The sequence below is a fragment of the Myiozetetes cayanensis genome, unplaced genomic scaffold (assembly GCF_022539395.1).
Source record: "Myiozetetes cayanensis isolate MyiCay16 unplaced genomic scaffold, myiCay2020 scf6-25, whole genome shotgun sequence".
Taxonomy (NCBI): Eukaryota; Metazoa; Chordata; class Aves; order Passeriformes; family Tyrannidae; genus Myiozetetes; species Myiozetetes cayanensis.
The window spans coordinates 46,297,771-46,438,513 of record NW_026087853.1 but is presented as its reverse complement, the minus strand read 5'-3'; the positions used below and the strand labels follow the sequence as shown (position 1 = coordinate 46,438,513).

Below are 140,743 nucleotides of genomic sequence, written 5' to 3'. Positions count from 1 at the left end.
ATACTGATCAACAAGGGACTGGGAAAGACTTGGGATCTTCTTAATCCCACTGCCATGGCAATCAGGAGCATTTAAGCAAAATAATGTTGGGTAAGGGACTTGATTTTTCTTTTTTTTTAAAATCTTACCATAATTTCACATGAACACTGTTTTAGAGGTAGTTGGTAACTTTGAGGAAAGTGTCTCTGCCCATGACAGCGGTTAGAACCAGGTGCTCTTTTAGGTACCTTCCAACTCAAACCCTTCTGTGATTCCATGACTGCTCTCTTAAACAGCTTGAGTATCTGCCTGTATCTCTGTTTCTTCCCTTTTATGCCCTTCTGCAAAGAAACCTGCCTTGAACATGAGCTAGAAATTTATCACGCATGGAGAAATCACAGAATAGCAAAGCATGGTAAACCTACACAGGGACTTTTGATACTCGCTCAGCCTAGAGCAAATAAATTCCACTCAGCTTGGGTCCTTAATGCCAGTACAGAAGCTGGAGACTCCAATGTCTCCTGAGGACCATTTACAGAGGGGCTGATGGTTACACCTAGTACATGGAATACAGCCTCGTTTATCCAGAACTATCACATACCTGACTGTTTGCTTGCTCAAGGCTGACCAACCAGTTAGGAAGACATCTGGCAGCACTAGATCAGTTCTTTTTACCTTCACCATGGTGAAAAAGACAGAGTTATCTATATTGGAGGCAACCACAAAGGAAAGCGGAGAAAAAAATAGCAAACTCTGTAACATTATATTGTAGGAACAAAGTCTCAGTCCCAATACAGATCATCTCCATGCTGATCTGTGAGTTTGAGAAACAGCCCCTTTAAAAAAATATATCAAAAAAAGGAGAGGGGGAGTGGGAGGCTGTGTGCAGCAGAGGAGAGATCCTTGGGCCCAGACAAATTCAGCCATCCTACTTTAAAACTGCAGGCCAGCTCCTGGCTTAACCTGTAGTTTCACGTCACTGCAAAACTCTGGAAGTGTCGCCTTTGCAGATATGCCAAACATATGAACTGTTCTCAGTGAAGTCAGTATTTTTCCACATCTACTATCGTAACTCTGCTGGCATGCTGGGAGTAGCAAATCCTCCCTTATCTCCCTCCTCTCTGAGAGCATCTCTCTGTTTAAACACTGGCTAACTTAGATCATACACGATCCCCCCCCTTGGATTCCCCCTTGGAAAGTGGACAAAGAGGAGGGTGGGAGAGTCGCTGGGGTTGTAAGCAACAAACCACAGAAGATGGACTGTCGTGCAGGAGGGAAGTAGCAGGGGGAAAGAGGTGACTAATGAACAGAAGGGGGTGCGTAAAATCCTACTTGGATTGCCTCTCTGGAGAACAGCTGTTTCCTTGTAAACATCTTGCTAGCTGTCCAAACAAGAAGTTCAGACACAGAACAATAAAGGAGAGCACCCGGGTAGAAGCACTGAAGGCATGGGCTCATTCACTACCCTGCCAATTGCTCCAAGTGGCAGAATTCAAAAGCCAGAGAAACATTAGCTATACATTTAACCCTGCGTATGCTGTGTTGTAGCAAATGGTCTGCAGAAATATCCTTCTCGAACTGTGATGAAACCCTCCCTAGCCTGCCTTTTTTCCCCATTGTTTCTGACACAACAGCAGAGCACATTACTTGACAAAGGAAAAGAGAAAATATCTTCAATGGATCGAGGAGAAAGAGCCACAGAGCCAAGAAATGAAAAAACTGAACGTGGCAGCCCTGAAGGCCTTGAAAAGTTCTACCATTGCCCTGGCATCAGCAACTTGGGAGTAGAGGGAGTTAGAGCAGAAAAAGCAAAAAGAGTCTTTTTATTAGTCCTCAGCACAAAACACCCTACACTGGCAGAAGCTTTTCTATGCCAATACAACTGTGTCCACATAGGACACCTGCCAGCACTGCAAGGTAGCTGCGGATAGGGGAAGGAATACCAGCACAACCAATCCCGTAAACATTCCTAGGGCAGGCAGCCACAGAAGGTAACTACTGCACTGCACAAGAGCAAGTAGAGACATGCACCACCTTTGTCCGTTCCTTGATGCTTCTGGGGATCTAACACATACATGCCCAATCATAAGCCTATCCTATAAACCCTGGCCCCAAAATGCCACACAACTGTTACAGGATTGCAAGAAGATCACAGACACCTCTCTAGGAAAGAAGGGATCGCTGCAAGGAAGGCAATACACAGGATAGTAGGACACAACAACTAACAATAAGGGAACCCTATGTCCTGAGCCTATAGTCCAGTTATCTACACTTTCATGTTTACGTCTGACAAACCTGTCTTGACTTTTATACGTTCTATTCAGTGCAAACTGCACGTATCCTAGGAAATGAAATGCCTCCTATTTCTACCCAGAACAACCTGTAGAAGCACGAAAAAGGTAAACACAATGATACTCTCACAGTCAGAAATGACAACAAGGAATTCCACACTTTAGAAATAGCCCACAAGTTCACAGGAAAGTCCTGATGTAGTCAGATTTATTTTACCTTTTTATTTCTTCACGGCCAATTTGTTGTAGTCATGCATACACAGCCAGGAAAAAAGACCCGCTAACAAGGACTGCTCAAGAATAAACATTCAGTCACTACAAGGAGGGAAGAGTGCACATTGTGCTAATCAAATTCCCTCTGAGCCTAAAGGAAGGCAGCTGGTTTGTTGCATCAAAGTCCAAACCAATCAGGGACTCCACCTCGTCTGGGGTCACCTTCCTGCTTCTGCTTCTCTTTCTCCACATATTTACTCCTGAAGTCATCAAAAGAGCGAGTTTCTGTATCTTGTTCTTTCTCGGGAAATAGGTTGGGAAACTGAAAGGTTTGTCCTTGGCCCTAAAGAAAAAACAAATGGTCAGAGAGACATTTCAGCCTTTCTGCAATAGCTATGATGCATACACTTATAATGAAAGACCACCCTGAAGTTTCAGCTAGTGCAAAACGGTATCTTATAACCTCCCAGGATGTCTTTCAACCCATCTCCCCAAGATACTCGTATATCCCTTCCCCCCAGAGCTATCTTCCAGCCTCTCCTCTTTTGTGCACTACTTAAGACACTGACATCTTTTTTTTTTACAGATGAATGATCAGGAGATGGACACCTTTTCAACGACTTTGAACCAGCTCAGAGATGTTGTGTGAGTCATACAGTAAAAGCAAGATGAGCAAAATAACTGATTTTGTTATAGTAACACCACTGGGAAAATACACGGTGGAGCAGGCATTCGTTAACACTCAGAATATGAATAGTGGTTGTATTTGTTTAGATCTTAGCTAAGGATAAGACAGAACATTCCTAGCAGCTGTTATTGTAGGGTTTTGATGTGGGAATACAGAATAACAGATATCAGAGGTTTCTTATCAACAGACATAAAGACTAGTGTAAAACAATTACAGTGGGAACAATATGCCTAATATATCACTAATGAGATTAAAGTGATTACATCTGCATCAGTCATTCTGCCTAAGAGACAAGTCATTTAGTGAAACATCATCATCAGATCTATGTCTCCCACTTGGAAGATAAACATTTGCTTGGTCTCTGGCTTTTATCTAACAGCAGGAAACCATTATTCTGTGGAAATGTACTATCCCATTAACATTACCTACTTGCTTTTTAATGGTAAGCACAACTTCATTAAATTCAACAATATTGGCCCTTCCATTCTGTATGGGACCTTGCATAATAAAACTTGTAACTGATCACTCATAACTCTAAAATTACTCTCCAAAATAATTACAAAGTTATCATACATTAATTTCTTTGGCAGCATGTTGCACACAGAATTCTCAAGAAAACCCATTGCTTCAGATGAAAACAGGTGGGTTTGTTTTTTTTTAGATCAGCCATTCTTTATATTTGTGCAGTAAATATAACCAAACAAGAGGCCCAGTTATGAAATGGTTCCACAAAGGAGATGAAAGGAGCCCTCCACAACACAGCTACCTACCCTGCATTTTGAGATCAGAAATACAACATAATTAAATCCAACAGAAACGTCCCTGACCCATCTGAATGTATGCTATGTTTCATTTAATCATATATATTCAACACGGTAAATAACAGGTGTGAAAAAAATCTAAACCTCAAGCATACGCTTTGGAGAGAAAAAACATGACTTACCCCAGATGAGATTATCCAGACTGGAATCTACAAAATACCAACTCATACCCAGCAATGCTCCGGTTGTTTTTGTAGTGCATACTTCTTGGGGGTTTCCTAAGAGCCTGACCATACTACAAAAACAACAAAGAAGCTGCTGTGTACATAGCTTGATTCCAGCCTGGACAAGCTCAACTGGAACATATCAAGGTTTTCCTTTCCACTGGTGTACACTTTGGGGTTTCAACTCTTTTGTACCTTTAAATTACCAACAGGTATGTTTTTAATAGCTGTCCTATGACAACTAAAGCATAGTTCCATTTGACGGCACAGAAACTGGCCTTGAGCAATCCCTTCAGTGTCCTTGAGCAATCCCAAAGCTGCAGCCTACTGAAACTCTTCCTTTAGCTGGACCAGCAACAAGCACCCTTGAGGCCAAGCACTGCCCAAGAATTTAGCACACTGAAGCATTTGCTGTTTTATATTACAAAAATTACTGTGTTTTAACACAGTGTCACTCAGCCCTGTGGTACCTATAGAACAGACAGGGCCGATACTGAAGACTCGTCTGCCCTGGAGAGGAAGCCATTTTAGTCAAACAAGTCAGAAAACAATTCAGGCTAACATGGTAGGCATACCACCTACACTGAAAATCTGAGAACTATTTATATTGGTAACAGTGTAGTAAGGGACTGTTCTTGTTATGCAGCACTTTCATTCTGGTATGCTTCCAGGACCAATGCATTTCCCTCACTGGAGAATGAAGGAAAGCTGTCCCTAAAGCATACTAACAACATCCACGGTAATTCACTAAGCATTGCAAAACAGTTATTATTTTGAAAAGAGGGAAGAAAACAAAAAAGATACACACAGAGGCTGTAGCAAAAACAAGACAAACCTTTAAGCTGTTTATCAAAGTGCTCAGAGTTCCCATTTCAAGGCTGGTGAAAGTCAAATATTGAGCTGAAAATGTCAATCTGTATCTGGAGTCTTTTAATAAATCAAAATCAGCAGAGACACGTTGGCTCTTTCCAGCTCTTGTTTTGTGAAGAAATTCTGATTTTGGCTGGCAGCCAAACACGATTCGAAACAGCCAAGACATTACACCCTGAGAACTGAAGGTTGATAAATCTTAAGTAACAATACTCTGCAGTAATACTGCACTGTAAGGCTCTAGAGTGATGAAAGCTGTATGAAAAATAGCTGTTGTGCATGCTCAGTAGCTAGTTTTCAGAAGATGCCTGCATCTTGGGTATTTCAAAATTTCAAAAATACCAAAAGGCATCGACTTACATAAAGGATTGTGAGTCTGTCCAGGCATATTTATACTCAGTGCATCTTCCACAAGATGCCAGAGGCTACTGAGGTTCAAGCTCATATGCCACCTCCTCAAAAATAAATGCCTACCGAAGGAACAGAAGGGTTGGCGCTTCTTTACACAGTGCTGCTTTTTCTTACACTTCTTCTTTGTAAAAGTTTTCCCTTCTATAATAACAACAACCATTTGACAACCATATGATAAACGCATCCTCAGAATGAAATCCTCACTGGAATAAAGCAAACAATGTTTACTGAGTTCATCAGGGTTTATCTGGTTTGCAAACTGCTGGAACACAAAATGCTGGCACATTCAACCAGAAAGCAAAATTCTGGCTTACTCGAAAACCTTGCATTTGTTTACAGTCTTACCTTTTGCAAGCTCTTTATCCGCAGTCATCCTTTTAATTGCTTAATTATTGAAACTCACATAAGCTGAAGTAATCTCTCAAAAGGTTAGGACTTCAAAACTTTAGAACTTCTGCCAGCATAATTACCTTAGTTAGAAGTACAGAGAAAGGGGGAGAAAATAAGAACACCTTTCTACCCAATCCAGCTGTGCTAAGAGAAAATCCTGTATAAAAGGACAGGCACCCGAAAAAAAAGAATTTTTGTTCGGATAATTTAGTCTGTCTTGGAATTGGGTGCTGCACTGCCAGCAAAAGAACTTTTTCACCAATGTGAGGTGATGCAGTGATATTCTGTCAGGATAAGCTCTGCCACCACAAGCTCTTATATGTAAGTGAGGCCTTACAATGCTAAAAAAAAGAACAAAAACCCAAACAAAGCAAGTCAAAGAGGCAGTATTGAAACACCTAGAAAAAAATAAAGGCAATATGATGATTTTATGCACTGCTATTCTCAATTTAGGGTCTTTACAGAGATCTCTCTTTTTCCTACAAATTCTAAGGTTATGTACAAGTGAGATGTGTGGTCCAGTGTTCAGATAACAGAAACGGGAGGCATTAAACTTCTTGTCCTGCAAAACTCTAATCCTCAATTCAGCATTGCCCAAACATACAAGGCCTCATGACAATTCGTTTGTTAAATGCTAGTAACATCCTTCACAATAAATAGTGACCTAAGCACTTTAGATTTCCCTTTAGATTTCAAGCCTTTGTCATTAGAAAGGGTGAAAACACACCTTCTTCTCAGAGTCTGTTTAAGGAGTTATCACATGGAGTGATACAAATTGCCTCCATTCATTTTTTTAATGAGAGGTTAAGTGATCATAATTGGGCCTATGAAGTCAAGTGTTAGTCTTTCCACTGCTGAGCCTCATGTCACGAAATTGCTGGAAGGATTATCCGGCACAAACTCATTTATACTTCTCTGACCTTTGCGTCCCTTGAGAAGTTTAGAAATGGCAGGTCAGCACAGATATTACTGTGCAGAAATGATGCAGCAAACACTGATCACGTAAACAACTGTGCGATCTTCTGATTATTTAGATAATTGAAGCACTTACTACTGTCCTTCAGAATTAGCAGAAAAGTGATGTTTATAGTATCATTAAATAAAAAAAAAGTTGGACTCCCAACAGCACGGGATTCAGTCCAGCAGTAGCAGCAAATGCAGCTAAGTTTAATAACACAGTGCATTTGAACAATTCTCCTACTATTGCAGTGGTAACGTCTGATGTTAAAATGTATAGCAAAACAGCCCAGAAAGCAACTTCAGAAATCCACTCAGGAATGACACTGCACATGGAGCATCCAAGTTTCCTCTGAATTCAAAAGAAAACTGCTCAAATAGGTTAATTACTGCGAATGTACAGGACACTCTAAACAGGGTCTGAGGAGAAAGCATTTGCAAAAATGTTCCCGACAGTGCCATCATTCAAAAAGCTAAATAGGTGTTAGTCCTAATGTTGACAAGGTCAGACTCCTTTTTACAGCCATCTCTGTTCGATTTCTCAAAACAGGTTTAATTAAAAATAGGTCTGGATTCCAGAGGCTTGTCTACAGTTGTGCTCCCATGGGTGCTAACACCTGTTAAGCTAAAGCAGTCACAATAGTGGAGGACAAGGAGGAGGAGGAGGAGGGGATGTTGTTGTTGTTTTTAAATTTTGCTGATGTTAATGCAACTGTAAAGTTTCCCACTGGCTTTCTTTCCTTCTTTTTTTCTTCTCATTATCACAATTATAGCTGTATTGGAGTAAGGAGAAAGGTTGCTGTATTACATTTTTTTACCTACTCTGCAAAGATATATAGCTTTGGTTTTAATTTAAAAAATAAAACAATGTAGAAAAGTAGCATTTGATATCTGAGGCCATAAGTCTCTAACTTAAACCTTTCTCACCACATTCCAAAAGGGGAAAACACACAGGCAGGCTCTGGAATGGCAAGATATTGTTGATCCAGAGCCTTCTATGATTTGAGGTATTTTTTAGTGTGAAAATATTATGCTTGGACAGATCACATATTTGTCCAGTTACCGCCTGAGAATAAAGTAAACAGCTCTGAATCTCCAAGAAATAGTATTTGGAAAAGAAAGGACAACAATTCTTACATCTGGAACAGCTGGGGTACTAGTCTGACACCTAAGGGTGTGTTGACTGTGACTTCATATACCTTCCACCTCTGAGACACTTGAAGTAAATTAATGGATATGTATCATGTGCTGCAATACGTAAGGTGATGCTTTATGAAGCAGGCAAACATAACTGGTCATGAGAATATACTCAGTTTCATTCAGGTAAACTGCACCACAGCTGCCACCAAGTCACAGTGGAAAGAGCAATACTTCCACCTAGTGGGCAACAGAAAGATCAGTGCAAGACCTACCAAAAACTCACCCATATTTTTCCAGTCATAAGCAGTTTTAACTTGAAACTGGATTAATGAGAGAAAACACAGCTGGCAAAAATGGTGGGAAAGCCCAGCTATTCTGACTCACGGCAGATGCAAGCTAATTCTCATGAAAATAAGGATTTTACAGCGGTTACCAAAGACTTTCCTAAATTAGGCAGATATTAACAATGGACTGCATGGGGCCTGTTACGGCCTGAATCACACCATGAATGAGAATGAAGGCAAACCCTTCAGATTCAGAAATGACACTGGGTTTCTGGCTTCACCCACTGTTTAAAGCTAGTGTGAACACAGGACTGGGAGCTCATTGTCTGAGACATGAGAGCTAGTGATGAAAAGTTACAAAACAAAAGGAAGAAGAGAAAGGAGAAGGAATAGAGAAAAAGGGGGACAGACAAACAAAATGTTAAAGGAACTAACAGACAACAACAACAATAGAAAAGAGAGCAAAGAGACCAGGAATGAGGTGAGGAATAAGCACACAGACCAAGCTTCCCTGACAAGAGTTTAGTAAATGACGAGGATTCCCTCCCTTGAGATGAAATACAACACCAAAAAGTGGTCCCCTGATCCTGTTCACAGGATGGATGGAAAACATGGCCTTAAGAACTTATTATGGTAACTAATTCATAGGGCAGTGCAGTAAGGGACTCTTGGCTGCCCCCATGTACTAAGAGCAGTCCTCAGCCAAAGCGCGACAGGGCTACACACATTGCCCAGAAGACAAAATGGGAGGCCGGAGGAATGACCAGAGATCTTGCTGTGCACCTGCCTTCAGCACCAAACTAGTTTGGGTAAATCTCCACTCCTCTGCCAAGCTACCCTTAAGGTAATGGCAACTATCCTAGGTCAAGAGGTTTGATGTGAAAGAAATGCACAGAGGTGTTGCCTTAAACAGGTGTCTTGCTCCACAGAGGAGCAGCATTCTCCTTCCCACTCCTTCCCCCCGAGTATCTATGGGCTGCAGACTACCTCCTTCTCAACTCAGCAGACAAGAGAAAAAAAGACTGCATTAAATACAATTAAATAAAATTTGAGAACTGACTACAGTTCGCTAGAGACCCGTGTCTACTTCAGTTTTGAGAAATGAGTTTGTAAAAGCAAAGAAGTCACTAGCAGAAGGCTGTGATAATGGAAAGTGCCTGTAATTGCCTGCTAAGGAACAGCACTCAGAAAAAGCAACTTGTGAGATAAAACGGCACTCCAGGCATTCAATTCCTCAGCTGTGTTCTTAATGAATCATACAATCCTGATCTCTAGCAGACAAAAACCTAGCAGTTGGGAGAATTTGCCCATCAAAGCAAAAACTGTTCCTTGAAAAAAGAATGTGCTCTTTAGCTATTGTACTGCAAAGTCCTCACAAAGATGAGGTTGCCTCTAACTTCAGCACAGTGAATCAACCTTAGTCCTTATCTAAATACAACTCTGTTTCTTTCTAGCAACATTGTACTTCACACTATTGTTTTAAAGGTAAGGGCTGTGTAGAAAAACAAGAGTCTCCTCACTTTTCTTTCCACTCCCCTTCCCAGAAAGGGCTTAGAGCAAAACTTCTAAACACACTTAAACTTTAAAAAATTACACACACACACAAAAAATCAGAATTCCCATTGTCTGTGCCTCTTGACTTCGACCCCAGTTCCATATGAAGTCTTTGGCAGTCTTTTAAGATCATACAGCACTGCCACAACACTGAATCCTTGTCCCAGGATGGAGTAACACCGAGGTTGTGTTGCCAACAGCAATTTTTTACAACCATAAATAGCATTCCTTTAATGTAATTTTGGTATGTGAAGGGGTTTTCGGTCACCGGTTGCACTTCTTTTTTGCGTAACAACAGGTAAGCCCAAGAGAAGTCAAAACTATAATATGTTCCTGTTGTGAAAGAAACTTAGAAGCACATGAAGCTTCTTTTCCACTGGGCAACCAACATATGTTTCAGAACCTGGTTCAGCCACAAAGCATGCTTGTTAGACATGACTAAAGGCTCTCCAAGGAATATGCCTTAGTCTTCTCTGAAACCTTTAATAAGAAGTTCCCTACCTTCACAATATATTCTTTCACTTACTGGACATTTCAGCAATCAACCACAGAAGTCATGAACCTTCCAGCACACAGAGTACAGGGTCAGCATGAAACCCACTGGCAAAGCAGCACCATATGACATCAGACCACAGTCTAACACACAGACCTCAAACCAACACGGGACTTGAAAACTAACCACTTGTTTGAATTTTGATCTTCAGACTGAGTCATTTAAGTCTCTTTATATTCTGGAATGTATTAAAGAAACTGTCATTCTTAGAGAATTGGTAGAAATATTCAGCCAACCAGGACAATTCACTGGACATTACTTTTAGCTTGGCTGGTTAACAGTCCTTCTGTCTTTCCTCACAAGCATCCATGTTAACTCACCAGCTGTACATAGGCGACCTTGTAATCTGGTTTCTTCTCTCTCTGATTCTTGTGATTCCTCTTGTTGTTTGCACCTGTAGAAATGAAGAGAATCCCACCTTTTACTTCCCAGGACTTCTGAGTTCTCCACAGCAAGGCCAGGCTGAAAGGGGGACTTTGTTAGTTCTGATTTATTGTTAAGAGGAATATGCTTCCTTCAGTACCAGCACAGCATCGCAGTTAGTGAAGTGTACTGAAACTGAGGGGCACTACTCTCCTTATTTACAAGCAGGGAACTGAAGTATCACCAGCCTGCTGACTGCTGACAGCCACTGTGCCTTCACCTCACACACGAAGTCTGCAAGGAAGTAAGGAGCTAAGTCTCCTGAGTAGGGGGCTAGGAGCGATAAACTGTCCTGCCATCATCAACAGCTTCAGGAAGACAGGGAGAAAATTACCACTAGACAGTTTTAAACTTGACTGTTTTTCCTACCCGGCTAATGTGCTGGATCTACTGTTTATACACCAGGACACGAATTATATTCCATATCCAAACAAAAGCACCCCAATCTTCTCCAAGTATGCTGGTCACAACTGAGTGGGAAGTGCAATTTACTCCCTGCATGTTAGGCAGACATTAAAGCTCTCAAATTATTAGATTTCTAACCCTCATTTATCCCTGACTACATACATGCTACCATGACCTAAAATTTGCAAAGAGGGACACAATGGTTATAAGGACAAGCATGACTATTTTTCAGTGCTGTTTGAAACCACACGTGTTAAGTATTTAAGACTTTATTTAATTCTGGTTTGCAGATAAGCATATCACAGATGGTATTTCCAGGTTTCTTTCTTCTTTTACATATTCTGAGTTTTACAATCTTAATTTTAAAGTGGTTTTTTTAATTTTATATTTTTTACTACTACAGCTCTTTTTTCCTATTCTTTTTAAAATGATCCCTAATCTTACCACTGCAAACACACAACCTATTAGACCATTATCTACTGGTCTAACAGACTGTTTTTCTTTGCTCTACGAACTTTGCCTTTTGTTAGACCATAACACCTCCTCTGTATGCATGCAAGGTAATCTCAATTCACATTAGTGTTTTAAAAAGGCTATGGCTGAAATTAAGTTTAATTACTAATCGTATCAAAACACAAGAAGCAGTTCCTTCTGAAGGGAGACACCCACTGGTCTTCAAAGAGAAATAGTACCAACTACAGAAACACAAGCTAGATAACTGTCAGGACGATAAGGCTTTTTAAATTCAGATTTTTCTTAAACTTACATCACAATTTAATCAACACATTCAAATATGAAGTGGTGCATATTCATCTGAAGGGATGAATAAACAACTAAGCTGACTGACATCACCAGCAAAGCCCCTGGAACCAAAGTTTGCTGAAATCTAACAGACCTTTTGATAGCTAAAGCCCATTCTGGCTGCACAAGGATGGTGTATTCAACCCTCTGGATTACTCAACTGCACTTACCATACTGTATCCTGGTCCTCACAGCAGCTACCGGCACATTGTATATTCTTTCAAGGTAATTCCTGATATCCACTTTTGTCATTCTAGGCAATGCAAAACCATTTTGGGGAAAGAAAGAAGAAAAAGTGTAAGTATTTTAAAAAAATAAACCAGAGACTGGTTGATACTCTGGAATAAATATGCTTTCTTCTTCTTTTAACCAGGGTATCTTTATTGCACGAAAGTATAAACTCAACATAGATCACACACTGCTACAGCAATTCATTACCCATAAACTGTAACAACTGGTAAATATTTTACTCTCTGTAGCCTCAACAGTCAAAGTGCCAGATATATTCTGTGTTCAGCAGGCTTTTTCACTGCCCAAGCTGAGAGCCCTTCCTTTATCTTCTGAGCAGCAGTTTCCGGAATTATCAGAACCTGCCACAGGCTTGCGGGCTCTACTGAGTGCAACAAGACCGGTCAGGTTGGAGGAGTCCTGGCAAACACCTGGGCATCACCTTGCTTCCTCTGGACCAAATTCATATGCACTTCCTTCCGCTAAGCCCGTCCCCGGGAAGGCTGAGCCTCGCTAACCCTCGGTGAGGGGAAGCCACGCAAGCCCCGGCCCAAACGCGTGCCCTTGCTGCCTTCCACAAGGTGTCCCGCGGGCCGAAGCCGCTTCCCTCCCGCCCTCCCGCCCCTCCGCCGCCGGGACCAGCGCCCGCACTCACTCCATGGAGACGCGGAACTGGACGGTGTCCTCGGGCTGCGGGACGCCGGGCCGCACGGCCAGCATGAAGAAGTTGGGGCGGAAGATCCGCAGCTGCGGGCCGCCCCTCTGGAACAGCGGGTACCTGCGGGGACACGGCGCCGCGCTGACTGACCGCCTGACTGACCGGCCCCACGCCCCGCCCGGCTCCGCGTCCCCCGCGTCCCCCGCGTCTCCCGCATTCCCCGCATCCCCCCGCATTCCCCCGCCGCCCGTCCCGTCCCGTCCCGTCCCGTCCCGCTCACACGGCCTTCCTGGCGCGCGTCGCCATGGCCGAGCCCGGCTGGAAGCGGCGGCGCCAGAGCGGCCCCCGGCGGCGGCGCCCCCTGCTGGAGCGGAGGAGCGCGGCGGGCCCGTGTGAGGGCTGTGGGGGCGGCCCCGACCCTCCGCCCCGGGGAGCGGGACACGGCCCCGGGGAGCGGGACACGGCCCCGGGGAGCGGGACACGGCCCCGGGGAGCGGGACACGGCCCTGGGGAGGGGAGGGTCCTCTAGAGGAGCCGCAAGGCCGGGGCAGGCGGCGAGAAGTGTCTGCAAGAGGCCACAGCTGGAGTACTGTGTCCAGTTCTGCGCTCCTCAGTGCAAGAAAGACAAGGAGCTACTGGAGAGGGTTTAGGGGAGGGCAACAATGGTGATGACGGGCCTGGAGCGTCTCTCTTAGGAGGAGAAACTGCGGGAGATGGGCCTGTTTACTCAAGAGAAGACAGATATTTATACATATTAATGTATAAATATCTCAGTTGGGTGCCAAGGGGATAGGGCCAGACTCTTTTCGGTGGTGCCCCATGACAGGACCAGCAGCAATGGCCATGAACTAAAACAGAAGAAGTTTCACCTGAACATAAGAAAGAACTTTTTACATCGAGGGTGTCAGAGCACTGGAACAGGCTGCCCAGGGAAATAATGGAGTCTCCTTCTCTGGAGACACTCAAAACCCACCTGGATGCATTCCTGCATCAGCTGCTCTGGGGAACCCTGCTTTGGCAGGGGGTTGGACTGGATGATGTGCAAAGGTCCCTTCCAACCCTAACAATTCTCTGATTCTGTGAAAATGTTGTCTCTGTGGGACTTAGCAGTGCTGCCTGCATTTCAGAGGATCTTGTGGACAGGCCATTTCCTCCTGTCCTCTGCACTGGTGAGACCCCAGGGGCGGTGCGGTCCAGCCTTGGGACCCTCCACACAACAGACACGGAGCTGTGGCAGCAGGTCCAGAGGAGACCATGGAGATGCTGGGAGGGCTGGGACACCTGCCATGAGAGGCCACAGACAGAGAGAGCTGGGGTTATGCTGCCCAGATAAGAAAAGGCTCCAGGAAGCCCCGATTATGGCCTTTCAAAATGTAAGAGGTGCTTACAATACCAAGGTCTCTCATGATAGGACAAGGGGCAACTGTTTTAAATGGAAAGAGGACAGGTTTAGATTAGATATTAGTAAGCAATTCTTTACTGTGAGGGTGGTGAGATACTGGAACAGGTTGCCGAGAGAAGTCATGGATGCCCTGTCCCCTGGAAATGTTCAAGGCCAGGCTAGATGGGGCTCTGAGCAACCTGGTCTAGTGAAAGGTGTCCCTGGGGTGGGGGAAAGGTGTCAGGGGATTTGGAACTAGATGATCTCTAAGGGCTCTTCTCACTTAAACCACTCTTACAAATCCATGACACCGCAGCATGTGCCAACAGAGAGCCAGAATATGCACATAGGTACCAGAAACAGACAGAAGAACCATGGGGGAGAACAGCCATCCTTGATGGACTTGCCTCCAAAAGGGCATTTCAAGGGTTGGCAAAGGCAAGAGGCCCTACAGAATTGCTCACATCTCAAATTTGGTAAGAGTCACTTTTGATGTCTACATTGAATTAACCAAGTAATTCACACTTCAGTATTGGGCTTTAATATTGTATGCAGGTTAATGGGCTAAATAAATATTCTAATATTCAAATGTGTCATTCTCTGTTTTGCACTGTGATTCATCTGCATCTGTGGAAAGGTATGTGGTGAAAACTACCACTTCTAGATATTTTTTCCTTTATTCCAAATTCTCTGATTCACTTCATCACTCAAACTTTTAAGTCAACTGTAACAATATTTGGCACCCAGATTATGAGCTCCCCCAGAAGAGTCAGCTTTTGATATCTGCCTGTATAATCGCTGTAAAACAGGCCCGTAGTCCTGTGTCTTTGTTGAAGATACTGAGTGTCATTCTCAGTTGTAGAATGAGATCAAATGATATTAAATAAGGATTTGGACCAACTCCAAAATCCTTGCAAAATGGGATGGCGGTAGATAAAATATGAAACACCACTCCAGGGGGCTGTCATTGGAGTAGGTACTGGTTGTGCTTTATTTACAAAATCCAGAGATTTGTACACAGCAATCTACAGGAGAGCATAGGGCTGGTATCAGGAGGTTAAGGGACATGTTCAGCAGGAATTGAAAATGCCAGCAAGGAGTCATCACAGTTCCACAGGGAACGTGCTTCCCCTTGAGGAAGCCACCAGACCCCTCCAGGATGAAAGAGAAGAAAAGCAGCAGCAATAGCCAATCCGGGCTGATGCAATTTTTGTTATCATTGAGGCGTGAGAACACAAGTGATCAATGAAGGAAGAAAGAGGAGACCAGCAGGGTTTCAGCACACCACTAAAGGCCATCCTGCCTGGTTCTCTACTTCCAGCGCCCGCCAACCTTGCCCTTGGCTCCTGCCTTCTTGCTGCTACAATACAAAAGGAAAGAAAAACATGTCAGTATAATGGAAGTGGTGGGGCTCTGTGGCCACTCTGCATTTCTGACTCATAGATTAGGTTTGAGCTGCTTTCACTTCTAACATGTTGGGCACACCTGTCATAGACCACATCCTAAGCAAAATATTGTAAATACTGTGGAAAGAGATTCCCCCTGGGGCTCTGAGTGAAAGACCAGGATGTGCATGCCTGAAAGGGGTGGACCCTTTCAGATTTCCTGCATTATCAGGGCAGAAATCCAGGTGGTCTCCAAACTAAATGACAGGCCTGTCCAACCACAGACTTGATGTTTTCTGAATGCAAATCTGCTATGATTTGAATTTTAGGATTTAGAACTCTTTTTGGAAAAATTTCCTCAGTATCAAAGAGCTCTGATCAAATTCCCCAGATGCTTTAATCATCTAGTAGTAGAGGCAAAAAGCTAAGCACTAATTTAAATACAACTAAGAACTGCTTTGCTTTAGCAAAGGTGGAGTGGCTTCTTACTTATATCATGAGAGCAAGAGCCTCCAAAGAAATCCAACCAACCTTTTAGGCCTCCTCTCATATCAGTATCCCTATCTTGCTCATAGTGCGTGGGAGCAGTCCAGCTAAACTCCCCAGTCAAACCACCTGAGGCAAATCCTCTTTAAGAGTATCTTCTTGCACACAGAAGAGCAATCCTACATGCAAGCCACTTACCTTCTGACTGAGAAGCAGACACACCTGGAGTCAGCCTGGGGCGAGGTGTGAAGTTAGTTGAGTTAGATTCTGCGCTAGTTCCCATCAGCAGCACTGTGCCTTATGGGGCTTGGCACACCCCCAAACTTTTTCATCTCACACACACACTGATGAGGCTGCTTCTTGAACCAAAGCACATGCAAACTGGGGGAAGCTCTTTGATCAGAAGAGCATGAGGTTGAGGGCCAAGCACAAGGTGGTGGGGCCTTGCTATCAACAGGGAGGCCTTCTTCAGAACCAACAGTTCCTCTGTGAGAAGAAAAGCAGGGGTATCTCACATCTGGGGACATTTTTCTTGTGCTGCCCCATGGATTGGTTCAAGAGCACGAGCCAGATTTATGGAAGGATGTAGCACAGTGACAGAGACATACACATGTGTATACTTTACCTTTTGACCAAGTTAGGCTTGGTCTAGTTGAAAAAATTTAGCTTTAATGTGAGAGAGAGCATGCTTTCTCTGCTTATCTTAAAATGATCTCGATGTCCCTTTTGCCAGCCTTTCTGAAGGCTCAAAACCCAGTATAGTAACTGCATAGCTCCTCAAACAAAGGCAGAGTCCTTTTATCTCCACAAGTGATGTTATGCCTAACCTTTAGACTGTGCTTAAGGAGCCTTAATAATGTCTGAAGCAAAAAACTCACTTAGTCTTTATATAACACATTAGCAGGCAATGCTTTGGAATGATGGTGTCTAGTGTGGATAGAAATTTAAGCACACCGAAATCTCGTAAGCTGTGGACTTCTCAGTGCAACCTTTTCAAATGATGTCCTGAGAGAGCATCATGTCTTTTGGGGGAGCAGGCATGCAGTAGTCTGTTGTGGGTGGTGTGATAGTGCCTCTCAAGAGCAGCAATGTCGAGCCAAACTAGGGTACTCTTCTGCAGCTGCACATTCTGCTGAGGTTTATCAACCTACAGCTCTGTACAGAAAATACCACGTGAAGGTCAAGTGTTACATTTGGCATCTACAGATAACCAAGCCCCCAGAGTTACATTTATCTGTTAATGCAGGGCGCCTTTGGGAAGTGGGAAGGTAGTGTCTGGTCACTCCTATCATCTAAAGATGTCACCAAAGACCACTGCTTCATTCCTGGCATGACTTTGCTAAGATGCAGAAGCACAGAGAAGATCAAATCCCACCACCGGAGAGCTCTCCTCTTTTGTTTCCCTGCAGTTACTTCTCTGTGGCTGTCAGTTTTCCATGTCCTAGCCCCCAGGCTTTGTCTACACATGGTATCTCATAAGTTCATTAAAAATACCTAGAATAGTTAAAGATATAAGACTCAAAAAAAAGCAGTGAAGGAAAGTAGGAGAGGGATGATGAGTGAAAAGAACTCACTACAGTAATCCCATCATGTTAGTCTTGTTACACACCATTCCTTGTAATCTTAGCAACCACTTGTTTACGCTTTGTAAACAAGGGTTGTATTCCCTCAAGTATTCAAAGCACCTCAGACAGGTGTTTGAAAAATACAACAATAAGCAGATGAAAATTTTGAAGTCAGAGTGTGAAAAAACATGAGGTTTTTTTGTTGTTAGGTGTTGTTACATTCACTTCAGTTTCCCCTTCATTTTCTCAATGTGAGGCAGGATGGGAGTTGCCCTTCCATCTCTAGCCTCATTCCATTGCAACAAGAAAATGTCGGTTGTTGAGGCTGAAGTGACTAATTTGAACACTGAGAAGATATCCCCAATCCAGAAGCTAGGAAGGGGATATAAGTACTTACTGCTTCTGGGCCTGATCAATCCGGTTCCTGAGGGTGACAATCTGCAAACAACATATATGACCAGGGTTTTTAGAGATAAAAAAAACTTGTTCCCTCAAGGAGAGAGGAGTTTTACCTGCTGAAGTGCTGGAAACAGGTGCCTATAGTAGGAATCAATACCTCCTTTGAAATTTTTAAAGCTCACTCATAATTGAAGGAGAGAAATGTTGCTTCTTGGCAATAAATCTGCAAGCCAGCTTCACACATCAAGGGAAAGAGGAGCTAGAATTTTATAATCCTTATTAGAAGAGTTTTACATATTCAAATTAATCTCCTATGAACTCACATGTCAAACTGCAGGCAAGTGAACCAGAATGAGTTCTGCCCAGCTGGAAATGGATGGCTCCATCACCTGCATGTGTCAACCTCACCTCCCCACTTTTCCCTTAATCCTATGCATTTGGAAGTGTGTAAGCCCAAAGAGCTTCCATGGTCTTTGGATGGGGACCTCAAGAATGGAAGATGGGTGTCACATTCTACTGGAGTATCTTTCTTTGCTGGGCTGGCAGAGCAGCAGGCTCAGAGCTTGCAGCAGTCACCACCTTCCCAGCCACTCATCTAATAAGAGAAGATAACTTTTAAAGGGGCTGAAGAAGAAAATATTCACAGGGAGCCTCAGGAACAAGAGAGGAGAGTGTTGAAGTGAGGGATCTGAAGACCTTCCCAAGTTATGTTGATGAATGCAAGCCTTTAGAGTGTCTGTCCTACCAGACGAAGCATCTCTTTGTTTAGCCATGAGTAAACTGCATATTTCAACCTGATGCATGGGAAACCAAACACCTACCTTGCACAGGATGAGCACCTTATGGACTGATTTAGCATCTCAGTCCTGGTCTGTAGGCCTAGACTTGCTACTGAAATCCTGGGACTCTTCCAGCTCAGGTACTGGAAAAATCCACAAGAAGACTAGGGTGTGATAGAGAGCTCTCTTTTGCCCCTTCGCCCTCTCATTTGGAACTGAGTCAGGGTTCTAACTGTTTTCCTGGATTGGAAAAATGCCTTTGCCAAAATGTACACTTTGCATCTGCTTTTGGTGCAATTTTAAGTTCTGCACCGACTCTGCAAGTCCAAGAACTGGTGACCCAAAATTTGAATATTTAAAGTCGCACTTGACATTCCCAGCATGCAGAAGAAGAAAAAGAAAAGTCATACATTCAGGTTGTCCCAACAATTGGTATTTCCTGGCTCATGTCTTTCCATAGTAAACAGAAAAAAAATAAGAGACTGAAACATTATCAAGAACAAGACAACACAAGGAAGGAAAGATCAACAGATCACCTGCTTTTGTACTTACTCGTGGACATTTTAATATCTGCCTCAGCAGTTTAAATTGATTTTTGCAACCAAGCATTTTTCCCAAGTGTGGAGGAGAACCAGTTGTCTTCAGTTTGACCCAAAAGACTCAAGACTTACCTTCACTGATAACCTTGTGACTGTGACTATAATACTCTTCAATGAAGCACCAAAGAGCAACAGACACTAAAGAATGGCTCCATTTCTGTGTGTCCCAGTTCCTTCCTTTGTCTCTCCCTTGCATCCTTGCTTGTGTCTCCTTCATTCTCTTGGCTATTTTCACTTACCTTTCACCTCAACTTTTTCCTGCTATCATCTCCCCTTTCAGTTTTCTTCTCCCATCTTAGCTGTGCACTTTCCTTCTGGTTTCCTCATTCTTTGAATTTTTTGTTACTGGATTTTCATCAGCAGGCACCCATCTCTTTGTTTATGCAGAGGTTTTATTACCATATCATGTACCTGTCCCTGGCACTGCCTTATTTCCTGTTTTTCAACACCCACTTGACCTGTTATCCTTAAGCTAGCCCTCTCTAATACTTTGGGACTGGATAACCATGTGCCACAAGGGGGAGAGGCTTTCTAAACCCTATACTATTCTTTTTTGTGAAGTCCAAGCTATTACACATGTATCCCTAAGCTTTTTTGCGTGTATCCCAGGTGCATTAGGGTGACAACCCCATGCACACAATATCAGAGGTCTGCATAGGGAATTATTTAGAGGTGCTCTGACTGGGTTCCATGCTCACTTCTTCAGCCACATCCCTGTTGGACTCTCGACTCCTTTCCTAAATTACCACTTTATATCTTTTCAAAAAATGGAAAGGGAGAGAAAAAGGAAGTGAATGGAGAGACACAAGATCCAGTTTTCTCTTTTCTCTCTGCACTTGGAGCCAAGTGCCAGTTCCCGTCTGGCACCTGGCCTCTGACCATGCGGCAGGCTCATGCATTTGGTAGCCTTTGCTGCTGCTGTTACACAGGCAAGTTCATTGTACTTACAACTTGGAAAGCTCCTGCAGCCTGCAACGCATTGTTAAAATCTAAGAGAGATTGAGATAGTTACATTGGTGTTGCTCACTCCCTGTCAGCATGTGTCTGTGTCATTGGAAATTAAAAGGAGAGCAAGACAGAGAGAGATCCAGTAGGATTTCTCAGCCACTGAAACCTGACATGGGTGAGTTCAGCCCTATCCAATGACTTTGTGAAGGAAACATGTCCACTTTCTGTTACCATATGATACTTCAGTCAGATGCTCCTGTCTGGAGACAGTTTTCAGTGACTCCAGAGAGCTCGGTCCACAGGTATTCTGTCTAGGATGGAATAAAACTTACAACCTTCAACTTTGAAATCAAGGATATTGCTTTGCAATGGAGACGAATGAATTGAGAGTTACTGAATTTTCAGGCCACAGTTACTTATAGATAAACAAGAATGAACAAAATGTGTTTCAGCAGAGGGCAGGGAGTCTGTTTTCCATTGGGATTGCCTTTGCATGGGGCACTGAAAACCTTGGAGTGATCTATCCAATTTCAGCCTAAAATGTGAAATCCAGTTCAAGTATGATAATAAGGGAATGTAATTCCAAGCATCTTGCTGATTAAGTATTGCAAAAAGGCATTGGAGACCCAAATGATTTCACAACATGGCTTTTGCCAGAGGAGTCACAGAGATTTTTACATTTTGGACCCAGTACCATTAGCAAAATGGTCTCTCAACTCACCTCGTATTTTTTCCTCTTTATCTGCTCTGCAAAGTCATACTTTTCAGTCTCCAGCTGATATAACCAGTCCCACAGTTCCTTAGCCTTGTCCCTGTGTGTTTATGGGAAAAGGAAGATGGGAGAGACATGACATCAGATATTTTCTATGATTTTCACATTGCTAGTAATGAGGGGTTTTACATTTTATTTAATGCAGTTCACACATCTTCCTGTAAACCCTTTCTGTTCTCTGAAAGCTACTCACCATTTTCAAGGCCACATTTTCCCACCTTCTCACCTTCAAAGCTTTTAGACTTGCAGTCTTGCATGTGTCACACATTAGCATAATTCCCCTAATTTTTCCCCTAACTCTTACTGAAAGATGAGACTCCAGTGGAATCAGAGGAGAAGGAAGAAGAACTCTGAAAGTCACCCAGATAAGCAGAGCGACTGCCATTATGCAATCTTATCTGTGTCAGGGCTGAGGTGAGCCAACCTCATCTTTTAATCACGTGTGAACTCCAACGTGTGCCGTCCAGACTATCATCTGATGACTGCTCTGCACAGACTACTCAGCTTCCAAACCTCCAGCCTTTGTAGAGATCCACATTCATACCTCAGCAGCTCTGACTCACCCCTGGGAGTGCTACAGATACCAGTCTGTAGGCTTGTTCAACTAATCTCAAAGCTATTCCTATAAATGACCAATCTTAACTAGCAGGAGAGGCTAACCGAGCTATGCCAGGAGCATGGGTGGATGGCTACCAATCCATTTCAACACTTCCTTACATCCCCATTTCCCCTCCATTCTCCAGGTCAAAAAAGGGCACAACTTAACCATGTCCTGTGATGAATTTCAAGACAGACTCCCTCCTCTACCTGATTTTGTCATTAGACAAGACTCCAGTAAGACCAAAGTTGCGTGGATTACATTCAGTAAGTTAGGATAAGCTTGTTACCTCAGCTTGTCTTCATTAAGGTGGTCAATGTTCAAGGGCTTGCGCCTCTCTGCCAGGACCTTCTTCTTCGTCTCTCTAGCTGTTTGCTTCTTTCCTCTCTTCTGATCAGCCTGTTTTCAGAATATTAATTAACATCAGACTGTAGAAATTAAGCCTGAATGAAACTGTTTCAGTGACAGCACATGTAAGACAAGCTGCTGGGGATCCAAAAGAAGAAAAGTTGGGCTGTTTTCTCAACTTCTAATAAAGACTGTTCCCAGTCAACCGCATGATTTAATGTTTTCATGTTTCTTCCATTGATACGTGATTTTTACCTTAGCCAGATAACTGCTGTAATTTGCACCCATGGAGGACAGAGCCTTCTTCTTCTTCAGATCATCCTCAGCTTTTCTCTTGGCATCTTCTTCCTCTCTCCGTGCCTTTTCCTCCTGTGGAGTGCAATACACAGAGCAGATTACCTTAGGGTATACTCCCAGCTTCCCCAGCAACCAGCGTCGCTGCAGGGAATGTGATCAGAGAAGTATATTGATGAGAATTAGCAACTCCTGTTTTCTGCCCTTGTTTTAAGAGGGTGGTTCTTTCATCTTTGGACTGAGACAGGCAGAACCTGCAGTTTTTTCTGTCTCTAGCTCCTCCAATTTGATGTTGGGACAAGCAGAGAGAAGCAAAGACACTTACCGCAAGCCTTGCCTGACGCTCCTTCTCCTTCTCAGCGCGGATTCTCTGTTGCTCTGCTCTTTCAGCTCTGCGCTTCTCCTGCAAGAAGTAGTGGCAGAGACACTGGATCATCACGGCGGCTTTGTCTGCCTCCACCATTACACACCACTGCCAAGAGCTTAGTTTCATAAGGAGTGAGCCACCTTCTCCCTTGCTAGAACATGCAAAGGGGTCTCAAGTACAATTCCCAGATACAAAAAAGAGGATGAGGGAGGGGACCGATGTGGGGAAAGGCCATTTAACGGTGACTTGAGCAGTCACTTCTGTGCATGGCAGAGCAGCTTTCTGTCAAAATCTGTCAGTGGGCTAATGGATTTAACTTCTCATTTACGGATGATCTCTCAGTCTAGTACAGGGGAATGGCAGTTCAAGGACTCACAATTCTCTCCTTGAGGGCGACCAGCTCTTCCTCTTCCTTTCTCCTGGCTTCAAAGTGGCTGTCAATCAAGGCCTGCAGTTCAATCAGATCTTTGTTCTGCCTTTTCTTTTGGATGTCCTAGAAGAGTGGGAAAACGCATTAAGCCTGTATTGCTCCAGGAATATATCCTGGACATTTCCAGCACCCTGCATACACAGAGAAGCAAAAGCAGAAAGTGTCTGTAGATATCCATGGAAATCTATGGGGTTAGCTTAAAGGGTTGTTGGTGCAATCAGTGACTCATTCAAGGTGACAGTCAGAAGTCCAGAAGGGTAAAGAATCCAAATCTCCCATTCCCCTATACCGTATTTTATCCTTGCTTTGCTTACATACTTATTTTTGCATATATTTAGCTTCCTCCTCTTTGTTTTGGAATATGAATCTTACCTAGAAAATATTCCTGTTTTTGGGGCAAAGCAAATATTTGTGTGGAGGTTTTCAACACCAGAACTTCTTCAATTTTCTATTAACTTTCTAGGAAGATATTTGGATCTCTGTTTTTATTGTAATTAATTTTTGTTTCTCACCAATAGGTGAAGGCCTGCAACTTTCAAACCATTTACAAGAATGGGACAGGGAATCTGAGATCTAAAGCACTTACTTTTTCCTTCTTATATTTGTTTCAGCTATTCAAGAAGAAAAAAAAAATACATGATTTTAGCTGAGTCACATTATCAGTGAATGCATCCAGACAGTTTCAGGGAGCATAGAGCAGCCTTTTACTGAAAATAGATGGCAAAGCAACCATACTTTGGTCCTTGACTTTATCCTCAGCAGTATCCAATATAGAAGGAGTTATATGGGTTTGCACATGTATATGAATCAGGTACAGACAAACACAGCCAGTTTCAGAAATACTTACATCAAAATCTACTTTCTCACCCTCTGGTATTTTAGGAGCAGTTAGTCTGCAGAGAGTCAAACACAAAAAAAAAGAAAATAAAAGAAAAAGGAAGGATTTTCACCTTAAAGAACAGGCAGCTTTTTAAATAGCATGTCCTGACCTCACCAGACCTGCCCTCAGAAAAAATGCTGATAAGGAGGAGTGGTGGTGGAGGTACCGAGGGGTGAAACAGCAAGTCAGTGGAAAACTACTCGAGAATAGTATTAAGGGCGTGCAGGTCAGGTGCTACCCCTAAAAACCCTTTACACTTCCAAAGCCTATGGTCATTCCCTACCACACAGAAAGATGTTGGTGTGTGAGTCCATCTGCACAGTGCTGCACACTCCGTTCTGGGCAGCCAGCACAGTGGCAAGGGAGGGTGCTGGGGCCCAGAGCCAGAAGGTCCTTTGGAAGCCTTAATTAAGCTTAACTCAGCCCAGCCCAGCATTTGCCACCCTTCCTACTGTCAGCAGTCCTGAAGGGACAGGTAATTTCTTACAGAGGATTTACTGTTGAGCTGCCTGTATTTTGGGGTACTGTGGGAAAAGTGTATCTCGGGCAGTTCACGAGTTGTCTGACTCTACGAGGAACTGGTCTTAAGACCCAGGCCAGTAACTGCTGCTAGGGCATCCTCTAAAAGAAGCAGACATCCTGGAAAGGCATGCAGGAACAGATGGATGTTGCATGAGGGAGAGTTGGACAAAGGCTTCCGTGGCCATTTGCCTAATAGACAATCTAAGAGCTTCTGCTAGACCAGAAAAATGATCCCAGGGTTCTGAAAATCCCCGCCCCTTATACTTACTTTATTCTGGGCTTCTCCTCTGTATTTGGAAGGATGGAGCAAAACAGGAAGGGAAAAAGAGGGAGAAAGTTAAAACAACAGAGATCACGCCAGCTGCTACAGTAAAAGGAGGGAAGGGAAATATGATCTTAGGGGAAACATCCCAGAGAAACTGGTTAAATCTCATGCACTTCCAAAAGAAATACACACATTCACACACCCCTTTTTCTAGGAGTGAATCTGTTTTTACCCTTGAAACAGAATTTGGCAGAAAAGAATCAAGACACTATATAAAAGTCCCAAACATAGCATCTGGAAAGCAATGGTTTTTGTGTAAATGCAAAATTATTTTCCTCAAACCATCCTGACCAAAGCTCTAAGGAGGATAGCTGGGCTGGAGGATAGAAGAAAATGTTGCCTTTTCCCATCAGCTTTCTTTTGCTAAAGGCAACGTGAATTCACAGATATCTCAATGATAACTAGGCTTTACCAGTTCAGTACAAATCCATCACATGGAGGCCAGGAGGAAAAATCTTTATGATACACATTTTCTCCAGGTTCATTGGCTTCCAAGGCAGATTAAGGCACATGTCCCTGAGATAGATACGTTGGTGCCATGGGGAAGATGCTTATTCTTCTGCACTCTGTGGTGCTCCTCAAACCCAGCTTGGAAAGGCCATCCTCTCTTAGCAAGCATCCTCTCCTGCTGAGGTACATGCAAAATTCCCATGGGCATCAATGGGAATGATCTTTTCATCTCCAGGAGAGGCATAATGCCCTGATAGGCAAGGTAACCCATCTCAGAGACTGTCAGCTTGGGCCCTCTCGCTGTCAGAATTGTTCTCTTGCAACAAGTGACCTTTCCCTGGCTCTCAGAAATGTGCTGTCTTATGAGTTACTTGCTTAATATTTGTGCTTGTGATCAACTCCTGTCCCTGCTCTGCTTTTTAAACTTTAGTTGTTAACTCCAGCGTAATGCCAGCAAGTTCAGCACTGTTCTTCTCACAAACAGAAGTAAATTAAACCTATGTGTTTTTTCTGGCTCATTCTCTCTGAGACCCAGGTTGACTTTCATAACCACACACTATATTTGAACTTTCAGGGATGCTGATGGATTCTGCAGTACAAGACTTTCCCTCTGTTGGCTCAGTGGGAGGAACTGAGGTAAAAAAGCTCACAGCCTATTGAATCTGGTTTAAAAAAACCCAACCAGATTTGTAAAGTAAAAACAGCCTCCTCAGGAGTGGGTACATGAACCCTGTTATCAATATCATAATCCAGAAAGATATTATGTTTTTTTTCAAACGCTTATTTGCATTTTGGAGCTGATGGAGGAAATTTGGAATAGCAAATGGAACAGAGTAGGATAAAATAAAATGAAACATTGGGGTGTCCTGCACAGGGCCAGAAGGTGGAATCAGTGATCCTAATGGATCCCTTCTAACTCAGGATGTTCTATGACTCTATGATTGTAAGAGGAAAAAACAGTAAAAATCTTACAATGAAAAATATTTAGTGGAGGAAATCAGTTGCAAGATTCTTGGATAATAAAAATTTGAGAGATTGGCTGGAAATGGATTATTGAGATAACTAAAGGAAAATACATGAGAGGTGCATAAAAGAGATCAGAAACCAACCTTTCCTTTCTCTCACCCTTTCCCATATAAATCTCATTAATGACATTTTGGGGAGGGTAGACTTTTCTCATTTACTGCAAGAACTCCGCCTACCAAAACATATCTCAGCTGAGGCCTCTAGATGCCAGAGCAAAGCTAATAAAATAAACAGCATGTAATTAGAAAAGTATTTTAGACCGCTCTGCTATAAAGGAAGTGACAAATTGCTCCTGAAGAAAAATACCATTAGCATGCTTCTGTATTTTTCCAGTTATATTTTTAATTGTTTCGCTTTTCAAAAAGCCAGTGAGCTTCTTAACACACTAGTTAAATTGCCTTTTACCTGGAGAGAGGAAAAGTAATAATGATTAACCAGTCTATCAGGGATGTTATTTACATAGGATTCCCTTCCTTCTTGGCATACCCAGAGAATTTTCATCAACATTCCTGTTTAGCTTAAAGCTGCCAGTCAGTAACACTTCAAAGAGAGGGGGGAGGAAAGTAGACAGGAAATGACTGATTTTGTTTGTTGACCTTGGTTACCAGGATCAACACCTGTCTGTCAAAAACTGTGACATTGGTTTAGCTCCCACCGAATCAGCACTTTAAGCTTCATTAAACCAACAAACAATTGTAAAAATAAAATGAAAAATTAAGGTTAGTTGTTCTTGAAATAAAAATTCTAGTTAGAATACCTTAAGGTACCTCCAGAAAACCAGAAAAGGGGATGTTTTATTGAAAAAAAAAACAGTAATAAATCTGTCCTTGGCAGTGCATGACCCAGCATTGATCCATAGGGTATGCACCAAAAGCAGCCCAGGAATGGGATTTGTTTTGAAATGCCCCTTCTTTCAAGAGTCAAGGAACTGGGCCAAAATTTGTTGACAAGCAGGAATTGTCATAACAAATTCCTGTTCCTATGGTGGATTTTGACATTCTGGTCATTCTGACTATGAACCATGGGGCTGAGACAAAATCCCCACGTACAACCCTGCCAAAAGAAGGCAAGAGACACTGGAAATCCAAGTTCACTGCCCTGGTGATTAGAGAGTCTCTGAGTTTCTGGTTTCCAAAAGGCTAGCACAGGGAGAGGACACACCACCATAAACACCACCCCGCTTTCTTCTTCCCAATCTGTGAGATATCCATGTGTGCTCCCCTTCTCTGAGAATCCATCTGAACTGCCATTACTTCACTCAGAAATCCCTAAACACTCTCCCTTAATTCCACTTCTCAGAAGCAACATATCTAACTCACACTGTGTCCTTGGGAAAGAAAGAAAATCAATATGCTATTAAAAATAAAAGGAAAGAATGAGAAAATGAAGGAGAAAGAGGGACTTGGGAAGGTCCTCAGGGTATTTCCCTAAATTAGAAAAAAAGCCTGAAAAGCAAGCAAGAAAATTAAAACAAATGAACCAAAAAAAAAAAAAATCTACAAAAAAACAAAACAAGGAATCACAGAAAATGCAGGGTGTTTTCAAGTGATGTTGGGCTTTGTCTTTTGAAGCAGCTGGCTGGGAGTTCTAGGGGCTGAGACAATCAGAACAGAACTCACTTCAAAGGCTTCTAAAACTCCATGACAGCCTTCCTATACATTTAGACTGGCCAAAGGGGGGGCTGATTTATCTTGCCCATACACCTGAGAAAAATATTTAGATTTGATCCTTTCACATGTGTGCCCCAGCGCCCACTCAGCCAAGTATTACAACCAGACTATCTTAAGTGCAAGCCCTGCCTCACCCGTCTGAATAAATTTATCCACATTTGATGTTTAGCCCAATTTTAAGGGTGTGGCTTGGGCAGAAGTTTAAATTTCTGTAGATTCAGACCTGGAGCCCATGACCTGTTCAGGCTGAGTGAGGATGGCATGTCTGTGCAGGGCTCAGCTCCATTTTCAAGTATGCCATGTTTTAAAAGATGCTTTCCTGATTTTGGGGGGATAGAGAAGTTTTTTCTGATGGGAGCTATAACACAAGAGGTTCCAGCTAAAAGACAAGACCAGAGCAAGCTTCTGGAGTTTGATTTTCAACATCTACTATCCTGAAGAGGATGTAAAGGCTTTCCAATACACTAGTTACCCCCCAAGGGTGATTGGATATGCACAGTGAGCAATTCTTTGCGGCAGAGATGTTTTGGCCCAGTTCCTGAGTTTAAAATCAAGTGAGGAACAAAAAGAGACACAGAAAAGAGAGTGAGATGTTAGGAAGATGATTTTGTTGTCCTAAGACAACACTAAGCTACCATCATTGTATTCGCCTTCTTCATCAGCTGTAGGTTGAAGGATAAAAGAAAAAGAGAAGAAGCACAGTAGTCAATTCACAACCAGCACTGTTCTGAGAGCAACTGTCCCCACTCCCTTCCTGCTATGCTGGGAACCTTAGACCCTCTGGAGATTGAATGAGAAGGAAAAAAAACACCTTTTTGGTGATCTGATTTGTCAAACATATGGCCCTTTTCTCCATGTTCATCCAAATCCATCCAGAAGGATCATTTCCCTCCCCTACTCTCTTTGCTCTTAAACAAAGTCAGTGTTTTTAACACTGTTTCCCCAGCACTGAAAGAGAAAAAGGTTGAGTCTGTAGGTGCATCACATACCTTCCTCAGGAGCTTCCTCTGCTGTTGTCATGGTGCAAGCAGTGATGGAAAGACAGGAAATAGAAAAAAAACAAAAACAGAACAGATATTTAAAGTTCTTGGAATCCCGAGAAAGAGACCAGGGAATGCATGAAGGGGGAAAAAGAAAGGAATTAGTGAATTAAGGGAGGGAGAAAAGGTATCTGGAGAGACTGTCGGGAGTTAAAGATGCTGTAATGTTAAAGTAGTAGTAAGCATGGAGGTTAAAGGAGAAGAGGGCTGCAAATAATCATTGTGGTTAATATTTGTTTCTCTTGTTTTGTTCTCTTCTACCAGCCCAGGACTCCTGTTCTCTCTCTCTCAGACACACACATACAAACTTTCGTGTTGCAACTAGGTGGGGTAAACCAGAAGTCGTGTCACATACCTGGCTCATGAACTTCAGGTGTGAAGTGTCATGGAACAAGTTGCGATGGAAAGCAAGAGAATGAGAACGAGAAACCTGTTATTTCACACACCAAAAGAGCTTTTGAGCCAAAGGGGACGGGGGGCAGAGAGGAAAAGGGGAGCCAAGAACGAGGTCAAGAAGTAAACCTGAGATAAAATAATAACATTTGAAATAACATATAAACAGAAGACACAGGACAGAAAAGGTGCAAGAGGCAGATTTGTGATAATAGTGCAGTACTTAAAAAACACTTCAAAGCATCATATGACATAAAGCACAACCTGAAAGCAGAGTGTACCAAGGTTTACCTTGATTTGAAATATGCACATGAACATAGTCATCACTTTCAAAACACCATTGGATTCACCTTTTACTACAGCAGTATTTCAGCCATTTGAAATAAACACAGTGTGTTTCAGAATCCTGCTGAAATACCTGCCATAATTCATCATCAACGTTCAGCTAACTTCCAAAGAAGCTCAGTTCCCTTCTAGATCTATGGCTCGGGCCATTTTCTTCCTTGAGGACAACTTTGATGTCTGTATAAATGTACTGCTGTTATTCACATCCATTTGCAATGTAGAATTACAAATGGATTACTTCATAGGAAGAAAAGGTTCCTTAAAAGTCTGTGCAGGCCTACATGTAATTCTTCTGGGTTTTGACAAAACAAGAATAGATCAGCAATGTGAATTTACAGGGCAGATTTTGCTTTTCTAGCCATACACACAAACCACTGAGTATTTTTCAAAGCAGGCATAAAAATAACACAAAACCTCAGAGCGTTTATATTCCCTGTGTACAGTCAATGGGCCAAATTCTGCCCCTAGGTTTGAAATAAATCCTTCCCTATGGGAAGAAACATTCATTCTCATATCACAGTGCAGAATCTAACCCATGCCACAAGGACAATTTTTGCTGAGCTACTCTTTCACAAGAGTACATGTGTTCCCCTAGTTTTTAGTAAAATTTTCATGCAACGGGTAAGTTTCCTCGTCCTTACTGCTGATAACACTTTACTGAGAAAAAATATTACACTAAAATAGAACCACCCCAAAGGCATGCAAGTTACAATCGATCATTAACTAATAGGTTGTTATCCCCTGTCACCTTGTGTGACACACCACCATCATTCACACACACCGTCCCAGCAGACAGACACTGGGGAGTTTAGAAGTTAAATCACATACCTGGAGGGGGGGCTTCATTTAGTAGGAAGTGTCAGGGGAAAAACACAGGAAAGGAAGATAAAAGAATTAGAAATAAGTTATTCAGGAGGGGATCACCTCAAACTTTGGTAAGACTAGGCTCAAGAAATATCATTTGCAGACCAGGTTATAGGGATAGACTGTTAATAAGAGTGGAAAAGGGGAGTAATTACAGTGGGATATGAAGTAGATAGGGAGGAGATGCCATAGAAACAAAAGATAAAGGGAATTTGAATGTTGATGAATTGCAACAGTTTTAATCATGCAAATATATAAACCATGGGCAAGTGTAGTAACACTGGTGATCCTGAAAGTTGAAATAAAACATACCCAAGAAGAGAGTTTTACAAGCATGTAGTGTTACCTAGATTTCAGCTATGTACATGCTCTTTTAACTATTAGTGCTAGCATGAGGATGTGAGGGTTACTGCAAGGAGGTGCTGCTTTGAATGTATCTCTGTGCCTGCATCTGAAGCTCCACCATCTAAGAATCCCTGCTGGCAGATTCAGGGCTTAGCTCTGCAGCACTGGAAATAGTTGTGTCTACACAGAGCTGGTCTCTGCTGCAAGGGACTAGAAGCTGCTCGAACCTGCGTGCCAGGATCCTGCTGTCATCCACTCCCTGCGAGTGGAAGCAGCTCAGGTTTCTGCAGCTCAGGTACCTGCTCTCTGTCCTGGCTGTGGTGTAGTCACAGCCCTAAGAGTTTGTGGGGGAACTGAAAAGTTTCTTCTAAGCTTCTTAGAAGGTGACTTTTCAGTTACAAACAATATTTATGCTTCCTTATACGAAAAATAAATTTTAAGGAGTCTTAAGAATGGATTGATTCTTCATGATTCTGGTCTTCTTCAACATCTTCTAATTCCTATGTACAGGAATGCTTCAGATTAATACATAGGAATTTAGACGTCACACACATGCGCTTGGTTACATGAAAAGAGTCAACAAGGAAAAATAAAAGAATTAGAGCAAGAACCCTACAAGAGCAACAACACTGAACTTGTGCAGGCCAAAGCTGTGACTGAGAGGATGTGGTAGGCAAAGACAGCATAAATAACAGAGAAACTAAATAATCATGCAGTTATATGAAAATCTGGGACTGTCTCCTTCTGACATAAAAGTTTTCTGTTAAGCTTGTTATATTTACATTGTCTTTATAAACTTTTGGTTTTGTTGTGCTTTATGTTATAGAGGGAAAGGAAAACTTAGGGAGGGTGTACATACGGCTTTATGGTTTATCAGATTATGTTAATATCTTGTGGTTTTCACAAATTTCAAGCTCATACATCAGTCAAAGCTAGAGATCAACACATAAGCAATGAGTAGCAGTTCGATAACTATCAGGGAAAATAGGTACAGAGGCAGGCAAAGCAGCAGGGATGGAAGCAATGACCCTTAACTTGTGCAAATCAAAGTCAGCAAAATCTTAGGTGCATATTAACAGACAAGAATGAATATGGTTAAAAGGAGAAGAGAAAGATGTGAAACAAGAAGTGACGAGAAGAGGATGGATATGAGAAGCAGTGCACAGATGAATGTTGAAGTATTAAGTCATGTAAAAATCAATCAGATAGCTTTCACCAAGCCTGGCAAAAGCATTGATCTGGTCTGAACTAAGAGGCTGGTCTCCCTCTGTGGACAGCCGAGTGAAATAGCTGGGGTGAGTGGCTGCTGAGATGTGGCTGCTTTAATAAAGCTACTCCAAATGGCACAGAATAATTTTCGTGGACAGTTTAGAGGATGCTGCAAGTTCAGTCTCTGTTTTTCCAGGTAATAAACACTAAAACATTCCCTTAAGCACTGTGAGATGACTTTGAGTCCAGTCAGTGGCTATTATTGCAACTTATACGTTGAGATGTTTGTCTTCAAAAAATGTTACCACATTTTTCATGCAGCAGTTAGCTTTATCCTCATTATTATGCATCACAGAGTGGGGGAAATTATGACTGGTGGAAGGTGTAAGGAAGCTGCAAGTTTCAGTTTATCATTAATATTTGATTTTTATGTTTACTTCCACCATCTTTGAATTCCTGAGTATAATATTAGAGTTACTGGTATCATTTTCTAACAGAAAGCATAGCTCAATTAAATTTAAATCTTTCAGAACTCTCATAGATTTAGATAAGATTTTGGTTAAAAAAAAATTGAAACTGTTTCACAACTATAAAAGGTTGCAGAGATATTAAAATCTCCAGAAGAAAACTTTTTCACTTTTTGCCTAGTGGCAATCTCTCATTCCAGATTTGTTCTTGCATTACACTATATATGCCCCACATTATCCATAAAGGCAATGTTTCAGAAGCTTCTAAAATAGAATTTTCATTTCCAAATTTGGAAATCTTCCATAGAGGAAAGAGGAAAAAAAAAGTTGGAACATAATGTTTTAACTAAATAAAAAACATCATTTTCAATAGCTGTGAAACAAGGCGTTCCTCCTTTTTTTCTTTTCTTTCTCTTTTTTTTTTCTCCTTTTTGGTTGTTTGTTTGAAAAGTTTCCATTTTGTCCCAATTCAGCACATGACCCAATTGTGAAATTGCCAAGCAGAATTGAATTTCCAGCACACAATAACCCTTCAGATTGACGCAGAGGAATTCAGAAGTCACATACCTGGTTCATGGACTTCTTTAAAAGGGAAGTAGCAGGGAAGGAGATGCAAAAAAAGATAAGATAATTAGAGCAAGAAACAGAGGATTATTAAAAAACCTTAGACTTTTCTTAGCCAGGGTGGAGGGGTTAAAGGCATAAAAACCATTAATAAGATTAAGTGAGAAATAGAGGGCACATATGGATGTCAATTAGAAAATTGTGGAGGAAGGAAAAGGTTGTTGGGATATTAAAGATGCATATGACTAACACATATATATTCATAACATTATAAATCAAGTGCCATTGGTAGCCTTTGGTAGACAAAAAAAAAATTATTGTATTTAAAGCAAGTCCATTACCCATAGATCTCAATGTGCAAAAAGGGTATAAACAACCTGCTCTTATTCATGTGCATAGAAATCCCAGTCACTGCAAAAATCAATGGGCTCCCAGGAGCTGGCATTGATTTCTTTAGTGCCCAGGATTTCACCACTGGTGTGTAGAACTGCACACTGATGTGGGAAGGTAAGTACGAGCATGTTACTGCTCTCCAACCTGCAGGATAAAGCATCTGATGAAAGACTAGCTGGGCAAGCAGAGAGGGGCAGGCAGAAGGGCAGTTGAAAGGTAAAATGGGTTTGGGCTGCCAGGTTGATGCTTTAATGAGCATGACCTTGTATTTTGCTAATCACACAGATTGTCTTACCAGAACTGGACTTTAAAATTCAGCTTATAAAATCAAGTAAAAATGCAACCCTGCCACCCCCCTTTTTGCATAATGCTTATTAACCCAGAAACATACCAGTAGTTATGGAAAAAGCAAACAGTACATCTTTTCTCAGATACACTGCAACCAAAATGGTGCCACTCAGTCCCATCCTTAGCCCAGCAGAAAGCTAGGTATGACACGGTGTCACTTGTTGCTTATGACCTCAGGTGCAAGTCCCATCACCATACATTGCTGCAAAGGGAGTTCTGTCTCTGCACAGTGGTGAGGGGACAGGAGGAAGGGGTGCACCCAACTGAGGGATATAGCATTGCCACAGGACACAGCTGTCCCACCTCTAACCCCAGTGTATGGCACAAAGGAATTGGGTTTGGAAACACCCTCCTCATACCAACTGGTGTCCATACCAGTAGCCTGGTTAGAGACATGAAGCGGTGGGGAATACATAAGCAATGCCCAGCCTGTGCTTCAGACATTGTTTCCAAACAGCAGTTAGTACTTATTGCTCATCACGCTGCTTATCCTACGAGAGCGAAGCAGCAGAGGGTATTTTTGCATTGTCTCATCTTCAACCACCTCCAGAATTCCTGCACGAGTTACCGCTCCAGACAGAAACAGAGGAATTCACAAGTCATGGCACATACCTTCCTCATGAGCTTTAGTGTGTGGGAAGAGTCACAGAGCAAAATGCAAAGGAACACGAGAGCATTAGAAACATCAGAACAACTTTTCACTTGTGCAAAATGGAGGGGGAGGGCAAGATTGAGAATATGTTGCAAGGAAATAAAATGAATACGGATATGAAAAGCAGTACTGGAAGTGAGGGTACAAATGATCTGAGATATTAAAAACATAAAGCTGATTTAAGCGGCCATATCAGATGACATTTGTCTTATATGCTCATTCCAGCAGTCCTGCATAAAGCCCAGAGCAGCATGCTGTTTCACAACTCTCACACCTGGATTTACAACCTAAGGCCAGCAGGTTTTGGGGGGCTGTAAGTACTACCTTGAGACACTGGTCTAGAAACTCCATTATATGAACAAGAAAACCATCTTTAATCATTTGCAAAGCTAAAGCATCAAATTTATCACCATTTGCTTTATATCACAGGGTTTAAGATGAAAAAAATATGTGGAAAGGCTACTATAAGAATGTCAGTCAATCATGAGCACATCTGCACAACCCACCCTGAATGGTCCAAAATAAGTTTCCCAGGGAGACCCAACCAAACTCAGAGTGAAGGCTTTTCAGCATTCATCCTTTTAAGAGGTTTACATTTCCCAGCAGTTTTCAAGCTTTTTTTTTTCATGCAACAATGACCACATAGCGTCACCAGTCAATGTCAAGACAGAACATGAACGAAGACAGTACAAAAAACAAAATGGTAGCAAGTTAGTCTATATTAATATGCCTATTTTCAACTCCCGTTTTCTTTTACCATCTTGTGGCTTAGTGGCTAAACCAGAGCTTACTCTGAAAGACAGCAATTCAGGAGTCATGTCACATACCTTCCTCGTGAGCTTCTTTACATGGGAAGAGACACAGGACAGGATGGAAAGGAACATTAGGAGAAATACAGCGTTACATGTACTGATACTACACAGGCTGAAAACTCTGCTCAGAGGGAAAGGTGTTATCCCAGTAAAGGATGTGTTAATGGCCAGGAGGGGAAGGAATTTATGGCAGGTGTCATTGGGAAACAACTTCACCTTCATGAGAAGGGAAGAGGCAAAGACATGTCAGAGAGGGAAAACCTCACAGTAAGCTCAAATAATACATGCTGAAATTTCTCTCTAGTCCAGTTTTGGAGGAACAACTTCTACCATTGCCCGGACTGGCTTTATGGTGAGCTCTGCACAGGGCAGGAGGGGCAGAGAGGCCAGGTTACCCCTGAGCCAGTATCTGTTGGCCCCTTGCACTGAGGCTATTCCTGTGTGTGAGCCTCTGGGCCAACCTATCACAGAGGTGAGGTGGAAATCAAAGACAACAGGAAGCAATAAGGCAAAGTAACTGGGTCCTGCTCCTCTTGCACCACCCTTGAATCCCCACCACCACCACTACCAAGGAGATGGCGGGGAGCAGTTTGGAAGGCAATGGCACGTACCTGCCGGAGCAGCTTCATCAGATGGGACATGGCAGGAAGCAAAAGCAATGAGATGGAAAACAAGAACAGTTAGACTAAAGAATGTGTGAATGATAGAGGGCCTAAAAAAACCCATAGATTGTATGAAATAGAGAAACAGAGGATGAGATGAAATGGAGACAGGTGACCAAAGCACACACAGATTCAAGAAATGTAAAGCCTTCTGGACCTGGATGCTGTAAAAACTCTGCAAACTGCTCAGAGTGGGTCTCTCGTGGCACTATAAACAGGTTTACCCCTGTTTCAAATATGCCCAAAGCACGAAGCTTTGCAAATGCAGAACTGACACACCCTTTGGCCTCTTGTACCTGGAGCACCACATGCCAGACCTCTTGAGTGCAAAGGGTGGGTTTCTGTTCCAGCCCCTCTTCTGTCCTGTCTGTCCCAGCTTGCTAACGCTGTGTGCAACGTGAGGAGCCAGCTGGGGTTACTTGCCAGCATCTACATACATATAATAATGCAGTATTGTTCATATTATATATAATATTATATATTATAATGTATAAACTTATAATATATACAATATACTATATATAATATGACATATTATAGAATATGTACTATGTACACACGTATTTTCCACAGATGGATTCTGACTTCAAAATCCATCTGATCATGATCTACCAAGCTACATAGGAGAAACCAGTTGACATTTGATAGAAACTTTTCTAGACAGACCCCAGTTATTCCATGGCACACATTACCAACACCCAGGGCTAAAAATCAGCTTTGGAGACTGTTGTGGCTTGGTTGAAAGGATGGTATCCACATTTCCCCTGCTGCTCCCTCCCCAAAAACCAGAGCAGAGGTGTCTGCATGGATACTCAAGGATTTGGGATACCCTCAGTGAAACTTGTGCAAGGGACAAGAAAAGCCCTCTGCCTGCAGGTAGTTTGTCACAGGATCTTTCTCTTGCCTCTTGCTTTCTTCTACCACCTTGCAGAATCGAGGTGCACATCAGCACCAAACCCTGCTGCAGGAACAAGTGGGGCTGAGGCGCTGCTTCACATACCTTCTTCCTGAGCCTCTTCTGTGGGTGGGAAACGTCACGCAGCAAAGGAAATGGGAGGAGAAAATTAAAACAAGGAATATGTTATTGGAACATACTTGAGGCTTGCCAAGCTCCCAGGCCATTATGGGCAAGAATACACAATGATGGAATTACAGGGTGAGAGGGAATTAAAAATAACATTTTTATGGGCACTTTATGGGGTTATAAATGTTACTGAAATATGGGAATAGGACCACAAGTGAAAACCACATAAAAAGGCATCCAATATTTTATTCTTTATTAGAGCTGGCTAAAATTTCCTAAAAGTGGCTTTTGATGATTTTTTTCATCAAAAATTAAACTGCTGTATTTCTTTTGCTTTACATATTTTTCTCAGTTGGTGAAAAAAATTTGCCAACTACCAGTTTTTGAAATTTAAAACAAATTCATTCTTGAATTTTAACATATGAATATAAACTTTGCAAGGTGTCCCCCTCCCTTTAAAAAATTTAAGCTCTTGAAGAGAAAGGAGACGACTTGACACTGTTTTGCCAAAAATGAGTCAAGCATTACAATAAAAAAGGTAGAACAGATACATATATATATATTTCCACATACATATATATGTATATATATATATGTATAATGGTTTGGTTTTTAAAGAAAAAAAATAGGCCACGTTTCCTACCAGCTCAATAAATGACATCAATGTCCATCATTGCATTGATGTCTGTGGCTCAAGACCAAGTCCCGGCCACTGGGTGTGAACCGTTTGCTCTGGATTTCTGCACACACCTTCTTCCTCCACACTGAGAGAGAAAGAAAGCAAAAGCCATGTCACATACCTTGTTCCTGAGCTTCAGGTGGCAAGTGTCATGGAACAAGAAGCAACAGCAAGCAGCAAAATGAAAACAGAAAAGTGTTAGAAACTGGTATTGGGGTGAGCTAAGGCCTGGAGAAAAAAAAAGGCGGTTAGAAAGTGATGGACAAAATTATATGGAAATGAAATGGATGACTTTGGAAGACCAAAAAAAAAGGTGGTTAGAAAGTGATGGAGGAAAGTTATATGGAAATGAAATGGATGACTTTGCAAGAGAAAACAAAAGTCAAGCAAAAGTAAGGAGCATAGAGAAGATACACCTCAGAGGAGACAGTCATGCAGATTAAAAAAAAAAAAAGTTGGAAGTCACCTGCCTATTAATTTCATATCAGTCATTAAATTCTTGAAACCAAAAAGTAGACAGTTAGGCAAGAAAGTAGAAAAGCAAGAAATGCTTTTCCTTTAAAGAAGGCTTGTCTGTAGGAACAACACCCTTTGCTTGCTCTTTTGACATTTGACAAGACGAAGGATGGAGCATGAATAACACCTTCACCTTCCTGACTCTGCCACTCTATGCAGGACTAGAGAGACATGATGATGATTGAAGCTCTACAATCCATATTTTCTTTTTTTTTTCTTTTTTTTTTTGAGCCCTCAGTCCCTTCAGAAGCAATGCCAGGAATGTCAGTACCTTATGGCAGGAACTACTCCTAACATGGCCACTGTTCCCACCACCACTGACGCGAATTTGTCCATTGCAGCAACTTGGGGGAATCAAGGACAAAAACAACCAACCAACCAACCATAATAAACAAACAAAACCACTAAAACCACACACACAAAAATCCACAAACAAACAAAAAACCAACCAACCAACACAAAACCCAACTGTGTATGAATCCCCAAAAGAGACACTTATACACAGAGGCAAGTCTCTCTCTCTCTCTGAGTTGGTCTCCCACCCTCCACGTGCAAATATTCCACCTCCAGTATATGGTTTTGCTCTTGACCCCTTAGAAGATGTCTGAGACACTAAGGGTAGATCCTGGGAGAAAGTCCAAGAGTTTGGCCCTTCTCTCTGTTCCAGATACCTCAGGAAAATTAAGGATGACAACTGGCAGCTATGCATGCCTGAACTGAAGCCAGTGTGTCAAAAGTGCCCAGCAAAGATAGCGATACATCTCCAAAATCTTCTCCCTGCTGCCTACAAAAGGTGAAACAACTTCGGGTGAGAAGGGGGTTTCATGCTCCATCTTTCCAGATCAGCACTCTGTCTCTCACAGCTTGTCAAATCCCATTTTAACAGCTAAAGGTGTGTTAAAAAACTTCATCTTTGCCAGTTGGTTCTTTGCCTTGCCTCTTCTGTCCTCAGCAGTGCCCTGTCAGGTTCTCCTCAGGAGCTGGACAACTTGCTCTTCCTTTCAATTTCAAAATTTAAACTCAATCTGTGGACATTGCCAAAATGAGAATGGCAGTATTTCACCGATGATACGTTGTGTGGGCTCTGCACCAGTCCCTGCTTTAAAAAGTTCTGAGTTTATGAGCAGGTTAGTCTCCAGCTTTTACACCATCCCCAACAGCTCATTCAAATACTCCACAACGTGAAGGCTCTGCACGTCATGGCCTCAACTTGAATTTTTTTTTTGTTTCCAACTGGTTTACCGATCAAGTGTTTCAGATCACCTTTAGCAGCAAGCACCAAAGAGAAGGGTGAAGTATAGACAAGGAAAAGCAGGATCAAGATTCAAAGAAAGATAAATTACATTCCACATTTTTTTGTTACCTTCTTCTTCGTACTCCTCTGCATTGAGATGGGAGAGGGGGGAAAAAAAAGCAGACAAATGAACCACCAGCCTTGGCGCATCAGTACGACATTACCCACGGCAGAGCCCTGTGCGCTCACAGGGATGCCGGGCAAGATGGTCTCTGAGAGGCCACTTGCAAATCAGCAAGAAAAGTAACAGATTAAATTACTTTGAAAATAAAAAGAAGGATTTATAAAAAGGGGAAGAAGGTGATAAAGTATTGATTTTTTTTTTCTTGGGCAATGGGAACTCAGGATTATATATGCATTAGAAGGAAAAAGGTAGAAGAGAGGGCCCCTGAGTATAAGAAAAGCTTCTGTATATATTGCATGTGCATATTATGGGGATTTATATTTTAAAACAGAAAATATTGCCTATACACAAGCTTCAAAATAAATTGCCAGCAGATGGCAGTGCCCCTACAAAAACTAGAGGCGTCCCCTGCAACCAGGGCATCAATGTGGGGCTGAAACCCCATAGGCTACCCCCAGCAAGAACACGGCCAAGCTACCACAGGTAGTGTGAAAACACCAGAATCTGGTGACAGTCAGACAGACAGAAGCACAAAACAAGAAACCTCGGATTTGTCTAACTGTACCAGCTGACACAGCCAGAGAATGCTGCAGGCTTGCATGAAAGCAATTAGAGACAGATATAAGACTTACCCTCTCCTTGTTCCCTGTGAGAGAGGAAAAAAGGATATTGAAACTAGATAAATATTTCTCCCACTACAAATTGTCACCAAGCTTTAAACCATATACTGAAGTAACACAGGTGACATTGTTTAAAGTCTATTGTTTCTTCTTTCCCCCCTTCTTTCTGCTCTTCCAGGAGATATTTGGGTTTAAGAGTGGTAAAGTGACTCGGTTTGAGTTTTATTTTAAATAGTGTTTCTTATTCTGAAGGTGCATATGAATCCATATCCAGGAATAATCCTCCACCCCAGGGCTCTAATGTGATACCCACACACGAGTGCTGCACAGGGGATGATAAAGGTGGACCTCAGTCCAAATGTGCCAGGCAAGCCAACCTGCAACCAAGGGCCCATGCCAACCCAGATGTGCTACAGGCTCCCTGAACCCTCGGGCTGTCTAATAAAAATCTGGCATAAAACAGATGCTGCTCAAAGTTTATCCCACAGCTGTAGCTACACCAGTCTCATGGTCTGTTCCCGTTCCTTGCCCACACCTCCCAGCTTCTCCTGCTCTACCATCCCCTTGCATGAAACCCAAGCCTCAGAGCAGCCCTGGGACCAGATCCCAAAGGAAAGACATGTTAGTCAGAGATTGTCTGAAAAAGGTGCCAAATTTTATCTTTAGAAAAAAAAATTTAAGAGCTGGGCAAAATGACACAGGTTGAGCTGAACTTATCTCCTAGTGGAGGAGAGGGCTAATGACCACTGCAGGTCTGCCCATGACTCCTCTGATCCCATGACTGCTCTAAATCTCCCCTGTGTACCTACTGATGCATTAATGTCAAACGACCCCATTGGGTTTGGTCATATTACTCTAGATTTGTTAAATCAAGGCAGAAAGGGGCTCCTCCACTGCGCTGTGTATTTTATTCCCCCTCCACCAGGTGCAGTGCCACAGCCACTGAGGGCAGGCTGAGCTGGGTGGAGGTGTTTGGGGGATGTCCTGTGTTGGACAGGGAGGGAGTCAGGTGAACTTCAATGGGTCTTTCACACTCAAAGTCAAGATGCCCCCTCCTCAGTGCCTCGGGGGGCTTCAGGCTGTGCACAGAGCAGCACCCAGCCTCTCCTCCCTGCTGGAATGACCTTGCTCCACTGCATGGAGCAAGCTGAGCCGACGAGGATACACATAACTTTCCCTCTACTTACACTTCCTCGGTATCAGACATGTTGGCAGTGAGTTTCTAGACAAAAAAAAAGGAAGAGAAGAAGGAAAAAAAAGTGTTATTAGTGAGAGCACCTCCTAAAACTTTCCAAGGCAGAAGCAGATGGGTTGACATTTGAGGACAGAAAAAGACAGGCACCTGCTTTCCCACACAGCAACCAATCCCCCACCAACACTGACATTTTGGGAGAAGCAGAAACCTTTGCCAGCCAGGTCAGAGGACAAGGAGAGGGGAGGAGAAAAACATCATCTGGAAAGACACGTCCCGTCAACTCAGCTGTGTCCCACAGGGACTAGGGGAGACCTGGACCTGGCTTTAAATTACAAAATCTCCAGAGGGAGAGAGGCACAGGCCAGTGTCCTCTTGCACCCATGTAACGTTTCTATCACTCCAGAAAGATCAGAGAAATTTTTCCTTATTTTATGCTACCAGAAGTGGGAAGGTGCCAGCTCCAAAACATTAGTCAGAGCTAAAAGAATAACTGACACTACCAATATACCTATAAATGAATCCTCATTTGTCAGCACCCAGGAGTGTGTCTGGTTTATACGAGTGAACAATATTCTGTTGATTAGTTTAAGATGAAAACCAGCCACATCCCTGGTAGGCAGTTCACATGGCTATAACCATTTCTATGTCATACAACACTCTGGCTTTTCTAAAAGCATCAACTACCCTGAGGCCAGAGGAGGAGGTGGGAAAGGGCCCCCCAAAACTTCCTCCAGATCCACAGTCAGTCTTAAATTAGAAAGCCAGGCTTCTTTTTGCTGGCCCAAACCCTGACTTTCATGACTTCATTTTTCAGCTGATATATGAGAGATGTCTTGAAGGAGCAGGTGGGCTGACTTAGGTTCAAAAGGAACAACTGCAGCTCAGCAGCTTTCTATTTCAGAGGAAGGCAGTAATCCCCCAGGCTCCAACCCTGCCCTATAAGGGATTCTCTCCATTCCCCAGCAATGACCCTGGGCACCATACGTTAACACCAACAGGATTTAAAACCCCCATGAGAGATAAACAGACAGCATTTTCTTCTTCTAGTTCCTCATTTATTCTCTTTCTGAAAGTCAGAGTTGCATTGGAAGTAGTGCCAATAGTGGCTGTGTTATGACCTGAGAAGCAGGATGGGAGGGTAATCTACTGCTAGGACATATGAAATTGGGTTCAGTGATTTCTTGGTCACAGACTGCTTTTAACTTGGCAGCTGTGCTTGTCCACTCCTCAAGTGCAACAGCCATCCCAAGGAGTACTTTGGGGACCCTAGTACCACCAGGCAGAAGGAATCTCTGGGGAATTTTGTGTATGGGAGGAATTTCAGCTCTGCAAAAGGCTTTTCTTTTGCACCAGTTCATGCTGCTTCTTCTTTTAAATACTTGAATGATAAAACACTGCTGGTCTCTCTCCCCTGGTCTTTTCTATCTAGATCAACAAATCCTCAGGATAAAGAGTTCCACTTGCTTCCTGCACAGTGGCTAGCATGTTAAGCAGTCTCATCTCAGCCTCCAAAAATTATTCAAGCTATTAGAAATAATGCTTGACAGTATGTTGGTTTATGCAACAGGACAGCAGAACTTCTTCAGGCAAAACCCTATGGAAGGAACCTGCCTAATGCCCAGATGTTGGCTTCTTCCAAAATATATGATCTGTAAAGACTCAGGGCAATGGCCAATCCTCCCATGGATTCTGCCTTTAATTTATAAATGCATATTTCCTTCTTTCCAGTACGGAGGAGGACAAAAAAAGAGGAGTTTTAAAGGGCTTTGGCCTAAACTCCTCTGTCATTCCAGTGAGAAGAGTAATACTGCTCAATGGTGGAGAAGAAATCAGCTCGAGAACCCTGGGTATGCACACAGAGAGCGAGCGTCTGTTCAGTGTGCGGTAGGCACGTAGCGCAGCCCATGATGTTCTTTCCAAGGCAATTGAAGTCAACGGGAGTCTTTGCAATCAGGCTTTCCATTAGCAGTTATTGGAATGAGCTCATCTAGTCTCCAATTTAGCTCTAAGGACATCTTGCTGAGGGTTGTCACATTGGCTGTTCCCCTACACCCTTCCATATTTGTTAATCCAAGCGCTGCAAATGCGAATGGGATTTTGCATGGCATCTGTCCGTGCGCTATAAAAACAGAATGAGAATGCCAGCATCCCTGACACCATAAGACCCCAACCCTGAGGGGGTTTCTTGGCTCTGGATAAAATGAATTAATAACAAGTGCATTGGCAGACTGTGTGCAAAGATGAGCCAGACACAGGAACCCCACAGGCTAGGGCACAGGGGGGACAAAAAAATCCAAGGGAAGATTGCAGACTGCAGCCTCACAAGGGCCAAATGTTCAACCAAGTTTGGTCGCTCTGTCAGGAGTCGGCATTTAAGGCTGTAGCTGACTGCCACTGCCCTGGCTGGATAGCCAAAAAGGTCTCGCTCAAGAAGAAGAAGGTGTCTGTCTGCTTCATGGCATTCAAAAGCCATCTGGTCCCTTAAAGCCAGGGGCAGAACACAGACCATCATAGCTACAGCCACCCGAGACAAGAAAGGCTCTCTGATGCCCAGCACTATCCACTAGCTCTGTCATCAGAGCAGCCAACAAAATTGAACTACATTTACATCCAAAAGGCAATAAAGCAAGCAATCTGTTAAGAGCAGTATTTTTTGTAGTTAGGCTTAAGTTCGCTGAAGGCAATGGAAAGTCTCCAGCTGGCTCAGGTTTACCCTTCGGTGGAAATTACTTTACACACAGCAAACGCAGCCCAAGATTAAGGCTGTTAGCACCTTAAGGCAATAATTGGGCTTTGTTTGTACAGTGGCAGAAAAATGGATTCTGGTCTGAGACTGAGGTTTAGAGATGTAATAAAATCAATTAGTTAATACTGCCCACCCTTTGGAAGGAAATCAAAACGTGGGAAAGTTTCACCAGACACAAAACTTACTAACTGCTCCCACCCCTTAAAGGTGAAAGCAAAGGTTATTTTGTGCATTTTATTCAAGCCAAGCAGGTCATGGCTGGAAGGACAAACACACCAATCCTCATGAGTCCCAGGTGGGCAGGAATGCCACGTCCCTTTTGGCCCCAAATGCTCCTGGACTTGGCTGAAAGAGCAGAATCAGCACATCCCAAGAAGCCTCTTAGCAGCTGAGAATGCACCCGGGAGGGGGAATGGGCTGCCTTGCACCTCCAGGCCATCCCTGGAAATAACCCACCCATCAATCATCCCCTCCCAGGCCAGGCCATACAAGGTAGGCAAGGTAGCAAGTGCTGTTTTGAAAGGGGAGAGGACAAAAGAGGCCATGCATGGGCAATGGGACCTGGCAGGGACAGCTATCAGGCAAGGACTAAGAGTATGATCCACCAAGAACCACATGGCCACACTTTTCTACCAGGAACCACTGCAAACCAACTGCATGGATTTTTTAATATACATACATATCTATATCAAAAGATGTAGGTGTCATATATATTTAGTAAATATATAAATAAATTCATATACTTCTCTCTGTAGAAGGTATATACATTTACCTTTTTTAATATCTATTTCTTCCATCCCTCTGCCTCCTCCCTTTGTTTCTGAACAGCAGAAAGGGGCTGGAAGGTGAAGCATCTGCCACAGCACTGATGCTGAAACAGCGCTGCTGCAGGGTCCACTGACACACAGCAAAATCCCAACTCCCTGCCCCAAGGTGTACCCTTTATTCTTGTCTTCAGGGTGGTATGATCTGTCTGATCTCCCTGCATAGAGTTTTCTAGGAAAAACAAGGCTAAGACAGAGGACAAAGAGCCAGCGACATTGCTTAGCTTATATCCCCCCTTTCCCTGGTCTTAGAATCATCAGCATTGGAACAGACCTACAGGATCATCCAGTCCAACCATCAAAGCAGCACTACCACTCTAACACTTAAGCACTCAACCATATCACCCAGTGCCAGATTAAACACCTCTTGAACATCTTCAGGGGTGGGCACTCCATCACCTTCCTGGGTCTTGCACACATGAGGGCGCCTGCCCTGGCAATCACCTACAGCCTCACTGGAGCTCCCCCACACGAGCGGCACAAATTGCTGGCACCAGAGTCACCTGTGTTGGTGTCCCTCCTGTCTTTGTAGGATACCCACCACCCAACAGCAAGAAGCTGACCTGAGAAACATAAATGGGGACATGTTCAGAGTGGTGATGGTATGCTCCCTGTATGCACAGCTTCAAACTCCTTCACATTTCATTGACATGACCACCCCGTGTGGGTGACTCACACTCACAATTTTCTTCTTTTCTGTGGGAGGGTATAGTTTTCCATGACCATATTTATGTTTCTCAGCTCTCCCTCTACCCCCACACCCCACAACCCTGCTCACCTGCCAGCAGCTCCCCAACAGCCCTGCCTCTTCTACCTCCTGCCTCAGCCACCCCTTTCTCTGGGTGACAGGGGAGGGAAGGTCAGCACTTTCCTCCTGCTGCTGGAGGAAGTTTTCCCCAAGTGTCCCAAGAGATAACTCCTAATTTCCAGCCCCACGTCTTAGTTTTGGAAGGGTCTGTTCTCCCACTACTAATCCTTGGGAGTTCAGAGTTCAGTTCTTACGTGCATGACATGAGATTTGTGTGATGCCCAGCCAAAGCCAGGAAGGAAAAGTGCCTTTTCCTTAGGATCCTGTGCCAGATCCTACATCCTGAGGAGCCCAATTCTCCCCTGATTTTTTTCCATTTAAACCATTAATTAAACCATCCAGTAGCCCCTCTGTAGTGTTACCCCCCAGCAGCACCCCTTGCCAGGGATCCCACTTACCTGGAGGAGCGGAGAGAAGCACCAAGCTCCCTGTGGAAGGGCACGGGCAGGCTGGGATCTGCGAGCGTCCCAAGGTGATGCAGCTCTCAACTTATAGTGACATTTGATCGTCTGGAAGAGCCGATTGGCCCCAGACTCCCCTACGCTGGGCAGGGAAGGGAAGGGAGCAGGGATGGGGCGGGGAGGGGGATGAGATGGAGGGGGAAGCAAGGGAAGGGGAAAAAAAAGGTCATACCATGTATAGGAGCAGCTGGAGGAATTGCACAGATGATGCTAAGATGGAAGGGACATGTTTGGAGAAAAAAACTCCCGGGCTTATGTTTCTATATTTACAACCCACCAGGCAGGCAGAGCTCAGAGAGGGGTATCTGAGGCAAAGGCACCTCAGAAACAAATTGTGGGGCCCCACAGCTCCGTGTTGCATGGTCACTGCTTAAAACCTGGTCATGGCAGCCTGGCTCTTGCAATCTCAACACTCAGCAGCAACCTCTGCTCTCCCAGCTGGGCAGGGGCTCTTCCCTGCTGCCCCTCCACATGCAAACAGTTTCAGCTGCACTGCAGGGTGAGCCTGAGGAAGGTTTATGGACCTTCCATGTCCAGTGCTCTTTGAAACCAGCAGTCACAGCCGTGTGAGAAGTCAGAGGCACACAGCACATGTGTTGTGTGCATGTTTGTGTGCAAGTGCTGTGCTGTGCTCACCGGCCTCTCACTAAGACTACCAGGGCTCTGCCACACATCAGGGCTTGAGGAGACCTGGAACAAAAAGCGGGAGAGCAGGAGAGCAGCAAAAGAGCTTGGTTGACTCACACCACGCTCAGAGCCTTTCTTAGGATGATATGAAAGCATTATTTAAGTAATGACTTCCTAGAGAGGGCAAACTCCAGATGGCTCGACCCCACCTAGTATCCTCTGGGTGCCTGGAGTGGTTTTGCTGCCTGAACTCACTCCACAGTTGCACAGCTATTCCAGCAGAGGATTGCAGTGCCTTGCACAACTCTCTGGTTCACGGTTTCCATTTCACTAAATCTCACAGGCTTCAGCTTCCCATCCCCTTCCTCCCACCCCTCTCCCCTTGGCAGGGCTCCCCAGCAATGTAGTGTGTGCCCTCCAGTGTGCCTGGCAGCTCCAGCACCCTCTTTCTCCCAGCCTGTAGGAGCAGAGGAAAAACTTTGGGAGCTGCAGGGCAGGCGATATTTTTGGCCCAGGTCACAGATTGATTCCTGCCCACTCTTTCCCTGCTGCTTTCAAGAAAGGGTTCCCTACCGAGGATGTAGAGACAAGTTTTTAAAGCTGTGGACTGGGAGCACAACACCGCAGCTTCCCATTCACCAGGTAACATGCACGAGCTAAAATCCCCTCTCCAGCTTGCCTTCTCCAACTGTCCGAGAGCTTATTCCGCCTCCCTTCTGCAACTCGGCTCCAGCCAATGCTTTTGTTACTTGTCAGGTGGGAGGGGGACATTGTATCCATCCTCAGCACGCTCGCTTCACGTGGGAGTTTGCCGGGTGGGGGAGGCGGGGAGGGCACCCCGCGCTGCCGAGGAGAGCAGAGTGTGCGTGGGAACACCTGGCCGGACCTGCTATCATCACCTGCGCTCCCCCTCCCCAGCTCTGCTGAAAGCACTAACACAGCAAACCAGCTTTCACGCTGCATTTTCAGCACCAATCAGCCAAGAAGTGGTATCTTCCACTGGCTAATTCTCCTCAGGTGATCCACCAGCTGGGCACACCTCCAAGAAATATCGTATTTGCCCAAACTAGCAGCAGTGGGGATGTTCGGGGGGAGGGAGTGTCCCAGCTGTTTCTCCTTTTATGTTTGCGGTGCACCCAGTTTGGCAGCGGCACTCACCAGCCTCCTTTGCCTGCCTGCCAGTTACAGACTGTCCCTGCTGCTGGTGGGGCATCGCAACTCGGCGCCAGGGACTGGATCAATCAGTTAAAAAAACGTGTGTGTGCAAGTGAATGTGAAGCCTGGCCTTACACCAGGGTGGCTCTCGGCAGGTGTGGGCCTGAACGCTCCCGTGGGTCCATCTGGCCCACCTGCTGCCAGACATTTGGCAGGGGCAGCGCCAGCATCTTGCAGGGTTGCACAGCCTCCACCAGAGCAGTGCTGCTTGTGCACACTGGCAGTGGAGCGCTCCACATCACTCAAATTTCGCTCTAAGCATCTTGACAAACGTGACATTGATACAAGTAATGGGAGGGACAGGTAACCAGACTCTTCTCTCTGCCACAGCTCTCTTTTCAAATGATGAGATAAGATGCAAACTTTTCATCCTGCAGTACTCTCTCAGTTCTTGTGCTCAGCTCAGTTACTCACCTGGACATGCCAGGCAACTGCTCCAGACAACATCCATCATACATCATGTCCATGCTCTGTCTGTCCCCTCCACCACCCCCTGTGAGCATGGTCCTTCTGCTTAGTACTGTCCCAAAGGACATCTGTGCATCCTATGGGCTGCCTCTGTCAAGAGCGCTCACGTCCATGTCACGCATCTTGTTTCTAGTCCCAGCATGATCTGGTTCCCTCTTCCCATGGGACTGAGGATACCTTCTCCAACCCTCTGGAAAGAGAGCTTGTCTGAGGCACACATCTTCCATTTGCTCTGCTGTCACCTTGTTCACAACCAAGGCTCATTACCCACAGCCCAATTTATGTTTGTCAGTTTTTTCCCTTTGTGGGTCTCTCTATTCCCTTCAGCACATAATTATAATCCTCTCCAACATTTATTTCATGCCTTAGTTGCACACCTTGTGCTTTTCACACATTCCTTATGTCAACTCCTTATTTCACATCTTGATACCATCATACAGCAATTTCATTCACAACCTGTGACATTTTTATCATCAGCTTTGTCTCTCTTTACTGTAGATTCTCCTGCTCTAGGATATACATTTTGTGCTGCCTTGACATCATGTCTTCCCCCTGCATCAGCAGCAAGGTTGCTGGAACTGTTGCAGTGCAGCCACACCCTAGAGAGTGAGCAAACCACCACCAGCTACCTCCCAGTCCCTACTGATCACATGGACCAGATGAGGGAGGGATGTTCCCAGCTGTGGCTGCACAGCTACTGAAAGCTATTCGATTTTGTTAGGTGGGTGTCAGGCAGCTGTCACTGGAGAAGCCCCTCTCACCAGGTGCCAGGTGAGGAGACAGCACCAAGGCCAAAGAGCAAACATGCAGGTCACGGACATGAACCAGGGTCTCAAACCACAAAAAGTCCATCTGCCTGCTGACCTCAAGCCAGAGCCTGGCATACTTTTACAGTGACAGCATCCCCACCTGGGAGAGGATACAGCAAACCAGTGTTCCTCCTTGAACAGGAACTAGAGGCTGGGGCAGAGATCTAGGCAAGTATCTGCTAGGTAACCTCGTCCAATGTCACATTTCTTCTCGGTAGGTGGGAACGCCCAGACTGGTTATTTGAGGTGGGCCGCAGGAATTTATTGCATTGCAGGGCCACTTGTAGGGAAGCTGTAATCAGCCCTTGCAATCTTTTCAGGCTATTGGTTGATCTATTGAAGCAACCAGTGATCTCAGGGGAGATGCCTTTAAATACAATGCACACACATTAGCAGGATAATTTTACAAACTGCGTAAATATGGGCACTTTGGCCAAATGCTTGTGTGTGGTTTTTTTGTTTGGTCTGGGTTTTTTCCTCAGAATACCCTTTCCCTGTGCTCATTGCACACCAGTCAGTGGGCAGCACTTCCATGGATCATTGCCTCCTATGGCTGGATAATGCTCAGCCAGTGAGCTGAAAAAACACTGGAAAAGTTCATCTGAGAACCTCTACAGTCCTGGAAGTCTGAAATCCTACCCACATTCATTAAAAACTACAGAGTTTGTAAATAAAATCAGCTACATCCTTCCATTAAACAGGTACTCTTTCACAATCCAGGAGGGACCCAATTTCTGAAATAAATGCCTAACCCTATGCACCAACTACTCTCCAATGCTGAACAAATGGAACTAGTTCCAAAGCAAACCTTGCTTTGGCCCATGAGTCAGGCAAGAGAACCTCCAGAGATGCATCCTCAGCCAGTCTTGCCCCTGACTGCACTTACACCTTCACGGTAGAGCCACAGAGGAACTTTCACTGACACCTTCTGTCATTGAAAAATTGTTAGAGTTATCCAAGGTGAATTTATTTATAAGGAAACTGTGTTTTACTTGAGTTGTTTCATCATTCACAGTTTGAATGTTTATTCCCCTTCCTCGCCAAAATTATTTGAATGCTTTCAAAACAACATTTTACTTTTTTGCATGATACAGATATTCTGGTTTTGGCATGTTTGTCCACTTAATCAGACATTAGCCTTGAAATAATTGGAGGTATCCAGAAAAATGCATTGACTAAGCTGACAGGGAAAGGATGGGGATGTGTTTTTCTGTTTTGTGACACCCAGTTATAAACATTTTACCATGATTCACAGCAGGTGGGAAATGGGAATCACAAAAGCCATTTGGGAAGGGAAAGTAAATTTTTTACCAGTTCCCCACACCCTTTCTTCTCTTTATCCTGCCCCAGAAAAAGGGATTCTGCAGTGGGGTTTAATCAGCAGTTCAAGGTTAGAGTAGATGCCCTATGTTCATTGAACACTCTTTCCAAGTTAATTGAAATAGCTGTCAATAAAAAGGGAGATCAGATAGTGGCTAGGTACCTTCAGAGAAAGGACAGAATACATATAATTAATTATTTTCTGTTCCTGGGTAAAATATAATGACCTGTTTTATGCAGCCAGTCAAGCAGAGATCAGAATAGGCTAAAATTTAATAGTCAGCTCCTCTAAGCATCAGCAGACCATTGTCATTTTACTGGGGATAACACGATCCTGAGGAATGTGAAACAACTCAAATGGGCTGAGCAAAGACCATCTTTCCTCCCTGGCTCCTCAGATACCACCTGCATGGCATTTGGGCTCAGGATCTCTGTCCTTGGTTGTCCCTTGTTTTCCCAGAAGCGACCTGGTGCAGTGTTTGCCATGCCCAGTGATGCACCTCTTGCAGCAGTTGCTCAGATACAGGGCAGAGCAAATAATTGCCAAATTGTGGGTTCATCTACCTGAATCTTGGCTGGGGAACCTCAGGGTGCCAACACCTTTTCCTGATGGTGGCTTCATAACGTCTCAAAGGTCCAGGGACATAACAAGGAGAATAAAGGGCAACAACCAAGCTTTCTCTTATTAGTGACCAAATTACCTATGTATGCCTCCATCCACCTTCCTGTTACTGCTGTTCTCCTACCTGCATCTGGTAGGAGGGAATCAACCAGTACTTCTGTGGAGGACTCTAGTGTGTCATCCCTTCTGTGAAACTCGGTTGGTAGGAAAATCTGTCCCTATCCTATCTCCTCTCAGCCTGTAAGAGCAGACACTCTACATCTTTTCATAAGAAACAGGAAGTGATCTGGACACTTCCTACTTCAGCATGTGCAAACATAAGCTCACCCTTTGCATCATTCATACAGTGCATCCTGCAAACACGTGTGTTACGCTGGTTTGATGGCAGTGGTGACAGCAGCAGAGCAGGTTACAAGGTATCCTTGGGCATTTTTAAAATCTGTTGAAATATTCTTATTCATAATGAGGTGGGGTGGGTGTCTACATTTCCTGGTGGATTGGCTCTGGTTGTTACTGTCTGTGTTTTTTTCCAGCAACATTTTCAGTCAAAGTTACCAGTGCTCCTAAAAGTCACACTCAAAGTCACTGGTGCTCCTAAAAGACAAGGGCAGTTTTGAGACGTTGAAGTCATCAGTTAAAGAGGAATTAATTGCATTAGGGTATTTGCGTGAAGGACCTGTCCCCAGTCCTCCCACAGGTCTGCACTGCACTAAGGAGCACCATGTCCTGCAGAGCCAGGCATGATTTCATCAGTCATCAGGGAGGCAGAGAGGGAAAAGCAGATGGAGAGCTCACCTTCGACACCAACCCAAAAACACCACCATATACCTCCCTGATGAGAGCTGGTCTCATCAGACGGGCTACAACCCTCATGGATGTAGAAAATGCTTTGCTACTTTGATCCACAACAGAGTAACTCCAAGTCAGATTACAGATATATTAGCACAGGGGGTCAGTGAGCAGCAAGGCTTAGCAGTGTGGTACTGCAGAAGCAGCAAGAATTTGCCTTCAGAGCTGGCTTTGTGGCATAGCTCACCAGCATCTCAAAAGCCATACGAAACAGGCCAAGCTTAACCTGAGTGTAAAGCTGCTTTGTAAACCTCCAGAAAACTGTTCTTATACGTCCCCATCTTCCTGTGAGTATATATGTAACCTCCCAGCTGCCTTTACATTCACACTTAAAGGCTCCTGAAAGGCTGTGAAAAAGCAAAGCCCAATCTGAACAGTCAGCTGGAAAAGGGATGAAATTTCCCGAGGCCAAGAGGCAGTAAATAACTGCATAGTGTTTGGGTAACTCGCAGGTTATCCAGGACAAAGGTAGGCACTGGTGCCATCCTTACCAGCTCACTTAAGCAGTCTTGGCCCAGATCTTTGAGTCAAACTGCACATAAATGCCCCCAGCTAAAATTCACCATACTAATCAACTCCAAACACCCTCTGCTACCACTGCAGCATTTTCTGCACTTGCACGTCCCTCACTGGGAACAAGCAGGGACAGAGCCAGCATTTGCCTTCTTCCGTTATTGGGAAGGTAACAATCAAAGCACAGCTCCAAATCTGCATTTAGCAACCCTGACTTTTGCAAAACAGTAAATCTGACAGCCAACTTGAAAAGCCTCCAACTGGTTTCATTGCCTGGAGCTACTCTGCTAGAATAGCTGTCCTGGCAACATCACCATCATCTGCCCTTCACCTGTCCAGTACTTGAGATGCCGAACTTCACAGGGCCAAAGTTAGGAGCATGCAGTGGTGTTACTCGATAGCCCTTCTTCATGCTAATTTTAGGTGATGGAAATTTTCATGCTTTTAAAAAGTCCCTTTATTTATTTTTGAGAAACTGCTTGTACTTAGTGGCTACTGTAAACACTCTTTTCCATCTGGTGTTTTGAACTTACCTACAGGGCTCTAAAAATCACAAGAAATCAGCACCTGACATGATCTTGAAGGAACAATCAGCTCTTAATTTTGTAAAGTGGACCGAGTAACACGATGCACCCAACATGCAAATGATTTCGGATGGAAACAAATTACACATCAGTAAGTAGTGAATTTCTTTTCCTTCAGTCAATATTGATTTCTGATTTCTGTGGTAGATTGTTTCTCCGTCAGTTGTTTGCTTTGGGAGATGTGCTCACTGCATCTGCTTTAGACACCTAAGGCACAATCCCTCTGGGATTCAGGAGACTGTCCTTGGACACCCTAGATCTAGACTACATGTGTCTCCAAAGATAAGGGATCAGGCTTGACCATTCAATACAGGGCCTGGGTCTCACCCTCAGACTATTTATGTGCAAATGGATGACACAGTCTGACAGTGGGGAGGAAGAGACTGAGCAACAGGATGGGAGCCAGGACCAATGCCTGCAGCTGCTGTTTTGGGGTGTCCCCAGAGAAGGTGAGCAAGGCAGGAGACCTGCTGAGATGCTCACAGCAACCACTCAGTCTCTCTGCAACCTTGAGGAAGACCTCCCTGCCCAACCAAGCACCTCTGATTGAGTAATTACACTTGCACAGGGCTGCTTTCATGCTTTAGAGTGCTTGCTCATATAAATCCCAATGATATCTTCCCCTTACTTTGCTTCAGTCTCCCCCTCCCTGCCCATTCTTCCCCTCATCCTCAGAAGCCCCAAATCCATGATACTTTTTTCTATTTATTTTAAGAATGAAGAGTGCATGTCTTTAGCATTGATAAATCACCATCACTTAACAAGAAGAGATGAAACACATTTCTGAAAATTTCTGATCATTCCACTGCAACCTAAACCCCAAGGGAACTCAATGCAAAAGCACAGGGAAATCACCTCAGGTCTGCCCCATTATCAGCACCCTTATAATGGGTCAACACTACTGAAGTAAATGGTAGCTCCGATTGCACTTCTTGTCAATGTGAGATTCACTCTTTACCTGCTTTAAAACACATACATATCTACATATGTCTGTATGTACATATGTAATGCAGAATCAGGGAAAGTGTGTTGAGCTGCCAAGAATTAGCAATGGACCAACCTCAGAATCTTGTTCAGCAGCATATCAGCTGCCACCTCATTATTTATAGATGCCCTGCTCTTTAAACTTGTTTATTTTCCTTCCTGAAGGTGGTGGTGGCAGGAGGCAAAGCTCTGACATTCAGGCTCAGGTGTCTCTGAGGCTGACCTTTCTTCCAAAGAGCAGAAACTGCAGACACATTTCAAGGAACAAAGTAATTTGGAAACTCTAGACTCTTGTGTCCATTGCCTCACTGTAGGCCCAATGCAGAGCTGCAAGGGTTGAGTAGAGATCTGTTAATTAGCGAGCACATATACGTTAGGATGGACATAAAAATGAGCCTATAATTATTTTATACTTGAAAAGACTCCTAGATGAAGTCTGGCCCCCAGTCTCCAGGCAGAACAAGTGCTACATAAAATGTAACATTGAAAAGAGACTTGAGTTATCCATCAGATAAGCTTTCCCCAAGTTTAAATAATGCTGGTTTATGGCCTGCAGGAAACAGGCACTGTAATGTTTTTCAATTCCATCTTGCAAACACTTGTGTAGAACCATCTGTTAAATCCTGTTGGGAAGAAAAATGCAGCCCTGAACCCTGCCACAAGCAGCACATTTCAGTATTACCATAGCCCCTCACATTTATTTCAGAGCAGATGCTGTAAGGATGTTCCCCTTCTGCATAATCTAGCCAAGATGGAGAAAGAAGGAACTGCAGTGAAGCAACACCTTGAGGGCTGCCTCAAGATCAGAGCAGTAATATGGGGGTTCCAGCTACTCTCTTCAGACACTGACAGCCTGCCAGGGGATGGTAATTTCAGGTAGCATAGCAGAACAGGGGACAGGGACACAGGCAGCCAGCAGATACAGGAACCAGGAAAGCATCACTCTTCTCCACCAGGCTCTGAGGGTACACCTAATCCTGCAAGAAAGACTCACTCAGTACCTTAGTTTGCCCTCATGCTCAGAACACAGCAGTCCCAGAAGCAGACTGAGCAAAGGTCTCCTAACGAAAGCCTCTGACACGCCAGTCCTGCAAAAAACACAGCGGTGTGAAAATTGAACACAGGAAAGATATAGAGTGGTCAGCTACGGAGTAAGACCAGACTGGTTACTGCTACAGAGGGGCACACCTCCTGCTGTCCTTTGCTCACGCGAGCAGGGTGAGTCCCCAGAAGCCCTTCCTAGGAGGGCAGAGGTCCCAGAGACAAGCAGAAGAGCTGGAAGCAGGGTGGCTTTGCAAAGGTCACAGTGTAACTTCACACCACACGCAGTGGTTTCTACCCAGCAAATTCACCTGTGGGAGCTTTTCATTTCAGCAACAGATGAGCAGAAGCACTTCACCACTGCGACGTTTTCTTGTGAAGGGAGCAACAAAAATCAACCATAAGTCCCCACAGTTTGCTGCTGACTGGGGAAATGAGTCTCCATCCCCTCTTAAATACAGAGATGCACATCCAGTATACCTGGGCTGCAGCATCCCTTTTTTTTTTCTTTTTCTTTTTGGCATGGTGGAGGGAGGTTTCACTATTCTGGTAACTCCACTGCCACTCCCACCACCATGTGCACACCATGTTACTTTGGGAGGAGAAACAGCACATCGTAAAAGTTAATTTAACTGTGGAAACATTTCCCCTGGCAGATGTAAGTACCTCATAAAGAGCTACACACATCAGTTCCAAGCCAGGTCTTTCCCTGGTTCCTGACCACCACTAGAGAGCTCTGGTCTCCCATAACCTGCTCAGATTCTCTGCTGTGACCAGAACCTGAATTACCGCAGTTGCTTATTGAAACCACATCTAGGTCCACGTGGGCTTTAAGTGGAGAAAACATCCTTCACAAATTAACCCTCCTTAGAGAAGGACTCTCATGGAAGCAGCATCTGGGGCCTTGTCTGCACTCTCCAAACTGGCAGGCCACAAGAAAAGTAACTGGAGAAGTTTCCAGCCATCTTTTCCTCCAGTCAACCACAGAACAGAGTTGAAAAATTGCTGCAACCAGTTTGCACACATGCAAAGTAGTGCTGTTTTCACCCCACACTACTACTGCTCCAGCCTCACTGGAAAATCCCAGCATGGCAGAGGAAGGGCTGAAGATGGGGCCAGATGGTGTCCATGCTCCTCAGTGCTCTAAAGAACATGGACTCCTTGAATTCCTACCTCCAGGACCTGAAGCAGAAGATGGAAAGGACAAGGGTACCAATAAGCAGAAAGATAAAAGCAAGAAGTGGTATCTGAGAGCTTTCCTCTTCCTAACACTTTAGGAAAGCATAGGGAAGGACAGTAGAAACTCTTCACAAGTAATAAAAGGGTTATTACTTGGAAGGTCATCTCCATAAAAACGTTTTTCATTAGATGGTTCCAGATAGAGTCATCAACTCATTAGCATGCTGGGTTCCAGTACAGACAGCCATACTGACCTTATCAAAGCTGGATAAGCAGGTGAGACAGGATTTTGATTACAGACTGTGATGTTGCTCAGGTCTACTACCTGGGGAGGTAAGCTCTGTGCTTCTAGCTGACCATGCTCTAAAGTCTCTACATGCTGCTCCCTCTCTCATCCAAACACCACCCCTTCCCATTTTACAGTCAATTACCCCCAATGAAAAATGTAGCAAAATGATGAGTTTCTAAATGGGACAGATACAGAGAAATCCCCTTTCCTGCATATGTCAAGCTTCTTTACTTCTTATCACTGAGCCTGATGTTTCTTCTCCTCCACCTTACACTCAAGTAGGGAGTTGAAAGGTCTGGGAAGACAGCTTTGCTGCAGAAACTCCTACACGAAAAAAAAAAATCTCAGAGTTGCCATCATTACAACATCATCTTCAAATTTTATTAAATGCTTACAAAAAGAGGAAAATCCAGGAGGCACAAAATTTAAGCAGAAAGCACACTGATGCAGGATGGAGACAATGTGTCCTCCCTCCAGGAGAGTAAAAACAACTTGCAAAATTATGTTGACATGGGAAGAGAGTAGGAATAAGATTTTAAAGAGGGGATGGGGGGACATGTGAACACCATGAAGTATGAAGGAGTGGGAGAGTTCAGAAACAGCCCTAGGAGCTGATTTGCAGACCTCAGGCCCAAGGCCAGAAGTGCCACTCTCTGGGGATTCAGTTTCCTCAAGTTCACAACAAGCTTTGGCCTCCCCAGACAATTCACTAGGATGCCCTTTCACCAAGGCAGCTTCCAGCATAAGAGCAGCAGCCATTTCCCAGATGTCCTGTTCAGCTCCAACTAGGTTATCAATGTGCCCACCACCTCTGACTTTCAGAAGTGTTTCAGTCACTGGCACTGGAGCCCACATGTTAGAGAACAAGCAAATCATTTTCCCAGAGAAGGGAGATAATACAAGGGGTCAGCACTCCTCACACCTGGGAAAGGAGACCTCCAACCCATCTTAGATAGGTAGCAGCTATTTGAAACAAAGCTGCTGTTGCCACTGTTGAGACAGGAAAGTGGCAGGGACATTTTGGCATGGGTATGGAACTGTGATTAAAGAATGATCTGGGAACTAAATAAAAAAACAGGACTGAGTTGAAAGTGATTTGATGTACACAGAGAAACCCACAGACAGAAGTCCCTCAAAACAGATGTTGTAGAGGGACAGAGGCTGCATTGTAAACAGGGGAAGACTTTACCCACAACTGGCATCAATAGGGTGACAAGTGGTCCTTGCACTCTCCTTACACTCTCCCTGCAGTCTTCTCACAATCTGCCCATTGCCCTCCTTTCAAACACCAGTTCTTTTACCAGGTTACTGTTGAGCTCTCTCTCTGCCACCACTCAGCCACCAAGGGCCACAAAAGCAGAAATTCATTATCACATAGCAAAAGCCTTGCCTGCTCAGCAGGGCAGCACATCGCTCTCTTCCAACACTTAAGAGAGGAAACAGAGCCACAGCCTCCCATCTCCATAGCAGAGACAGATTAAAAAAAAAAAAAAAAAGCCAAAGAATCACACAGAAGGTTAAAACAGGGATAGGTTTTGCCAGCTGATATAGTTCCTTTCATCCATCTGAAGGCAGTGTGCGGTATTGCTCACACCCCACGAGGAGTCAGGCTGTACCAAAGCGGACTGACATTAGCCAGAAGAGAAACATCCTTCAATTATCTTCTGTGGAGCAGAGGAAATAGTGGCATTGAGGGTTGCATCGAGCCAGGACCAAGCTCAGCTGCAAGACAAGAAAATAACAAGGTTATGGATACCATTTGACCTCTCATGAGCAATACCCTGGGTTGTACAGAGGCTGCATCTTGTCTAGCAATTACAAGTGGTTTTCTCCCACCCACTTTCACAATGCCCAGTCAGAGTCCACAATTCTGGGAATCTCCATGCTCATGGCAGAGCAGGTGCCAAGGGCTGCACACCCAGCAGAGGTCACAGCTGCACTCCTGCCCCAAAGCTGTTTCCCAACCCAAAAAGGAAGAGATTAGCAAGTTTCCTCCCAAGCCCAAGAAAGCCACTAAAGCAGAGTATGTTCCTACAGCCCCTGGCAGCCACAGCTCTGTTTGGGACCATCTGCAGAGGTGTTGGGTTCCTGCAGCTCTCCATCTGCTCCATGCACGACAGCTGGTGCAGCTAAGGGACTCCAGGACACAAATGAGTTTTCCATCACTTGATGAATTATTCTTGCATGCTGACACTCTCCCCACTAATCCTGATTTGGGGCTGATTGCAGATGGAGTGAAGTCAGGAGAAACAGTTGGGGTCTGAGTGTGGGTGACCACACATCCACCCATGGGCACTCAACCACCAGCAAGGAAACTTAACCCTTTGAAAGCCTCTTAACTTCTATCTTCATTTCCTTCCAGCTTATCACAAACCCACACAAGTTTCTCAGGCAGTACTTCCCCCACTGTCCATGAGTTTTCCGCTGGTAATAAAGCAAGCCTGAGTGTCCCTTTGCCACATAATGAAGCAAAAGCAATAGGGGGGGAAGACAAATCTTGATTGTTGCAGAATTTCTCCTGAGCACATAAAACTCTGAAGGAGACTCAAACAAAGCCAAGCATGACAGGGAAGGCAAATAAATTAACAGCTGATTTCCTTTCGCTGTCCCTTAGCATCTCTCTGCCTCACTAGTCAAGCACACAGACTCTAATACAGTCACATGCCATGGAAGTTACTACACACCACAAGGTCTCCAAGACCCACAGTACAGCAGGTTTAAAGTCAGATCAGATGCTGAGACAGTAACAGGAGTGATTTTAAGAGCACAGACTACTGTAAGAGAACAAATCTTGATGTTATAGGGCACAAAACTTTGGGAACAGAAGGAAAACCTTCCTCGTGCATGCATATTGTATCTCAACTTCCCACTCCAAGATTCCCCATGCTCTCCTCTGTAGCATCTGGCAGTTCACAGCAAATCCCAGGCAAGATCCTTCTCTGACTCACATGGGAAGCTGCATTTTTCTGGCAAGCAGCAGTCCTTGGGACAACCAAAGCACTCAAAGAGCTGATCAGTAGTTGGGAAGTTCACTGCCCTGCCTCTTTAGTATTCTCAATACAAGCCTGAAGCAGGTCAACCTTATAAATCTGGTTTAACAGTGCTGCTACACCATAGCTCATCTCGTAGTACAGGCTGTCCATGGGACCACATTAAACAGGAACAGATTAAATCATTCCACAGTAAATCCTACCATCAGATGCATGTACTTGCTCACCCTTCAGCAGATTTAGAAGAAAGCACAAAAAACTCAGCAAGCAATTAGCAACTCCTACACAAACAGACCCAGAGTAGCATTGCGCAAAAAAAAAAAAAAAAACCAAAAAAAACACACCAAAAAAGCCCAAAAACACATACCCCTCCAACAGACATTTTGGCTTTCTGACCCAGAAGAATGTAAAATATCCATGAACTGGGGAGGAGAGCAGATATATGAGGAAGAATGGGGTCTCAGCCTTTTTTGGGGACAATGCAGACTTGCTTCTAAGAGTAGCTCTTGGAACAAAGCAAATCCTAATCCCAGCCTTGTGCCTAAAGCACGAAGTTGATAAGACACTGGGAATGCCTGACAGTTGTCACCCCCAGCTGGCACAAATCCCCTCCAAGCCCCCTCACCAAAACTACAGAAGGTTTCTCATGCCTGCAGCCAAAATAAGTCATAGAATAGTTTGAATAGGACCTTTAGTTGAAGAGGACCTTTAAAGGTCACCTAATCCAATGCCCACACAATGAGCAGGGACATCTTCAACTAGATCAAGCTACTCAGACCCCCATCTAACCTGACCCTGAATGTTTCTACGGATGGGGCATCCACCACCTCTCTGGGAAACCTGTTCCAGTGTTTCACCACCCTCACCATAAAAAAAGCTTCTTCCTTATACCTAGTCTTAACCATCTCAGTCTAAAACTGTAACCCTTTGCCCTATTACTACATACCCTACTAAAAACTTTGTCCCTATATTTCTTATAAGTCCCCTTTGCATATTAAAAAGCCACAATAAGGTCTCCCCAGAGCCTTCTCTTCCCCAGACTGAAGAACCCCAGATCTCTCAGCCTGTCCTCATAGGAGTGTTCCATCCCTCTGATCATTTTTGTGGCCCTCCACTGGACTTGCTCCAACAGATCCATGTCCTTCCTGTACTGAGTACACCACTTGCTAGACACTGCCCAGAACCTTCCCACCACAGCCTCTGCTCTGGGGAACAGCTCATCCACCATGGTGAGGGCTTGGTCTCAAAGCTTTTGAGCACTACATGCCACCTCTTCAGTCCTTGTATTTGCTGCTGCCTTTTTTTTTTTTTTTTTAAGTCACCCTTCTCTGCTGATTCACAACCAGTTTTGGCAGATACACCACCTGCTTGCTCAGTACAGATCACCTTCCCAGCCCAGTGCTGACAGCAGCACTGCAAACCCAAAGCTAACACCAGGCACTGAAGCACAAATAGCTGTTCTGCACCTTTGAGAGTTTGATTCAGGATAGTTTTCCCGCACAGTACGTATCATGCTACACAGCCACACTAACCAGAGCAGGTTGGGAGCCACCAGGAACCCAGCACAGCACATGCAATAAATAGCTCCTCTGAGCAAGCCTGACATCACCCCAGCCTCCTCTTCCTTGTTTCAGGATGTTCAGTTGCATCCACCACCAGGGGCTGAGGAGCTCAGTGATTTATGCCTCATTTCATAGCAAAACTCAGCAACTCTGTGCTGAGCAAGAGCCAGGACAGAGCCAGATTTCTTTCTAGGGGCTTCAAAAAGTCACTGCAGGTCAGAGGCTGAGTGTTTGGTGCTCCCCAGCTTGCTCAGGAAGAGAAAGGGGAGAACTGAGAGTAGTTTTATCTTTCTATCCCCAATACAGACCCTTAGGTCCATTGTCAGGAAATCTGAGCAGTGCTCACCAGAGAGAAGAGGAGATGGTGGTGAGTTAGCGACAGAGAGCAGAAAAAGCAGTCATGCATCCCTGTAGGAGCAGCCCAGTGTTGGTCAAAGGGCTGCAATTGCCACTGGAGATAAGACTTGACTCAGACCACAAGCCACTTCTGTTTCACAGAATAGTAAATGATAAAGGCAGGATAGTAACAGTAAATACTAAGTGATAAAGGGGCAAAGCTTTCCAAGGGAAAGAGAAAACTTGGTTTTATCTAGAAAGGAGTGCAGGAGGAAAGATTTGCCCCATGTTACATGCAGCAAGGAAAGATCAGTCCAAGTTAGTGCTGTGACAAAGCACTTTCTCAGTGATAAACACAGCTTTTGAGAAGCGCTGCATTTCACAGGGGTGCCTTCATGCCAGATGAAATCAATCAGGGCAAGTGTTGACTTTGACTCAAATGACACATGTAGTTTATGACTGTTCTGTTGTATGTAACATTGTATCAGAGTATTAATAACCAAAATTTGGAAAGCCATGAAACATTCCTGGTTTGTGCCTCTGGAGATGTTTCAAAGCTTCAAGATTTCAGACCCACTTTGTTTCCCTCAACGTTTCCTTCCCAATCCCACTAGGACTTGCCAAGGCACGGACGTCTGGGGTCCCAAAGAGCTCTTACTGGATTTTGTGCTAAGGCCAGGAGAGGAAGAGCTCCAGATTTGGCAATACAGCTTCCCCCAGTACATTTCTTGCCCTGCCACACCCACCCTCAAGACTGGCTGAGGTTATGCCAGGAGAGTAAGGAAACCAAGACTGATGCTCTTCTCCCACAGTACTGACTCCATACTCATAGCTTTTAGAGAGAGGAGGGGAAGAACTTATGTATGAATGCTTCAGAAGCTAGCCCAGGGCTAAGCCCACACCAACTCTAAACTTTGGGGTTTTTTCACAGGAAATGACAATGCTGATAACAGTATCATCCTCCATCCAGCCTGCTCCCATCCACCACCACCTTTCTCCCCCTCCCACCCTACCAAAGCCTGGGAAGGACAACCTGCGGCTCCAGCGGCTGCTGAAAAAGGCAGCCAAAAAGAATGCTGTCTTTGCTTCAGAGCAAGCCAAGTCCTTCCGGTCCAGCCTCTCACCTGTGAACGAGGCCAGCCCTGACCAAGAGGAGTACGATGAAAGTACTACCCCAGCAGAGACCCCTGAAACCGCAGCACCCCCATCCACCAGCCTGCCAACTCACATCTCCATCAGGCCCATCAACCAGCGCGCCTCCTCCCCTTTCCGAAAGAGCAAGCCTTTCACACTGAAGGTCACTGAGCAGAGGCGCATTGCTGAACATGTCCTGCTCACAACCTCCTCGGCCATGCCCCTGCTACACAAACCAGAGGCTCCTGAGACTACACAGAAGCCTGAAGACATGGGCTCCCACCTTCCCTCTCCATGTGACCCACTAATATCTGTTTTCCCCGAGCCTCCTCCTTCCAGTAAAGAAAGGGCACCAGAGGTTACCTATGTCACCAAGGTGAACACTTATTTCCACAGTGTCAAGCCACCTAGGGCTAAGACTCCCACATCAAACCTGACACAAGGAACTGTAAGCAATGAAGACACAAGACCTTCTTCCCCAGCACCTCAAAAAAGCTGCTCTGAACCATCTCCAGAGCACATTCCCACCTCACCTGATGACAGCAAGGCCCCGCTTTCCCTGTTGGAACCTCCCCTCCTTCCTGCTGCAGACACAGAGCCTCCTGATCAAGCTCCCAAGCCTGATCCTATTGAAGAGTCCATCAAGGCTCCTTCACCCAAGCCCAGCACCTCTGATGCCCACACCAGTATGCCTACAACTCATGGAAGTGACACCAAAATATCTGGATCAGAGACAGCTCCTGAATTACCCAAGGAAGACAGAGACATCCTAAAGCCATCGACATCCAGCACTCCCTGGAGGCAGGCACACCCAGCAACAGCAACTCCAGCATCAGCTGATGGTACCGGGTCCACCTCCACAGACACGAAGGCAGAACACATCATTGAAACTCAACTGAGCCCCAGCTTACCCAACCCCAGCCTTCCCCTCAAAGCTGAGCCAGCACCAGCAGCAGCAGAAGCAGCGAGACCACCTGGAACCAGTGCCAGTGGCTGGCATCGCCTCAAGAAGCATTTGATGGTGCAGCCAGAAGCACCCAGCTTCCCAGAGCCCAAGCCAGAAAAGGTGGAACAGGAGGAAGGGAGTAAAGAGGACACTGCTCAAGCAGTCATCAGCCAAGACTGCACGCAGTTTAAATCAAGAGCCATGAAAATGTGGGATGCTATTTTATACCAGGTGACACTCAACAAGCAGACGAAGCAGCAAGCAGAAGAGAAGAAGCCACGGAAGGAAGAAGGCTTCTTTCTTCCCCGCCGCTTGCCCATCCTTCTGCACAAGCCACGTTTTGACGCCCGGAAACTGAAGGAACTGGCCACCAAACCCATGACAAAGTTCAGCACTGTGTTTGAGGTGAGCCGGTTTAGACCCAAATCAGCTGAGGAGCACACCAAGAACTTTAACAGAACAGCATCAGGATGGTCAGCCAACTGAAGCCAGGCAGCTCCATGCCTCTGGAGATTCCTGCAGGGCACCCAAGCAAGAGAACACCTAAGACCAGGTTTACTGCCCATCGAAGCCAAGTGTAAGGAAAAAAAAAAGGAAATTAAATAAAAGCCCTCAAAATCAGCAGCCTTGTGCTGCAGGTTTAAGGGTTACTCTCCATATGTTTATAAGCCTAAGTGTATAACATACCACATCCACAGGTCATAGGAACACAGATACACACTTGTTATAAGAAGAGGCAGCAAGCAGCACTGTATGCAGTAACAGAGGGAAGGGAGGGGAGGCACACAGTGAAGGTGACAAATTGCCAGTAGAAAAAGACCAGTTTAGAGAAGGATAACGGGAATCTAAGGGATTTTGTTGTGTTTTTCTAAGACCAAGATAGATCCTAGAAGCAGCAGCAGTTGAAGATGAAGTTGAAGGAATCTGGGTTGCTCCACTTCTCTGAGTCTTAGAAACCACATGGAAAGAGAGTAACATACATTTTGAGCTATCTTCTCTGCCTTCTCCACTGAAAGTGCACCCCTAATCCATTTGCTGAGAACAAAATGGAAACTCATCCTTTCACCAGCACAAATAAGGGACAGCGTAAGATATTCTGCTCTCACAAAGCAGTTCTCCTGCCTAACAAAGTGGGCATTATTATCTGACATCCTCCTAGGTCAGTCTACCAAATCACAATGCACAGAACACTATTTCAGTAATCAAGTTCTGTTACGTATTTTATCATGTTTTCTCAAACACAGATGATGGTTTCCATAACTAAACTTGCCTTCTTCAGCACACAGGTATCCAACTCTGTGTATTTAATAAGATGGGTTTTTTTAGGGGTTATGCTAACCACATGTAGCCTCATTTTCAAGAGGAAAATCAGGATATTTGCCTACCTGCTTGTCCCTGATGTCCTGATAAAAGAGGGTATCTAAAGGAAAGTCCCCAACTCTGCCCATCTAAGAGACAGCTGTGCTTTCGAGTATTAGTCATCCTTTGCAACTCCATTGCCAGCAGGTTTATGAGCCTGAAAGCTGGGAGATCAGCTATTTCTGTTTCACAAGGGACTTTTTCATAGGCTAGGGTGCTCCTACACAGCTAATATAGGATTGCCATGTTTACTCCAAATAGGAAACTCCATACACAGCTCTTTATACTCTTTTTGTGTGCAGAGGATATGGAACTGACCAAAAGTTCCTCAAGGCAAACTATGAAGAGACTTGGAAACAAAACAAAGAACCCCTTTTGCTTTTTTGAAGTCTTCCAAATTTGTGATGATGCTATAAGAGCAGCTCAGTTATCAAACCTTCACTTAAGTTTTCACTTTGCTAGTCTTATCCTCTCTATTCTGTAATCCTTTTCCTATTCAAAGGAAAAAAAAAGAATAACCCAATTATCTAAAGATAGGATTTCTCAACACCCCTAAGTTTTTCAAGAAAAAGCTGAAAAGAGGTAGGTTGGAAACACATCAGTAATCACAAGTGGATGCCAGGTAAGCCTCTGCAGGATAATTTAACATCGCTGGAAGAGAAGGCTATACAAAAAGATCCACACAGCAGTACAAACACAAAAATCAAAGAGTGCTGCATAAAACATGTGAAATGCCTAATGCAGATAAAGATGAGCAATAAATGGCACCTTACTGTAGCACAGTGAATGGATGCCTATGCTCAGGAATCAGCATGCACAAGATCCACAGAATTAGCATGAGGGAGAACAGCCAACATCAGTTACATTTGGGAGACGAAGTGAATCTGGGCAGAGAAGGTGGTTTAAGAAGCAATTGTGCTTTAATTCAGCTCTTGTCCTGCAGCAAGGACAACCACCCAGAACAAACCAGCAACTCTCACCTAAGGCTGTCATGTTCTGCATCTGCTGCGCTTTCAACCAGGCTGCATCCACAAACCCAGCCCCACTGCACAGGGATGAAGGATGGAGAAATGCCACTGGGGAGAACAGTTCTCCCAAACATAAGAAAGGAAGCAAAGGAAGGCAGGTTTGGCTGCATGGTTTAAGCCCTTTTACCCCTAGAGCAAAGGACAGAGACACACAGCAAGCATGGAAAGTTCTGCAGAGACAGACTCTGACATGAAAGTATCACAGAGGACAGATCTCTGTAAGCAGCAGATTTTCACCAATGGCTCTGCACTGGAAGTCAGTGCAGTATGTCCCAGCCTGAGATGCTGGGCTGAGAAATGGAAGAGGGATGCTAAAGGGCACAGGGTTTGGTACTTTTCAATGTCAAACAGCCTCAGGCAGTTGCTAAGAGCCCAAACTGCCACTTAGAGAAAACCTCTTGCTCCAAAGCCTGCACTGAGGTCCAGCAGCTCAGGAAGGGAGGAGAGGAGCAAAAACTGTACCTGTGCTTAAGCAACTAGAAAGCTGATAAGGTGGTGTTAAGAAAGTGACACGGGGATAATCCAGAAGGGTTTGGGAGCAAGAAGGCAACAACAAGGTGATCCAGTAATACAGAAAAGGATGAACATAGTTCAGGGGGTGGAGAGGAGCTGGGGAGCAGAGAGGTCACAGCATACCAAACAGCAAGCTAAAACCTAAGAACAGAAACAAGCCAAGTTCCTTCAGCTATTGCAGTCATTTTGCTGTTCACAGTAAAAACAAAACAACTTCCTTTTGAACAAACCCACAGTGCAACAATGTTGGTACCACAGCTGTTTGGAGTTCTGAGTGGATCCTAGAGCACATCCCATGACAGTTCCTGCCTTTCAAAAAAGGATGCTGGACAAAGACCAGAACCAAAGGCACTTTCATTTGAGCTGTTTAGAGAAGCTCAGGTAGGGCAAACAAACCTGCTGACAACCAAGCAAAACCTGTTTGCTGTAAAGAACTGAAGCTCAGTAGGCTCCCACCTGGTGCACTGAAACAGACTTCAGGAAAACGGAGATTCTGATCAAAGAGGAAACCTTAAGAGAGGTTCCTGAAAGACAGACAGAGAAGTAAGCTGAGGATACAAGTTCTGTGGGCTAAAAACACATCTCTGGGCAGCCTTGAGTTTGTACTGCTGCTCTTCTCAGAGTAGCGTTCAAAAGGGCTTCTCCTCCAAATGGGCACTACAAAACGAAACAAACAAAACAATATGCTGCACTCAGAAGCCATCTCCTTAAGGGTGGGGGTTGGGGGGAAGGAAGGAAGGAACATAGGTCCCAGAAGAATTCAGAAACAAAAGGTGTTTTGTAGCAGACAGAGCTATTTATAAGCTTGGCTATGAAATAAAGCTTCTTTTTTATAGTAGCAAAAAAGAGAATAAGCTTGTTTTCACCCTCAACAACTTCCTCTCCACTCATTGTGCCAGATGCTGCCCAGTTGGATCCAACTGGTTATCACCTCCCTCTACACCATTCCTCCTTATTGCTGCAATCCACTATCAGCCACTCAAGATAACACCAGGGTATCTGGGAGCATAAACACAATAGGAGCTTGAGATCCAAAAACCATTTCAAGAGAGCACAGAGACAGTAACCCAGTCCTGCCTTCCCCCTTGCTGCACATCAGAGAGCAGCTCTTTCTGCTCTGTTGGTCTATCCAGCACAACAGATGTTCACATCCTCCCTGCTACAACCTTATTATCAACTCGTTCCAAGAGGCTACTGGAGTCATGAAGAGTTTTCACCATGATTAATTCAGTAAATCTGGGAATTAGACCCCAGAAACACTTGAATTTCAGAAGTACATCAGCCCCCATGTTCAGATAGAATTACCTCCAACTATGTACTTCTCCTTGCAACATAAGAGAGCATAAGAAAAGAGAGCATATTGAGACTATTCCTTTGAACTAGCAAAGGCAAACACATCTTCACCCAAGGAGCAGCAGCTAAGGGACTTATCCTGAAGATTAAACTAACACAGGTATCCAGCTTCCTATCAGCATCAGAAAGTCAGAGGCAAAAAAAAAAAAAAAAAAAAACAAAAACCTGCTGTGTACCCACGCTTTTCCAGCTCAGACAGTCAGGCCCAGAAGCAAGGCTCCAGATGTTCCCATACAGGACCTTCCAACTCACCCAAAGTGCAGCTGGCAGAAATAACCCCAACATCCTGCCAGAACAGCCCAGGACTTCGTTACATAGTGCAAGGTCAGATCCCACCTACCTGGTTAATGAGTTCTCCAGGCACACTATTGCTCTGCAGTGTCATCTATCAACACCTTCTTGTACTGGCCATGGCCTGTTGCAACAAATTTATACTTTTTGCCAGAAGGAACGGACTGAACAGGAGAGAAAAAAAGAGCCAAAGTCAGCATTTTTCTCCATTAAACAGACAGTCAACATCAAATAACTGAAGCCAGATGAGTATTTGATACAGTTGTTTTTAATACCAGAAGTCTTGGAGACAGCCTACTCTGTACTCCCTTCTGGCCCCTTCCACACAAGTTCTTTGCACAGATCCATCATCACTTTCTATAAGCACAGGATAACACAGCAAGCACAGGATGTGCAACAGGAAAGAGAAGATGCAATGTCAGGCATTGTGAGGGAAGACTCACCTAAGAGCCCAAACCCCCAAGCCAGGGTTGTTTTTACCCATGGCAAGAGCTGGTTTTATTTACCAGATACTGGCAGCTCCAACCCCGGAACTGACAAGATACTTTGATCTTCCTCTCCCAGCCTGGTCAGTTTGAGCAGTTTCTCCTTGCTGCATTTTAAGAAATATTTCTACAAACATTCCCTCACAACCCCGGATCCACCTGCAAATGTTGATACTGCCTTAGGTTCAGTTCCACTTAGTTTTGCATGTTTTGTTTACTTGCAATACTAAAAAATGTAACAAGAGCAAAGTAACTCACATTTGCAGTTCCATTAGAGCCTAGAGGCTGAGATTCCCAGCTCATGGGCTGAGGACATGCTATTCAAGAGACCTTACAGCATTACTGGATATAAAACTAATTTTTGCCCCCATTTTCACTAGGGCTGAAGGAATAGCATTGCACTGTTAGGAAGAGCTCTTAGGCATGCAATTGCCTCGATAGGGACAGGTAGCCATTGTCCCTGTAGAACATCACCATCTTCTCAATACTTCCAATCCAGCCAAGTGCTCTCATACTCACAGACACTAACTCACCTTGATACTGCTCTCAGGTTTGGGGTTGCCCTTCTGTTCCCAAAGACTTCTTTTACTCACGATGTCTCCAGCCACGATATCCTGAGAAGATGATGTTCTCATTACCCTTCACTGCTAATGCTGTTGAACGTGCCCCTGTTCATGTTCATTTCAAACCCACACATCTGACCTTCTTTTTATTTATATCACATCATCTGACCTATAACAGCTGCAGCTAAAACCCATGATCTTGAAAACTTCTTCCTGTTCCCAGTATATATCCTATGTTTTCCTCTCCTTAAGTCTCTTCAACAAGAGTCTGAATCAGTTCCATGATGTTTGTTTTCTTAAGTTTGCTAACTATTTAGGACATGTTAGCAACAAGGCTTCTTTAAGTGCAAAAAATTTTGTTCACATATACACAGATTTGCAACCAATGTGTTACAGAATCAGCCTCAATCACAACAACCAGAAAGTGAAATCATCAAGAGCAATACCTAATATTCTGTGCATTTTCCAAGTTTACAAGATTTATCACTTTGGTGCTCAACAACTGGAGCTCAGTCCAAGCCCCTGCAGAAGACACAGGCACTCTCCCCACCAGCCAATTTTATTCCCATTTCAGGTTGGAGCCTCAACCAGCATCACAGAGGCTTTCCTAGCTGCACCACCAAGGAATAACTGGGGACCCTAACACAGACAAATTGAATCTCCGAGGTACAAGGCCTTGCAACCTGATAGAAGAGACTGAATCTCTTGGCCAAGAGTTGGTAGGCACCACGAACGAGCCACACCAACAGGCTAACACGGGGCAGTGCATATTGTGCCCAAGGGCCAGTCTCTTGTCTCCTTCACAAGCAAGGCAAATCCTCCAAGTGCCGTACCTTACAAGGAGAGGGCTTCGCAGCAGACTGCGACGTGACCTCCCCAGATTCCCAGAGGCTTTTTGTGCTGGCCACCATCATGCTCGTGGTAGGAAGGTCAAGAGAAGGCTGCCGAACAGGTTTTGAAGCCTTTGTGGATGTCTGGAAAATAAATGGAGACACATCACCATCAAAGAGTGTGCTTCTGCCGCCCCCCCCCTTTTTTTTTAACCCTTGTAATTGAAGGTCCTCAGGGAGGAGGGGTTATGAAAGGAGACTTGTAGAGTCTTACTAGTTCCTGTCAGAAACTTCCACACTTTTAGCAAGGAACATAAGGAAACAAGGATGGGACAGCTTGCTTAAAAAACCTGCTTTATGCTATGGAGGGAGATACAGAAAGGAACAAGCAGCACTCCCACCCAAGAAGAGACAATTTAGTTGTCATCTCCCAGATGGTAAAGCTAAGAGGCACAGTAGGAGACCAACACCAGGAAAGGGGGCTCCTTGGCGAGTGGGGACAGAGACAACACAGCAGCCCACCTCAATAGCCTGTGTGTACTGCTCCAGCCTGTCATCAATCTTGGACACAGGGAGGGGAGGCTGAGTCTTCTTTATGCTGTTACTGGAGAGCAGAGGAGAGAAAAGGATTAAGGTGTTCCCCCAGCACTTCAAGCAGAAGGGAGGACTTCAAGGGCCACAGGCAGCCTGTTGCTCCTGCCCTTCCCCACAGCAGGACCTGCTGGAATCCTCAATTTGCAGGAAGTGACCCGCTTTACCCTGAGGTCAACCCTAGAAATACCTTTTCTGTATTGAGCGGTTCAGCGACTCAGTTCTGTCCGTGATCTGAAGTCAGAGAAAAAAAAAAAAGACAAAGATATTACTTTTTTCTATGGACCCCAGATGAATGTGGTCACCCTAGCAGACCATTTTCTTTTCCCTGATCCCTCACCCACATTTTGGTTAGAAATGCCTCGCTCAGTCCCATGTTCCCATACTGCTGAGAGACAGCGAGCATTCCCTTTCCTCCTTCTTTCCACAGCAGGTGAGCAGAATCCCAACCAGTTTCAGGGGCAAACCAACAATGTGCAGCTTAACTGACAGCTGAAGCAACAACCAAGACCATTTTCTCTACTCTTTCTGATCAAGGAGCAGGTTCCTCCCGGACTCTTGGTTCCCTAGCCAGACACAACAGGGAAAGCGGCAAGTGTGGAAAGGCAAGGGGGAAAACCAGAGGCACTGCCAGCTGCATCTACAGAAGAAAAGCCAAGCATGGGAACAGCACAGGCATGAGTTAGATCAACTTAGACCAGAGAAGCACACGCACAGGGCAAGTCAGCACACGGAGCCACCTGCAATGCAGCTCTTCACGTCAAGCCATCAGGAAAGAGTTTTGCACCAGATGCTCCCGTGCAATAACTCTTTGGCCAAGACAGGAAGACAAGCAAGCACTTCACAACCACTGCAGGAAAGGAAAGCCCAAATGTTGCTAAACATCGCAACTTTTTCATGCCTCAGAAAACAAGAGAGAAAGATCACCTTGAAGTCAAAGGGGAGGCTTTCTTAACATCAGCTCCCACAGAGTCAAGGAGCAGCAACCAAGTAACAAGGAGCCTTCTCCCCCTGTAAAACTGCTGCCTGTGCCACAGGAAACATCACCTACCAAGTTAGCAGATAAAAAACAGCACTAAATGATCCTTTTAAGATGCTTTCAGGATATCAGTGCTAAATTCTAGCTAAACTGAAGACAAGACAGTGTCACATAGAGGACACATTCACCAGCTGTGCCAAAGAGCACAAGGCCCATTAGAGAACAACAACTAAACAGTGCAACCCTGGCTAATAGAGATGACGTGGGGAGAGCCACTCCGCAGGGTCCCAACACAGCAGCATGACAGAAGCCCATCAGCCAGCTCTTTCTGCCAGGCAGGCTGTCTGCCTGCTGCCAGCTCACTCCTCTCCTTGGTGTTCCAGGAAGCAATGCTTGCCTCTGAGCCATGACTTCAGAGACTGGACTGACCACCCGGCTCATTGATGGGCAGGCTGCTACCTCATGGGGCATAACAGTAACCTGAAAGGGCAATCTGGCAGATCTCTGCCCGTGTCTCTGCTTCTCAACCACAAGTACATATCAATAGCAAAAAGCCTTGAGACATGGTGTGCAGGTGCAAACCACCCACAGGTGCTTCTGAAAGGTTGTAAACGAGCATCAGCTTAAACAGAGGTTTTCTAGAGGGGACGAGAAAAAGCTAGAGATGACAGTGTATCTCAGCATGACAGTCTAGGTAGGAACAAACTTTCATTATGCTATTTGGAGACCACCTCCCCCTACCCTGCATGGCAATTCCTTGCAGCAAGAGTTGTGTATTTCTCTGGTCCAAACCACTTTCTGAAGGCCAGAAGAAACCACAATTGTTTCTTCAGCTCTTCTCAGCCAACCTCAAGACTCAGGGCTCACAAGCAGCCTGGGACAAAACAGGACTGGTACAAGGCTTCCCCCTTACCACTTATTCAGCCCTCAGGCCATACTGGCCCTCTGAGCCCTGGACACCCCAACCAATCACACTGCAACCCAACATCAGCCCACCCCAGACTTGTACCTGGCCTCCACCAGCCACAGCCAGCAGGGGAACACACCACTGACTGCAGATGCTTTTGTCTTTCCACTACAAGCAGAGTTTCTGCTGAGCTTCCAGTGCCAAAACACCTTCTTGATGGTCAATGTGTTTTAGTTCTTAGTGGTCACAAAGCCCTGCTAGCTAGGGTGTAAACTTCATCCTTCCTTTGGGAAGATTCCAAGTTCACATTTTTCCTAAACAGCTTTACATCCAGCTTGGCATAGGGGTGCGCTCTGACATCATGATCATAAAACACAGAGACTGTATTTCTAAAAACCTTTCCCTGGGCTAATCCTAGCAGCAGCAGTTAAGCTGAGGTTAAGAAGTTATGTGTGTTTCGGGCTTGTAATGACAGAAGTTTCATAAAAGTTGCTGAAAGTGTTTCCCACGTTTCCCCACCAGTCCCACTCCAGAAACACGCTTTGGCTACCCCCACCCCACTTTTCAAACCTTACATAGTCTGCATCCAAACCCACCCTGTCTCCCCTCTTTTTAGTTGATTACAAAAAAGGTCTCTCTGTTAAGAGCAAGAATCTGATGGTTGCAGATGACGAAACCTTCCTCTTGCAATCTATTTACTGATGAAAAAGAAAGTGCTCATACAATCATCCCTAGCCAGGAAATGCTGACTGACTAAGTAGCAAATAGCACAGACCTAAATTAAAAAAAAAAAAAAAAAAAAGAAAAAAAAATCAAATATAATACCAACAGAAGATTAACAGGCTACACAGACTCCTCACTATTTCCTCACTGCTACAATCAAAAAGCTTAGGGCTTACAAAGACAAAAGAACATTCAGTGCAGAATCACTTACTTATCTGTATTGTATTTAAAAGCGCACACACAGAACTGAGGATTTACAGTAAATGCAATGTAAGTCACAAGGTGCAAGTCGGGTGGCGCTAACAACAGAAGTTTCACAAGAGCATCAATGCAAACAGATGTGATTGGGAAGGACATGATGCTTCAGAGATCAGGAATTCCAGTTCATTTAAACAACTTAAGTCATACATTTTAGTCCAAGTAAGATAGAGAAATGCTAGTGTTTCAGTTACTGGGGGTTTTCGTGGGGTTTTTTTTTGGAAGGGAAGTTTCATTTTCTGATTAAGTTCTTGTGAATTTGGTTAAAGACTATACAAGTTGAAAGCACAGACATCTTTCTCAGTATTACAATATTCCCTGGAGTCCTCACTGAACTTCAGACTTTCACAGTGATTGCCAAACACAGAGACTGTTACAGCTTTCAACAGCTCAAACAGGCAAAGTAGGAGAGGAGGTGGACACCCATGGAAGATGAGGCAAACTGTGCAAGTGGTTAGTCCCAGCCTGTAGCAGGACAGATAACAGGATTCACACCCCACATTGCCATAAGGCCAGGATCATTTTCCTCATCATTAGTTAGGTGCTTTATCACAATAGTTGCCATGCCTCCAGAGGGGCCCCAGGCACACAAACCTTCGTGGAGCACACTGCAGTGTGGTCAGAGCACAACTCCTCCTCTTCCAGGCTGGTAAGGCTTGGGGCCTTCTGGCGTTTCTCCGGTGTTTCTTCTTCCTCATTTCTTCTTCTCTTCTTTTCCTGAGTGCAGAAAATGAACAAGCCAGGAAGTGAGCTGGTCAAACTGCTTATTATGCAACACCAGTGATTTTTCCTGTCTCCCAGGCTTCCTGCTTTTCACTAAACAAACATGAAAGTGCAGAAGCTTTGAGTTCATATTATCTAATTTGGAAACATTCAGGAAGGAGCTCATGTGTCATTTGGAAGGGAGGGTAGAAATCACAAATTTTTCAGGTTCAAGGTCCCCAAATGGTATGAAAAGGGGTCCTTGTGTCAGTTAAAGATTTCTTACTCGACTGCGATAAGAAAACATGACTTTCTCGTTTAAAGGCCACAAGGATAGAGAGAGAGAGAGAAGCTGCCCTTAGAATGAAGGGCTGGAAAGAGTCACACACAGTTCAAATGCAAAAAATCACACCACCCTCAGACAAAATTCTCAGTTAAAATCCATTTAGAACAAATGACATTTGAAGCTCAGCCACCCTCATGGACTCGCACACCACTCGAGTTCCAGTTTGTCTCTCTCTCCCCTTAACCAGAAATTATCAGAGCAATGAAAGAAAGCCTCAGCTGGGAGCAATGCAAGACTAGAGAACTATCAAGACAAAGTGCTACAAAGATGTGACAAAGGCTGGTGAGAGAAAAACAAGCAGTATAATTTAGATTTGAGTTCTCCCATAAAGCTATTCACTGCCCTCAAAACAACAGGAGAAGCAGCACTTTCCCCCTCAATATTACAGGGACATGGCAAAACCACCACAGACTCTGGGAGCAAACACACCACCCTCACAAAAGGGCAGAGGCTGCCTGCAGTGACCCCAAGAAGGCACGTAGGCAAGAGTAGCACAAGCCCCAGGTTATGCCATGGAAGCATGTCTAATCCTCTAATAGCTCAGCACCCAGCAGCATAAGCAGCCATGGTGAGCTAAGATCTGGGAGAGCAGCACGCGGCACCAGCTCTCCCACCAGTCCTCTGGAAAGAAGAAGGTCAGGTCCTCCTGATCCCACCTCTTGCTTGGTTTGCTCCCCTTCCTCCTGCTCTTGGGCCTGTTCTTCCTCCTGACACAACCTTTCTTCCTCTCCAATAACCACATTCTCCTCCCGGATCTCCTCTGGGCTTTCCCGATCCAGCTGAATCTGCTCCAGTTTGCTTTCTGCTTCCATCACACCACCGTCCTCTTCTTCATAAGATGGTCGCGGAGACCTAGAGGTGGGAGAGAGATCAAAGAAGAAAAACACATCATTATGGGCCTACAGACACCATCAGCTACCTCAGACCTCTAGAAATCCAGTTTTTTCAGTTCCCCAACCCTGCAGTTTGCTGGGTGTTCTACACCAGGGCTCACAGCCTGATGTAACAGGCACCCAGATGTAACAAGAGTCATGCCACACTCCCACACTTCAAATGTCCAAGACTCAGCTCAGCTAAGAGCTGTGGCAGAGCTGAAGGCATCTGCACATCATGATGGGCAGACCCACAGGAAAGCAGAGAGCTGCCCTCTGCCCAGACCACTGCCACCATGATGTGGTGTTGACTCAGTTCCGTGCTTGCCTACAGCTAAAATCCCAGGTGAACCAGCATGCCCTGCAGTCCTGCACACAGACACACCTCTGATATTGTCCCCGCAGTTCCCAGCATCAATTCAATGTGGGGCACCAAACACAGCCCTTCTCTGCCTAAACTCATCTTCCATGTTAACAGAGTCTTTTGCTGGAGGAGGATGCAACCAACAACACATGGACATGCTTCTCAAGATTCCTCTTTTCTCTAGCTGAAACTAAACTGCAGGGCAAGGCTGCACAGCCACTCACCTGGAGGGTTGCCATTTGCAAGGCACAGTGCTTTGCAAGCAATGCTATATCTACACTTGATCCCACGCCTCAGCTTTGCCCACTGGACTAAACTACACTCCTATTCACATCCATCATCTCATAGCCCAGCAAAACACAGGAGTTCAAAAGCAGATGGGAATACCCCTTGGTTTAAGGGTTCAGAAAAAAAATCAAGTGGGGTTTGTACAACAGAATTCCTCCAGGTCTCCAAGGCTGCAAGAGGGAGACCTAGGAGTATGTTTGTGCAAAAGCAGAGCAGCCTGTGCCTTTGGGCACAGGGGCAGTGGGAATACAGAAACCCAGAACTCCCCCTGGCTCACAGCTGTGCCATCTAGCTGTCCTCTGGCTGGGGAAAGTCTTCTCCTCCCACCCGTTTCTTGGAAAATCACCTGGCTTGTGAGAGCAAGGCTAGAGAGCTGACGAGCAGGCAGCTGCCAAAGGGCAAGGCTGACTCACCACTTCTGCCTCACCATCCAGTACCAAATCATGAAAACAAGTTCAAGTAAGATCTTTCCACCCACCTCCTAGCTGCTGGGAAGGCAGCTCACAGGTCAGCCACCATCCAACCCTCCACACTGACCACATGGGGAAAAAGATGATGCATATTCTGGCTCGCTTGGCTGTTGGTGGGAGGATAGTAAGTCACAAGTCAATAGGCTCTGAAGGCCCAGGAAACTAGCAGCTCTTCACCAGGATGGCAGCAATGCCTCCAGCTCAAGTGCAAGCTCATATGAAAAATTAGTGCCAGCAGATGCAATACAGTCTACAGGATGCCTTTTGGACCACAGCAGTTTTATATAGGGGGCAGTTAGGCTGGCACAGCTACACCTTCTTTCACGCAGCTGATAGCAATGGATCTCCCACCATAAAGCAGTGAACCAGAACCAAAAAGAAAATGTGCCTTAGCACCAAGGCCCTCAGGGGATACAGAAGCTATTTTAGCTCCATTCAACAGAGAGCAGCTGTCTTCATCCACTCACTCACAGCCACCATTTAAACAACCTTCCCATGAAAACTCAGAGTTTGTTGCACCTTCAGTTAAGCAGGAGAGAGGGGAGCTGGGAAACCCTGACCACAGCACTGGTTGTCCCAGCATGGGGCATCACAGACGCACAGCATACCCGTGCTCGCACCACACTCCAGGCTCGTCCTTTGGATGAGGCAGGTCAGCAAGGGCAAAGCTACTGAAAGAACTTTATAGGGCACAGCCACCGGTTAGAAAGCAAGCTCAGCCTTTGCAAAAAGCCTGCTCTCAGCAGACCCACAGGATCCAAGCCCCTTTAGCGACCTCCAAGCAGCTAGCCTTTAGCCAAGTGCCCATTCACCTTCCCTGCTTTTAAAGGACCACCTCCTGCTGATGGGCTTCACCTGCCATGAATACCATCCCCCCTGCTCAGCACCTTCCCATCCTGCTACAGAATAAACACAAACATCACATAAAAACCCAAGGAGAAATTTCTGGAGAGGATAATGGTAATTCCAGCTAATGCTCTTTAGAAGGCTGAGGGAATAGCAGTAGCCTTTTTTTCAGGCAAACTCTTTGCAAGGGGAGCTGGAAAAAGAGACAGCATGCTGAAAAGCAGATGATTCCTAATTGCTCCCACAGATGTTATAATCAATGCTGCTCCTTGGAGGCAAGGTGCTTGAGCAGTGCTTGTGGGGTCAGGGCTGCAAAGGTACAGCTTGCAGAGGAGTTTAGCCATGACATTTGGGAAAAAATGTAACAAAGCTGTGAGCTCTATTTATTTGTTCAGCAGTAAATATTAATCTTAAGCATTTTTTCTGTCATAGAATCATTGAATAGTTTGGGTTGGAAGGGACCTTTAAAGGTCATCTAGTCCAGCTCCTCTGCAGTAAGCAGGGACATCTTCAATTAGTCAGCTTGCTCAGAGCCCCATTCAACCCGGACTTGAATGTTTCCAGGTTGAGGCATCCACCACCTCTCTGGGCAAAGAATTCTTTGGGGTAAAGAAGAGGCTATGTCAAAAATTCCCTACAAAATCAGGCTGCCAAGAGAGCTGAGTCACAGAGTTAATGAGCAGGTAGATGGTATCCAAGGGAAGTGCTTTAAGGCAGGAGTTTGGTTCCATTCAGCAAGAAGGGAGTGATGGGAGATGGGAACTAAACAGCTGGCACATAGGCACCTCTCAGGGCTCTTTGCTTCTTGTTTTTCCGTGCTCAAAGAGGAGTCAAGCATGAGGTGGGCTGGGGCCATAACACCCACTATGCTGACATGAGCCAGGAAGCAGCAATAACTTAGAACAGCTTTTTAGGCTGGCCTGGATTATGTTAGAGGTCGTTTCAGCCCCTGCAGCAGCTCAGGTGGCTTAAATCCGCTGTTGTCACTCCTCCAAACCCAGGCGTCCTGGCAGGCTGCCATTGCTTGGAGTGCAAAGCTCAATCCAAACATCCCAAAAGCCTGAGGCCATCCCTGGGCCATTCCCCCCAGCTAGCCCAAATGGCAGGCAGAGAGCATCTGTTCCAGCGGTGCGGGGCCTGTTCTGTCCTGCTGATTCTCAAGCCTCTGGCCTCATCCTTACACATGCTAGACTTGACCCGGGTTTGGTCTCCTCTCCTTCTTTTGCTGGGCTCAGTGGTACCCCTCCCCCTGGTTCATCTGTGTCCTACCCACCTCTGTTTGCGCTGCTCAAGCTTCTGGGACCAGTCACTGAACCCCTCATCTTCCTCCAGCTCCGAAGTCCCAGATGGCTTAAAGTCATAGCTGAAACACAGCAAGAAGAAAAGTTAGGATGAGAGGAATGCAAAAGGACCTTAACCTGGGGTGAAAGAGCCACAGCCTGACACTGTCCTTCTCTCCTTCCAGTTATTTCATCTTTTTTTCCTCTAGCTGCTCCTAAATCCCATTTGAAGCCTTATCCTCTGTTACAGGAAAATGCCTTTGCCACGTGCTTAGGAGCACCCTTGTACAACAGGGGTCTCTTGAGGTATTGTTGCATGATGGAGAGGAAGAAGCAGCAGTTCCGTATCTCCAGCAGGAGCACCCCACTGCCTGCTTGTCTTTGGGGCCACATGCAGGCAAAGACAAGCAGCACATCAAAAAGTCCATGGTTTTCATCTGCACTGAAGGCTGGCCCTAGCTGGCTTGCATCAGAGGTGTTTCAAACTCGGCTATGCTTGTCCTATGCTTGTAGGTGGCCCCACAGAAAAGACATCAACAGGAGCTGGCCTGAACAGCTTGCTGGAACAGGAAAGCATGAAGATCCCAAGATCAGGGCACTGGATCCTCATGTTCCCATACAGCTTCAAGCCAGTCACATGCACTTGCATGACTCCAGCTCCCCGCCTGTGCATACCCTGCTGCTGTGTGGAGCCACAGCCCTCCCGGGGCGCACAGCTGCCGGCACCAGATGTGGGCTGGCCCTTGCACAGGGACTGTTGGGTTCTTCCTACTTCTTTCCTTGTGTTTCCAAGAAGACTCGCCTCCCAGTGAGGGGTCCTGGGTGGGAAAGCATCACGTTGCAAGCATCAGCCTGAGGAGGTGGCTTTTGGGGCTCAGGGTGATCACATTGCCTGGGAATGGGAATTAGGATGTGCAACTCAGAGATTAGTTTAGAACCCAGAGGTCCTTAGTAAATGTGGGTGAGTCTTTTTTATTGCCTTTCTGAGCTCTTAGGAGATGCCAGGAGATGCACAGCCTCCTCCATGACCCCAGTGGCTTGAAATATGAAGTAATTCTCTGAGATCTGGGAGTCTTATATTAACTGACTGCCGGAGCCAAAAAGTAAAAGGGTTTACAAAAACTATGTGCTCTCACCAGGCTCACCAGGGAGAGAAGCAGGGAGTGCACAATGAAAAGCGCTGCTCAGGCCACAAGACTGAGCATAGCCCAGCTCCTGCAGTGCCTCAGCATCCCCTTGGACTGCCGAGCAATGATGCCACATAAGTCTAGGACACAGCAGCCTGGGCTGGGTTATTTTCTGCTGTGTGTGTAGTGGCAGCTTGTGGGTGCCCCAGGATAACACCCAGAAAATTTGATGGGGAATCAGGAGAGCACTACAAATCTGCTGAATCACTGGTCAGAGCTTCAGGTAAGGTGGAATGTTGATGGTGTCCAAGGCAGAATCTTTCCAATATTTGTGGCCCTGGTCACAAATGTGTGTTTGGGCTATCAGAAAAACTCCCAGGGAGCAAGGGAGACTGCCTAATGCTGTTAGAAAACTAGTTGCTTCCCTGGGCCCCTCTGCAAAAACAAACCCAGGAGAAGCATCAAGCCAGCACAACCCATCTGTCCATCCCTCTGGCTCCCAAGGACATGCCTGTCTTTCCTGCAAACCCGCTGTTTTGCAAGCTACTTCTGGTTTTCTTTACTGGGGAGAAGGAAGAACAAAAGGTTCACTCCGTCCCTTAGGTGCAAGGAGATGCCAAGGGCATGTTTGAAGTAACAGGAGTTACAGGGTAAGTCCCAGCATGGGAAGAGCCAAGGGAAGGAGGGGCCAGCATTTACACAAGAGAGAACGAAGCTTTTCAGAAGATTAATAGCCAGGCCTGAGCCCGGCCACATGAGCAAGCCCAGGTGGCTGTCAGCAGCCATAAACAGGATCAGGGAATGGCCAGAGAAGAAGAAAGATCCTTTTGGTTGAGCCTGGCCCAGCAAACATAAGCATCATGGAGCAGGGACCAAAACCCTTCGTTTTACGAGTTCTTCTTGTCATTGCCTGCTTAAGCACTCAATTAAATTAGAGTAACACCAACAGTCCTGTGGGATCTGCAGCGTATCTGTGCCCATGCCAATGGGACCGGAGCCTGCAAGCTGGGTTACTGGGGCTGCTGCACACTGCTCTGGGCCTGAGGCTGCTCACAGCATCTCCCAGCAAAGCGGAGACCAGAGATCCTGTCTGCTGTTTTAAAGACCTTTACAAATTATTTTCCAGCTCCCATTTGAAGGAGGGTTTGGAAAAGCCGGTGATTATTATTACTTTCCAGATCTTCTGTTTGCTTTTAGAGCAGACTGCAGTGGTTTTGTCTGCAGAATATCACCGTGTGTATTTCCACAAAAGATTGTGAAGGTGCTCTGCAATGCTTTCAGATAAAAAGAAGAAAAAAATAAAGAGAAGTCCTGCATCATTTTGAATGGATCTAAGAAAAATAAAAAATATCTTAATGGAAAAAGAATAGATTTTTATAAATAACTTTTGCTATTTTTCCAGTAAAATGAAACTGTTGCTTGTCTTTGACTATAACCCCATATAACTTTTCCATTGTGTTCAATATATTTAGAAATAAGTCAAATACATAAATAGTGGGAAGACTGAGGTCTTTGAGACGAGTTTGGCAACTCAGAGAGTAGACTTGTTTTTATGCTAGTCCCAGTGCTGCCATGGCATCTGCGCTTCTGAACCATGGACATGGGGAGGCTGCAGTAGGATGCTGTGGAGAGATGCTGGGCATGTCATCCTGCCCCTTCTCCAGGTGTTTCCTCTTTGACAGTATACAGCTCAGCATCTCCATAAATGCCTCCTGAGCTACTTCCATTTAAGACCTGCCCCGTTAAGCTGTGAACTGCACCAGGTCAGGGGCTGCTTCATGCTCCCAGTGCCGAGGCAGCATCCTCCAAGGGAGGAGTGGGGAGCCCAGCCAGGACAGGTGACTGCTTGCTTGGTCACCAGCACTGCGATCTGCTCGGGGTTGTGCACCACATCCTCAGGCATATGTCCATTTTTGCATGTATCAGGAACCCCCATTACTTTCGGTGTAGGATGATTCACCAGCTGAAATTTAACCAGGCACTGAAATCACTGGCAATGAGGACTCCCTGCCAGAGCTCAGCCTTGCCCAAGCTGTCCCAGTGTAAACACTCAGGGTCGTAAAACACCCAGCATCCAGCTGAAAAAAACCAAGAGCAAAGCATGGCTTCTGTGTTTTTCTGCCCAAACAAGAAAACACATTATTTGCTAGTGTGGGCTAGATCCCCAACCTAAACCTATTAGAGAACTTCTCCATCTTCCCAGCCCACCCCAAGCAAGAGAGACACACGCGCCGTGGATGCAGGAGGGTTTTGCTGCAAGGAGAAAGTTTGTTGCTGAAGGATTTATCTGCGAGTATTTCTTACTGGTTTTCCTGCGCTGGACCCGCGCTCTCCGAGCAGGAGACAGTGCCATTCAAGCCCTCTTCTGCCTGGGATCTCAGCTGTTTCTCCCGCTCCCGCCGCCGCCGCTCTCTTGCCGCCTCCTCCTCATCTTCCACGCTCCACTGTGCTGTCAGCCTGCCAAGACAGAGGGAAAACCCATCCTCAATGCCATCAGGCAGAGCCTGTGAAACCAGGTAATAATCCTCTGAGGTATCTGGGCCCCCCCGGCAAACAGGAGGCTTCTGCAGAGGAGTGCTCCCATCGTGAGCAGTGCTCCTCAAAGTGGCATCCTCACCTCCATCAGCAGAGCTGCACACTGGGACTGATGGATGTGCAAGGATAAGGTGGGACACACGGACTGGGAGAGGGGTGCAGAAAAGCCTGCAAGTCTCTCTAAGGAACACGTGGTGCATATCCCCTTCCTTCCAGACCAGCCACCTTCCTGCGGGCTGGAAGCCCACTGCGAAGCACCATTCCCTGAAAAAATAGCTTTGCAGCCCAGGAAGGGTTTGTAAAGGGTCTTGCAGTGCTGCAAGATATCTAACAGCCTCATCTCAAGCTTTGGCCCAGGACAGGAAAGTCTGCACACTGGGGGTGAGTTTCCTCAAGCAGTTGAGCTGCTCCTGCCTGACCAGGACCAAGGGAACAGGGGTGAAGGGCAGCAGCTATGTCCTGCTCTGCCCTGCCTGGCTTCCTTCTAGCCCTGCAGAGAAGCAAAACCTGCCTTAGCTTCTCCCAGACATATCAGCTGCTGAATAATAATGCCTCTGTCAGCAGAATGGCCTCTTACATCCCCAAGGAAGCGATGCCACATTCCTCCTCTGGTGATAATGCCAGTCCAGTCGCTCGCCACATGAGATCAGCTCCTGCTCCACCACTGGCAGCACCAGCTGAGATGCAGGCAGAAAGGGACATGCTGCCATGGGATGGTCACCACTCACCCAAAGGGCTTGTGATGGCAGCTGGAGCTGGCCAGGTCTGACTCGTGGTACGTGGAGCTGATGCTGGGGCAGATGCTTCCTCACCCCACTCACCCTGGCTCAGCTGCGTCCAAAACAGACCATGAAGGCTGTTTCCCCTGGTGTTTGCAAACATTATTACAGAGATGCTCTTGAGGCAAGGCATACACACGAGAGTCAGGAAGGCAATTTCCCACCAGCAGCGGGATCCAGCCCAACCTGAATTTCCCCTCCTCAGGCACACCCTGAGGACTGCAGTCCCCATAGGAGGAATCTGCTCAACAGGAGATACAGTGTGACATAGTTCAGATTGGGGCAAAGAACTTGTGGAAAGGAAAAGAGAAAAAAACCCAGAAATGCCTTAGCTGAGACTTGTTTCAACCCAGTTTGAGAGAATAAGGAGCAGGTTTCAGCTGACCCCAGAAGTGCCACTCTGCCAGCCTGCCTGGCTTTACCCACAGTCTGGACTATGAACCATGTGAAAGGGCCTCACTTCACCAAGGGTCTCACTAAAATGTTGTTTTCATTTGAGGTTCAGGACAGGTATCTCCTCCTCCCAGCAATGGGAGAACAAAAAGCCCATAAGGATTAATCGACACATTTTGTTCAGGAAAAATTTGGCCTTTCTAATTACATTATGAACCTTGTTAGCCTTTCCAGAGAGATTCCCTCGGAGCCTATTTTACTCTGCAGTGGCAGCAGGACTGTTGAGCTTAGCCCCAGTAGCATCCCTTTCCACAGTGTTCCCCACACCACCCAGTCAGGAAGCTGAGGATGACCCTAAATCACTGCCCTCTTGAACTCCCACCTGCCCCAAGGCAGCAGAGCCAGGATGTTGAGCCCAATGGAAAAAAGTTGCCCATCCCTGCTGCACCCAGGGGGGAATAGGGAACAAAGCAAATCCCAGGACTAGCCCAAGAGAATGCTCCACTGCTGTGTATTTACTGTCTGCCTTATTTTGGGTGGGGTCATTTTGCAAGCAGCAAATTCAGCTCTTTCCCCTTTTACCCCCTCCTCGTCCCTTGCCACCTTGCTCTCCATGGGGAACAAAGTGGACCCAAACCAGAGCCTGGGCTCCCCTCCTCCCTTCCCTACTCATCCCACACTCCTATTTATTATTTTTCCTCAGGTTCCCATAGAAACCCTTGTCTGTGGGCCTGGCAGGAAGCCACCGTGTTGTTGTTTTTTTTTTTTTTAATATATAAATGAAGTCATTCATTAAACTCTGCCATGATCTCCCTCCCTTGTGCGACAGCTCCAGATAGTCTCCAATTCAGAAAGGCTGTTAACCCCCTCTCTCCCGTCTCGACCCAGTTACAAGAAGCAAGGTCCATGTTTATGCCAGGATAAGTTAGATTTCAATTAAAATCCTTCACCCCCTCCTCCAGCTCCTTGGGAAGCTGCTGCAGAGGTGGTGCTGCACCAACCCTCCCAGCTTGCCTAGGGTGCCCAGGGGAGCTTGGAGGGGGGTACCCTCTGAAGCATATGAGCTTTCCACACTGTGAGAGCAACGCTGGTTGGCAGCCCTCTCCCTCTCCCAGTTGGATGTGACTAACTCTCTCCCCATGACCTCACCGGCTCGCTATTCTGTCCCTGCATCCTTCAAACAGGCTGAGGACAGAGCTGGGGGCGACTGTTTTGGGGAGGAGAATTTTTCTGCAAAACCAGGGAAATAACTTTCCCAGCTCCCTTTGCTACGGAGCAACCCAGCTTCCAGGTTGCCTGACGCTGTGCTGGGACGTGGCTCAGACACACTGAGCATCCTGGTGGGGCTGCAATGCTGGGAGCACCATGCCTCTGCTCAGCAGTAAGGGCTGCAGATAAAGCCCCCACCAAGCCCCCGCTCACTCTGCCTTCAGGAATACCGGCACTCTCCAGCAAACACCTAAAATCAGTTTATTTGCAGACTCCGAGCTCTCTCTCATGCTCAAACAGGCTGGTAGCGGAGTGAAGTTTAATAAGTGATGCTTTGGGGTTCAGTAATCACACTAACAAGCAGAGGAAAAAGGATGATTACTTTGTGACTGACCTAGCAGCACAAATATTTGTCTTTAGTGGAAAACAAACAAAACCAAAACAAAACAAAAAACACGAGCAAATGAGAAACTAAGCCTTGCATTTGTTTTTGTGTTTGGGTCAGCTACAGGGGTTTGTCGGACCCCAGACAAGATGTGCCATTCCAATTTGGACAAGCACAAGTGTGAGCAGGGGGTCAGCTGTTAAATTGCCTTTCGAAGCAAAAAGGTGGAAAGATTTAATTTCCAAACAGTTCCATTTTCTAAGAAGGGGCCACGGTCTTCCGTTTGCTCTAATTGCACATCACAATCGCATTCAGTAACTCAACATGCTCAGCCCACAGTGATATTTCACAACCACCTTTCCCACTTCTAGAAATAATTACCCAGTGCTTCAGGATGAGGCTGATCCCACGTATCTCTGCCTTCACCTCCAGCCAGCACTTTCCCAGGTTGGTCTCAGACAGGGGAGGTTGAGGGAAGAAGCAGACTCATAGCTGCCGGTGGGACTGAGAGCTCTCAAATTCATTTCACCCATCACAGGATAGGGAAATGGAAAGCTAGGCAACTTAAAAGCTTGAAGACTTGCAAGATGAGCTGGAGTGTGCTACACTCCGGCATCCTATATAGAGGGATTTTCATGCAACGTGAAAGGAAATTCACCTCCTCACGCAAACTTTAGGGGAACTGGAGAAGGGATGAGGAAGGGTAGAGAGACCTCTTTGTGGCCCCAGCAGACAGGAGCTGCAGCACAACTTGCTCTGGCAAGACCTCATCACAGGGCTGGGTCATTTCTCTTACACGGTCCCTTCTACTCTGCCAACAGCTTTTGGAAGGTTGTGGTTGAGCCAAACACACTCTGCAGAAGGGACTTAACTCTTCCTGAGGAGGTGAGGAGATCCAGCAGGTCTAGAGATGAGCTGAAAGCACCCTGGTTCAGTTTTGGCCACAGAGTATCCGCTTGCCAGGCGTTTGGGTTGCTTAGGCTTCTGCTCTGACTGGGACCAGCTGCCCATTTCTGATCCAGCTCTTGACTTCACATCTCCCTGGACCCCCAGCCAAAGGAGGGGCTTCATTTCTGTTTGCACTACAAAACACCTCTTTTTGCAAAACAGCATTACAGGCACCCAAGCCCTGGCTTCACTATTACACATGGCCACAAACACCAGCTCCAGACAAGCCAGCATTGCTGGAAAGGTCACATTTCCTTTGGGCGATTCCTCACCAGCACTTGAGGAAATTATAATATTCAGGCAAGGGAAATTTCTGGCATCAGATGAGCTGTGTTTAAGGGAAACTCTGCAGACTCAAGGAGTCTTTTGCATGGTTGACAGCTCAAGGAAGCTTTGCTGGCCCAAACCCAACCTTCAGCACTAAAGCTAATTCCAGAAAGGAAAATCAAACGCCTCCCAGAGGCTTTGGGCTTTGCAGAACTGTGCCAGAAAAACTCAGGAACCCTCTACCAGCACACTGGACATTCCTGTCTCCTGAGCTCGCTGGGTTATCAGGCCAGGAGAGTGTTGACTTTGGTTGCTGCCTCTGTTGGGTAGATTGCCCCCACAGAGCCAGGGTTCACGAGGGAAAAGGTTTCGGGAACAGGTTTTAGGAGGAGCCACGTGCAGCCCTGGCATGACAGCTGCTGTTTCCCAGAAGATACATTGCCCCATCCCCCGCTAATAAAACAGTGTCCATCACCACTGAAACAATCACCTGCAAGTGATAGGGCTGCATGAATTAGAGAAGAACTGGAGAGAATAGCCCTACTTCCCCCAGCAGCCATCCCGTTGGCCACTCTGTTGAGAGTAGGGGAAAGAAAGATGCCAGAAACTGATGCATGGGACCTTCCCCTTCCATGTAATCCACTGCAGCCTTGCGTTGCTTTGTCACAGTGCCAGATACAATATCAGTGTAGAATACGGCCTAGGACTGTCAACAAGTTCATCCTGCTGCTGAGCAGAGCTGCCAGGCTTTATTTAATATTGAATTTATCACACATTCCTAAAGGGCCCTGACAACTGGCAGGGGTATGGAGACGTGCAACTCACCCTGTCACATGAAATGGAAGAGGACACCCTCAGAAGGCTACAAATGAACACCTTCCTCACCCACTTGACCTTCTGCCAACAAATTAATCACTTATTAATCTCTTATAAATGGCATATAATGGATCTGTGTGACTGAGTCAAGTATGCTGGAATACCCAGATAATGCCTCCGTTCATGCCATTCAGGACCACTGGTGTGTCAGGCCGCAATGGAAGTCATGGCTGAGGACACCTGCATGCAATGTACAGTCATGCTGACATGGCTCAGTTTCTCTCCATCCCTGCAAATCACATTTGCCATGGCTCAAAGCAGCGTCCCAGGCAATGCCTCACACTACAGGCACCAGTTTTGGGCATCAGAGTTCAGCACCTCAGCCCTTTCCAAAGATCTCTCTAAATCCCAGGTTTACCTCCGCCTATCATGACACCTTCAGAATCCTGTCCCTAAGCCTGTCCCTGAGTCTTGTCCAAGGTCACCAGGAAGACATAAGGAATGGAGCAGAAGTCCAGCTGACATCTTAACCTCCTGATTAACTCTGTGATAACAGGCTGCTGCTGAATGCCAGCAACCAAGACTGGGCTCCATGACACCAGGGAACAGGAGCATCTGTGGTACAGCCATCAGATAACAACCAAGAGTCACACTTCCTCGAGGACAGGTTTCCAATGCTTAGGAGTAATGTGACTGGATAGAAAAGACTACAGCTGGGTCATCATCCCACTGAATAAGGAAAGGGGTGTGGATAGCAGCATGATACAGGGAGACTGGAAAAAGAAATAAAATCAAAAATTATTATGTCACAGCTTGGAGTTTATTTCAGCCTAGCCTCAAGAGAGTTATCCCAGCTCTGAAACAGCAGCGTGTCAGTCAAAGGCAGCCACAGATACTGCACAAGCCTCTCCCTCCCATACATTCATGTAATTCCTCAGCTGCATTGCTCCGTTCAGAGTCCAGGCTACAGAGTTTGGATAAGAAGGGGGGCAGGGGGGAGAGGGAAAAATGCCTCTATATGCTTCACCCCTAGCCTTTTTCTCATACCAAGCTTCCCCACCCCACACGTAGCTACACAGTCTCAGCCACGTCTCCCCATTTGGCTTATAAATCACAGGTCACCTTCAAGACGTGAACAGCAGGATAGAGCTGCTTCACACCCAGGGGCGACTGCAGAGCCCATCCCCACCATCCACTGGAGCTGGGGGTGTGGAAATGCAGCACTCATGGAGCGATAAGGACACACCAAGGCATCTGAACAGAATATGATACGGCCCAAACTTTTATCAAGCAGAAGTGGAAGAAAAACCGCATTCCACAAGGCAGAGACCTATCTCCCTTTTAAAAATAAAAGCAACTCTTATTTTTTTAAAAGGATCTTGGATTTTCTCCAAAAACACACATCCCATTTCTGCCCAGAGACGGATGTGCAGATGTGCAGCCATGCGTCCACATACGCCAGGTATAAAACTCTGCATGGTCTAGCCTTCATTAAATTCCCTGCAAAGACTGACCTGTCACTGTGGCATGTCAGGCAGGGAAAGCCTCTGATGGTAATTTACTGCTTCCACAAGCAAAACAAGACACATTTGGGAAAGCTGGTGGCAAATGGTAGGAGCAGACCCTAGAGGAGGGATTCAGGCAGGGCTGGTCCTTCATCACGAGCTTCATCTGTCCCCCTCTGCCACTCACAGGATAGTGGCTCCAAAAAGGTACAGGGGATGTTCCATGCTTCCAGACACCATAGGTGACGCACTGCCACACACAGGCACAAGGCAAGCCAATGGGAACAACTGTTTCTTTTTATTATTACTGGTTTTAATGATGGCAGACAGAATCCCAATGAATCCCCTACAGGATGATGAATTGCACTCCCAGGACCATGGGTCCTTAGCACAGAGATAGGCTGGTGCAGTAATGTATTAACATCACCGGTCAGGAATTTGGCAGGGGGGAGGAAAGGGCTGGAGTCTGAGCCCTCCCAGCACTCCACTGCATTCAGTAGGTGTGAGAAATTGGTGCTGTGTACAACCTCAAACCATGGCTCTTTCTCACGGTCTCTCCATCTCGGCCCTAAAGTTCAAAAAATTGGATTTTTTTTTTCTAAAGAGCAGGAAGTCTGGGTTCTGTTTTTGCAAGGGAGAAGCACACCAGAGAAGAAAACAGATTTGTCAGAGGTACAGACTACCTTACCCAGCTTTGGTATTTTATTTTTCCCCTCTCTCAGAGGGAAGCAAGCCTCCACAGCCTCTGTGCCTTAGCTACAGTCAGCCAGCATCCTTGATACACTCGTGCTGGAAAACAAGTCTGAGCCTAGGAAGGTGAGCAATAGCTTTACCCCTGCTTCAAGATGGAATTAAGGGTAAGATTCATATCAGCTTGGTGCTTTTTATAGCACCGCTGGCTTGGCTACGAGTCACTCATTTTGCAGCCCCTGGGGCGACACAGTCCCCCCAACAGCAGGAGGGAGTTTTCTGTCTGAGCACTGGCAGGAGGCAGCGAGGGAGGCCGTGAGAACACGCTGCTCTGCTCCCTGGGAGAGTTGAGGCTTCGTTTATGGCCATCACTGAGGAGCTGTGCTGCAACAGGAACCGGAGTCAGCAGCAAGCCCTTGGTCCCTGCTGTGCTAAGGCAGCAAGTCTTCATGAGGAAAAAAGAGTCCTTGCACCTCAGCCTCTTGCCATGGGACAGAGGCACACAGCAGCCCCAGCTGCCCTCTGCCCACAATAGAGCTGAGGGACGGTGCTGCTGATGTTTGATGGCTGTTTGGTGCTCCATCAACAGAGCTAGAAATGGCAGGAGAAGGAGGAAAAAAGAGGGAGGAAAAAGAATGTGGAAGCCGAAAATTAGTTCTTACACACCATTCACACACCATTCCAGCTGCAAAGTCTCAGATCTCAGCTTCTCCACCCAGAACCCTTTCTAGCTGAACTATGCTCAATGTGATGGTGCCTCTCCACTCCATCAGAGGATGTGGATAACCTGTGGTAGTAGCCCTGAGAGGCTCAGAGGCTCACTACAACTCCCAAAAATTTCCATGGGCTCAAAGTTCAGGCCCTAAATATCCAATTGCTTAAGAGCAGGTAAAAAAATTCGAGTCAAGCCAGGCTAAAAGCAAACAAAACCCATCAGCTGGTTTCTGGGAAAGGTCAGTGGTAGGTGGAGTTCTTCTGAAAAAAAACAAGCCCCAGGGCTGGGAAAATACGGGAATGGATCCACAGGATACTCAGAGGGGACAGATGAGCTGCTGCAATTGGAGAGAGAATGATGAGCTGCCGTCTGTGGAGTGAAAGCAGAGGGTGGGCATCCCATGAGGCATCCAGGGAGGGGCTACCCACCACACACTGGCTTAGCCCCTTACCCTCACCCTGCCCCACGGCTCAGCTGGGTTGCAAATCACCAGGTCCCTCCTGACTTGCAAAATGTGGTGGCTTCACTCTGCAAGCAGCTGGCACCAGTGAAGCCCCACCAGGACGTGGAAATCCCCCAGGCAATCCCCTCCCAGCCCCAGCAACACTGGGTGGGTGATCAGTCTAGCTAAAGGACTCCCCTGGCTGCTCCTCCCTGCCAGCAGCCTCTGGTCGTGTCTCCCTTCCCATCTGCCCCCCACTCGTGGGGTTTGCAAAGGTGCCCACTCGTTCTGCCCTGGCCATGGTGATGGGACACTGAAGGATAAAAAAAAATAAAGGCCACTAATAAGAACATCAAAATAGGGAGGATTTGGGAAAGGAGCACTGTGGTGGGCAAGCCCTGCAGGGACCATAGGCTCCTCATGCAACATTTGAGGCAGCATTGCAAAGCATGAATTGCACGGATGAAGGCCCTGTGTCCCCCTGACCTATGCCAGCATCCCTCCCTCCTCTCCCCCACAACAGCTCTGCTAGTGGCTTGTTGCTGCACGTTCATTTTTCCCATCGCCCTGCGAAGAGCTGCTTAACTTCTTCACAACAAGAACTCCTCTCTCCCCGTACCTATCCACAAGCCAGAGAGGTGGAATAAAGCAATGCTGCAATAGCCCCCAGAGTAGTTATCTCCCAAGCAACAAACCGTGCCCAGACCACGTCAAACACCCCCACAAAAAAATGTTCTTCCCCATCAAAGCACCATCCAGCCCTCCCATGTGCTTCCAGCTCCTTGTTCCCAGCTCAACACTCAGGAGGTCAAGACAGAAATACTGGAGTAGCATCTTCCCTGCTGAGAAACATCCTGGCAAGCTTCGAGAAACGTCGCATGCAGGCAGAAAGGAAGGCATCCCGTGGAGCTGGGCAGAGCCCCCATATCCTGATAAACTAAATATTACACTCATGACATACACCAAAATTCAAGGAGTTCAGAGAATTTTAAAGGTACCCCCTAACGCTGAGATACTCCAAGCATTGCCAAGAGCATTGCTGGACAATGCAGTACCGAGCTGTAGGGAGAAGGAAGGGGCCATGCAGCTGCCTCATGGGTGCCAAGACATAAGTGTTGGCATTGGCTAGAAGTGGAAAACATTTCATCAAGTATGGCAGGCCAAAACACAAGGGCATGCAAGATTCATTTCAGATCTCACAGTTTGGCTTCCCATGTTAATGGCTTCACAGAAGATAAAGCAAAAGTCCCATCCTACAGAGTAAATAATTAGCTCTATCATGTGATTCAATTTTCTGACTTATAATTAGAGACACTCATTTATTTACTGCCTGTGCAGCAGCCATGCTCTGGAGCCCCTGTTATGGACCAGGTCTCCGTTGTCCTAGGAAGCATACAAGCAGCGTGCAAGAAAACTGTCCCTTTACCACCCAAGAACAAATCACAGCTCACTTCCTAATGGTACCCAAGATTCACCCGCATGCTGGATAAAAAACAAACCAGCTGAGACAAGAGCAGTACTGCTTCTTCACATCCATCTGCATGCACACTTCACCCCACAGCTGCACACCCCAGACAGGCACCGACAGCCCAGCTACAGGGACACAACTGCAGCAAGACACCGCAGCACTTAGCGGGAGCAGCGTCAACCAAAAGGCCAAATAATCTGGTTTCAAGGAGCGGCACAGCTGATTTACAGACAGGCTGATTTGTAGGTTAATTAAACAGCCATATTCTTTTGTGAAACACTTGAGGCTCGATAAATAGGGGGAGAATAAAATTCCAGCAGGAGTAGATAATGAACTGAATGAATCGACATGACAGGCACTGGATCCCTATCTTATTTATAGGAATTCATTAAAAGGATAAGGAAAAAAGAGACCTCGATAACAAGATAAAGCAGCTCATGTTTGGAGTCTTGTGGGTGTGCAAGGGATCATCATGCTACAAAGGGAGAAATCTTTCCCAAGTGATATCCTGATAGAGAAACTATGCCGGATGAGGGGAGTGCCTGGGCACGAGGGGCAAAGGAGTGGAGGTAGATAGCCCTGCAATTGTCCATTCTTCTCATGCCTTTCCCAGGTAATTACTCAGCCACTCCTGCTCTGCAGTTGCAAGGCATAACCCTGGGCTCTTTTCAGTCTCCAGCTTTTCAGATGTAAATGGCACGTTCCTGCTTGCACCTTCTGCAAAGCACCTTCTTCAGGAAGAAGAAGGAAGGCTAATTTTTCTAATCCACCTCCAGGCTGGGCAGAGGTGAAAGACATTTCCCAGAGTGCTGGCTCAGCACTCCAGCCTGCGGGTGTCTCCAACGTGGTCCGGTGCTCCAAAGCACACAAAATCACTCTGAAGCACGGCATGCACTAAACCTGTCAGCAGTCAGTGGAAAAGCCTTTTCATGCAAATCAGGCTCCTGGGACCGATGTTTGGGAGTTGGGAGATGCTCTGCACAAGGGCATGGCCCCTTTGTCTGAAATGCTGGGGGCTTGTATCAACCACGAGGCAGGATGCTTAAAGCATTGGGACTCAGCTCTTCAACCCAAAAGCCACAAGACCTTTACACTGGTTTCAGCTCAGGAACCCTTAACCCAGCTGCTGGACAGCTGACAAGCAGCTCCCTTAGCTGAGCCATGCTCAGAGAAGGTAATTCCCTGGTTATCCCTGCTGAGGTCCTGCAGCAGGAGCAGCCAGGTAAATCTTGACACCACATCAAAATCTCAAGTGCTCACAAACATGGCTCTGAGCAGCCGTTTTCACTCTTGTGCTCCAGGTCTTGGACACATCAGAAGAGCCCAGGACCTACGCACTGTAACCACTCTGCCTGCAGTCACCTTGGGACAGATAAAAGCAGAGCACGTCAATCTTGACAGCAACATATCTTCAAGCCGGGAGCCTCAAGCCATTCACTGACTGAAGCAGCTTGTTCCTGCAGCCAAGGTGGCAGGGCTTGCAGAGCCAGCCCCACAGCCGTTCTTAGCGGGGAAGCTGCTCCGGGAGAAAATACAACTGCACAACAAGATATGCTGTGTATGGACCAGACCTGCCCATTCTGCTGTTGAATCCTGTGAACGTGAGTGAGGCTATCTGTGTGTAAACCATGGAAATCTCTCACACCCACACCCCACTCCCTTCCTTGTCTGTAAGCAGGACTGGAAAACACAGCCACAAAGCAAAACCTCAGCCAGATGAAGTGTAATAAACCCAGCTCAGCACAAATGTCACCTCGTAAAAGCCCCTCTGAGTCTCCAGGACACCAAGAGTCCCTTATGTACAGCAGGATGAACTTGGAAACATCATTAAGGACAGGAAAACACCTCTGACTTGGGCTGTGTTGAGAACAGTTCTTTGGACACCCTTTTTCTTTGCATGAGGCACACATGCTTCTCTCTGCTCTCCCCCATCTGCCACCCTGCACAATAAATTGCCACTCAGCTGTGAGCAGTTCATTTGCCTGGCCCCCCTCAATACCAGCTGGTCCCAAATCCGAGCCCATCTCTGCCTTCTGCACACCCATAGAGGTTTCCCTCCCCCTCAGGAGCCCCTGACCAAGCCCTGTTCTGAAACAGGGATGTGTAACTGAGATCCTAGTCCCTCCAGGCTGAGACCAGGGAAAGAGTCCAACAGGACAAACAGGAGATGAATAGAGAAGAGTCACCTTCTCCTGCCCAGGAGACTGGGCACTGACTTTGCACCCAGGGCCAGTGCAACCAGTGGGAGCTTTTCTGCCAACTGCCCTGGGTCTAGAACAGGAGAAGGTGGCAGGGACTGGATGGCTGTAGGAGCCTGTTTTCCTTCCAAGGTGGGAAACTCATTTGAGAGGTGAGGTTTAGAGGCTGCAATACTAGTCAAGGAGATCCCAAATTGACTGGAAATTGCTTGTCCAAAATAAACCCCACATTGACATCCTCCACCTCTATGCTGGAGACCAGCAGGCACAGTGAGGACAAGGGAGCCAAGAGGTACCCAAGATGTAAAATGTCAGTCCAGCACTCCCTAATTCCACCTCTCACCCATCCAGCTGCTCAATTAAATATAAAGAGTTGAGAAGTGCCTCTCTTCTGTCCAGTCAGAGCCATCAGCATGGCACACCACCATCATCTAGATCCTCAGAGGAAAGCAGCATTTCCAGCCCGCAGGGAAAAGCAGATTGACCGCATGGTAGGGAATCCCAGAGCCAGCAGACAATGTAGCCGTCCTTCCCAGCTCAGCCCCGGCTGACAAATGGGAATAAACCCAACTGAGCCATCCACCTCCCTGCCCTGGCAATTAGACTCTAAGAGAAAGGTTCAAAGCACTATTGTGATCAATTAAATAAAAAAAAGAACAGTGTCAGCTTGCAGCCGTGGGAGGATCCGGCCCTTTACTGATCTCTGAATGGAAAACGCACATCACAGCGTGCACAACGTACAGTTCCTACAGGAAAATAAAAAAGAAGAATCCTTTTTCTAGGCAGGACCGTTCAGCACTCAGGGGACACAAAAAAGACACGTACTGAGACATCCCTTGCACGGAGAGCGGATGGGGTGAAACCAGCCGCTCAGGTGAGTGTCACAGTACAGTTGTGCTCAGTTATTTCAGTTGGGAGCTCCTGGAAAAGCCATCAGTAAGTTCAAATCTGCTTTTCTCATACAGCTTTTGGGGAGGAGAGGCGGGGGAGGGGGGCTGTATCTATTATCCTTCCTTCCAACGCATCGAGTCTGCTGGAAAATCAGGGTGAGGACGAAATTCAGACGATTTAAAGGGACACGAAGATGGTCGTTGCGACACACACTCCGCTTTTCCCCACCCGGCGCCCCCCACACCCGCGCCCCTCTGTGCGGGCAGCGCCAGCCGGAGCCCGGAGCGGGTCCCCTGCGGGCAGGTGGGTGCTCACCTGATGAGGTTCTGCAGGCCCTGCTTGCTGGAGTTTCTCCTCAGGATCGCGCTGGTCATGGTGGCCACAGGCACGGCGGGCAGGGTCCCGCTGCCGCCCCCTCCCCAGCGCCGCAGGCAGCCGCCCGGCACTGCGCGCTCCCGCGGCCCCCTCTCCGCCTTCAGGAAGTTCTGCAGCTGGTTTCCTTTTGTTTCTGCTAGCCCCCCCTGCTCCACACCCCCGGCTTGTCTCCTCCACCTCTACCTCCTCCTCCTCCTCCCCCTCTGCCTCGTGGAAGTGTCACGGGAGAATCTCTGCGAGCGCAGCCGCCGGCGGGCCCCGCAGCACAAAGCCCGGCGCTCCCCGCTCCCGTGAGAGAGGGATTCTTTCCTCGCTTTAACTCTCTTCTCTCCCTCCTCATCCTATTCAGTCCCCCCACCCGCCCCTATCTTTCTTTTTTTACCACCCCCACCTCCCCCATCCACCTTTACCACTGTTTTCCTGATTACACAAAGCAAGTAGGGAGCAGAAATCCAGGTTGGCAACTTGCACTCGGCGGGCTGTAAATTACTCCCGGTCCATTCACAGCAGAAGTCCTGCATGAAGGTTTCACCTCCAAACAGTCCCCGCACGCCGAAGGTGAACCAAGAGTCAGATTAATACGAAAGGGCCTTTGTGCTGGGAAATCCACACGAGAGAAAAGTGTTCTCCTGTGATGGAGATAGCGGTTGCATTTTGGGGGAATCCTCAGAGAGGTAAGCAGCATACATCCTGCTTCTGCTCTTAGACTTCCCCTTCACCTGCCCAAGTGACCAACTCTTTCTCCCATGCCTCAGTTTTCCCAGCCATCAAATAGGGCAAGGGCAAAAAAATCTGGCTAAATCTGTCTTGCCTCCATGAAACACTGATATTTCAGGAGATTAAAAAAGTGCCTGTTTGATGAAGGACTAACATTGCCACCTGCTAAAACAAAATGCCCATCTGCCATGCATTCAGATTCATGTTCACCATGGGAGTACTCTCAGGGCAGAGAATGGGGGGAAATAATAGAGTCTTTTTCCCTACCCTGCATCTCCTGGTCGACATGTGGTTTTTTTTGGGGGAAAAGATCTTCTGCCATGGCAAACCAACAGATGCCTGGACTTGTACCTAGCAAGTTCCAGCCCTGTCTTATAGTTGCACTTTATGGTGCTCATGGCACGGCCTGTCCATGTTCCCTAAGGTAAGTGGGAGTATTCCTCTGTATGTCTCCAATATAGGAGCAGTTATGTGGAATCACCCTGCTTCAACCCTTACCTTCCTCCTTCTTTCAGTCCTTCTCATCTCATTTACATATTTCCTTTCAATCACTTCTTCAGAAGTGTTTTTTGATACCTGATAAGGGGAAGTTGCTCATGCAATACACCCAGAAATCTAGATTAAAAATAAGGAAGGGCCTGCCATCTTTCCACTGTCTTTTCATTTTAAAACAGTTTATTTTTTTTTCTGCAGGTATTTACTAAGCATCACCTAAGGGATTATGAACAACAAAACCCACAAAGCACAGACATTGATGCTGCTCTCACTCTGTGGGTTGCTCAGACGATACCACACTGCATATTTTTCTTTCTAAATTTGGTAAGGAGATGCAAGAGATCCACCACAAAAGCTCTCTGTTGCTGAAAAAGAGCTTGTCCCAGCCATGCAAGTGCTTGCCTGAATAATTAGGTTTAAGCACATGAACATTCCTATTGACTTCACCACAACTGGCCAGAGTTGAAATGACGTGTACACCTACAGGCTTTTCTTTTTGGAGAGAATCAGCCCAAACCTGCCAGTGACTCCCATGGTCTGAGCCAGACAAGGATGCAACTTGAAGGAGCCCCGGCAGGCAGAGATGTAGTTAGCAGCCATGGGCTAGCAACAATGAGGGGCCAAATGAAATCACAGCAGGCACTTACTTCAGGCAGAGATGCCAGGGGATCCCCAGGGAGGTGAGGAGGGGCAAGGAGGAATGCAGCCACTGTCACCAGGAGAAGACAGGAGCCTGCTGGGTGAGGGGAAGGAAAGAGGCAAGGGCACACCACTATCTACCAGAGGCAAGATCCTCCATGTAGATGGGCAGAGGGAAAAGCTGTTGATTCCCCCAGCAAGAGAGCCTTGGCTCCACGCCTGGGTTTGTCTCCTCGAGGATGCCAACATGAGCCTCTTCTCTTGCAAGCGCTCGGCAGACTACCACCCCAATTCCAGGCCTGACTGCCTTTCAGAAATGGGGCTTTCAGTGAACAAGGCTGACAAAGCCCATGCTTGAATGATGAAATCCAGGACCAGAGAGAGGTCATGACATCAGCTCTTACTGGTCTAAGGTGCTGTGATAGTTTGGAAACACCAGAAGTGAAGCAGTGAGGAAAGAGGCCCCTTAATTGCAACAGGCTGAGCTCTGTGTTGCTCCCAGGGAGAGACATTCCTGGTACTGAACTCCACCTGGAAAAATCTTTCAAGACGTCTGGGCTACTCGACCTCTGGGGAAGGCTTCCTGCCCTTCTCCCTGGCTTTCATCTTTGAGAAAGATACAAGGTATAACAAGAGAACTCATCCTCCCTCCAGCATCAGCAGGGTCCTGCAGTACAACAGGGAGTGGAGAGCAGAGCAGGGCCCACAGCTTGCAAGAAGGTAAAGAACTGTACACCAAGTGACACATGGACAGAGTCACTGTCTCCATCTCTATGGGGCAGGGACCATTGAAAACTATTAGTCAAAGGCACAAAGGCTGTGAAAGAGAAAGAGCAGTTCAGGAGAAATCCTTGCAGTACAGAGGCGCCTCCAGTCCCCTCTCCTCTCTCTCGCTGCTGAGGCCACGTGCATCAGTCTGAGTCACACCATATATCCAAGAACAGTAAGGTCAGCATCAGTCCCACAGCTGCTCATATCCTTTCACAGAAACAAACCTCCTGGTCCCAGCAGGAAGCGAGTAGGAGTACAGTGGACACAGGAAGAAAAACAAAGAATTGATTCATCTGTTATTTTTTGGCACAGTTTGAGCTAGGAGAACCACCATAAATCTCTGCAGCAAAAATGCACACCACTGCAGGACCTGGGATGGCTGTAGAACCCATGAACACATTGCATGGCACTGGAGAGCAGCAGGGGAAGCAGAGAAGGTGAGATGCTGGGAGAGGGAACGAGTCTGTCTCCATCACTGTGGGAAAGAGAGCAGGAGTCCCAGAGAGAGATAGGGCCGCACCAGTTCCCGTTAATTACACAATCACTCTGCTATGTAGGACTAGTTGCAAAATCAGTTGAAGGCTCACATATGGTCTAGAAAGGAATAAAAGAAACAAAAATACTCTATTCCTGTAGGAAATGCAGCCCAAGCAATTCTTTCCGATATTTCTGGGATGTAAAGCACTGTCAGTATAAGCCCCAGGTACAGTCACTGCAAGGACCGGTCTGCCACTGTGGTTTCCAGAGGCCCGTGTCTGCATGTCAGTGGGGATCTCACCCTGAGATGATGTTCTTGCAGGAACAGCCTCACATCTTCAGCAAGGACTAAGAGCCCTGTCTCAGCTGGAGACCCTGTGCTTCCACCAGCAGCCCCTCTAGGACAATGGAGTAGATGTGGAGATCTTTGGCTTTTCTTTTAAGTGAGGCATCTTTGCCATCACAAACCTCTCTCCCTCTCCTGACATCTCACCAGCCTCTCTTCACCATGCACGTGCAACCCCCACTTTGAACCAGCCTGGCAGACATCAGCATTTTCCCAGCCCCTCAGGAGCCCCTGCTCAGGGAAAGGGGCACACCATTTCATATATCAGGTACATAGATGGTGTGGTTTACACATTAACCTGATGGGTAGGGTTTGCCCACCTTACCTTCACCCCAAATTCCCACTTAACTCAGTCCAGCTTACTCTGCCAGCACTCATTTCTGGACAGCCATAGAGAGACCAAAACAGGCAGTCAGAGATAATCCCGAGGAAAGAGCAGATTTAGCAGCCAAAAGCAGCACGTTGTCTCCTTCACACCAGAACAGCTCGTTACAGGCTCCAGAAGCGTGCTGCCAGGAGGGCAGGGCGCCTCGCCTGCGCAATTAGCTCAGGGTGCAGGGGAAGGAGCCCAGTCCCAATGATGCTCCCCAGCAAGCCTTCCTCTGCCCTGGCCATGAGTCAGGAGAGGATATTCCCAAGCCAACACATGACCCCATGGGTGTTCAGGGATGGGGTGCTGTAGGCGGGAGCTGCCTTTGCTCAGAGCTTTTGCCAGGCCCACGCACTCAGAGGAGCACCATGAAGAACATGTATAATTGTGGGCTGGGTCGAAAGAGCCAACAAACACTGTGTCATACTAAGCCTGAAATATTTGGCATGGGATCAGTGATGACTTTCTTCCTAAGACATCCAAAGAGGCCGAAAATGAGAGGGAATCAGAAGCTGGATCTAGAAGGAGCATCCTTCTTCCTCTACGCCACTGCTACCTCTCACTCTTACACAGTTTGGAAAAGAGACTCTCCCTGGGGAACTTAATGGGCATATCCATAATCTTCATCTATCAGTGAGAGGGGAAGATGCAAGCTTACAAGCATTGTAAGAGAAGAGGCTCTTGTTCCAGGGGTGATACAAACAAGAACAAAGGATTGGATTTAAAAATCAGGGGAAGGAGAGAAGCATTAACTGGGTAGCCCAGCATAGTTACAGAGATCCGAGCCCCTGTTGTGCTAAGTGCTGTGCAAACAGTGAGATATCACCTGAGCCGCAGCAGTGAGCCACCATCCAAGTTTTCCACACCAAGACCAAGGCCAAGTGACTCAGCCAAGCCCTGGAGGAGTGGAGCTGGTCCAGCATGTTAAGCCAGAGTCATTACTGATACTGTGCCCCATATCTATATATTAGGTTAAATCAACAAAGCCATTGGGAAAGAGACAGGAAGACAAAACAATGGCTGAAGATAAGACACTCCCATCCTACGCAGGAGGGTCATTAAAGGACAAGAGGAGAACTATTGGCCCTGAGGAGACAAGCTCCATCTCTTTAGGATGCTTCTCCACTGCAGGGCCAAGAAGCAGGACAAAGGACTCCAGCCAGGATGGATAAGCTATAGGCAACTGCTGCCAAGTGGTTGTCTTTCCCCAGCAGACACTGTAGGAAATGTCTAAAAAAGGCCTTCTTATAGCATCACATTGCCTTGTCACTGATCTCTGCTTACCAAGATTTGTAAAACTGCTGAATGAATTTGAATTTTGAATGTCTATTTAAAATAAATGGAGTGCTCTTTGCTTTGACTAGCAGGGATTAGATGGGCACTGGGCAGCTGAAGACACCTTAAGACATCTCCCATGTTGGGTATGAGAGGGGCACCACCTTTCTTCACCAAGTGGCATCTCTGTGACATGTTTAAGCATCACCCAAAGCTAAGCACCGCATTTTGTTGACAGGCTTGTAGGACAGTACCACTGCAGGAGTGCAGCCCTGTCAAGCCATGCTGCTCAGCTGACCACACAGCTTTCAAGCAGCAAAATACAGCTTCTGCCTAATATAAACTTATTAGCTCATCTACAGCTGGTTTGAGGCTCTGATGTAGCCCCATGTTGTGCAATGCAAGCAGTTTTAGCAACCATGAATCTCCACTTCACACTGCTGGGCTGGTGACTTTAGCTGGGGTCAGAGTAGACTAAACGGATAAGAAGGAACTCATCTGACAGTTCCTGCTTCCAAGCTATATCCTCACTTCAAGTCCCTCCTTGTGCTGGGGAAAGGCACATAATATCACCTTGCCAATACCCATCCATGCCTCCTTCGCTAAGCTGGGAAGAAGACAGAAGCTGTTTTGAAGGGGCCCACAGAAGTGTCATTATGTATCCAAAAAGCTTGAAGACACCTGCCTCCATCAAGTGGGGCCCAACAAAAAGCTTAGATGAGCCTTTCTGCACGAAGGGCAGCTACGGCTGTGTGCAGGAAGATGGTAACTGGCATGGAGATGCAGCAGAAGAGACAAATGCCACCCTAAGGAAGGAGAAGTCCCACCAGAGCAGGGGAGCATAGTCTATGTATCTCGTTAGTCTGCCATCAAGACAGCTCAGCTCAGGCACAATGCTGTCAGCTCATGTTATGGGAAGCTACGTGACAACTGCAAGGAGGCACTTATTTTAAGAGGAAATTATTATTGTCACCAATTTTATTGGAGGAGAACTTTGCCCCTCCCAAATAGCTGGCAGCAGTGATTGCTTGGGGTCTGTCAATAGTTCAGGGTTTGTCAATGCTAATAGCTCCAAAGCAAGCTTGCACTGGAAAGGAAACTGCTTCTGCAGCAGAAAAGCACAAGTATGCACAAGCACAGAAGAAGAGATCATATTTTCCAAACTATCTGGCAAGGAGTTGATAAAAGGCATTACACTTACTGTCTGCTCAGCTGCAGCAAGCAACAGATACCTAGAGCCTCCCTGGGGGAGAGGCTCCTTAGTAATGCAGAATTAATCCCTAACAAACAATCTGTTTTCAAAATGAGCACGTAAGTGAAAGAACTGAAGACCTCCAGCTGATGCAAACTGGCACTGCTTTATGGAAGGCAAAGGGATGGTGCTGATGTACACTGGCAAAAGCATTTGTGGCCTACACATCTGGCAATAGCAAGAGAAATCCAAATAAACTGAGAGTCAACTAAACCAATTCTTGCACACCTCAAATCAGTTGCCCCCTAATGGCCCCAAGTTTTCAGACCACTGGGTGCAATCAAGCTAATGGAAGCCCACTGACTGCCATATCCATTCATTAATAAAGCCAGCTGGGTTTGCCCATGCTCCTTCCTCTTTGCTCGGGTATTCCTTGGACGGTTACCAGATGCACCAGGCTGTGGTGGATGCACTGCTCCTCTGAGACAGGGTGAACTCAAATAGTTCCTGCATTTGACACTCCCCTCATATGACTGAAGATGGAGCTGTCAGCATCAGCTCTGCTGCAGCAGCCCATCCCAGGAGGGACTTGTTTAAAGAAGCAAATAACAGAAAATATTTCACCCTGCCTTGCTGCAAATTCTCCTGCAGAGGGTGTGGGCTGCAGGAGTGGAAGCCACTGCAGACCTGCCCATGAAAAAGACAACTCTGAGTGCCGAAACCTGGGATTAAGACAATCCAACAGCTGCCTCACACATCTGGTGTGTGTTAGGATGGATACATTGGCAAGGAAAACATACATGGGCTCCAAGCAGGGCTGGTTAACCCACTCGTGACTGAGCCTCTGTGGAACACAGACAGGCTGAGGACTGCGAGGTACGTGGCCAAGCCTCAGGAGAGCAGGGCTATGGCCTTTGCTTCCTAGATGATACTGGGAAATCAGGGAGCAATTCAGGTGCCTAAACATAGGTGTCAAGCACCACTGATGATGCCTTGGGTTATCTAAGACAGTTGCCAAGGCCTGGCAGATATCACACAGGTCCAATAGGAAACTACCTAGAGTAGTAAATATACAGTGGGCAAGTTCTACAGTTAGAGCATCCTTACCCTTCCTAAACATCTCAACTGTCTAGCCTTGCAGTAGAATTAACCTGTCCTCTTTTCCATGAAGCAGTAGGCCATCTAGTATAAACACAGAGCACTCACCATGGTGACACCCTGACCTCACCTGGGTACTATAGGTGCTCCTCTAGTACTGATCATACCACAGTCATGCCATGCAGGACAGCTGCCTTCCCAGAATGTGCAGCACCTCCTAGGACATATTTTTTACTCATATGCCAGCTGACCGTGATGCAGAACAAAACCTGGGTAAAGAGGCCCCTGAGTCCCTATCATACAAATATAGCCCTGTGTCTTCCTTGCATTGATGTGTATCCTGAAAGTTTCTCCTTCTGAAGGACTTCAGAACAGAACCACCTCATGAGAACCCATTCCCTGTACATTTGGCTTCAAAGGATACCAAAGCACCTCGTCAGTCAGCCCAAAGACTCAGCCTGATGAGGAGTTTGTTGGGCTCATATTAAGGGAACAGAAACTGCGGCTACTGAGGTCAAAGCTGTTGTGCAGGCTGGGGTGAGCACCATCCCTCCCAGGCAGGTTTGCATAGCTGGACTGTATCAGGAGGGCTGCATGGAGAGGGTGAGGGGAGAGCACCAAATCCTTGCTTGCCTTTCCTCTGAGCCTTTGAGGGCCACTGCAGGTCTGCAGTCAGAGTCAGATTACAGTCCCAGGAGCCGGGTGGTCACATCAGTGTCTCCTGGAGCCTTGACAGAGGCAGCAGCCAGGCTGGATGAGTGCCTAGCTAGGAGCAAGCCCAGCTCTGGGGAGAGCACCAAGGCAGAAAGGAGTCAGCTCAGCCACTGTGCAAACCCCACAGCTGGGCACATGGGTCACAGGGGTGATGGATGCAAAGAGGGGATGCAGGCAGAGCATCGGCCAGGCTGGATTAGCAAGGTCAGTGAGGGTCAGAGCAGAGGGGCCCAGGATCCCCAGGGCATGCCAAGGTTAAGCACTTCCTGCCGCACAGCCAGCCCTTCCAGTTACTGCAAGCAGAACGATTTTCAGATTTTGGGAAAAGCTCTAAACCCTCTGAAGTAAGTTCACCCCACAAAATCCAGGGGCAAGGGATTCCCACAAGCTTCAGAGCCAGACTTCACACCAAAAGTTTTAAAACAGCCAGCCTTCAAGCCAGCAGAGAGTCTTCTGTGGTTTTTTTTTCTTTAAAAAAAAAAAAAAAAAAAAGTAAAATTCAAATGAAGGCTCCTGGGCAATCCCTTGCTTTAACACTCACTCCTCCAAACCCATAGCTTTACACAGCAAAATAAGCTCAGAGGCAAGGTGAGGCAAGGCATGCCAGACTTAATTTATTTTTTTTCCCCCCAAGGAGAAAAGGGCAGTGAAGGCACCTGATACCTCCTATAATTAGAGACAGTTCTTTACCCCTAATGCCACTGCCAGACCACCTATATTCCAATTTGGAAACCATAAGTATAACCCAGCCTCATTAAATAATCCATCTGGTCCTCCTCTGTTTATTTCCCTACTATTTTTCCACTTTAATGAGCCCAGCTGGGTCAGACTGTGACCAGTTACTCCTGAGCAGGGATCAGCCATCCCTCCATCCCACCCCCAAGGAATCTGGTGCACTGAGGGGTCCAATGACTCTGATAGTCTCCAAGTATCAGTTTTCCCAGACAAGCTCCTTCCAACCAAGGATATACTTAGCAACAGCAGTCATTTTAGCAAAGACCCTTGAGAGTCCTCTAAGGATCTGGAGAATTCAAGACAGCTGGGGACAGACATGGCAAGGAAACGCCTGGGGCTTGCTGGCAAGCAGAGCCTCACCCCAGGCAGTGACCATACATGGGCTGCCAAGGGCTCCTTGCAGCTCATGGGATGGGAAACCCCAGAAGGAAGGAGATGGGGAATTTGGGAAAAGCCAATCTCATCTCAGACCCCACAGAAAAGAGAAACCTGCCACATGAGCCGTGCTGCCTCTTAGGTGCAGATATCCTGCAGAGCACAGCCCAAGCTGTGGGGATGTGCATTGCTGTGGGTGTAGGATCTAAGGTCAGAGGCTACCTGAAGCCTCCAGAGTTCTCTGGAGAGAGCTCTGAGTAACAGGTCCAATGCATCCTGGGCTCCCAGCATCAAGGCAGGGTAGTCCAAGCAGCCACCTCCTCACAGTTCCTTCAAGCTTCTTGTTTAGTGGGGAAGGCTCACACTACAGCAGTTTCCTAATGCAGCAATTCCAGTTCATGGAAGAGAGAGTAACACCAGTCTGGTTTAAGCAGTGTTACTCTGGCATCAGCAGGACTTAGCCAGCATGTCCCAATTTGTATGGGGAAACAGTAGGTTATGTTCAAATTAAAATTTCTAGGACATTTTCTAATGCAAGTGCCTCTTCTATATGCACTGGACAGTTAAATAGACAAGCACTCCTATTTTTTTCCCAGCATCTCCCACTGTGCATTTACACCCAGGAGCCTTGGGATTTATTTTCCTGGCAACTTCATCACAAGACTCACTGCTCACACCTCCATCATGCTTTAGGCTGTCTTAGAAGCATTGTCCTGACCCCACCCATACACAGGTCAGCTTGAAAAGAGCTTTTTCATCAAGGAGAGGAGATCAGAGAGAGCTGAGTTAGCCACAGGGTGAGAAAACATAGAACCAAACAGCAAGTAAACACTTCCTTCCTCCATTTTGGGAGTGGAAATCATCACAGCCTAGCAACTGTTTAAACAGCACAAGTAAAAACAGGAAAAATTTAGAGGTGCACATGAAACTGTTACACAAGTTGTGAGGGAAAGTAATTCTCCTGATTTTTGAAACAAAGAGGAACATATTTTTGCTCGCTACATTTGTCATCAAGTTCCATTAAGAAATTTCATTAAAATTCTGAAACACACACAGCTAGAGAGGAAGGGATGCACCACCCTGCTGTCACTGATCACATATACTCTTTTTAAAGATGTTTTGAAAGGCTGTAAGGGTCTGAGTGCTACAGAACAGACTCCTCCAGACAGCTTCTTATTTAGTGGGAACTCCAGCAGGAAACAGAAAAGGGAACAAGCTGACCCTGCCCCACCAGCAGACCCCAGTGGTGGCCCTGCATCCACATACCAGCACCTACTGCAGCAAGAGGCGAGCAGAAAGGTTTGATTGCCTTGGGCCACACACAGCACCTGCTCCTTGCTACTGCAAGGTGAGCTGAGCCTGCAGCAGAGGCAAAGCCAGGCTGGAGCAATGCTGGGAATCAAGTAGATTCCAGCGCTGAGGAAACCCCTGTGCTCCCCCAAAAGCCAAAGGCTTCCCTTTGTTTCAGCAGAGAGTCTCACACAGAGCCTTCCAGCACCTTTTGAAGTTTCCAGTCAAATCTTCAGCCAAGGCTAATTGCTGTCAGGTGTCAGCCGAAACACTTAGGCAACCACTAATGACAGGAGATGACACACCTTTCTCCTCTCATTGTCACTCAAGGGGTTTTTTTCCCTGTCAGCATTAAGTGTGCTGGCTCTCAGAAGCCTTGGGGAGAAATGCTAATGCAAGCTTTGAAGCTGGAGGTGAAAAATCAGGCAACCTCCTAAGCTCACTGGATGCTCAGCCTGAATCCAGCCCAAATCTGAGTACTTCTGGGTGATGCACCTTGGCCGAGTTTCTCTCTGTCTGCCTCCACCACACACAGATGTGGTCTCTGCTACTGATTCTTTTAACCCCCATGGAAAGCTGTCTGCACTGGAGTGAACAGACCCCAGATTTTACAGTTTCTGCTGATAAAGCTACAAAGCGGAGTGGAGGCACAGGGAGATGTATAACCTTACAGCAGCTAGCCTGAAATATTGCCAGGTTAATTTGGCTAGAGACGTAGGGCACACAGCAAGAAATCAGATGTGCCCGGCAAGCAGAGGAGGCAGCTGATCTCCACCCACTGGTCTTAGAGATGGGACTGATTTTGGCTGTGGAGCAGGTTCAGGTCACCAGACCCTCACTGAGCTTGCCTGCTTCTGGAGCTGTCATTCCCCACTTGATCAACCCCCTCCCAGGGGCTTTGAAGTTCAAAGGGGATGAGAGGATGAGACCTTTAGAAAATCTAAGTCTCTCCCTACCTGGAGAAGCTTGTCAAAAGCCTGATGGAACATCTGATCCATTACAGCCTCATGGGTCATCATTGCTTTGGTTGTGCATCTTCCTTGCCCACCACTGCCCTCCCTGTTTCCCAGCCTCCCAGCATCCCGGGACCGGAAGGCAGCTGTGGTGTCCCCAAGCCTCACCTCTCGCTCTCCCCAGGGGATTCATCTCCCACTTGGCTCACAGCGTCCACACCCTCCTGGCACCCCTCCGAGTCTGACATCTTCCCTGCTGGCTGGCGCGGCAGCCGCACGGACAGCTCCAGCGCAAGAGTGCTGCCGCCGTTTCGCTTTTCCTGTGCTCAGCAGAAGTGAGCTGTGCCGGAAACTTCATGGTCTGAGGGTTCGGGGGGATGGGAGAGGGCAGAGGGAAGGTGAATTGGGGGGTTTCTTTTGGTGTTTTTTGGGGTTTTTTTCTTTTCTTTTAAACCACTGAGACTGACTTAAGGTTTTACCTGTTGGCAGCTAGGAATTTGGAAGTTCTGGGCTAGCCCAAAAGAAAAGCAGGGGGCGCGGACATCCCCACTGTGGCAGGAGAGGCACTGCTCCCCCAGCTGCCCATGCCACTCTGGTGACTGCCATCATCTCTAAACCACAGCACCCTATGCTGCACCAGTCCTGGGGTGCTGCCACAGGTGCTGCCAAGGTTGTCCTGACTTTACATCTCTCAAGGCCCAGTGCAGCTGAAGGATTTGCTTCTGCCCCGCCGCTGTCACCCCTCTCCTCCCTTCTGGGCTCTGCTTCTTCCCCACAGCCTCCTGCTGATGCCATCATGGGTTGAGGTTCTGCAACAACTCCTGGGGCTTGGACTGTTATCCTTTTGTCTCTTCCCTACTGGGCAAGGGCATGAGCCTTCCCAGCTTTGGAGGGGGACCAACAGCAGAGAGGTTTCCCTCCCCACAGCACAGTCCCTGTCAAAGCCTCCCCAGCCCTACCAGGAGCCCCACTGGAGGGGCAGACCCTGCTGGCACCATGTCATGAGTCAGGGTCTGGCCACCCAGGCAGGAAACACCCACCTCTCCCACCAAAACTTTATTTACATCACTGCTGCCACGACGCAGCTCTTCACAAAACTAGAGAGAAATGGCACCCAGTCAGTGCCCCTGAGCCCGGCAGGGCAGCAGGGACAGCAGGGAGAGGAGGACAGGTGTGGAGAGGCAGGTGCTTAGGACTCGCCAGCCTCGAACATCTTCTTTCTGCCCTCCATGCCGGACTTCTCCTCAATGTTCTTTCTCCAGTCACCGACATCACGAAGATCCTTCTCCTGAGGGAGGGATGGTCAGGTTGGTGTGAGTGGTGGCCCCCCAGCATAAGAGCCCACCTGGGCAGGGCCCCTCATCTGTCCACCCATGGAAACCCCCACAACAGCTACAGGAACCTAGTTCCACCCATGCTATACACCTTTTTGGACTGCACCCTCCTGTTTCAACATCATGGGTGCCAGAGGAGGAAATACTGAGCAGGAAGAACATTATGGAGAAAGACACACTCTCAACCCTGTCTATCACACAGGGAGGTGTGAGCCCTGAAGAATGGGGGCCAACTCCTGCCACAGGCACAGGGAAGAGGGAAGGAATACCTTCTCGGTGTCCTCCTTCTTCACTTGCTTCAGGTTGGCTCGGAGGTCCATGCAGACCTTGTGCTTGGAGCCCAGCAGGGCCCGCAGCATCGCATCAGCCGACATGCGCACCCTGCGCAGGGGCGGCCTCTTGAACTTGCCACGCAGGTCAAAGAGTTTCTGGCTCAAGTCTTCCAGCTGAGGGGGATGAAATGAGTGAGGCAGAGAGAGAGCAGGGCATGGGTTTCATGAGATGGACCCAAGCAGTGCGGGGAGGCTGGAGACTCCCTGAAGGGTGGCTCCAGGGGAAACTCACCTCCTTGTTAGTCTTCTGTAGCTTCACTTCTGTGTCATACCTCTCCTCATCCACTGACTCTATCTTGGCATGAAGCTTTTTGCACAGCTCCTGGGAGGAAAGCAGACAGGGATGTTGACTGCTGGACCCACACACACGATTCCTCCCTCCTGATTGCTCTGGCTCTGAAAGGTCTCAGTCCAGAAGACTAGGCGGGGTCAAGACCACATGGCAAAGGGTGGCTTGTCCTAATCTCCCTGCTACTGTCTTCACACAAATGCTACCTCAACACATCATCAAAAACACATCTTGCATGCCAGCCAGACCCCTTTATTTTTGCAGAGAGACCCCACCTGCCTCTCAAGCCAGTTCCACATCCATCCAGCTCCAGGGCACCACAGATGAGAAGAAAGTCAAGATGGCCAATCTAGATCCACACAGCTAACTGATGGAGCCAAATCTTTTCTGTTCCAGCACTGTGAAAGGGTTAAAGAAGTCTTTACCTGAAGTTCCTGCATGGATCCTGGGAGTGACAGAGGAGGGCAATGCTCTGCCAGGTAATTTTGCTTTTCCACTTCTTTAGCAGCTGCTTCTTTCTCTATTTCAGTGACAGCAAGCTGGAGCATAGCACTCTGGAAGGCAGCAGGAGAATGGTCAGTGCAGGGTGGAGGCAAGGGAGGAGAACAGGGAGCTCAACAAGGGAGTGGGAGCCCTGATAGAGAGGCAGCTTGGGGAGTTCCCATCAATACCACCATCTTGAAGCAAGAGATAGTGGTGGGGACACAGTAAAGAGTGGGCTGGGAGGCCCCCACATTGTGCTTCATGGCTTCTTCTCAGAGAGGGAGTGCTGAGATCTGGGTGGCTTGGGATGGGAGATGGGGTGGTGGGAACACACACTGCACAGCCACAGCAGTGCCACGTACCTTCAGGTGCTGCCGACGGGCAGTGGCTGCCCTCCTCTTTTTCTGCCAATGAAAGAAACAAGTGAGAAGCAAGTTATCAGGTGCCCATTCCCCTTTCCATTGCCCTTCCCCATGCAATGCCACAGTCCCCTAAGGCCCTGCAGCCCTGCCAGGGAGCTGGTTCAGCCAGGAGCTTGACACACAGTTGGTCTCCAAACCAGTGGCCCTCAAAGAAGAGTCTCCCTGCTCCATCCAGCTTTGCCAACCTCAGGAAGCTAAAACCTACAAAGTGCCTCAGGAAAAGATAACAAGGGTGATGAACTTGAAAATATGCATATAAATATAACTTCAAACTTGGCTTCTTGGGACTTTTAGCCTTTTCTCTATTTTCCTTTTCACTCAGACATGTGTTTTACTTTGTGCTCAAGCTCATGGCCCCAGTGTCTCTGGGCGCTAAAGAGCTGTGGGATGTCTTCCTGAGTAGTCCGTGGCACATGTCCTGACACCCCAGTGAGAAGGACAGGCAGGCAGGTGAAAACACGAAGGCTGTGTTTTTTCTTGGAGCTGAAGAGACCCAGTGCAAGTGATGCTGAAGGGCGTGTTTATCACAGCTGAAGGATAGACACGACTACAGGCTACTCTTCTGTACCTGTCATGTGCTGGAACAGCAGCAACAGGAATTTATAAAAGAAGCCACAACTTCTGCATTTCAGCTGTTTTCTCAGCATGTTGCCCAGAAGACCAGGCAAGGCTGAGTTGGGCTGGCACAGGGGAAACACACCACATCTGATATGCTGAGGGGTGGCGAGTAGAAAGCAGCACTTGGGTGTGAGTCTGTGCTGCATAGGGGAGGAAGTGGATAAGGATGTGCAGAGCAAAATGTAATAAAATCTGACATGCCTTTCATATGCAAATGGTGCCAAGGCCCTCCTGACAGTGCTGGAGGGCTCTGCAGAGGAAAGGCACCCAGCTCAGAGATGCAGCACACCATTAACTAGCAGATAATCAGATGCCTTGAGTGCTGTTAGCCTAGGGTTTATTCCTCATGTGAAAACTGGTACTGTAGCAAAGAGTGTCCTCACAGCCTTTTCTGGAAGCTCTGGGTTTGATGGGGAATAAAAGCACCTGTTGGATACCAGCACCATATTGTGGAGTTTCTGTGTGTCCCTGACATACTCTTTTCTCTTAGTGAGAACGAGCTTGAGCTTGTGGTGTTTCAGACATATGGGGAGATGCCAAGCAGAGATGAAGGATGGAGCAATTTCCTAAGAGGAAATGTGGAGTGACAAAGCCACGAACAATCCTCCCACACCCTCCCCTGCATTTCTCCAGCCGCCTCCAGCCCCACCTGGCTCTGCCAGAAGCCAGGGAAAAATTGCTAAGAATGCAACCTCCGCCCTGCTCACGCTCCCCTGGATCCGGGTCTCCCTGGACTGCCTTTGAGAAGTGATTTGGCAGTGCTCAGTGGGTAGACAATGAAGTGCTAGATGTGGGGAAGGAAGAGAGGATGCTAGGCTAAGGGCTGAATGGTGGATGGACGATGGAGGAGAGGTCGCTCTGGACCACTGCCTTCCCAGCACCATCTCGTGGCCGGCTGAGGAAGCAGGAATGGAGGGGAAAAAAGCATCTATCTCCAAGTCAGGAGAAAAAAAAACTCTTTCAAAAGGGATTTTTCTTCTCCTTCCCATGTTTACCAGGAGGAGTCATCAAGAAAGCCTTGCCATGAACCATTCTTCCCACACACACATAGAGCAGCTGATTTTCCTAAGGAGGAACGGTGAAGCCAGGGTGGATGCCATGAGCATCACTAAAGGAAAAACCCCAGCAAGACACACTTACCTCTTCACTGTTCAGGAAAAGCAGATGGGCAAGTAAAGGAAGGAAGAGAAAAGGGAAAGAGGAGAAAAAAGGCAGTCAGTTAGGATCCTAATTGGAAACAAGCCAAGGAATCTTAACAAACATAAAAAGTTGGCAGTTGAACAAAAGTTTTTAAATGCCAACAATATAGTAGAGACAGAAAAATGGGAACTTACTCAGACATCTTGGTTTAGATGGTTGTGAGCCTGAAATGAAAACCAAGAAAAAAAGTTCATAATTACTCATGCTGGTGGTCACTTTCTTGGGTTTTAAAAACAAAGCAAGAATCCTCTAGAAAATAAAAAGAGGAACAGGCTTGTTTTTATTTCCCTACTTCACCAAATTTTCATCATATGGGGAACTAGGCTGCAGTTTGTAGAGAAGAGCCAAACACACGCCTCCTCACAGCAACACAAACCTCAGCATCAGGGGACTTCTGGAAAAGACCAGGTGAGGCTGGGCCAGAAAATGGGAGATTTGTGACAGTGACTCTTGAAGGTATGTTTCTTGTTTGACCTTCAGTAAACAGTTTTATTCAATAAAGAAAGAAAAGGCAAAAGCTATTTTCAGTTTACTGCTTCGCTTTGCCATGCAGCCTCATCTTACTTCATGAGCAAGAACTACCCCAAAGCCTGTGAAGGGTTGGCAGTGACCCCAAGTAGCAAGGAAGGACCTCAGAGGATGCTGCTGCCAGTGCCTGCACCCATCGTGTGGGGCAGGGGATCCTATTACAGCAACCTCAGCACAGGTGGCACGGAGCAGGGTTGGAAGTTGTGGCTGAGTTGGTAAAGGCTTGAAGAGTTTCCCCCTTAAATAGAAATTTTACAGGTACAATGCAACGCATTAGAGAAGAGATGGAAAAAGCACCTTTGTTTTGTTCTATTTCCACCATAAATAGAATTTTACTCTTCTAGCAGAGCAGTATCTCCTGCTTGTGTCTCCTAATGGAATGATGCAGGAGTGTCAGCCAAGCCCAAACTGAGCTGGTCCTTTGCAGAGCAGACACGCCCCCGAAATACAGGTGTCTGCAGAGCTGGGAGGCTCTCTTGGGAGGTGAAGTGTTAACAGGGGCTCATGCCCGAGGCAGGAGGCACAGCTTGCAGGGCCAAGGAAACTTTATCCTGGAAAATGTGCAGGCCCATCACATTACTTTAGGGAGGAAAGGGGGGAGGAAAGTGCTTCTAAAAATGGCCAGGGAGCTGCAGAAGGAGCTGCAGCTGTCTCCTCGGACGGCAGCCTTTCCCCGGTGCCAGCCCCGTGACTCAGGGAGGTCGGAGCGATGCGAAGCACAAGCCACCGCAGGTGGCTGAGCTACAGCTGAGGGACGGGGCGGCAGAGGAACGCCGCCTATTTTTACTCACATCCCTGCCCCGCGCACACGCACCCACTTCGGCGGCAGCGATGCCGAGGAAGCGAGGGGACAACGCCAGGCTGCAGCTCACTGCCTGCCCTGTGGGCTTCAAAGCACCTGTTCCGGGGGGAGGACACCGTAAATTTGGATGTCGGTCCCTGTTCAAGGGTAGTTTTGGGGAGGAAGGCGCTGCAAGGACCAGGTAGGGAGCTGCAGGAAGGGGTGTAAGTAGGGAGTTATTGCCGAGTTACTGCAGGCAAGGATCCCGAGTCCTGTGGCCCCAGGGAGGTCAGCGCTAGGGAGCCTGTGGCTCTGCTTGCCCTCGCCACTCAAGCTGAGAGCAGAACCAACCAAGGGAGGGGAAAGCATGAAACCAAAAAGAAAGAAGCTCAGTGGAACAGACAGAGGGAGACTTTCCAATGCGCAGACCTCTCTAACAGGCAAAGGACAGAGCAAGCTTGACTAGCACCCTTGTTTCTCCAGCAGGTCAGCACTCCCACCTGGTATTTATATCCCTAATACTCAGGTGAGTAAATCTGCTCCCCCATCACCCCCTAAGAGCAAGCTGGGTCATTAAGAGATATGCAGAAAGGCTCACCCAAGTCTGGAGGAGAAAATCAGAGTCCCGCGGGCTGGACAGAATGGACAGACGAGCCGCAGGCAGCTGGCTGGGTAAGGAGGTATAAAAGGGCTTCTCGGGTGGCTCAGCAGAAAATCCACCTTCTCTTTAAGGGCATGGAGATCTTCTCAGACCAATGATGTGCAAGAGTCCCTTGTGCACCTCCCTTGGCTGGGGCAGGACAGGCAGGCAGGCCCGGAGAAGAGGGCGAGCCCCTGGGGACAGAGGGGTGGGGAGAAGGAGAACATCTTCTACCCATGGGGTGAGCAAGCAGAGGCACCCTGGAGGAGTTGGAGAGGTGTTTTTCCTCAGAAGTGACAAGGAGGGAGCCTTCCTTTCCCTCCTCTTTCCACCAATTAGTCACAATAGATATGGCGTCAGGATTGTGAGAAGCCCCAGCTCCCTGCACACAACCACCCATCTGCAAGGCCTCTAATAAAAATTTGTCCTTAGAGACACAGAGTGGCTTTTTCATGGACAAAGGCATGGCTCAGTTCACCCCCAAGGGCTTGTGAGCAGCTCTGCCCTTCAGAAAGGAAGAGAGGAAAGAGCCTGCACCCCAAAAATCCACTGCTGACAGCATGTGCAAGAACAATTCCTTAATGAGGCATCCATCATTAGCATGCTCTTTTAATCTCACTTATTTCCCTCACGTGGGAAACATTTGCAGCTCCTCCCTGTGTGAATATTTCAACACAACTCAGTTTTTTTTTTAAAACAAGTTGTATAGCGGCAGCTCCAAGGCTCACAGACACCAAGAGGCTGGGGAGAAGCAGCAGAGCATGGGGGAACAGCCCAACACTGCCAGCAAAAAATGTAATCCCCTCCATCAGATGACCCAGACCCACATCTCCATGGATCTGAAGGAGAAACAGGTGGAAACGTAGCTAGAAATATTCCCCAGCTCTGGTCACAGCACATGTAGTTTGTGTGTGTAGGGGATCCCATGGAGACAGGGACCCAAACAGCTCCTACCCTCCTCCTCCAGTCCAGGCACTCCCTCCTCTTCCAGCCAGGGTTTTTTAGGCTGATTCAGCCGTGGCCCTGACAATATTTTCCAGCTGCCTCCCAGGCATTATATAGATAGCGGCAAATCAACTGCTGAAGGCTTCCTGTTCCACCACTCTTAGCACTGTGCAAGTGGTGCTGCAGATGTCTGTGAAGGAAGAGCAAGTCCTTGGGATGAGCTGGCGTCTTACAGGGGCTTGCCCTGATAGCACGTGGAGGAGGGAGAAACCTCTAGCGTGGGCTAGGCTGGGTCCACTCAGCATTTGTCTCTCTGCAACATTGCAGCTACGCACATTCTGGCCAGTGCTGGCCCATCATTCCTCAGAGAGTAGCTCAGCTCTTGGTGGAGGAATCAAAACTGGGGGAGTTCTCCATTCAAAAATTCCCCACAGCCAAGGAGTTTCCTTTCAGCCCCGTGAGATAAAGGCTTTCTGGACCCCCTGGAGTCCAGGCATGCAGCACAGCAAATGAGATCTGCTCGGAGTTCCAGGGTTTGGTTATCACCTTGTGATAGGCAACTGTTGGCCTGAAATAGTTGAATAAAGAAGTTCAAAGAAAGAAGTCTGAAGAAAGAAGTCCCATGCACAAAATTTTGGTCAACAGATGTGTTTGCAGGATACAGAAGGAGTGGATGGTGAGGTGTGGTAATAGGATGAGCAGAAGGTCGAGCCTCCAAGTCTGCATAAGCCTTTCCATGGAGTTCTTTGTAGAAAAATTCAAGGAAGACATAAGGAAACTCCAGGCAAGTCCTTCAGAGAGCTGCTTGGCTCTGTGAGTATGAGGTGTAAGTGAGGGTATTACACAGGGGCCAGCAATGGACACTTGGGTATCTTCCTGTGGAGCACCTGACCTTGTTCCCTTCCCTCATTCCCCTTCACTTGAGCTAGAGGAATGCACCACAAGTATGGTCCATCATTCCCAGAGGACATTCACAATCCTGTAAGGCCAGACAGAGGGAAGACCTGACACATACAGGAGGTTCTGCACTATGTTTTAGAGAGACTCAGGTGTGGCTCTTTTGGTCCAGGCTTCCCCTCCATGGAACCACCACTTGTTAGAAGGGCTAGGCTGATGAATCTATGCAAGCTGTTCCTCAGAGCACTCTCCTACACCTTTACATCTTGCCTCCTCTTCAAAATCCTACAAGCATCAAGTGGACAGGCACTGTGGAGTGACATGACACTAGATGATACTGTGTCTTACTTCCAAGGATGATGCTGTTAGCAAAATCAAGCCTTCTGCTCAGCAGCAATTGCACTCATGGTAAAAGTCCAGGCAGGACCACTGGAAACCTGTATCTGACTGCCCTTTGCTTTCCCAAAATCACACTGGACTAAAGCAAAGAACACATGGCTCCCATCCTGCCCAGAACATACCCTATCCCTCCAGTGTACCCCTAAAAAAGCTCCCCATCCTCTACTTCTGCTTACAGCAGCCTCTAGGAACTCTACAAAGGAAGGCCATCACTTTTACATCTTGTGTCAATGCTGTCCTACATAACCCACAGCTACAATCACCTCATTTGCCCACGAAATGGGGTTGAGGTTTTTGGCTGTTCCTACTCAGGGCTGCTGGCAAACAACACGGCCACCCTGTCTGTTTAGCTCCGTGCTGTCTTCCTTGACAGGGAATGCTTCAGGCATTCATGCCCTCAGACTCCAAACCCACCAGCTGGTCCTGATGACACTCCTCAACATTCAGCTGGTACCTTATAAACTCATAAGCTGACAGCAGCCTCATACTCCTTGACCATCAGCTACAGAATGATGCAAGCAGCACCTAGAGAGAAGCCATCCCAGCAGTGGATGAGGACACACCTCCCCTTCTCTGTCAAGGCTTTGATGCACTCACTGGTGTCCCAGAAGCAAGGTTGCCCCATTCCATGACAATCCCCATGGAGCAGAGCCCAGATTCCAAACTTGAGGTGTGACCTGAACCCTCCCTGGGGCAGGTGTAGGGGATGCCACTCAGGCTGTGGTCACTAGGCAGGTCAGTGATGCTACCAGTGCTGTTAGTGTACAGCACCTGCCCACTGTAGATGAAATTGAGGTTCCCCAAGTAAATGCAGTCAGTTATCTGGGTAATAACAGGTCCTGTGAAGGGGCAACATGCAAGTTTCTGACCAGTGGACTCCTTGGGATGTGGGTTTTTCTTCCAGCTCCCCCTGAGGGATTTCTTGGAGCTGGCATGTGGAAGGGGGCTGGAATCAGGCTCAGAGCCCCACAACAGTGACAAGAAGAGGGAGAAGTGACTGAAAAGCTTGGCCTTGAAGGGGAGTCTGCTGAACAAGGCAGGGGAGGAGTAGAGGTGGGACTGGATCTGTGGGCCTGCACCACGGACTCCTTGCTATGGGCTGCCCCTCTGTTCTCAGCCTCTTCCATCTGTAAAAAAAATAAAGGAAAGGACTGATGAGACTATGGAAACTCATCTCTCCAGCTGCACATGCAAGGAGATGTGAGCTGGAAGCTGGCCTTGTCCAGAGCAGCACTTAGAGACACTAGAGGTCCTGCAGACCTTGCACATAACCAGGCCAAATGTCCAGCCATCCTCTTGCCCTGCAACAGGTACAAACATGCCTTAAAGGTTTGCCTGGATCTGCAGACCACTTTGCCAGCACCGGGGTGCTTGCTTGCTGGAGCAGTTGTTCCCTCCTGCTGATGATGCTAAGCAGAGTGACTGGGGTATCCTGCCAAGTTGCAGGACAATGGACACCACATCCCCACCCTTCTCTTCATTCCCTTCACTTTTATCATCACCAAGTTTGGACAAGGAACACGATCACTACATATGGACACCCATAAGTACTCACATAGGGATGATTTCAGCGTAAGCACTGGCCTTGAAGAGAAACAAGGCATTTTAATGATCCCTTCCATTTTAGAGGGACACTCTTTGGTGCTGCTGGAAGTGTTTGCAACTCACTGCAAGCTGGAGCCTGGAGGAAGGACAGCATTTCAAACTGAAAACACAAAGGGGTGAAGAGCAGCTTCAAGGAGAGGGCAAAAACCAGAAACTCCTCTGGATGAAGCCCCTTCTGACCATGGTAGCACACAGGGGCTTCAGTCTCCAGTGATGGAGAGCCTGTGTTTGTAGCCAGGGTTAGGATCACTTGGATCCCAGCTCAACCCTGGGCACACAGCTTACTCCTCTTAGAAGCTTTTCCCACTTCTGCCCAGGACCAGAAGTTTTGGACTCTGCCACAGCATGGCCCTTTCCTCATGACCCCAGGTTGAATTGGCAGCTCTCTGGAAAGTGAACACGTCTGCCCAGCATTGGTGCATGCCCAGGCCTTCAGCAGTTGATGTGTCCAGGAGGTGATCCCTGTGGAATTCCCACCAGGCTTGCCCCTGGATAGTATTACCGAAGTGACCAGACACCTGATCACAATCCTTCAAGTGTATGTGCATCCTCAAAGCCTGGTTAAGATCAGGACGTGACCCAGAACGTGTCTGGAGAACAAGCTGAGACTTCTGTGTGCTCAAATGAGTATGGCTGAAACATGTCCCTGCTCTCAAAAGGTCATTCAGGCTCTCTGTGCCAAAACAAAGCATCAGCAAGAACATGGTGCTAGTTAAAAAAAACAAACAAACAAACAAAAAACCCACCACCAAACAAACGAACAAACAAAACAAAAACAAAAAACAAACAAACAAAAAGGCCATAGAGCTCAAGAAAAACAGTAATAAATCACAAAGCTCTTCTCTCCCCAAGGTCAGAAATTACCCTACAAACCAGTAGCCATGCAAGGAACAATTCTCTGGAATTTATCTATTTCAAACACACTGCCTTTTTGCAAATGCTGTGTGACCTCAGACACCTAATTTTTCAAAAAAAGCTGTCAGCTGCAAAGACCCTTGGCAGCCTCACCTACCTGCACAACACAGAGAGCCTTGGGAGAAGACAGCTGCAAGGAGATGGGCCTCTGGAAAGTCTTCTGGAGGTGCTTCTTGGTCAGACTTGGGAAGTGAGGGGATGAGCTCAGAGTACAAGAGGGCTGAGCCAGGAAAACATAACATCCAACTCCAATGAGCATCTTTCAAGAACACCCCTAAATGCTTAATTCAGGGGGTATCTGAGACGTGAATTTTCCCCTATACAGCCAGACCTGAGTTAAGCACATGTGCAAAAGTCAGTGGTGGTGTGGGACGAGTGCACCCAAAGCAGAGAATCCTTCAGTGGAGGCCTTTGCAGATGTGAACACACCCTTTGTCCCATCCAGGGTAAACACCAAGGCCAAGTGTTTTAACTGGGCTGTCTTAGGTGACAACCTTCATGCCAGAATTCAGGCTTCTATGTCTAAACTGCTCTGTCTTTTATATAAGTTAAGAGGAAAATGCTCTCTATCTAGGGCAAAATGAAATGCCAACAGGGCAGGTCTCCACCCAGGATAAACCTCTCCTTTATAGGCAATGGGCTTCACCGGCTCTTCCAAGGGTACAGTGTTTCTCTTCCTAAGGGAACAATGACTGATTCACAGCTTGAAATGCCCATTTCCTACAGAGGGCTTTTTGGGCTCAGACAGGGACATCTGCAATGTCTGTGTGATGTCAGGGTGATGAAACACTTGTTTGCAAACCTACTATCTTCCCAGATGCTGCTCACAGGACGCAAAATAAGATAGGGATTGGGTTGTTTGCAGGCCAAGGCCTCTTTTCATCTCAGTTGAACTCCTATTCCTAACATACTTTGTGCTTGTTTCTGCTCAAATTGAACAGCAATAAGTGACTGCAGGGGTTTCATCAGCTCTGCGTGAAGTCAGCAGGGCTGGTTGAGAAACTCCCATCTTGCTGACATGCAACAAGTCATGACTGATGGGTACCCACTCGCCCATAATGCTGAATTTCTTTGGGGAGCACTTTTTGCCTGGCAGCATAAAAGCTATGAAATCCTTGTGCTGCTTCTCCCTAGGCTCCATCCTGCCTATGCCTGAAGTATGGACAAATGAGAGGTCTGTTTTTACCAGATCTGCCCACAAAGTTCAAGTGGAACTTCAGGAAGCAGGGTGAAGGGGGAGGAAAGGGTAGGAAAAAGGCAATAAGGAAAGGAGCCTAGGGATAAGGATAGGAATAGGGACAGGGCTCCTCGCATCTCTCTCAGAAACCGAGAGTTACATCCACAACAGACTCAGATGGGGCAGAGGAGGAAGCAATCACCCAGGAAGGCAGCAGCACACCATCCCACAGCCCTCCCAGACTCCTTTCCGCCACCCTGCTCCTGACTGCAGCACAAAGCCCCCACTCTCTCCCTCCCATGCAACGCCCTGGAGACCCCAGCACCCAGGCATGACCTATCAATCTCCTTTCCCATCAGTGCCAAGCGGGGAGGCTCTCCCAGCACCCCTTCCCAGTGCCCTCTTTCCCACCAGAGTTTCCCAGACACCCCTTGGCTGATGGCAGCTGTCCCCCCTGCCCTGTGTCGCGCAGGACCCTTCACCAGTCTCCCCTTGCTGCTGCAGTGCTTTACTGTAGGCAAGGGCGGGGGCCAGGGGGCCAGCAGCTGCCCCCTGACTGAAGCACTGACTGTCCCAGCTGAGGGGTGCTGGCTTTCCTCCCCACCAGCTTGCAAACGTCCCCATCACAGACCACCAGCCCCCCACAGAAAACCCCGGGCTCACGGCATGGCCGGTGGCTGCCAGGACCTTGCTCCTTTGCGAGGGCCTTAATCAAAAGCCAGCCACCCTCCTACTTTGCTGCAGGGTATGGAGCTGAGAGGCTCCCTCATATATTTACATAAACACACAAACACCCACAAACGTGCTTTAAAAGAAAAAGATGCAAACCTGCATAAGGCCCCTCAAATCCAGGAGCTAGAGCTTTTAAAAAATAAACCCATGCATGACAAAGTACCCATTTTGCCCATAAAATTGCAAGGCATAAAGATGATAGCTAAGGCATATTTATAAAACAGGCATGCTTGCTCCTAGTCAGAAGAGCTTAGATACTCTCCAGCTCTCAAAAACTCTAAGACTAGCCAAAAAATCTGTGGCTGGAGGACAGCCAGTCCATACCCAGGCCGAATGATGACAGCCTGTAATCATTTTTGTCTCACGGCAGACAACTGGTTGCAAGCACATATGAGGCTCAGCCTTCTCCTTGTGCAGCTCTCCCATTTGATTTCTTAAAGTGCAGGGAAAAACATCATAAAAATCACTGAATATGGGAATAATTCACTTTGGGAGGGACTTCTGGAGGTCAGAAGTCTTGGATCTAGATGTAAATAATTGAGATTATGAATCTTAATAGCAAACACCTCCATTTTCAGCACTTCTCATCTCCTTTAACAGACCTCTGCCTGGCCCAAGCCCTGCTTTTCACCTTGCCACCAAACTGCAAAGCTTCTGATTAAATGCAGAGTGACAAAATCCACACCCACTACCTGGGCACCTTGCACCATGCAGACTGGCTTTGGATACCTGCTTTTGCCCCCCTTAACCCACCAGCAAAACCCTCTTTGCCCCTGAGGTGCATGATCAGCCAAAGGCTGGCTCCTGCCTCCTGGAAAAGGCCACTGAGATAACCCCAGCTTCCAGCCACCAGTTGGCTACCAGCTGGCTCTGTGCCCGTGGTTTCTCTCCCACTGCTTTCTCTCCTTCTTGCAAACATGCTCCATGTCCAGAAGAAGAAATCTTGTCTGGCAAGGTTCTAACGGGGGCCACAGACCAGAAGACACAGAGACACCCAGCTCAGAGCGTGTACCTGCCCTGCCCCCTAGATGCAGACATGGGAATCCAGCACAGACACAGGCTGAGGACGGGTTGGTTTCCTCCTCCTTTAACTTCTTTTCCTATTTCATCTTCCACTCTCCAAGTGCACGAGCAGCATTGGTCACGTAGAAGATAGTCAGACATCTGGCCTTGGTGAATGAGGGACAACCAGCCTTGCCAAGGCCATAGGGAGGTGAAAAGGAGATGGCTTGCACACAAGGCAGGGCTGTTTGCCTTCCTGTGAACAGGCTCCCAAGCAGGCTGTGTTCATTTTGGGTGAAATTAGCCATGAAATGAAGCCCAGATCCACCAGCCCTGCTTCAAACAGCTGCCAGCAGACACTAAGAGGATCCTGCCAGAGGAGGAGAGTGCTCAAAGCCTTGCTGTAAACGCACACGGCATACTGAGAAGGAAAAGCGATGACGGAGGGAAAAAGCACCCTCGGTGGTGCATTAAAAACTGGAGCTGGGTGGAGAACATCACCACGTGCTCGCCTCTCCCTCCTGAACAAACAACTCGGATTGCTGAGTTTTACTGCACCAAGGCTCACTCCAGGCTGCCCAGAGCCAGTCCAGCTGGGTGCTCGCTTCCACATTCCCTGGCCTTCCCCCTAAAAGCACCTAAAAGCTCTGCTCACCCCACACTGGCAGTTCAGGCACTGAGCAGGGCCAAAGCTGGAGAGGGAAGGAGCAGGCACTGGTATAGGGAGTAATGTTTCTCAAGGAGGGGATGTCCTTGCACATTCTTCAACTACATCTGTTTGGGGCCTAATATGTACATGCTTTTATGTCCAGCCCCATAAATTATGCAGTGAACCCCAAGGCTATGACTTCAAAATAGGGGGACTGGAAAATACACACACACACACACACACACACACATGCACACACAAAAATACCTGTTCCAAACACCTCCAAAAGCCTTTCTGGGTCCTGCATGGCCCTAAATCATCACATAGCATCACCAAAAACCAGCCTGGCAATAGATTTTGGACCCCAAACCCAGTTCAGAGATGTTCCCTTCTGCACAGCCTGTTCTAGGCAGAGACTGAAGGCTGAGACTTTAAAACATCCCTTTACAAGTCTTTCTCAGGTGACTGATTTCCTCCTCCATCTCATTAGCGGCTGCCAGCAGATGCTGCTTCCCCAGCAGAAGCCACACTTCAGTTGTTAGTCATCTCAAAACCACCCTGTCATTTCTTCCCTCCTCATGGCCACAGCGAAGCCTGGAGAATATTTATCATGGAGCAGACACAGCAGCTTTTTACGGTTAAGCTCAGGTCATTAATCTCTATCGAGAGTTTTCATAATCTTCCTCAGCTTCGTGTTTGTTTAACTCTTGGATAGTTGCTCCATGGAGCTCTGGGTAATCACAGATTAACTGCTCTTTAATATTAATGGCTTTTCATTAATGCACTGGGCTATCTCCCCTCCAGAGCCCATGCAATAGCTATTAGTACTGTGCCTGCAGCTCCCTGTGGTGAAAAGGACTTTTGTCTTTTGGGCCAAAATTCCATGATATGAGCCCACATCTTGTGTGTGCTGTGGCTGCTTTGTAGCAGAAGTATTTTAGAGCAAAAGCAATTCCCTCCTCCTCTAGCCCAATCCAAGGAGCTTCCTCCTGCAGATGGCTCAGAGGAGCTGCTCTTGAATCACCCCAAACTGCAGTGTAATCAAGGGCATGTAGAGGTATGGCTACAATGCCCTCATCCTTCATGATGTCTTTACTTACGTAGCCCCCACCCTGCCCCCCACAAAGCAGGGCAGGGCAGGAACACGGCCACAAAAACCTTCCAGATCACACAAAACCTGCCCAGAAGTGACGTGAGGGCTGCAACCCAGCCTTATTAGGGTAGTGTGATCACTCCATGAAAGTGAGGGCCTCAGCCCTCACCCTGGCAGCACCTCCAGCTGCCAGAGGTGCAAACCTTGCTGCGCCACTACTGTAGGACCGTGCGGGGTGAATGGAGCTGACATTCTGCATCCTCATCTGTGTGGTCTGTGGGGATGCTCACTGATGAGTCCCATAGCCTGAGTCACATCTTAGAGCACACAAATCATCATGGGCTGGGAACAAGCTAAGAGTGAAGCCACATGGACAACCAGTGCCTGACTTTGCTGCCTCATTTAGCCTCTAGACAGGACACAGAGGACGCTTAATGCAGAGGCACTAAAGAGCTAGTTCTGTGTCTCCAACACCTTCCACATCAACCTCTACTCTTTCTCTCCTCTCAAGCCTCTTAGGTGCTTCAACGTCTTGGTCTTGTTTAAAAGCCTTCGCAGGACACATAAAGCCTTTCCAAGAACACGCCTCTTGTCAAATTATTCACAACCAAAGAAATTTTCCACCCATGCCACTGTCAAGTTAACCCTCTTCTTTATAAATATCAATAGACTCAGTGTGTTTGCATGAGCCTAAAGCTCCGTGTATTTTTCGCCCCCGGCCTATGAGCAGTTGGGATGAGCTGGCTCCTGCACCCATGCCATCTCCTCTAGCATCCTTTGCTCCATGTCCAGCATTGCCCTGGGATACCAAGCTGCCCCATCCCAGGCATTACACAGGGCATGAACTGCACCAGCAGCCAGATCATCTAGCTGAAAGTAGTCCCAGTCCCCTCTTTGCTGACACTGAGCTGGGACCAACACGTGTAGATGTTGCTGAGCAGAAGCTCCTCTCTCCTCCTCAAGCCCGCCATCCTGCTCCTTGGGTGGAGAAGGATACCCTCACTATCTGGAGGCCAGGGGAAGCTTGAGGTGAGACTTCAGTCCCAGAGCTTTGTCAACCACATCGGGGGGCTGCAGGACGTGCCACTGGGCGAGGGGCCGGCGTGGGTTGGACAGCATGTCGGACCAGTGCCGCAGCTGGTTGCCTGTGGCTCGACAGCCCAGGAAGAGTTTGCCAATGGGCTCATTCTTGGTCACTTTGTCATGGTCCCAGACGGAGATGACCACATCCACATTCTGGGGGGGACACAAGAAAGAGGGTCAGTGGGAGGGGGTTTGCTGCAGTGGGGACCTGCTCAGCCCTGGGCGCTGCAAGGAAACCCACCTGGATCTGATTGAAAGGCACCTCAAAAACAAACACCTCATTGAAGTAAGGGCTTAAGGTGTTTTTCTTCACACTTGTCTTCTTCTTCCTCCATTTCTTCTTGTTCAGGATGAGATGCACCTTGACAAAAGGATCTGAGGAAAGAGAGGACACAGCTGGCACAAGTGACAATTTTTGACTGAGGAGCTCAGCCACGAAAGAGGTTCCCTGAGCCATTCCCAAGCAGAGTATGCCATCCACTTGTCACTCCTCGTGGTGAGCCAGCCACCCCAGAGCTCACCTACTCCTGCCACGAGCTTCCTATACAATCCAGCCATAACATCTCCTCCTGGAAGATATCTCCAGCTCTGCACAAAGCTGGAGTATCTGTGCTGGGAACACTGAGAGTCAGCCAAAGTCTGGGTAGGGTGGTGGCAGCAGGAAGCAGGTCTTAACACCAAGAGCTTTCAAGGCTTTGCAGCTCTTGGTACCATCATTAAGGCCTGGGCAGGAGTAAGAAGATCTGACCAAGCAGCCCCTCCTGACCTGAGAGTCCATGAGAGTCCATCCTCTTCAGCTTCCTGGCTTCCAGGATGAGCACCGTCAGCTTGCCAGTGCTGGGGACATAGCGCAGTGAGAAGCAGATCTCACCCAGCTGCTCTTCCTGATGGAGAGATGCCAGCAATTAGTACCAGGCAGAGGACTCAGCTCACCTGGGGCTATGACACCAGGCCCCAGGTTTCCCAAGTCTCTCCCACTCTTGTGCTTGCCCCTAAGGGCCTGCTTCTTGGGGTGGTGGCAAGTGAAGCAACAGTGCACCCCTCCTGGCAGAGTTTCCCACCCAACAGGACCGACCTCCACTTTACTGGCCGCTGCCAGTTCACTCCATTGCTCAATAACGTGCTGCAGGTTGACACTGGCCAGGGGCAGCCGGACCTCACCAATGATGTCATGCTTGGCAAAGCGGTTGAAGTCATAAATCTGCATCACCAGTGTGGATTCAGGCACCTCTGCCTGGGGTACCTACAGGGGAGGACCCAAAAGCCAGGATTTACTCCTCCGTGACAGCTCTGCCCCATGGGATGTGGCAGTGGATGCAATAACAGGTATTTCTCTCTGACACTTCCCCGTCCTGCTTGCGCAAGCATCTCCCTGCCTGGAGAGGTTTTTACCCAGTGCATAGTGCCTATGCAATAACACTCTTGATGGGACCAAAAAGCCATCATTGCCTGTAGTTTCCTACCTGGAAAGTAAAGCTCTCATTGAAGATGGGGTTCAGGGTCTTGCGGTAGACCTTGGTCTCGTATCTCTTCTTCATATCAGATGTTAGGTAGACGATCACATATGGATCGGATGTGCCTCCACTGTCCATGGCCTTTAGCTCAACTGCCTGCTTCACACCAACTTTCAGCTTGAAAGGAGTGATGCACAAGGTCACCAGGTGGAGGAGGACAGGGTCAGACAACTGGGGGCTCAGTAGGAAGCAAGTGAATGCAACAGTGAGGACACCTTCACAGCACACAGGTATGAGAGCTGGCAGGCTGCAGGCAGGTGGAAAAGGGTATGGTCCACCTCAGTGGGTAGCAAAGAGGGATAATGCAGGAGCAAAGCTTTTTCCCTGATGTGCCATTGCCATGAGCATCCCCACCTCCTGTGTGCGGAAATTGTAGTCCAGGGAGTACTGCAGCTTTCCTCGATGCATCTGCTCCACTCCCCGCTCCAGGTCCTCCATCTCAGGCTGGACCTGTGGCATAGAGCAACACTACCCTCAGAATGTGCTCAGCCATGTCCCCGCCTTGCCATGCTCCCACAATCCCTGAGACTGGGAAGTGGAGCAGCAAATCTCTCAGGGAGAAGGGAGGTGGGACTGAGGGGAAAGCAGAACGCACAAGGCTGGCTGTGGTTGAGTTGCTGACGGGGCACAAGCTGATTCTCTCCTTCTTCTTGGGCTTCTTCTTGCCACAGCAGCACCTGATGATGCAGATGAGGAAGAGGAGGAGGAGAATGGCCCCTGCCACAGCCACGGCGATGAGCGCCCATTTGGGTACTGGTGTGGTGTTCGAGGAATGGAGTTGGACAGAACAGTTAAAACCAAGCAACACATACGGAGTGCATTTAAACCCCTTCCTGGTGCTTCAGCATTAAGGAGTTATACTTTCAAAATTGCCCCTATAATCTTGAACATTTCCCATGCAGGGAGGCTGCAGCTGGAGACCATTCCCCAAATGGGCAGCAAGGATGCCCTGCACTCCTGAAGCAGCATGGTATCACTCTGCATCATTCCCACCCTGAAGAACCCCACTAGAAAAAGGGATTTGGAGGGAGAGAGAAGTGAACATACAGCCTCAGAGTCCAGGAGCCCCTCCAGATAATGCTGCCTGAGAGTAGGCCAAGAGCTGCTGTACTCACATGGGATCCGGCTAAGCCAGCTGTCCAAGAAGCCCGGCCAAGCCGTGGTGGTGATGTTGGCATGCGGGGAGGTCGTAGTCCTGACTATCCTGGCTGCCACTGCCATGGCTGGGGTGACCTGAGGACACAGGCAAAATTAACAGGGTGGGGATTTCCTTTCTAGTAGCACCTGTGCTGACCGTGGCCCAGGGCTCTAATGAGAGCAAACACAATCAAAATACAGAGCCCAGGGTAAGCGGTTAGGGCTTGGCCACACTGGCAATGAGGTGTGAAATGGAGCTGGAGGGAGCCGCGGGCAGTGAGGGCTGTGCGCCAGCCGGCCCTTCGCATACAGCCTTCTCGTTCATACCCCTGCAAGTCTGCTTTCTGAAAGGAGAGAGATCTGAAAGGGAGGTGGATTAGGGAGTTTTCTAGGTTTTTTTTGAGAAGAGGAATCACCTGTCTGTAGGGGACAAAACCAAGACCTGTTCTGTGCTGGCTCCTCCCTGGCCAGGCATCTTGAGCTGAAGGGTTTGCTCCAGGAAAGCCTCATCACTAGCTAACACCTCTTTTTGGCTATTTTCCCCTCTCTCGCAGGGCTGAGGAGTGGGATGGTTGGCTCCTGGGCTTGCAGAAGGGCTGCTGCCCTCGCTGCCGGTGGCAGTGGTGCCACCATACTGGAGTCGCACCGGCTCGGAAATTTCCTGTGATCCTGACTTGTGCACATGGCAACGTTGACACAGCTTAAGGAAAGGATTCAAATTTAAAGCAGGGTGGTTTTACAGCACTGCTCTCCCCATGGCAAAGCTCTTATTCTAGCATTAGTGCTTCCTCGTAATGAAATTCCTTTTGCGTCAGCAGGAGAGGTGTGCCAGAAGCCAGGCTGCCTGGTGAGCGTGTCTGCAGCCATCACAGCAAGGGTGGCACCCAGCCCCCGTGCCATGACCAAGGCTGGCAGGTATGTGCCTGTTTGCCTTGGCTGCCCCAGCTTCCTGCCCTGTGTCCCAGTGGGTCCCTGCTCAAGCAGTCAACGCCACCTCGCCCTGCCTGCACTCTGCCCACATTCTGCCCATCCCAAGGTGCTCCTTGCACGGGGATTCTCCTGGGGAGAAATCACATCTGCACTTCCCTCTGCTGATCCCACAAAGCCAGCAAGAGCCTTTTATTTTTTCCAGCAGTGAGCTTTGCTGCACGTGGGCACAGGGCTGGAGAGACGTGGGAATTGCTGTCATCCCTGCAGAATCATTGCTGGGACAATGAGGTGCACATTAAGTGACTTGTCCAGGACCACGTGGGACTTCTGTGCCGTTGGATACCCAAAGTTCTGCTCAGGTATTCAGAGGTGCTGGCCTGCAGTTTCAGACTGTGTTGTAGGGTGGACACAACAACACCTCCGAACAGGCACCCACCCAGCACAGAATTAGTTGTCTCAGTACTTCTTGCCTGCCAGACCCCCACATTTGTCTAACATTAGCCCTGTTTAAAAAAACCTCATCCCAGCCCTGCAGAATTATCTGTGCCACCATTTGTGGAATGATAGTTACAGCCTTGCTGCCATCTGGGATAGGCAGCATAGTTTCAATGGGCAGTCTGCAGGGAGCATCGAGCATTCATGCTCCTGGAAAAGGGGCTGGGAGAACCCTGATTCTTGCTTCCACCCTATGCTGACTGAGTTCCCAAATCCAGACTTACCAACAAGTAGCTTTCTCAGCTTCAGTCTGCCTTCCCTGCTGCACGGGATCCAGGTCAAGCCACCATGCATGGCAGGGACATGCTGTGGGGTGAGATGGGACCCCACCAGGCGTGGAGCCGAGAGCACAGAAGGGATAGTGACTGCACAACACAGCCAAAACAGGAAAGTCTGCTTTGCCAGCTCAGGAACAGGGTGGCCTCAGCAGCTCCGTCAGCCCCACCTCGCCGCTGACCCAAGCAATGTTCATGCAGGCGAAAAGCCAGTGGGGAACTCCCTGCTGGACCAGGAAGCAAAACCTGCCCTCCTGCCTGCGAGAAGTTGATGGGCATCCTTGCCCAGCTCTATGCACTGGGAAATTCGCTTCTTCAAGTTATCCCTGCCAGGCTGGACTGTGTAGCTGCAGGCACTTAGCACAAGGGAATGGACACTTGCAGTGGGATGCAGTACTGCAGCCATCGCTGGTGAGCTCTGTACTTGGAGAGCCCAGCTCCCTGGCCACAGGGCACGCACCACGTGAGGGCCTTGGAAATGTGTGCGGCAGTGGCGATGAACAAGAATGCTCTGCTCCAACACATCAGGGAGGACAGACAGGGTGAGGGGATACTGCTTGGGTGGCTTCATCCCCCAAGTGCCAATGGGAGCAGCGCCAGGCACATAGCCAGGAACAATTTCACGGGCATCCCTGTTGAATTAAATTTATGCTTGTAAAGTTCTTCCCTTGCTGCCAATTCAGCAAAGTCTGCCCAAAACCTGCCTTATCACCAGGTAAATTTGGTGTGGTGTCAGAAGCAGGAAGCAATACTGCCAGTGCCTGATGGCTGACGTAGTCATGGGAGGAGATGCCCCGGAAGCCAGACCTGTCCCAGCTCTGCCCCACAACCCGGCTCACCGGTCCTGCCAGATTTTCACATGACCACCAAGGCATTGCCATACCAGGTGTCTAGCCATGGGGCAGGGGCTGGGGCTGCCCCTCAGCCACCCAAACCACAGCCCTACTCACAGGTGCCCTGCACTCCTGCTGCTCAGAAAAGCATCACCTCCAGGAGCAGGAGATGCTGCAGGAATGGTGCTGCAGCAAACCTCTGGGGGGGCTTTTGGCTCTAAACTGGCCAACCCAGAGGATGCACAGGAGAAATGCATTATGGGGGATGGGGGAAAAGGGAGTATGTCCAGTAAAATCAGTCAGGGAAAAGGGGTCTGCATAAACATGCTAAAAGCTGAGTATATCAGTAGCCTTTTCAACAGGCTGTTTGCTAGAGACAACTAAAAGAGGAGAGATTTAGATCCTAGGAAGAAATTCTTTAACTCAGAGAATAATGAGACACTGGAACAGGTTTCCTGGAGAAGTTGTAGCCCCATCCCCAGAAGAGTTCAAGGCCAGATTGGATGAGGCCCTAAGCAACCTGATCTAGTATGTGGCATCAGTGACCATGATGTAGGGGTTGGAACTTTAAGGTTCCTTGCAACCCAAACCATTCTATGGTTCTGTGATCTCAGTGAAGCCAAGTGCACAGGACCCTGGAGGCCTCCCACATTTTGAGAGGAGATTTGGTGATACTGGTGATAACCTGGTGTCATACAGGGAGACAGCTGCTTGGCCTTAGTGCAGGTAGGTTTGGTCTCCTTTGGCAGGAGCCAGGCTGGGCAGGCTGCTGCACTGGGCCTTTTTCCAGCAGTGCAGCAGGGACATGGCCTGGCAGGGCAAGGAAAAAGCTGCAGGATGGCAGCAGGTCACATCAGTTACTTTTGCCTTCTCCTTTCCACCCTTTCCCCTACCTTCTTCTCCCCCCACCCCCATCGTTGCCAATCACACTCTTGCAGAGGAAGGGGGTGTTGAAATATTCCAGCACCATGAGCCTCAAGGGGCTGGGTGCCACACAGCTACCCAGAAAAGCAAGATCCTAGCCCAAAAATCACCCCTGCTCAGGGCAGTATGTGAGAGACAGCTTTCAGAAAAGAAGGGAAAAGGCATCCAAAAACATTACAGGAAAATTGTTAAGTGTGGTGAGCCCCCTCTGCACCGTGCCACACTGTGCACAAGCCTTTGCTCCCCGCATCCCTACAGCCGCTGTGAGCCACTCTGGTGCAGGTACCCCTATATTTTTGGTCAAAACTACAAATGTAGTTTTCAGAGACTGGGAGAGGTCTAGAGGCAGGCTATAAATACTCTGGCGGCAGAAACAGATACCGCGGCAGTGCCTGTGGGCTGTGCATGGCCACTGAGCACAAGCTCCCAGGGAACTCCAGAATCTGGAATAGGGCTCAGCCCCCTCCGCAGCTTGGCCGCGGCCGTGTCCCCGACCAGGCCCGGGTGACCACGATCCGCCTGTGCAACGCCAGCTGGGAAATGCAGTCTGGCCCGGGCACGACGCCAACCACCTGGCTGCCTACAAATCCCAGCACGCCGGGGAGCGGAGCTGCACCCCATCCTGGCTCCTGCCTGCTTCCTGCCGGCGCGGGGAGGGGGAAATATAAACAGCGGCGTCTTGGGCAGAGCTGGGATGCTGCTGCTGGACAGGCTGCGCTGCGGAGCAGAGGCAGCGCTCGGGGTGAGTTTGGGCGTTTCTCTGTGGCAAAATCCTGTCTGTGTCTAGGGTGGGTGGCATCTGCCTCCTGCTACGCAGTGTGGGATGAGCTGCGGGGCACGCCTGTGTGCCTGTGCAGATATGCGTGTCTGTGCGAGCAGCACTGCGGGCATTAGGGGCGTTGGGGGCACGGAGGGGGAAAGGAGAAGTTAGGCTTGGTTTGCTGCGCTTGAAAGAACAGACGTTAGGAGGTGGATTGTCCCACCAGGAAGGGCTGCTCAGCTCCTTTGCCTCCTTGCATTCAGTTTTGACTTTCAGAAAAGTACTTGGCTGAGATTCTGTCAGAGGAAAGCTTCTCCCTGCTCGTCCAGGATGGTGGTTGCCACCCTCTGCCCTGCTCCCTGGGAGGAGACCCCTTCCCAGCATGGGATATGGGATGGAGGAAGCAGAGGGATGCTCAATATTTCCGGCTTTCCAGGCACCCCTGGATGAGGGAGCAGTCCTGCCACAGGACTTTCCACCCTGGGGGCAGTCAGGGGGTGCACACGCAGGCTCTGAGCTCCCCATGGCAAGGCTCTGGCTCTCAGGGCTGGCATCCCAAGTGTATTGCCTACCCAGGTTTTCTTAGTTAAAGAAAATTGGAACAAAAGAAAGGCCTCCCTGAAGACCCTGACTTGCCCTTTACACTGCATTCTGGCTTTGGTCTATGGGCCCCCAGCCCAGTAAGCAGGTAGGGCATGAACTGATAAATTAAGTTTTAACCCCCTTGCCATTCCCAGCAATCCATATAGAGCAGTCATTCTTCCTCTGCTCTCCAGAGAAACCCTGTGGTGTTTGTATCCAGGAGCTACTGGATGGAAGTAATCCCCATGGGATCTCCCTTGGTGGGAATGGGAACAGTTCCCATCCCACAGGCTGAATCCTAAAGGTCCATTTTTAGCACTGACTAGGTCACAGAAGTGGAGTGTACAGCATAGTGGTTACAGAAACCACAGGACCTGGGTGTACAAAAATAAATGGGATTATGATTCAGTTGCCCTCACAGGCAGACCCATGTAACTCCCCCAAGATTTTCATCTGCCAGACCTAGGTTAGCACTGAGACCTTCAGTGTAGGGCCTGTCTGGCTCACCCGGCTGTCGAGGGGCAGAGCAAAAGTAGCAAAAAAGGCAATAAGTATGTAAACTAGAAACTTACCCATAAGATTTGATCAATTTTGTCTTTTAAGACAGCCTTATTTTGCTGGGAAAACAGCTCCACAACAGCTTTCAGCAGTTCCACACAAAGAAAAATACCCTTTGAGAAAGATAAAAATAAAAATCAATGATCTGTGTTTGAAAAGCCACTTTTCCATCATATTTAATTGGAACTATTAGAACAGTTTTCCTGGGAGCAGAGCTGCTGCCAGCAGAAGCATGTTCATTTGGGCTGCTCCCCTTGGTGGGTAGGATGTCCCTTGTCTCCTTTTCACTCTTCCCCTTCTGTAGATTGGCTATATTATAATCTGTCTGTTTCATTTTATATTTTCTCTTAGGAGCTGAAAACTGAAGATGGCAGAGCCTGAAAGCACAGTCATAAACACCAATGTGAAACAGGTAAAAGGTTGTTCGTTACAAAACACACATCCGGTATTTCTAAACCGAGTTTTGAAATGCTGCCACAGGAGAGGACACACCACAACCCCAGAGCTGTGGTGGCCTGAGTTGCTTGTGCCTGGGTTTCAGTAGAAGTGGCCTGCTGAGCATCTGGTCCCAGGGAGGTCCATGGGATTTCCACATGGGAAGAAGTTGCAGGGCTGAACCTCCAGTTGCATGAAAAGGTCAGGTACATTTGCTCACACTTAAATTTTGGAGTGGACAGGGAGAAAGCAGCAGCTCCTGTACATTCACAGAGACTTTATTAGACTGTCCAGAACAGACACAAAACAAAGGTAAAACCACCAGTACATGCAGAGAAACCCAGCAGTGCCCAGCTCAGCACAAACAGATGATCATGGCTGTACTGTGCCCACAAACTGCAAAATTATGACACAGTCTCCTCTCTGTGAGCTGTCCTTGGAGGATGTGGGACATACCAGACAGGTTACGGTTTCACAACTGCCAGTCCCATCCATGGTGGCCTGAAGATGAAGACTGGGCATTGTACCTCTGGCATCAGGAATTGTGACACATGGGTGATACCTCCAGCACCCAACCCCATCACTGTGATCGGTGGAGCCCTGTTCCCCCCACTCACTCCATGATTTCCTTCTTTGCTGTCTCCCAACTTCTCTTTTCTCCCTGTCCTGCAGAAAGACCCCAGCAAGGCGCTGGTCATTGCTGTGACCACCAGAGCCATCTTTAACCTGGAGCAGGAGCACAAACTCTACCTGGAGAGGGGCAAGGAGGAGTACACAAGGCACCAGGAGGCCAACCAGCACAAACCTCTCCCACCAGGCACAGCCTTTGCCTTCATCCAGGTGAGCCCCACACCTGGCTAGTGGCACATGCAGGATGGGGTGAAAGCTCAGCTTTCCCAGCTTTAAGTCTCAGCTCCCATCAGAGGGTGCAGGCCCTGTCCTGGCCTCTTGGCCTCATTGCAGGGCATCAAAACCTGTGTTCCTCATTAGTCCATCTCCCCCATGGTGAAGTATCCTGCTCTGCTCTCCCAGCAATGGCTTTTGCAGGATGGTTGCTCCATCTGTCTCTCCATAATATGCCAGCCTTGCCATAGCTTACACAGCACAAACCATTAAACTCAACTGCAGAAGAGCCCCCGCAAAGCCACTGCAGTCATGCCTCTCCAAAAGAGTCCCATCTTGTCCTCACAGGCAGTGCAATATGTGAACAAGAAGATGCTGGAGAGCAACCCAGCAGAGAAGGACCTCTTCGACATCCTGGTGCTCTCCAACAACAGCCCAGAGAGCGGAGTGCGCATCATCAACAGCGCCAAGCACTACGGTAAGAGGGACCCATCCCCAGGAGTGCCTGCTTGCCCCAGGAGGCTGTGAAACAGATAAAGCACCAAAGTGGATCATCACTGGCAAATGGAGAGCCAGGGGAACCAAGGGGAAGGAGTTCTCTTTTAAACAAGCCCAGTTCCCGCCAGCCCAGGGTGCCGGAGCACACCCAGGGTACAGGCTCCTTGGCAGAGGAGCTCCCTTCAGCCATGTCCTTCACACCAGGAGGTCTGGCAGTATTCTGCACAGCCTGGACATCCCCAGTCAGCTACTGAAAAAAAGCCAGTTCTTTAAAAAAGGCCTAATAATCCTAGAGTGCTGTCATGAGGACTGCTCATTTAAGGAGGGATGGAGGGAATATTTAACAGCACTCCACAGTTTTGTAGGATCGATAGAACAAGAACATGCAGCCAGAACATGGGTGGGTTCCCCAAACAGCACTGGAAAATTCATTGCCCTGAGCTACTGCAGCAAACCATGCCAAACCCAGGGAGGGAGTGCGGGGCTGTGAGGAGGATGTTGCTCCTTAACAGATTTTTCTCACATTCCCTGACCTGAAGGCCTGGAGATCTCCAAGTTCTGCTTTGTCAGCGATGAGGACTCCACACAGTACCTGAAGTCCCACGGGGTCAAGCTCTTCCTCTCAGCTGACAGGACAGATGTCTGCAATGCCCTCCAGAGAGGTGCGTTCTCCTCTCCATCCCATGTCCCCAAATACACCACACTTTTCCCAAGTAGCCCAGTACCAAGAGGCAATGCCAGACCCAAGCTTTTGCAGGGGCAAGGGGTGGATGGCCTTGATTATCAGTACAGTCCTAAACAATTCAATCTCCTATGCTTACCAGTAGCCTGGAAACACACCAGGGTTGCTCAGATGCTTTCACAAGTCACTGAGTGCTTTGTGCATCATTCTGGCCATAGCTCTGCCATGGCCTGGTCATTCCCTGCCTGGCATTTAAGCCTTTCTAACCAAAGATGCAATGGCATGGCTGCTCCCTGGATCAAAGAGAGTACATCAGTGATTCCCAGGGCTTTGTGAGGATGCCATAGAAATTTGCTGCCTTGGTACACGCAGAGTTACTGTGTGCTGAGAGATAGATGAAAGCACATGTTTGACCTAGATTGGAGGGAGTGCAGTCTCCCCAACAGCTCTAATGGGGTTAATCGCCTTCCTGTTAATTCACTTGGGTATGAGCACATCAGCTGGCCACGTTCTTCAAGGTCAGGAGCAAGACATCTGCAGCCTGGACTTCACTACACAGCACATTCCTGGAGCCTCCCTGAGAGCATCATTGCTCTGACAAGTGTCTCCCATCTGGGGGCTGGGTTCATGGATGAGGGCGGGCAGGGTGCAGCTTGTAGGAACTAAGCCAAATTAAGCCAATTACTCCAATCAATGGAGATGCCAGCCTGTATTATTCACAGCGCAGAGCTAAATCTGGGCATTAAAGCCAGGCTTGGCAGGGTGAGCGAGCACCAGGAGGAGGGCTGCTCATGCCTTGACAACCACACACCATCTCTTAGCAGAGATCTCTTGATCTCTGATCAGCAGCACTTCCTTGTCCATCCCCCTAGAGGCATAACACAGTCCTGGACAGGCTGGGCCAACTCCCACAGAAGGCTCCATGGCTTGGAGACCCTGGCATGGTGGTGTGGGATGGGGCTGCAGCAGATGCATGGGGAGGAGCTGGCCATGCATGAGCTGCCCCCAGGGGGGTTGTCCTTCCTGACCCCCACCTTGCTCTGTCTCACAGGGGTCTCGGCAGCGCTCGTTTTCCAGCAAGAGGTGCAGGCCCCCAGCACCCCACTCCGCGTGGTGTTCGATGGGGATGCCGTGCTCTTCTCCGACGAGACGGACCAGATCTTCCAGGAGCAGGGCCTGGAGGGGGCAGTGCAGTACGAGCGGGCAATGGAGGCTGTGCCCATGGGAGAGGTGAGCATGCCACCTTGCTTCCATGGGCATCCTACAGGCTCTGCCATTGCTCCCACTTGGGCTTTGCCATGAGCAGCCAAAAAAGCACAAATCCTTACAAATTCCCTAGGCGTTCACCATTCAGTCCCTGGTGTGGGCCTGATTTGGAGTCCCCCTGGAAATGGATCTGGCCTGTTGTCTCCTATAAGTGAGCATCAGCTCCCAAATATCTAGGGTTGTGGTTATCCTCAACATCACCTTTTGTAGGCTGTGACCTCTTGCAGGACTCAGACCCAGAGGCACTGCTCACTGAGATGTACCTTCCTGGTCACTTTGGGATTAGGGTGAGCACCACAAGGCTCACTTTCCTCCCGAGCACCCCAGTGCACCACACCAGTCCCAGATTGCCCAGCCCTGCAGCCCACAGGCATTCCTGTGCTCTGCAGAGCCCTGAGGAACCCTGGAAGAGGAAGAAGTGGCTTGTACAGTCAGAGTAGATGTCTCCTTATTTCTCACCCGCTCCCAACTGTCTTGCTGTGCTTCCAGGGTCCCCTGAAGACTTTTGCCATGCACCTTGGGAAGATGCGCAGGAAGTTCAGCCAGGAAAAATCCCCCATCCGCACCTACCTGGTGACTGCGCGCAGCGGCCGGGACATGGGCATCCGAGCCATCAAGACACTCCGGGAATGGGGCCTGGCCATCGATGAGGCTTTCTTCATGGATGGGGCTCCCAAAGGCCCCATCCTCGCCCAGATCCAGCCTCACATTTTCTTCGATGATGGGCTTCATAACATCCAAGGGGCTCAAAATGTGGGTGTGCCCTCTGCCTGGGTCCCCCCCTCCTGCTGATGGGCTGCAGGCCAGCAGTCCTCCCTCCCAGCCACACAGGAGACAGGGCCAGTTGGAGGCAAAATTTCTGGTGGAGAAGGAGAGATTTCCTGACATGCAGCAAGTAAATCTCAGGAAAAGGGGACATGAGCGTGGACTCCCATGCAAAACTTGATGCTCATTTCTGCTCCTGGTATGAGGTCCTTTAGGTCTTAGGGTAAAGCTAAAAGATGCTCTAGGAGAAAGACACCTTTGCTGTGACCCTGAGGACTATACCTACCTGCCCAGTAGGACCTGGGGACTTTTCTCAAAGAATTAAGTGAAGCTAATGCCATGCACATGAGCTAAAGGAAGCTTTAAAAATGGTAGCTTTGGCTGTTCTCAGGCAGTCTCCAAGATGGAGCAGCACAGAAAGGACATCAGCCTGTTGAGGCGAGTCCAGAGGAGGGCCATCAAGATGAGTAGAGGGATGAAACAGCTCTCCTATGAGGAAAAGCTGAGAGAATTTGGTTTGTTTGGCTTGGAGAAGGCTTCAGGGTGACCTAATTGCAGCCTTCTGGTACCTGAAGGGGCCTACAAGAAAGATGGGGAGATTCTGTTTACAAGGGCCTGGAGGGACGGGATGAGGGGTAATGGTTTCAAACTGAGAGTAGGTTTAGATTAGATATTAGGAAAAAATTCTTTACTGTGAGGGCTGTGAGGCACTGGAACAGGTTGCCCAGGGAAGGTATAGATGCCTCATCCCTGGCAGCGTTCAAGACCAGGTTGGGTGGAGCTCTGAGTCTGATCTAGTGAAAGGTGTCCCTGCCCACCCCCTACCCTCACAAGGGGGTTTGGAACTGGATGATCTTTAAGGTCCCTTCCAACCCAGGCCATTCTATGATTCTATGATTTATTCCCAGGTTCTCTGCCTAAAGGGAGCCCTCAAGACCCTGCCTCACCAGACAAACTCAGCTTGGTTTCCTGAGGACACTGATGTGCTAGCAAGGCCTTCAGGCAGCTCCAGCCAAACTTAGAAGAGAAAGATTTCAAAACTGTAAAGTACCTACAAACCTTTTAGAAATGAGTGAACAGGTGGAAGAAAGAAAGCCGTTATTAAGCTATTCCCCCTTATAGAAGAGATTATAGCACAGGTCAGTTTTCCTTAGGCATGCAGAGAGACACAGACCTGTAGGACACTCTGCTCCCAGAGCTACAGGACAGCGGCAAGCTGCAGCCCAGCGCTGAGGTCCATCCAGGAGACAGAGCTGCCACGTAGCTCCGATGTCCCACCAGGAGAGGGCAGTGGAGATGGGCTGCCTGCAGCACAAGCCATGCAGGAGCCAGGGCTGCAGACCAGCCCCCGCAGGGGCCAGCGCAGGACTGCGTGCTGTGACCAAGCTAAAATGGGTCTCCAGAACTGTGTGTGGAGGGCATGGGTGAGGGTCTCAGGAGCAGCTGCTCCCTGCTGATGGGGTCTGAGGGTGTGCTCAGTTCTCTGGCATCATGGCCCACCCCATGCAGGGCAGCCTCTCCTCCGGCAGTTTGGACTCTGCTTCTCATTTTCCTGGGGGAACAAGCAGCCCCCCAAGGTTCATTTGCAGGTTTCTTTCCCCAGGGAGTTGCCACTAGAGGCCACTGTGCTGCTTGAGGACATGGCACCTCAAATCCCCACCAGCTCTCCAGAGTCACCTCATAAAAAAACCCAAACTGGCTCCACAGGTGGCAGCAGGATTATGGACTGAGGAGATAAAGACAACGCTGGCTTAGTTTTTTTAATCTCAGCATAATCATTAATTTTTTTAAACGCTTCAGAAGTGTTGCTCTCTTTTCCAATGCTTTTTCTCCCCAGTAAATAAATAAACAAGCATCCCATTGTGAGTGCTTGTTCCTCATGCCTGTGTTCAGCAGTGTGGGAGGAGGGGTGGGATAATTTGGTGCTCCTTTACAGACACTCAGTTATTTATTAGATGTTATACACATTCATCCAGATGGGTTAAATACACAATAAACTTTTAGTGGGCTTTGGATTAGGCTCCTGAATGTTATCTTGTGTCTGTGTCCCCCAGGCTTATTCCTGCTACCTTGGGTTTGGGGACTCTGCACACCTCGGCCCAGCAAGGGGTGCTGCTGGCCCCACCATGCCACCAGCACAGGTTCTGTCCCTGCTATTGTGGCTAAGAGAGGGTAGGGATGCCTGTGTGCAGGGCTTTAATAGGAAGCCACCTCCAAAGTAGCAAAGCCTGGCAGAGTCTTGGCACTGGGAGCCTGGCCCCCTGCCCTTTTGCTCAGTCTAGATGCTGAAATTAGATGTTTCAAGTTAGCAACATCAACAACATCAGCTACTCATCATCTGCTAATAATGCTAAGCAGCCATCAGCTGAGCAAACATTAATTACAGGATGCTCAAAACACAACCGGTAAGCAGGTACAGATGTTCGTCCCACTTTCATGCAGGTCAGACACCACCAGGCTCAGTGCAGTGATCCAAGTGCCCATGTCCAGCACCCCCAGCTGCTTCCACGGCAACTGGTGGTGGGGGCACAGAGTCAGTGGTGGGGGTGACGGTGGTCCTCGACATCCTCCCCCACTCCAATCCATCACATTTGCCAGTGCTTGGACAGGGCCAGTGGGAGCTTGGTCAGTGCCTTGGGCAAGAGGAAATCAGCTGAGTCAAGAGTGGTGGGAACAGGCCCGCGTGAGCCGTCGCAGTGTGAGGGATGCTGAGGCAGGGGGAAAGTGCCGCATGCCTTCCTCCAGCACTGTCAGCACATTGGGGAATGACGGGGCAAAACGTGCCCAAAATAGGAAAAAAAGGAAGGAAACTCAAGGCTTGTGGGGTTGCATCATATAGGGCCAAGTGCAGCTGCTTGAGGCCATGGCTCAAACATGTAGTATCCAAACTGCCCTTTTTGCCCTGCTCTGAAGATGGAGCATCAGAAACAACCTCCACAAAGGACTGATACAGCTTCATGCCCTGCTGCACAGACAGACTTGCTGTTTATGTCTTAGAGGAGTCTGTAATAAATTCATTAATGCTTGGGATGCTCCTTAGGTTTTGGCTTTCTAGGGCATCTTGATCTCCCTCCTTCAAGGGGTTGCTTGATGCCCAAGGGTCTCTTGCTGCTACAGCCCAAAGAGGGTTTAGCTGCTGGGGCTGGCTGTGGCATGTTTCTCTTATATCCATCTCATGTTTTGGTGGCTAGGGCAAGGCAGGAGCACCTGTGTCACCATCAGGTACAGGCTCCCTTTGAACCCTCCTGGGTTTCACACCTTTCCACTTCAGGAAAAGAAGTGCAAAGGGGTGAAAAGTGGACTCTGAGGACCTGCACTTGATTCTGACCATTGCTTTCCAACAAAACCCTTCAACCCCAGCCAAAGCTGCCTGGTGTCCAGGTTTCCCCCTCTGGCACTGCTTGGGACACGCCCAAGACACCCTCCTGGTCCAGAGAGGTAAGTGGGCAATGCCCGCCTCCGCTCAGCTGCGAGCAGACCAGCTGCCTCCTCTCCCGAGCCCAGTCCTGCCAGCGATGCCAAACAAGTGGCCTTTGTTTCGGGGTGGGGCACGTGACCCCAGGGATCAGAGGCTGCAGCTGCCTGGCCCTGAGGAGTTTGCAGGAGACCTTTGCCCAGGACCATGCCCTTAATCCCCCACTCACTGCACCAGTCAATTCAGAGTTGCAATGCTAAAAACAAAACAATCCAGCACTAAGGGAAAGAAATGGTTTTATGAAATGGTGGTAAGTGCAGGGAGGGAAGACTGGTGGGTATTTATCTGCTAACAGATGTCTGCAGTGGCAGTGTCCGAGCTGTTCAGCTTCATTGACTCCTGGCTGCAGCATGAGAGGATGCTGGAGGCTGCAGACCTGGGCACAGCTGCAGTGTCTGTCAGGGATGCTCCCACACCTCCCTCCACCCATAACCTACAAGCACCTTTGGCCACAAGTACAGAGCAAAGCATCTTCACATTTTTGACCACAACCCTAACTCTA

General features: G+C 47.5%; 6 protein-coding genes across 12 annotated transcripts; 1 reads left to right on the top strand and 5 right to left on the bottom strand.

The window, feature by feature from the left end:
* Positions 1-2,461: 2,461 nt before the first annotated feature.
* MRPL23 (mitochondrial ribosomal protein L23) lies at positions 2,462-13,186 on the bottom strand. Its single transcript, XM_050336040.1, has 5 exons — positions 13,111-13,186; positions 12,828-12,950; positions 12,115-12,197; positions 10,636-10,709; positions 2,462-2,826 (listed from the first exon to the last, which is right to left on the bottom strand). The coding sequence occupies exons 1-5, from the start codon at positions 13,134-13,136 to the stop codon at positions 2,662-2,664; spliced, it is 471 nt and encodes a 156-aa protein (XP_050191997.1). The 5' UTR covers positions 13,137-13,186; the 3' UTR covers positions 2,462-2,661.
* A 1,991-nt stretch (positions 13,187-15,177) lies between these two features.
* Positions 15,178-46,468, bottom strand: TNNT3 (troponin T3, fast skeletal type). Of its 6 annotated transcripts, XM_050336034.1 has the most exons (19): positions 46,377-46,468; positions 41,593-41,627; positions 40,418-40,431; positions 39,731-39,748; positions 37,973-37,984; positions 37,149-37,166; positions 35,502-35,516; positions 33,285-33,299; positions 30,661-30,672; positions 29,450-29,461; positions 24,852-24,870; positions 24,029-24,074; positions 23,128-23,244; positions 22,710-22,787; positions 22,346-22,459; positions 22,032-22,141; positions 21,094-21,184; positions 20,373-20,413; positions 15,178-15,571 (listed from the first exon to the last, which is right to left on the bottom strand). In XM_050336034.1, exons 2-19 carry the CDS (start codon positions 41,610-41,612, stop codon positions 15,523-15,525), a joined length of 801 nt encoding a protein of 266 aa, XP_050191991.1. In that variant the 5' UTR covers positions 41,613-41,627; positions 46,377-46,468; the 3' UTR covers positions 15,178-15,522. The 6 variants fall into 6 exon arrangements, with proteins under 6 accessions (XP_050191991.1, XP_050191992.1, XP_050191993.1 ...); XM_050336035.1 differs by lacking the exons at positions 20,373-20,413; positions 29,450-29,461; positions 35,502-35,516; positions 46,377-46,468 and adding exons at positions 18,045-18,085; positions 29,044-29,061 and having other exon boundaries at positions 41,593-41,621; XM_050336036.1 differs by lacking the exons at positions 29,450-29,461; positions 35,502-35,516; positions 39,731-39,748; positions 46,377-46,468 and adding an exon at positions 29,044-29,061 and having other exon boundaries at positions 41,593-41,621.
* Positions 46,469-57,298: 10,830 nt separating this feature from the next.
* On the bottom strand, positions 57,299-107,421 carry LSP1 (lymphocyte specific protein 1). Of its 2 annotated transcripts, none has more exons than XM_050336490.1 (11): positions 107,314-107,421; positions 82,387-82,539; positions 78,949-79,038; positions 75,492-75,687; positions 74,382-74,504; positions 71,111-71,154; positions 70,852-70,933; positions 70,333-70,473; positions 69,470-69,550; positions 68,501-68,615; positions 57,299-58,661 (listed from the first exon to the last, which is right to left on the bottom strand). In XM_050336490.1, exons 1-10 carry the CDS (start codon positions 107,391-107,393, stop codon positions 68,526-68,528), a joined length of 1,080 nt encoding a protein of 359 aa, XP_050192447.1. In that variant the 5' UTR covers positions 107,394-107,421; the 3' UTR covers positions 57,299-58,661; positions 68,501-68,525. The 2 variants fall into 2 exon arrangements, with proteins under 2 accessions (XP_050192447.1, XP_050192448.1); XM_050336491.1 differs by lacking the exon at positions 107,314-107,421 and adding an exon at positions 95,639-95,819.
* An 895-nt stretch (positions 107,422-108,316) lies between these two features.
* Positions 108,317-120,378, bottom strand: TNNI2 (troponin I2, fast skeletal type). The gene is made up of 7 exons (XM_050336704.1): positions 120,374-120,378; positions 118,631-118,715; positions 109,946-109,987; positions 109,526-109,654; positions 109,044-109,133; positions 108,749-108,925; positions 108,317-108,433 (listed from the first exon to the last, which is right to left on the bottom strand). Exons 1-7 carry the CDS (start codon positions 120,376-120,378, stop codon positions 108,335-108,337), a joined length of 627 nt encoding a protein of 208 aa, XP_050192661.1. The 3' UTR covers positions 108,317-108,334.
* Positions 120,379-124,175: 3,797 nt separating this feature from the next.
* SYT8 (synaptotagmin 8) lies at positions 124,176-132,329 on the bottom strand. Its single transcript, XM_050336685.1, has 9 exons — positions 132,292-132,329; positions 126,899-127,016; positions 126,379-126,536; positions 126,138-126,233; positions 125,733-125,900; positions 125,345-125,512; positions 125,036-125,153; positions 124,511-124,644; positions 124,176-124,422 (listed from the first exon to the last, which is right to left on the bottom strand). Exons 2-9 carry the CDS (start codon positions 127,002-127,004, stop codon positions 124,189-124,191), a joined length of 1,182 nt encoding a protein of 393 aa, XP_050192642.1. The 5' UTR covers positions 127,005-127,016; positions 132,292-132,329; the 3' UTR covers positions 124,176-124,188.
* LOC126651116 (cytosolic 5'-nucleotidase 1A-like) lies at positions 131,030-138,621 on the top strand. The gene is made up of 7 exons (XM_050336686.1): positions 131,030-131,119; positions 132,629-132,689; positions 133,385-133,552; positions 133,904-134,033; positions 134,593-134,715; positions 135,787-135,965; positions 136,491-138,621. Exons 2-7 carry the CDS (start codon positions 132,645-132,647, stop codon positions 136,791-136,793), a joined length of 948 nt encoding a protein of 315 aa, XP_050192643.1. The 5' UTR covers positions 131,030-131,119; positions 132,629-132,644; the 3' UTR covers positions 136,794-138,621.
* The last annotated feature ends 2,122 nt before the right edge of the window (positions 138,622-140,743 follow it).

Bases quoted from the DNA above. Each gene is read 5' to 3' on its own strand.
- MRPL23 (XM_050336040.1), bottom strand. From the start codon at position 13,136: ATGGCGACGCGCGCCAGGAAGGCCGT. The intron at 12,198-12,827 runs GTGAGTGCGGGC...TGCATTGCCTAG, and splicing joins CAGTTCCGCGTCTCCATGGA to AATGACAAAAGTGGATATCA. The intron at 10,710-12,114 runs GTAAGTGCAGTT...TCATTTCTACAG, and splicing joins GAGGACCAGGATACAGTATG to GTGCAAACAACAAGAGGAAT.
- TNNT3 (XM_050336034.1), bottom strand. From the start codon at position 41,612: ATGTCTGATACCGAGGAAGT. The intron at 20,414-21,093 runs GTGAGTTGAGAG...AATCTCTCTTAG, and splicing joins TAAAGAGGAAAAAATACGAG to ATTTTAACAATGCGTTGCAG. The intron at 15,572-20,372 runs GTAAGTACAATG...TTTGTATTGTAG, and splicing joins CTGCAGGAGCTTTCCAAGTT to CAGCAAGAAGGCAGGAGCCA.
- LSP1 (XM_050336490.1), bottom strand. From the start codon at position 107,393: ATGTCAGACTCGGAGGGGTGCCAGGAGGGTGTGGACGCTGTGAGCCAA. The intron at 71,155-74,381 runs GTTTGTGTGCCT...CTCTGACTTCAG, and splicing joins CTGCAGTGTGCTCCACGAAG to ATCACGGACAGAACTGAGTC. The intron at 68,616-69,469 runs GTGAGTTAGTGT...TCTCCTGTTCAG, and splicing joins AACCTGAGAGCAGTATCAAG to TCCGTTCCTTCTGGCAAAAA.
- TNNI2 (XM_050336704.1), bottom strand. The intron at 109,134-109,525 runs GTAAAGACTTCT...CTTTCCTCCCAG, and splicing joins GATCCATGCAGGAACTTCAG to GAGCTGTGCAAAAAGCTTCA. The intron at 108,926-109,043 runs GTGAGTTTCCCC...CATCCCCCTCAG, and splicing joins TACAGAAGACTAACAAGGAG to CTGGAAGACTTGAGCCAGAA.
- SYT8 (XM_050336685.1), bottom strand. From the start codon at position 127,004: ATGGCAGTGGCAGCCAGGATAGTCAGGACTACGACCTCCCCGCATGCC. The intron at 126,537-126,898 runs GTGAGTACAGCA...ACACCACACCAG, and splicing joins CTGGCTTAGCCGGATCCCAT to TACCCAAATGGGCGCTCATC. The intron at 125,513-125,732 runs GTAGGAAACTAC...CCTCCCCTGTAG, and splicing joins ATGAGAGCTTTACTTTCCAG to GTACCCCAGGCAGAGGTGCC.
- LOC126651116 (XM_050336686.1), top strand. From the start codon at position 132,645: ATGGCAGAGCCTGAAAGCACAGTCATAAACACCAATGTGAAACAG. The intron at 133,553-133,903 runs GTGAGCCCCACA...TTGTCCTCACAG, and splicing joins CAGCCTTTGCCTTCATCCAG to GCAGTGCAATATGTGAACAA. The intron at 135,966-136,490 runs GTGAGCATGCCA...CTGTGCTTCCAG, and splicing joins AGGCTGTGCCCATGGGAGAG to GGTCCCCTGAAGACTTTTGC.